Here is a 121,896-nt window from a genome sequence, read left to right as displayed (position 1 = left end):
CTTAGTGCTTGCCTAGCAGGTATGTAGCCCTGGATTCAATCCCTGTATTGAAAAAAACAAAATAACAACAAAAAACCCCTTGATGTTCCTATAAGTCTCCTTACCAGTCTACCATAGGTCTCCTTGCTTTTCCCTAACAAGCCAGCTACTGTCCAGTCTTAATAACATACACTGGCTATTCCCTCTTCCTGTAGTGGTCCTTCCCCAGATATCTGTATAATTAACAATTTGCCAACTTAAAAAAAAAATCTTTGCTCAAATCTTGCTTTCTTAAAAGGCTGACCTAGACACATGGTAGTCTTTTGGGGCAGGCTGGGAGAGGTGTTGGAGATCAAACTCAGGGTCTGCACAATGCTAGGCAAATGCTCTATCACTAAGGTACACCTCTAGCCCCATGATATATTTAAATTCAACTGCCTCCATTACCAATATTATACTCCATTCTCTCTTAACCTGATCTATTCTTTGGATGGCACTTAGCATCTAGCAATGAACAAAATAATCGAGTGATTTTTATGTTTATTTTTTATTGTTTGTCTAATACTAGAACATAAGTTCCAAGAATATTTTATTCATTTTGATTGGGAATCCCTAAACCCTAGTACATTTAGTAACTCCACAAGTACTTATTGAATATGAAAGTTTATATAAAGAAAAATGATCTGAACTTTTATTCCTAAGTTTTATTTATTTATTTATTTTTTTGGAAGGAATAAGCTCATTTAATTTTTTTCAGGAATCAGTAAAGTCTAGTTATGGGTCCCAGGGGTGAAGGTCACTTCAGGTGGTAAATTTGCCATGGTTTGCTACTGGGCAGCGGGCCAAGCCAAATAGGGAATGTGGAAGAGTGAGTCCATGTCTACTCACCCATCCCCAGGTTTACACATAGGAATAACTAAGCCAATGTTCTATGACTCAAGAATCATTCCTGTACAGGGAGAGGCAGCAGTTTGCATTCATGGAAAGCAAAGTGAAGGAGGTATGCTAAGCTCACACTGTCCATAGTAATAGCGCTCTGAAATGTGAGAAACTGGTGAGGTGGATTGGGCAGGTATTCTCCCTACAAAGTTGAGCTTTTGCTTTATAGCCAGCACTTATGGCAGAGTGGAGTTACTGGGGTTATGAACTGAAATAGGACATAGGGTGAGCTGAAATCAGTGGCATGTATTGGGGTTTAGGGGTAGTCTCAGTGGCCTCCTCAAACAGACTAGAGCCAAATTCTAATTAGCTGCCCACTCCTGGTGAGTTCTTCTTCATTATCCTGACTGAGCCCTAATGAATGCCCCCTAGAGGTAGACTCCCAGAGAGGAGCGCCTTTCCCTGGGCCTTTTTCATTTCAGAGTGTAGTAGTTCGTGGGTACAAAGGGCATCTTGCTGACCACAGCCATCTGCTGCTTCCGCCACACCTCTACAAGCAGCTGTGTTCCTGGCTGACTGTACTTGAAGGGCACATAACCCATTGCCACATTCTTCTTCAAGCAGGGTGAGGGGCAGCCACTGGTCACAGTACCAATCATGATGCCTTCTGTGCTTAGGATGGGGTTGTGTGCCCGCATTGGAGCCCCCTCACACATCAATCCCACACGCTTCCGCTGCACCTCACCTTTCAGCTGGGGAACAATAACCTTAGCTCCTGGGAAATCCATAGCAGCTCGGCGACGCTTCCCCAATGTCCAACCAAGGCTGCCCTCAACCGGTGTGATATGTTCATCAATATCATTCCCATACAGGCAGAGGCCTGCTTCCAGGCGCAGGCTGTCCTGGGCAGCCAGCCCTGCCAGCTTCACCTCTGGGTTTTCCAGCAGAGCTGTTGCCAGGTGGACTGCCCCAGGGGCTGGCACTGAGATCTCTACACCATCTTCTCCTGTGTAGCCACAACCGGTCACTCAACAGCCAGACACACCAAACACCTTCATCACAGCACTGGTCATGAAGGGTAATTTCCTCAGGTCATCTGCCACACCAGCCTGAAGAACTTGGGCTGCAGTAGGGCCTTGCAGGGCTAGCAGAGCATTATCCACAATCTCCAGGCCCACATCATTGCCCCTGTTCTTAAGTTCCCTGACCTTGTCCTGCATAAGGGCCAAGTCCTTGTCCCAGCAGCCAGCATTGGACACCACATACAGGTGTCCTTCAGAAGTATTGGTCACAATCAAGTCATCTAAGATGCCTCCAGCCTCGTTGGTAAACAGCGACAGTGTCCCCTTATTTGGCCTTAGCTCTGCAATGTCTCCAACCACTAAACTCTCCGTCAGCTTCACCCAGTCACAACCAAATATCTTGGTCTGCAGCATGTGAGAGACATCAAAGAGCGAGCAATGTCGCCGTGTATGAAGGTGCGATTCAATGTGACTTTCCTGGTACTGTATAGGCAGACTCCAACCCGCAAATGCCACCATTTTCCCGCCATGGGCCAGGTGGAAGTCATGGAGCGGAGTTCTGCGGAGCACATCCTGCGAGCAACTGAGAGGGCGACCTGGGGCCGAGGGAAGCGCCTGCAGGCGAAAGCCCAAAGGGGCCACCATGCTCATAGCCCGCTGCATCGTCCGCTGGCAACTAGTGCAGAGGGCGCAGAGAGGCCACCACTCTGCCAGGCACGCCGGGAGATGTAGTCTTATTCCTAAGTTTTAAATGCTTAAGAGTACCTTGAGATAGGAGACTGAGAAAAAAGGAAATCTTCAACATTTGATAAAGCTAAAATTTTTTTGTTAATAACAAAGCTAGATTCCTGATTAAAAATTTAAAGTACTTCAAAATATAATGGTGAACCTCGCACAGTGTGCATGTCTGCAATCCCAGCTACTGGAGAGGCAGAGGCAGAAGAACACCAAATTTGAAGTCAACCTGGGCAATTTAATGTAACCCTGTCTCTAAATAAAATAAAAAGGGATAGGATGTAGCTCAGTGGTATAGCATTTACCTAATGTGTGCCTAGCATGTGTGAGGCCCTGGGTTCAATGTTCAGTACTGGAACAACAACAAATATATATATTTGTATATGTATGTATTTGTGTGTGTGTGTGTGTGTGTGTGTGTCTTAGTCAATTTGGCACAGTAGATTCTTGCTTTAAAAAAAAAAAAAGTTTAAATTCACTATCACCACCCTGACCACAGCACCTGGACTATGAAGGAAATAAGAGGCAGCTGGTCACTCTTCGAGAAGAATCCAGAAGTACAGAAAAATACACATCCTGAGGAAATGGGGCTGGCAGAATGGCCCTGGCCCAGGGTCTAGATAATGAGTGCCTAGTCTGCAGTCACCTTCTTGTGGAGGAAGTGATTCATGTGTTGTTTTGCCCTGCATTAAGTAAAAACAGAAAACCAGGTTTGGTTGGTCTGAGAAAGGAAATTCTCCTTTTTAATACAATAATATTGGGTCTCAGAACACTATGCTGTGAAAAAATTAATTTAAAGATATCGTTTCCATGTAGAATCAGTATATTTTAAAATTGGAGAAACATAGGTAATCTTGTGGGTTTTTTTTTCAATATCTGTATGTGAGCATGTGTGCATGTGTGCATTCTTGGGGTGTGAAAAACAGGCACGCACAGAATATAGGCTTAACAATTGTGTAGGAGGAAGAACCATGAATAAAGAAAAATTATTTGCTAAAAAGATATGATGCTTTTTTGAATATACTTTTTTGTGAGATTTTGATTTTTTGTATCATCTCAGTGTTTTTACACACACACACACACACACACACACAATGGCATAAATAAAACCCTCTAAAATCTTTAGTAATAATATTGCATCTGCAATTTTCCTGTTTGATGATTGCACTGAGGTTATGCAAAAGAATATCTTTGTTCTTGAAAATACACACTAAATTATTTAAGAACAAAGAGGAGGGTTGGGGATGTGGCTCAAGCGGTAGTGCGCTCGCCTAGCATGCTCAGGGCGCTGGGTTCGATCCTCAGCACTACATAAAAATAAAATGAAGATGTTGTGTCCACCGAAAACTAAAAAAATAAATAAATAAATATTTAAAAATTCAAAAAAAGAAAAAAGAACAAAGAGGAATTGTGTCTGCAACTCATTCTCAATGGTTCAGAGATGAAAGATAATAATAGAGTCAATGTGGTAAAGATATTAATAAATGATATGGGTAGAGATCATGTAATAGACTTGTAACTATTTTGTAAGTCTGATTATATTTCAGAAAAATCGTTCAAAGTATTTTTGAGGAAGGTCTGGGAATGTCGCTCTGTGTTAGAACTTGCCTACCATGCATGCATCCCCTGGCACTGCATAAAAATAAATAAAAATTAAAGTATTTGGGGGAAATGTAACATTGAAATGAGATACCACCACAGCCCTATTAACATGGTCAAAATGAGAACACTTGTGGAGACAAGTGCATGGAGTTCTACATTCGTGACATACATTAAGGGCTCCTGAGTGGTGAACCACCCCCCTAGTGTTAGGCATGTGAGCCACAAACCCGGTGTTGCGGTCCCAGCGCTTGCTCTGCAGCCCGCTCCTCGACTGCTGCGTGGACAATTGGGAAGAAATTATATTAGTGGCTGCCTATAATCTGCCTAGCTGCTGCCGGAGTATATATACATGGTAACTGCAATAAAATCAGACCTGCTTCCAGCTTGGTCTCCAGAGGTCTTGATTTGTGACTCCACAGCCACACTCTATTCTACCTTGTTCTGTGGACCTCCTTGCTGGACAAGAGAGAGTCCCACGCAAACACTGACAACACCAAATGCTGGCAAGGATGTAGAGCAACAAGAATTGTCATTCATGGCTGGTGGGAATGCAAAATGGTACAACTACTTTGGAGAGAGATTGGCAGTTTCTTAAAAAACTAAACATACTCTTACCCTATAATTCATTAATCATGCTTTTTGGTATGTACCCAAATGAATTTGCAACTTTATCCACACAAAACCCTTCCAATGTTTTTTTAATAGTGCCTTTATTCACAATTGCTAACATTTGGAAGCTACCAAGATGTTCATCAGGAGGTGAATGGATAAACAGTTACATGTAGACAATGAAGTATTAATCCCTAAAAAGACATTAGCAAGGGCTAGGAGTATAATTTGGAGGTAGAGTCTGTGCTTAGTGTGTGCAAGGCCCTTGATTTAGTCCTTAGCATCAAAAAACAAAAATAATAAATAATAAAAAGACATAAGCTACCAAAACACAAAAGAAATGGGGGAATATTAGGGGCATATATGACCAAGTGAGAGAACCAACGTAAGAGACTATGCACTGTATGATTCTAATTTATGTAACATTCTGGAAGAGGAAAACTACATAGACATTAAAAAGATCAGTGATTGCTGGGGGTTAGGGAGGAAAGGGAATGAATAGGCAGAGCAAGAGAGGATTTTTCTGACAGTAAAATTATTCTGTATGACTTGATATTAATGGATGCATGAAAATTTACCTTAGTCAAAACCCAGAGCAAACCCTGACCTGGGATGTGGTGGTGCAACCTCCCAGTGACTCAGGAGGTTGAGGCAGGAGGATCCCAAGTTTGAGGAAAGCCTTGGCAGTTTAGTGAGACCCTGTCTTAAAAAAAAAAAAAATTTAGATAGGACTGAGAATGTGGCTTGATGATGTAGTACATCTGGGTTCAATCCCTGTACCATTAAAAAAAAAAGAGTGAACCCTGATACAAACAATGGACTTGGGTGAGGATGTGTCAAGGTAGGTTTGTTAGTCGTAACAAATACAGCACTCTGCTGCAGGATGTTGATAGGGAAGCTGTGCCCATGTGAACACAGGGAGTATATGGGAACTCTGTACTTCCTGCCTACTTTTACTGTGAACCTAATGGTGCTCTAAAATATAAAGTTTGTTTAAAAGGAGAAGTGTTTTGATGGAGTTTAACCTAGTTTTTAATTTTCCTGAGCCTACATATTGCAATTTTTCTGTTTTTCATTTCTATGCAAATCAAAGTTGTTTCTCAAAGAAAAACTACATAAAGTTATAGTTAGGAGGAATAAGCAGCAATCAGGTGAGAAACGATTTTTAAAAATACATTGAAAAAGCAATTACAAATGAAATTATGGCATTTGCCGGTAAATAGATGAAACAGGAGAACATCATGCTGAGTGAAATAAGTCAGACTCAGAAAATCAAGGGTCGACTTTACATACAGAGATATGAAAAATTGTGTTCTATATGTGTAATAAGAATTGTGATACATTTCACTGTCATATATTTAAAAACTAAAAGCAATTTTAAAAAATAAAGCTTTGAGAAGATCACAAAAAAAGAGTAGATATTTTAAAGTTTTTTAAAAATAGAAAATCAAGGGTCAAATATTTTGTCTCATTTACAGAATCTAGAGCAAAATAAGGGAAATGGGATAGGGGACTGCATGTCATAAAGAAGTAAGGAACGTCAGTGGAGTAGAAGAATGGAATGGGGGGCTGGGGATGTGGCTCAAGTGGTAGCGCGCTCGCCTGGCATGCATGTGGCCAGGGTTCGATTTTCAGCACCACATACAAACAAAGATGTTGTGTCTGCTGAAAACTAAAAAATAAATATTAAAATTCTCTCTCTCTCTCTCTCTCTCTCTCTCTCTCTCTCTCTCTCTCTCTCTCTCTCTCAAAAAATGGAATGGGAGGGAGGAAGGAAGAACAAGAGAAAATTTTCTCAATGAATTTAACAAAATTATATGTAAATATACCACAATGAATTCCACCTTTATGTATATGTATAAGAGACCAATCAAAAATAAATACATAAACAAGTAAAAGGAATGGCAATAGAGTAGAAGAAGGAAAATAGGGGGAGGAGGAGAAGGAAGTAGGGGGCACTGGGGACAGAGTAAGTCAAATCCCAATCATGCATGATTTTGTCAAAATGAACCCTACTATTATGTATAACTATAATGCTCTAATAAAATAGTTTTAAAAACAATTATAAATTGTCACAGGAAAAATAATAATCTCAAGAAACAGTTTTGGTTATTGTTTTTTTTTGTTTTGTTTTGCAGTACTGGGAATTGAACCCAGGGTGCTGTACCACTGAGCTATTTGGAGACAGATTCTGGCTAAGTGGCCCAGGCTAGCCTCAGATTTAGGATCCTTCTGCCTCAGCCTCCCAAATAACTGGGATTACAGGTGTACACCACTGCACCTGGCTTCAAGATATAGTTTTAAAATTCATTTATTCAACATGTTTAAGTAGAATATTCATTCATTTATTTGGCATTTAATTATTGAATGCTTCATATTGGATCAACAAGAAGGCAAATAATTGAATTAAATTACTCTGTGCTTATTGTACCGAAACATTACATCTAGGATTACTTTGAATATTTGGTACTGACAGATTTTTTTTTTCTGTGAGCACCCAAATAACTCTATCGTCTTATTTTGTCTTTTCTTTAATCAGAAGATATGCTCTTTGTTAACAAAGAACCCAGGATATTTTAAGGTATTTGAGTCATGAATAGATACCAGCACACTGTCACAAAATGTGTAAATGTCAGTAGTTACAAGTAAAACTTCTGACCTCACACTCACCAATTGTGATTTAATCTAATATAAAATTCACATAAATGAAATAAAAATAGGAAAAACATCCTATTTAAACTAGAGATTTTACAGTAGGAATAAGAACAAATCAATATCTAGAATGTTAAGAAATTATACATTGATCCAAATAGATTTCAAAAGCTAGGACGGATGACTTAAAGTGTTTCTCTGAATATGTAGCAATGATTGACTTATTTAAGGGATCCAAGTGAAACTTACAGTTTATTGAAAAGGAAAATTGCATAAGAATAAAAAAAATTGGGGCTGGGGATGTGGCTCAAGCGGTAGCACACTCACCTGGCATGCGTGCGGCCCAGGTTCGATCCTCAGCACCACATACAAACAAAGATGTTGTGTCCGCCAAAAACTTAAAAATAAATATTAAAAAAAATAATTAAAACATTACAAGCTGAGTAAAATTTCGACCTTTCCAAGTTCCAGAGCTCTTCCAAGCACGAGATTCTCATAGAGGGACCCCAATGGACTATGTGAGTAATATGGATTAATGTATTTTCATTTGTTAAAACAAAAAACAATTCTATGGGGCTGGAAGTGTAGCTCAGTGGGCATGTGCTTAGCGTGTACAAGGTTCTATCCCCAGCACCAAAAAAAAAAAAAAAAAAGAAAAGAAAAAAGAAAGAAAGAAAACAAATAAACAACAACAAAAGGTCCACACAGAATCTGAGCTTGTGTTGTTTTCACCAAAAAAGTGCAACAGGACAAGATATACATTTCGGGATTCAGAACCCAAAACAATAAAACCCAGTTTTGTTTAATTACAGCTCAAAGTCGAGCTTAGGAGAAGCTTCTCGACCTCTGCCTCAAACAGTTAGTGTAAATACCAAAGTTCATTAATTTAAAAATAAAACACAGTGGGCCTGAGTGTTTGTTTTTAATTTTTCTTTTCTGTTTTTTCCCAATCCCCAAAATGTATTTAAAGTGTAAGAGAAACATGTCACTATCAAGGAACTGCTAACTTCTGCCTCATCTGTATAAGAAAACCATACCAACCCACCAGCAGCAATCAGAACTCCACACAGAAGAATGAATCACTAGCTTCACCCCCTTGTGTTTCTTTTTGTCACCTGAGCCCCAACTAGAGCGCATGATGCTTGAGTCTTCGTGTTCAACAGGTTCCCTGGACAACATAACAATCAAAGCATAACAGTCTGCCAACTTCTGCCAACAGACTGTTTATGAGTCTCTCAAGTGGGCCCTGAGGCCTGCCTGGAATCAGGACCAGATGGGACATGATAAAGTAATAATTTGGTGACCTTTAAGATGAATACTATTTAAATGCTTCCTCAACATTTATTTAGAGCAGAGAAAAAAGAGCAAGGAAATAAGACTCCTTGGAGACAGCTGGCAAATCTCTGTATTCTGGGATCTTCATTTTGGGGAGACAGTTATATTACTTAGCATTCACCAAAAGAATCAGATGAACCCAGTTTCACTAGAAAGGGATCATATATTATTGCTCAAGAGTGCCCCCTGGGGGTCTCAAACTATGACAAGTGACTAACCACACTCCACTGGAGAGGAGTTCTGGTAAATATAACTTTCTCTGTATCTCTACAGTGTCATCGATGACTTGGTGTTCACTGGTATTTTAGCATGTCTCATGCGATGGCAATGTGGGCCGCTTGCCTGCCAGCCCACCCTTATGGAGCTCTATCTACAAAGTACTTTCTCTCTGCTCCTCCCAGTTTCTTCTTTCTCTGTAATTTTCCTCCTTCCTTCTTCCTTTAAAAACATCAAAGCAAATTCCTTCAAGTTTGTCCATCTCAGAAATCATGAAATCTGAATCCAATGAATAGACGGTCATAGTTCAATCTTGAACTAAAATCCCCCAAATATAGATCTCTCTTGATAAAAATAGAGATCCACTATTTGGAGTCCAAGATCCAGCAGGTTTCATTTAACATTGTATCCTAGGTACTTCCCCATCTTCAAAAACAGGTTTTCAGAGTAATGGCCAAAATTTTGAGGGCAGACTATGTGCTAAACCCTATTCTAGGAACTTCATATAAATTACCTAATTTTTATTCCACCACAGTTTACTTAGGAATCTGCTTACTTCACATCTTGTGCTATGTAAGGCTTCAAGGAAATCTTTAACTTATTATTGACATTTGCATCTGTGATTGAAGTTAGGTGTCATTAAAAACAAAAACAAAAACAAAAAAACCTCCAGCATGTGATTTGACTGAGAGGAATGGGCAGAAGAAAGCAACTAAAGAATCTTAAGAAAAGTGTTTTGAAAAATATACAGACCTATTCCATGATCTGCTGCAGTCCTGATGTGCCTGGGGGCTGCATGTTGGCACACAGGCAAGGATATATAATTTTCTCCCAAATGATTCAAATTCATCCCCTTCTTCCTCTGCCTGCCTATCCCAAGTTTCCTGAAAGACAGTAATAATCAAAGTTGAAAGAAGACAATTAGTTCTCAATGTTGCATTCTGGACCCCTACAACTCTGTCTAGTTGAGACCCCACTGCTGTAGTTGGCTCACCCCTCCTCCACTGTGATGTCACACCCTCCCACTAGCCACCAAGCTGCCCCAGGGCTTCACTGAATGTTTCCTAGGTAAGTCTGTTGTGGGGTTACTAGAAAGAAAAAAGATAACTATCTGGCTGAAAATGAGAAAGGAATTAAGGGACCTATAAAAAGCCTTTTGGAAATAGCAAAATGTTTATAAAGGAGAAAGGAAATGGTGGGGTGGCCAGAGTGTAATCCTATTATTTGCCTCCTCATACTCCAGAGCAGTGGTTCTTAACCTGCTTTTCTTTTTCCCCAGGGACATTTGGCATGTACGTGGTAAAGGCCAGAGATGCTGCTTAAAATCTGTGATGCACAGGACAGGCCCTTCCCACAACATAATTACTCAGCCCACAATGTCTCTAGTGCCCACGTTGAGAAGCCTTGCTCCAGAACCGCTACACCTCTGGCCACCTACTCCCTTCCCCTTTCCTCAAGCGTGGGCAAAGCAGAGCTAAAATTATCATCTGTGACCTTTTTTGCGACCCTCCCCTCCTTTCTTCAGTCACCATTCAATGCCCTACTTTCCTTTGGTCTAAATGGAAAGATGATAGCATCTATCTAGGAAGCTTTATGGGCCAGAAGTAATTTCCTGAGATTCTCAGTCTGTGGATCTTTGGCAATCAGGTCCCTTGAACAAAGTGACTCTTTATCTTTCGTATGAAATCGGGAACTCAAGGAGAGACAAGAATAGCCTGAATCCCCATGCACTGGGAACCTGATCTGTGACCTGCAGCATTTAAGAATCATTGTCCTTAAATGGCCTTGTACCACAATTGCTAAATATTTCTTTTAGAGTCCTCTCTCCCTCCTATCCTCTCTCTCTCACTCTCTCACTCTTTCTCTCTCTCTCTCCCTCTCTCTCTCTCTCTCTCTCTCTCTCTCTCTCTCTCTCTCTCTCTCTCTCTCGTTTGATATCTTAGGATATTTCCTATGCTTTGACCTTCATCTGAGCCATGATTTGGAATTTAGCCACTCCCCACCCTGTGTCATTATGAAGAGTTCCTATTAAACTTGAGAGGGAGATAGAACTATTATTTGTTATTATTTGATAACTTAAAAATTAATTTGCTGAAAAAATATATGCCCTGAAGAAATAAGTCCTCTATAAGTTTTTTGTTTAAATAATTAATATTCTGATTGGAATATGTTTTTATCGCTATTCATCAAGTTTCATTGCATTCCTTGTGAACAATTGGATAAGACTGAGTCTACAGAAAAGACTCTAAAAGATATAATAATGGGCCGGGGTTGTGGCTCAGTGGTAGAGCACTTGCCTAGCATGTGTGAGGTGCTGGGTTCGATCCCCGACACCACATCAAAACAAACAAAATAAAGGTATTATGTCCATCTATAACTAAAAACATATTTTTTAAAAATATAATAATGACAAAAGGGCACAAGGGTTAATACTTTCAAACCTATCTTTAATATGTACCAAAGTCTGAATACACCATATTTGTCCAGTGAAGAGTTGGAAAGACCGAGGAAACTGGCCTATGTGTGTTTCCATCCAAGACCTACACGCTGTGGTGGGACCAGGTGTCTTCCATGATTTTGGGACCATACTAAGTATCTACTTCATTCTCGTGGTCCTATAAGTTAGGATAAGGAAACTAAGGTTCAGAAATATTAAGAGAACTCCTCAGGGACATATAACTAGGGAGTGGCAGCAATAGGTTTTAAGCTTGGATTTATCTAGTTTCCAGGCATACACTTGATAGGAATAGAGACTATTATTGAGGACTACCATAAATGTCCTGTTCACACCCTGTTTATCCCTTTCTATGAATTATTTTGTTTTAAAACTCACAACCACCTTTTTATGTGAATTTCTTATAGATGGGGAACTGAGGCTCAAAGAATTTATATCCCTCATCCCAGGTTAGAACTGGTAAATATATAGACCTGGATTCCAGCACAGTTCTGTTCACTATAAACCTGTCCTTTAAAGAATATGCTACACTGCCTCATCTAAAGCCATTTTCACCATGCCAATAGCCCTACATCTATCATCTCACCAAATTCTGTCACTACCCACTGTGGTAAGTAATGATAGTCCCATTTTCAGATGGAAAAATTGAAGCTCAGATAGTGCAAGTAGACTGTCCAAGGCCACACACCTCCCACCATGTATGGGTTATGTTAGGTAAGGAATGCTTATTAGCACTCACTCCAACAATGATTTTCAAGCTCTATCAGTGTGCCAATATGCCATACTTTTGAGGAATCAGTGCAATTTAAAAACAAATCATAAACAAATTGTGTTCCACATATATACATATACACACATACATTTACAGATATTAATAGAGATTGAGATGATGATTCCTTGATTTGGAAAGATGCATACAGGATAGTAAGTGTGCATATTTAAAAAACTGTAAAGCTGGGTGCAGTGGGCACACTTGTAGTCCTGGCACCTGAAGTGAGAGGATCACAAATTTAAGGACAGCCTCAGAGATTTAGTGAGACCCAAAGCAACTTAGCAAGACCCTGTCTCAAAAAAAGAAAAAAAAAAAAAAGAAAAGAAGGACTGGGGATGTAGTTCAATGGTAAAAACACCCCTAGGTTCAATCTCCTGTATCAAAAAATAAAAATCATTAAAAATATGACTGTACCTTACACATGCATGGAAATTTCTGAAAGCATACCTATGAAATCCTTAGTGGTAGTTAACTCCAGAGCAAGGGATTTGACAAGGCGCTAGCAGAGTTAACTGATTTTTTCCCCTTCCCTTTTATGCCCTTTGTTATTACTGTTTAACTAATTCCCACCCTTTCTTTGAGGTGAAAATGAAAATCTAAAAAGGGTTTTCAGAGAAGCTCCTAGCTTGAGGACATACATTTATTTAGGTCTGATCTAAAGGTAACTGAGCTGTCAACATGCTAATGTTTTATAATGACAGCTGGAGAGTGAGAGGTGAAATTCATTCACACAGGTGGAAGGTGGGTGCAAGGGAGGGCAGGAAATTGTCTTTTAGAGAAACTGTAGGTTAAGTAAGCAGGAAAGTAAGCCTCAGGCAGTCTGAGTTGCTGATGGCCTGGGTGAGAGAAGGCAGAGTGTCTGGGAAAAGTTCAGAGATGCTGCTTCTAGGAGCTTTAGGTTGACTTCAGAGCATAGATTCTCCTGGGTCTCAGACAAAGGTATTACATAATTGTAAAAAGGTGGATCAATTTAAAATTTAAAAACTTATCAAATTTTTAAAATTCTGCTAAAAGTCACATTTTAAAATACCCGAGTTGTTTTTAAATTCAGAGACACAAGGAATTCCTAATCAATCAAGAGGACTGAATCTAATTCTGTCTCTACTAGGAATGGGAGCTGTGATCATCATTTAACTTCTCTGGGGCCCTGGTTTCCATATTTGTAAAATACTACAGTTGGACAAAATGATGAAAAATGTTAATGTTCTCTTGGCCATACTACCATAAGATTTTTAGTGCTCATGTTTTGTTATTTATGGTTCATCTCATTCTCTTTGCATTTTGGAAAGCATATATTAGGTACAAATGCAAGCTTTATTGATTTTATGTATAAATATACATTGTCACTTGGATTTTTATAAATGTTTTTCAAGTGTTTCCCTAATGCTGCAAACCAAGTCTTCTCTCCATTTTTGTTCACCCAGAAGGACCTGAGACCTCATCCAAAGCCCCTCGGTGTTACTGGATCCCACAGCACAAATGAGGGCTCAAGATTAGTACTGACAAACCTACGAAGATCTCTCCAGGATTCAGAGCTTTTATTCAGACAAATAGGCTGGGCTGATTTCAGTAAGACATTTAAAGTGCTACATTAGGCATTTGTAGGGGAGGGGTCATTTTCATCCTGGCCATTTCCCATGCCTTGGAGTCTGATTCCATACACCCTGCATTCCCTACCAGATTTGGTTCCACAACTGTACTTCTACACAGGAATATTATTATCAAAATTAATGTCAACATCAGGTGTGGTGGCACATGCATGCAATCCTAGTTACTTAGGAGGTTGAGGCAGGAGAATTGCAAGCTTCATGACAGCCTAGGAAACTCAGTGAGTCCCTGCCTCAAAATAAAAAATAAAAAGGACTTGGGATGTAGTCCAATGGTAGAGCACCTGTGGGTTCAATCCCCAGTACCGAAAAAAAAATAAAAAAATAAAAATAAAGTCAAAAGACATATTGAGAGGAAAATTTGCAATGTATATAATAAAGTTTGTCGTAACAGAAAAAACTCAAACAAGTGATTGCTTTAATATATAAGTGCAATGGAGAAAATGGACAAAAATATGAATAATAATTCATATTATTCACAGGAAAATAAATAAAAGGTGAATATATGTAATATTCACTAATAATAAAAACAACAACTACTTTTTTTTGGGAAAATAATTGCTTTTTAAACCTGTTGCTATGTTGCCTAGGCTGGCCTTGAACTCCTAGGTTCAAGCTCTCCTCCTGTCTCAGCCACCTGAGTAGCTAGAACTATAGGTTAGTGCCACCACATTCGTTCATCTCTAAAAATCTTTTATAACCAATAAATTAGCAAAACTGAAAATGTTGATACTGCGTTAGGGTGGGTATGGGAAAAAGTATACTCCTATACATGTTTACTAGAAGTATAAACTAGCTTTTTTTTTTTGTAGGGCAATTTGGCAACATTCAGATTTTTTAAAAATATTTATTTTTTAGTTGTAGTTGGACACAATACATTTATTTTGTTTATTTTATTTTTATGTGGTGTAGAGGATAGAACCCAGGGCCTCGCACATGCTAGATGAGTGCTCTACCACTGAGCCACAACCCCAACATTCAGATTTTAAAGATGCATACCTTTGGCTCGGAAATCTCATTTCTAGGAATCTACCCTACTGAAATACTAATATAAATATAAAAATATACACATACAAGGATATTTTCTGCAGCATTGTTCTTAATAAAAAAATTCAAAGTTATCATCTACTAAGAAAAAAACTGTTAAATTATCATAATCCTTACAAGAGAATCTATGTAACCATTGGAAAGAATATTTGGGGGCTTTTATGTGCTGATATGGAAGATATTTATAATATCATAATGAGTTTAAAAAAAACCTGTAGTAAGAGGAGTGTTCACTTAAGTGAAACAAAAAAGAATAGAACTACATGTGTAGTATGATCTCATTTATATTTTAGGTTTGTGTCTGCTCAGTGAAAGGTATGAAGAACAGAAAGATGTTAATAGTCATTTCCATTTGGAGAGTATGATCAGAAATGAGGAGCTTTTCTTATTTTATATTACTCACTAAATGATATTATAGACTGAATTGTGTTATACCTCACCCCTAGCCAAATTCATATGCTGAAGCCCTAACCCCCCAATGTGACTAAATTTTTTTTAAAGGAGGTAATCAAGGTTAAATGAAGTCATAAGGGTGGGGCTCTAATTTGATAAAATTGGTGTTCTTTTAAGAAGAGGAGAGAAGCCAGGTATTGTGGCACACACCTGTAATCCCAGCAATTTGGGGGGCAGAGACAGGAGAATTGTAAGTTTGAGGTCAACCTCAGCAATTTAGAGAACCTGTCTAATAAAGACCTAAAAGAAGTGGAGATATAGTTCAGTAGTGGAGTGTTTGTCTAGCATGACTGAAGCCCTGGGCTTGGTCCCTAGCAAAAAAAAAAAAAAAAAAGGAAAAAACACCAGAGCTGCTCACTTGGTCTCAATATGCACAAAGAGGAAGGCCATGTCAAGGTGGCCATCTGCAAGTCAGAAAGAGAGGCCTCTGCAGAAACTTAACCTGCTAGCACCTTGCTCTTGGACATCTAGCTGCAAACCAAGTCTTCTTCTAGGACATCTAGACTTGTAAGACAAACAATTTCTTCCTTCCTTCCTTCCTTCCTTCCTTCCTTCCTTCCTTCCTTCCTTCCTTCCTTCCTTCCTTCCTTCCTTCCTTCCTCCTTCCTTTTTTTCGTTGTTGTTCTTCTTCTTTGGTACTGGGGATTGAACCCAGGGGTGCTCAATCACTGAGTCACATTTATTTATATTTTATTTACACACAGCATCTCACTGAGTTGCTTAGGGCCTTACTAAATTGCTGAGGCTGGTTTTGAATTTGTGACCCACCTGCCTTAGCTTCCCAAGTCCCTGGGATTATAGGTGTGGGCCACTGTGCCCGACAAGGACATTAAATTTCTTAATTGACCAGTGTGTGGTATTTTGTTACAGCAGCCCTATGAAAGGAATACACTCCACTAGCACATTTATGCAGAAAGAGATGTAATTCAGGGAACTAGATGCTTACAAATCTGTTAGAATGACTGGAAAAATGGAAAAACATGGAGAAATTACTCTCAGATCAATGCCACAAACTGGTGTAACAAGGGTTACTGCATCATTTATCACAACCGAGGGCAGGTTCTCAGTATCTCTTAATTCAGCGTCTGAGAATCAGGAAAAGGTCATCAGAACCACCAATGCCAGAGCTATTATGTGACCCATGATTTGCACAAGCAAAGTGGAAGCCTTGTGTAATTCCTCTGCCCTCTCACAATTTAACTCAGAAATTAAGCCTTGAGTGAATACCTCTATTTTATGGAACTAAAAGTGCATCTGGAGTACTTGGCTGCAATAATACTAGGGGAATGCAATTTTTAGCTTCTGAAGGAAAGAAAAGCCAGTATGTGCTAGGAGCAGTGGCACTTGCTGATAAACCCAGTGACTCAGGAGGCTGAGGCAAGAAAATTGCAGACTCAAGCTCAGCCTTGGCAATTTAGTGAGTACCTGTCTCAAAATTTAAAAAAATAAAATAAAATAAAATTTAGAAATTGGGATGTAGCTCAGTGATAACACTCCTGGGTTCAATTTCCAGTACCATCCACACACATGCACACATACAAACACACATACAAAGGAAGCTGAAATGTTATACACTAGCTAATTTCAATTTCTTTTTTCCTCCTTTACCTTTTTCATCACTATTTTATAATTTCTTTCCTTAACATCCTTTTATTTCCGCTTAAATGTTCATATTACTCATTCTGACCTTGGCTGCTTTTTCCCCCCCTTTCTACTTTATAGTCTGTGGCCAATTGCATCTTTTCTAAATTTGTCCAAGTGTCTCCATCTCCTCTATTACCCTGGTATACATTACTATCATCTCTGACTTAAATTACTGTAACACTCCCTATCTGGTTTCCTTTTCTCCTTTACCTCATCCCAATCACTGGGATGGGGGTGGCGTGTATACAATATTCATAAGATCATGTGTTTCTCTTCTTTTCCCTCTACCTTTTTTTCTTTTCTTTCTTTCTTTTTTTTTTTTTTTTTGGTGTTGGGGTTTGAATCCAGGGGTGATCAACCACAACCACTGAGCCACATTCCCAGTCCTTTTTTTTTTTTTTTTTTGTATTTTATTTAGAGACAGATTCTCACTGAGTTGCTTAGGACTTTGCTAAGGCTGGCTTTGAACTCACGATCCTCCTGTCTCAGCCTCCTGAGTTGCTTGGATTACAGGCATGCTCCATCATGCCTGGCTCCCTTTACTTTTTCTGTTTCTGTCACATTCTAGATACATTGCTAGCCTCTTTGGTTGGCATGAGTTTTTATGAGCTGACTGACCTCTGACTGACTAGCTCTCTTACCTAGCCACTCATCATCCCCCCAACAGGCCCTCATGCTCCATAGTTAGCCAAACCAAAATTATGACAGAATCCACGATGATTCCCCTTCATTCCCTCCTTTTCATTGTTGAACAGGCTGCTCCCTCTGCTGGTTTGAAATGTCTTTATTTTCTGTCTCATAGACTCCTATTAGTCCTTTATTCAATTGGGAAGCTTGGATTAGGTTCCTTTCTTGTGTACTGACTTTTATTATAGTACTGGATAATTGCTCATTTTCTTCTTGAGAGGAGGGAATGATAAAAAACAAAAATTTTGAGGAATGTCTTGTTGGCTGTTTTAGCTTCAGTATTTAATTATCATTTTATGCTTTTGTTTTTACTACTGGCATGAATGGTGACACATTTAAAACTTCTATCTGGGTTTTGAGATGGGACATTTTCTAGCTTTACATTAACTTACTAGTACTGCTAATGCTATGTAAGAAATTACTTTTGTAGCCAAATTATAGTGTTATATTGTGTGCACACACAGATGTGTAAACAGATATGTAACAATGAATCCCACCATATGAACAACTATAATGCATCAATAAAAAAAATGTGGAACTTACTTTTGTTATGGTAGTAGGTCAACATCCTTAGTATTTGTTATACCTATTTCATAGATAAGAGGTTGGGAATAAGGCTACTGTTTATAAAGAAAATGATTTATTTAGAACTTTTTTTTTTCTCATGCTGCATTGGTCCTAAAATAACAACTTTTTAGTCTCTGAGTAACTCAGTTAAAATGTAATTACTATGCAAAACATGCATTCAACATCCATCTACTCATCTGAGACAGCTAATTTAGCCCTTAATCTTACCGGGCTAACAAACATGTCAGGAAATTGGGAATTAGAAAGAAGATACTTCTTCAAGGCTTTGACATTAAGATAACAAACCAGAAGTGTGAAGGTTGGAAAGTCAGCTTAGCCTTCAAAGACAATGTGGTCAACAAACATACCAGGAAGCCAGGAGGAAGGAAAACGAAGCAACAACTTATTGATCAGCTACACTAAGTCAGACTGCTGTGCTCTTAAACAACATTTGGGTTTACCCCCAATGGTGAGTGGTAAAGGTGAGAGGCAAACAGCATGCATGTAGAATAGTCACTAAAGTAACCTGTATTTATCATTACTTCATTAGCATAGTAAAGATCACAGGCTGATGCTTGATCTGATAATGAGATGTGTATCACATGAAGACACATATGAGTTCGGCTGAGACTCCACCTCTACATACAATGATGTCAAGAGACCAGGTCCCTGCTAAGTCAGAAGCCCTATAAAGCTACAAATTTCTGTTCTTTTGTTTGAGTTAACACGAGATTTCTGTCCTTAATGTGTTGCCTCCCTCATGCTTGAGCATAAGAATAAAAAGCCTGGTTTCTGTGCCAATATGCCTTTTATCATATTCTTTTGATGGAAAGCAAAAGAACCACGGAGTCCCTAACACATTCATCCAGTTAGTCTCACATTCAGTAATTGAAGCGGAATTAGAATAAATGAAAACCATTATAAAGAAACAAAAGTCAACTCAGATAAACCTTTATACATATTAGTACTTCATAATATACTTCCTTCTTCACTAATTTACTAATTGTGTTACTAATGTATAAGACTTATCTCACCAACGGCGTGTGGCATTTCTAGAAAACTGCTTCTTAAAACTCAAATTGACTGCTATTGCCCAATACTGGTTTGGTGAACTGATTGGGGAATTAGAAAAGATATTCAAAATCTCTAGCAGAAAAAAAAAAAAAAGTCTCTACTAGACCTGGCTGTTAAAGCCAGGACAGATGCCCCTTTGCTTTAGTTTATTACAGTGTACTAGTGAGCTTTTTGGTACGCAAAGGTGGTTAACCAAGTGCTAAAAGATAAATTTCTCTTTATCTTTGATGAGCAAACTGACTTGGTGAAGGGGAAACAAAAAGGGGAGCCTGAAAGACTGAGAAGGGAGATTTGAGGAGCTTCTAAGTATGCCAAACAGTTTGGGAACTTGGAATGCAGTTATAAAGAGGTTGATGAGAAAATTTAAGAACTAGGGTAGTGAATTTAAGAAGAGGGATGTCTAACATGTGATTTTCAGTTGGCATTGATGTGATATAAAATCACTCTTATCTCAAACAGTAAAATATGTCACATGTTTTGAGGGTGGAAAGATTAAAAGAAGGGCCAAGTTCTCTTGGTAAGAGGGTGTGGAGCAAAGAGAAAAAAATAGTCATGGGAGATAAGTGGAGGCTGGATCTGAACTCCTGTTATAGTGTCCTTTGTTCTTGTGTTGTCACACTGCTTTCTAATGGGCTGTCACTATCTTGCCAGATTCAATTGCTGACTTCTGAACCATTTGGAGAACTCTACCATCTGCAGACAATTTTCTGCACCTGCTAACAAAGTATGTATTAAGCTTGAGTCCTAGGGAGCAGTGCAAACTGATTAAAACTACTTTATTATCTCTGCAAAATATGACAAAGAGGCTTCTTCATTAGAGTTGTGCATTTTATTTTAACATTGGGTCCACACTTATCACTAGATTTCAAGAAATGGATAATGGCAGCATGCCTGTGGTTGTTGATGAAAATGTTGGTCAGGTTGCAGTGGTGCATGCGTATAATCCCAGTGGCTCAGGAGGCCGTGAAATAGAAGGATCACAAGTTAAAGGCTGTCCTCAGCAACTTAGTAAAGATCCTGCCTTAAAAAAAAAAAATGAAAAGGACTAGGGATGTAGCTCAGTGGTAAAGCACCTCTGGGTACAATCCCTAATACCAAATGAAATAAAAAAAAAGTTGGTCTGAAATGATTATTGAATATATGCTATAAAAATAGTCTGATTTTTTGCAAGAACTATTTTCAGTTATTAATTTAATTCAAAAATAAGCATTCTGCTAGGTGTGGTGGTACATGCCTATAATCCTAGTGACTTGGGAGGCTGAGACAGGAGGATTGCAAGTTCAAAGCCACCCTCAGCAATTCAGTGAGGCCCTAAGCAACTTTGATAGACCCTGTCTCAAAATTAAAAAAAAAAAAAAAAAAAAGAGATGGGGATGTGGCTCAGTGGTTAAGCACCCATGGGTTCCCCCCCCCAAAAAAAAGCTTTAATTAGATACTTTAAATTAGAATAAAGCCAACTTACTCCATGACTGATGATAGTCCTGTGCCAAGCCAGCCTCCTATGTATTGCCTGGGTTTAATTGTAAATCCTGGTTGAAGTTGTATCAATTCAAAGCTGCTTAAAATCTGTGTTATTCCAGACATTTTAGGTAAAAGAAAAGGGATCCTAAATCCAGTAGATTGGTGTTAGATAACAAGTGTCATACAAGGTAGTAGGGGAAACCAGCTAAATAAGGCACCACTGCTGTCCTTAGAGAGTTCACTATAGGGGAGGTGAGAAGGGCATGCTATTGTTGTGTCCTTGGTTTCTCCCTGACCTCCAATGAATTCCATGTGTCAAATATGTATTTGATAAATGTGTTGAATAAATGAGGAAATAAAAATATTTTATGTGTAGAATTTAAGAGTTTAGCTAGGCACGGTGGCATATGCCTCTCATCTCAGTTACCTGGGAGATTGAGGCAGGAGAACCACAGTTTTTTAAAAATATTTTTTTAGGTGTAGATAGATAACATACCTTTATTTAATTTATTTATTATTTTTACGTGATGCTGAGGATCAAACCCAGTGCCTCACACGTGCCGAGCACGCGCTCTACCACTAAGCCACAACCCCAGCCCGGAGAACCACAAGCTTGAGGCCACTGTCTGGGTTTTTTTTTGTTTTGTTTTGTTTATTTGTTTTTGGTACCAGGGATTGAACTCAGGGGCGCTTAACCACTGAGCCACATCCTCAGTACTTCTTATTTTTTATTTTGAGATAGAGTCTTGTTTAGGACTTCACTAAATTGCTGAGGCTGGCTTTGAACTTGCCAACCTCCTGCCTCAAGCTCCTGAGAGGCTGGGATCACAGGTGTGTGCTCTGGTGTTGGCTTGAGGTCAGCCTCTGTAATTTAGCAAGATCCTGTTCAAAATGAAAAAATAAAAAGGACTAGGGATGTGACTCAGTGGTACATCAGGTTTATAGATGTAGAAATTGAGGACCCAGGGATTTAAGCAGAGCAGTAAATTTAGATAGGTAGTATGTGGTGGATTGGGATTAAAACAGGCAAAATTGTGTGTGGGAGTGGGGTCAGGGAAGGGTTGGAAATTGAACCCAGTGGTGCTCTAGCACTGTGCTACATCTCCAATCCCCCCTCCTTTTTTTTTTTTTTTTTTTTTTGGTATTGGGGATTGAACCCAGGGTCTCACACATGCTAGGCAAGGACTCTACCACTAACCTACATCCCAAGTCCTTTTTAAAAATTTTAGTTTTGAGGCAGGGTCTTTCTAAAATTTCCAGGCTGGCCTTGAACATGTGATTCTCCTGCCTCAGCCTCCCGAGTAGCTGGTAATACAGATGTGGACCACCATGTCTGGCTTTGGCTGGAAAAAAATTATTTTAAGTGAGTAAAAGAGTTTATTTAATTCTTTCAAGCCAATTTAGTCCATGATCTCTGGGGACAGTGACTCACATCCTTACAGTTCCATAACCAGAGACAGAAAATAGTTCTGTTCTAACTCAAGTTAGGAAATCCTCAGGGAATGACTCTAAATGGTCCTATTAGGAAAATATTTCAGCCCTAGACCAATCACTTTAACAGGGTGCAGTAGGCAGAAGAATGGGCCCTCAAACATGTCTAGGTCCTGATTGCTGGAATCTGTGAACTTTAAGTACAAAAGAGACTCTACGTGTGACTGTGGGTACATAACCTGGAATGGGGAGATTATCCTGGGCTGTTTAGGTGTGACAAATCTAATCATTAGCTCTTAAAAGCAGAGAACTTTTTCTGACCATAGTCAGAGAGAGGCTTGAGAGAAAAGAAAGGTTAAAGATATGCCACGTAATTTTGAAGTTGTTGGAAAGGGGTCACCAGAAAAGAACAGGAGTGGCCTCTAGGATCTAGAAAACATGAGGAGACGGATTATACCATAGAAGGGAGAACCCTGATGACATCTTGATTTTAGCCTGTTGAGCTTCCTGTCAGACTTCTGAATAGAGAATTGTAAGATAATAATTTTTTGTATTTTTAGGCCGCTAGGTTTATGGTAATTTGTCAAGGCAGCAGTAAGAAACTAATATAACTTTGTCTGTAGAATACTTAGTTGTAATTGGGAAAAACAACAGAACAACATGGAGTCGTTAGATTGAAAAGACTTTGCAGGTATTGAGACTATTGCCATTTGATAGGACATTACTGTAGTATATTTTGTGTATTGTAAACATATGATGTTTTCATATTTTCAAGATTGGTTACAGAGTACTTTCCTTATTGTAAGACTCCTTAAAATTGAATGTGGAATCCATCTTTAATTTCTTCCTTTATTTTCATTAGTGCCTCAGATATAATGCTAAATAAAACTCAGACTTTATTACCAAAAAAAAAAAGAAAAGAAAAGAAACAATATAGCAGGGAAATAAGGTAGAAATTGGTTTTAATTGCTCCTCAGATTTGCTCAGTCCCATCAGCCTGAGATCTAAATGAGATCTCATAGAGCCTCCACCACTTCCAATTCTCCTCACTCTTCAGGATAAATTGATTTGAGAGAATGAGATAAAAAATACAGAGTAGTAGATATAGGAGGCAGAGTTCCAATGCTGTCTGAGATCCTAGATTCAGTCATTTTTGAGGCTGGTTAGTTCAAGTTAAATTTTTGTCACTTGAAACCAAACTATCCTGCCTGATTCACAAAACAATAGTGAGAGAGAGGTAGGTTAAGGAGATGAGATTTTTAAAAAGGCTTTATGAGACAACACTTGATATGGCTTAATGTGATTCCCTAATAATCCACTCCAGAGAGGAACACATTATTCTACTTTCAAAAAGGAAAGAAATATTTATTGGCTAAATGGCTTTTGTTATGGTTTGGATGGGAGGTGTCCTCCAAAACCTCATGTGTGAGGCAATTCAAGAAGGTTCAGAGGAGAAATGATTGGGTTGTAAGAGTCTTAACCCAATCAGTGATTTAATCCCCTCATAAGGTTTAACTGAACAGTAACTGAAGTGGTAGGGTGTGGCTGGAGGAGGTGGGAATTGGGGCGTGGCTTTGGGTAATGTTTGTATCTGGCCAGTGGAGAGTCTCTCTTTCTGCTTCTTGATCACCATGATGTTGGCTGCTTCCCTCTGTCACCCTCTCCCCCCATGATGTTCAATCTCACCTTGAGCCCATAGGAATGGAGTTTGACTAAGACCTCTGAAATTGTGAGCCCTCAAATAAACTTTTCCTCCTCTACAGTTGTTTTTTGGTCAGATCTTTTAGCCACAGTAGTGAAAAAGCTGACTGAAACAGCTTTCCCATAAGCAAGAGTGCTCTGAACTTAAAATGTGAAAACCAGATTGGTTTATTTTGTTTCCTGCAGTGAAACATATTGCACGTAGAATATCTTGCCTTATGTTGAAAAAAAAAAGTTATCAAATAAGAGTTATTCCTTTTCAAGGGCTCATCAGTTCCTGCTTCATTTCCTCTATGTCTGGTTAACTCAGTGCTCTAGGACAGGGACCATCAGTGGTGGTGGAGTGATAGACTATGAGCACTGGTCATGAGATTATTCTTCCTTTTCCTAGAAAAAGATACATGTTAATACAAGGCTCTGGAGATTCTATACCAAAAGAAAAAATATAATTTAAATGGGAATATATAATGCCACACAAAGTTTATGACATTTTGCTTTCTGGATATATATGTATGTTTGCTAATTATGCCATTTGCAAATAGGAAAAGACTGTGTCTATTGATGCCACAAATAAGGGAAAATCAGTTGTAGTTGCATCATTTTTGCCTTAGGGCACTCCCACCCTTTAGAGTAGTAACTGGTTATACCCATGAAACTTCACCCTGAGGCTGTCCTCTCTCTTGTCTGCCCTTTCTTTTTGGAATACTAGAGACTGCTCAGAAATTTCTCTTCTACTTAGAAAACAGCCAAAGTTCCATCAACAGGTTAAGAAGCAAAGTGGGTAGTATTTGACCATTATGTAATACGATCTTTGGTAAAAAATAGAGTGACTTGGAATAAAACTGTCTACTTTTTTTTTTTTTTCTCCCGCTGAAAATTTTGTCACTATTTCTCCTTCCTCCAATTCCTGGCAACCAAAACTCTACCAATCTACTTTCTACCTCTGAAATTTTGTCTCTAAGCTTCTCAAAAAATTTTATTTATTTATTTTTGGTGGTGCTGGGGATTGAACCCAGGGCCTCCTGCATGCTAGGCAAGTAGTTTATAACTGAGCCACATTCCCAGCCCTGAAATCTCTGCTTTAAAAAAGAATCAAAGGCGAGGAGACGGTCACAAAACTTGGCAAGATGCCAAAATATCACTACTGCATCAGCAATTCATTTGTTTAAAAATATTAAGCATCTACTTAATAGGTGCTCAAAAATATTAAGCACCTACCATAAGTACTACAGATTTATTAAAGTATAGAGAATAAGTGGTCAGCTCTTGCCTCTAAAACTCCCTACACTCTTAAAATTGTTTTCTGAACACTTAAAAAAAAAATTCCGGAGAACCCAAGAGTTCTCCTAACATGGGCTGGTTTTGCACAATAGCACCCCAGACATTCCATATCAACTTACAGACATTTTGCACCTATCTGGAGAGTCTTGTCTTGGGTCATTCTTTGTCTTCTCAGCCCGTTCTTCTTGAGAAACCTTTCTCATAAGGAAATGACACTGGTTAATCAAGAGAGAAAACACTATTCTTGTTTTTTTGGGGGTGGTGGTGGTGGTGGTGGTGCTGGGTATTAAACCCAGGGCCTTGAGTATTCGAGGCAAGGACTCTACCAATTGAGCTATATCCCCAGTCCGTACAACGCTTTCACACCCAGCATTTCACATCCATCTTGCCTCTAGGCAAGCATAAATGTATCTCTTCAGTCCAGTTCTCCCCGTCCTACAACTCAGCCTTTTGACAGGGGCGGGCAAAACATCCCAACCCCCGGCTGCCCGCCCTCCCCGCTCTGCCCTCCCCTGTCGCGCAGCCTTCTGGAAGTCGTAGGCACCAGCGCTCCACCGTCCCAGAACTACAATTCCCGGCAAGCGTTGTTCCTCTCTCGTTCCCTGGAAGCGCATGGCCTGCCGGGAGGGGGCTGGAGCAGGCGGCCGGTCCAATGGGTGCGGGCTCCCGGGAAGAGGGCGGAGGAGAAGAGGAAGGAGGTGGACTGTGGGCCCCGTCCCCATTCATTGCCGCGGTCAGTCGGGCGGGGGTCTGGTGTTTTGGGAATTATGGAGGCGCTAATTCCTGTCATCAATAAGCTTCAGGATGTCTTCAACACGGTGGGCGCCGACATCATCCAGCTGCCTCAGATCGTCGTAGTGGGGACGCAGGTGAGAGACGATGGCGGCATTCGCTCGGTCCAGAGCCCAGGGTGCGGGCCTGGTCGGGGCTGCGGCAGTGCCCGCTCCCGGGCCAGCCTTTGCGGCCTGTGGTGGGAGCATCTTGAGAGGTACCCCGGGGCTCTCCGCGCCCGTCCTCCCGGGGCTGCGTTGCACCGGGCGAAGAGTCTGAGGCCTGGCCGGGCGGCGAGGGGCGGAGTCGGCGCGGTGCGGCGGTCCCGCGGGCCCGCGGGCGGGGTGGGGAAGGACAGTCGGGCGGCGGAACTGGAGTCAGCCTGGACCGGGCGCGGCTGGGTCCGCGGGCCGCTGCTTCCAAGGGCACCTGGGGGACGCACGGGACTGCACTGGGCTCGCGGGGGGCCAGACAGCCCCGCCTTGGCTAGTTTCCGGGCGCGGGGTGTTGCTTTCCCTTCTTTCCTTGCCCAGGGGCTACGGAGTGTTTTGGAACCGCGCGGTGGAGCTGAGAAAGGCCGCTGCTGGGTAGCGTCTGCTTTCCTGCACTGCAACCCCTCCAGCTTTCCCAACCGCTGAAGCAGTGCTAAATAAATAGATAAATAATAAATGGTAAAATCTCACGTGTACCTGGAGTTCTGAGTGTTAGAAAGGAATATCCAATTTTTCTGCGTAGGCTGTGGTTTTTGTCTGCCACAGTTTTGTGGTTGTGACCTAAATTTGGCATGAGGTTCTCTGGCTCTTCCATGTTGGGTCTTTTATGGATAACTCGTCAATTTTTAATATATGCATAAATGTTGAGAAAATAAGTGTATTAATTATGGAGGGACAGGAGAAGTATAAAAACTTCGTTTCCTCTGATCTTGATTTAAGAGGAATCATAGGACTTTCAATTAGAGTTCAAGAGTAACACATTTTAGTGATTACTTGGTATATAGATTTTAAGCGCTGTCATTCTTTTTTTCTTTTTCTTTTTAGGTACTGGGGATTGAACCCAGGGAGCATTTACCACTGAGCTACATCCTTATCCCTTTTTATTTATTTTGAGACAGGGTCTCATTAAGTTCCCTGGGGCTTCACTAAGTTGCCGAGGTGCCTTGAATTTGCCATCCTCCTGCCTCAGCCTCCTGAGTCGCTGGGATTGCCGGTGTTGCACCACCGAGCTGGCTTGTCATTACTTATAATAGTGTCTTTTGATATTATTAAAGCGACGTTTCCTCCATCATTCTTCAGGAGGTGCATCGCTACATCTTGCTACAAAATGAAATTGCAATAAATATAATGAGAGGGAACTTAATGTTCAGAATATTAGAGGATATCCAAGTACTGCAAACCTTGGAAGCCATAGATCTTTAATTTTTTTTTCTTTTGTTGTATCCGGGACTGAACTCAGGGGCACTTCAGCCATTGAGTCACATCCCAGCTCTATTTTGTGTTTTATTTAGAGACAGGACCTCACTGAGTTGCTTAGTGCCTTGCCATTTGCTGAGGCTGGCTTTGAACTAGTGATCTTTCTGCCTCAGCCTTCCAAGTCTCTTGGATTATAGGCGTGCGCCACGGTGCCCGGCTTCTTTTTGGCTTTTAAATAAAGCAAAAAAATTATTTTTGAAACAAATTATCTTGGTTTACTATAAAATTAGTATAGATACTGCCCAATCCTGCCAGCATATTCTAGTATTTGTAACAATATTTGTAATGATCAGAAACTGAATCATCAAACATAATAAATTCTGATCAATATTTTTATTGAGCATATTTCATTTAGTCTGAACCATGTAATTAGGTGCTCCATTAATACTTTGAGTGAATATTGCTCACTGTAATTAGATAATATTTTAGAACACTAGGACTTTTATTATCAAAAGTGATCTGTTTTTGTAAATAGAATTAGAAATGATATAAATTAAATTTTCTTTGGTAGTAATTAAAAAATGTTCCCTAAGCGCATACCAGAAACCTCCCATATACTTTTTAAGATTTTCAGTGCTCTTTCAGCATGAAATAATAAAAGAATCATGGCTTAAGTGTATCAGCATAAGTAGTTTAAAATAAAAACAGAGTTTTCTTACACAAAATAAGAGGTTTTTTTTTTTTTTTTCAGTCAATAAACCTGATGGCAAAATAGAGAGGAGCAGGAAAGAAAAGACCCTATCTTTTTGAAAGCCATTAACTGTGCCAACAGAAACCATCCTAGAAGTGATAGTTATGCCACTTTTGTATGTTGATGTTTGAAATTTCTTAAGGGAATTTTTTAACTGATTTAATGAGGTTTATTTCTGTCCAACTCCTTGTTAGCCAAAATTTAGTCCTTTATTATTCATGTACAGAAAAAATAAAAATTAGGAACAGTTTCTTTTTTCCTAAATTTTCCTCAATGTGTTAGAAAAAACACCTCTTCTGCTTACTTTGAATACTACTAGTATACTACTATCTTATTTATTCCATTTTTACTCTTTAATGTTGTGTAACATAAATACAGTACACATCTCACATTCTTGTTTAATGGATGGAGTAGTGTATAGTGAGTGAGCTCCAGACATATAAATGTTGCATATGTAGTTCTGACTAGTAAATTTCCCAGTTGTGGTGATCATGTCTTTGTAAACCAGGTAGAGTCTATCTTATATATTACTTACATGTTAAATGGCTGCAGGTCCCACCTTGTTGTACTTAGAACTGTGATTTTTAAACTTGAGTATGTATAAGGCTCACTTGGAAAATAAGTTTCCTGGATCCCATCCCCAAATTTTTATTTTATATGTCTGAAGCTAATGTAGTATCATAGGTTATTCTGATGCAAATGGTTCATAGATGAAACTGAACCATCTACCTGTGTATATTTGAATTGTAAACCACACAGTGCTTTGAAAAGCAGGAATGATTTAGGGAAGCTGAGTCTCAGGGCTTATTACTATTCATTATCATGTTGATTTTGGTGGCATTCTTGGTCCAAAGCATCAATTCTGAGGCAATCTTTGCCATTTCCTAAATGTTTTGAACCTTGATTTCTTAAATTTCCTAAATAATACTTATTTGATGGCTAGGGAGTTGGAGGAGTTGAGGAAAGAGAATCATGTTTACAAGTGTCGATCATTCACATATTTTATTATTTAGCTAAATAAATTGCTTTCCTCTTTCTCTAGCTGAGATCGTCTGTATGGAAAGAACAGAGAATGGGGAGAGAGAAGGTTGATACTTTTAGACCATGGTGTACTTTGCAGGTGGAGAAGGAGATAAGACTTAAGACAACTTTTGTGACTCAACTTGGGAAATTTAATCACTATTTCTTAAGTTGAGAATTGGAAGGGGGAGCCCTCCAGGTATGTAATCCAAACCACCATCCAGTACAGGCATCACAAAGCAGATGACATTAGCCAGAGATTGTGGCTTAGTATTGCTAGTAATGTGCTTTTCACATTGCATTTAATTTCAGTGATTTAATACTCTGTCTTCAGTAATTAAAACAAATGTAAAAGGAAATGAGATTTTGATTTTAATGACCAATTTGTAAATCAATTTTTTAAATAAATTCAACATTCAGAAAATTAAAATTTATATACATAAAATTTACTATTGTGGAGTATGCAATTCTGTGATTTTCACTATATTCACAAGGTTGCACACCCATTACCACTGTCTGATTCTAGAACATTTTCATTACCCGAGAAAGGATCCACTTAGGTTTTAGCAGTCACTTCCTCATTTCACCTTCCCCTATCCTCTGGCAACCACTAATCTACTTTCTGTCTCTATAGATTGCCTGTTGTAGACATTTTATATAAATGAAATTGTTCAATCTGGTCTTTTGTTTCTAACTTCTTTTGCTCAACATAATGTTTTTTTTTTTTTTTAGGTTCATCTGTATTATAGTGATTAGTGCAGGTTGAGCATTCCTAATCCAAAAATATGAAATCCAAAATGCTCCAGTGTCCAAAATTTTCTGAGTATCAAAATGATGCTACAAATGAAAAATTCTACACCTGAGCTCGTAACAGTTACAGTCAAAGTGCAGATGCAATAAAAATACTGTAGAATTACCTTTGGGCTATGTTTAGAAGGTATATATGAAACAAATGAGTTTCGTGTTTAGATTTGGGTCCCATCTCCAAGATTATATTGTTACTTATATGCAAATATCCCCAAATCTGACAAAATCCCAAATCCAAAACACTTCATTCAGTTGTAAGCATTTCAGATAAAGGATATTCAACCTGTACTTCATTCATTTTTGGTGGCCGAATAATATTCCATCGTATAGATTTACCACTATTATTTGTTGCAGGATATTGAGCTGTTACCACTTTTGGGCTATTATGAATAATGCTGCTGTGAACATTTTTTTACAAGTTTTTATGCGAATGTATGTTTTCAGTTCTCTTGAGACTAGAATAGAATTGCTGGATCATAAAGTAGCTTTTGTGTTTTAATTTTGAAGAACTGCCAAACTGTTTTCCACAGCAGCTGTAGCATTTTATATTCCCTTCAGCAGTGTATAGGATGTCAGTATACCATTACCAACGTCTTTATTTTTAAGTGTTAAATTATTCTGAATTTTTTTACTTAAAAAAAAAAAAGCATCTTTAAATCTCTACCCTGACCCTAAGTCTTTTATGGCCAACTCTTTTCATAGTTTGATGCCTCCTTTTCTTTTTTTCCCCCTCCATTGGGTACACTGTCTACATTTCAGTTACATATGAAATCTTGACTTCTCCTGCCTGATGTCTGATACTGCATACATTTGTTTTGTGTTTGTAGAGATGATGCCTTCATTAGGTTTAGTAATTTGGCTCCAATATTGATTGCAGTTTTCATTTCCTGATGTGGAGTATTCTTTTGAGTATGCTTAGGTAAAGAACTTTTTTTTTTTTTGGTAGTTTCTTTGTATAGATCATAAGCAGCTTCCTTTTAACTTTAAAAAACTTTTGGTGAAATTTACATAATATAAAAATAATTTTAAGCCAGGTATGGTGGTATATGCCTCTAATCCCAGCTATTGGCTACTCGGGCAGTGAAAACCTGTCTCAAAAGAACAAAAAATAACCAAAAAAAAAAAAAAAAAAGGCTAGGGTGTAGCTCTGTAGTAGAGCACTTAGCTCAGTGGTAGAGCACTTGCCTAGTATGTGTGAGGCCCTGGGTTTAATCCTCAGCACCTATACCACCACCACCAGTACCACCACCAAAAAACTTCACAGACATTCAGTGGCATTTAGTACATTCAAAATGGGAAACCACCACCTCCGCTTAGTTGTAACATTTTTGTTGCAAAAGAAATTTACCCACTAATTAGTCATTCCTTAGTTCTTCCTCCAACCACTGGCAAGCATCAATCTAATTTTTGTCTCTGTGGATTTACTTATTCTATGTATTGCATAGAAATGGAATCATATGATATGTGATGATTTATGTCTGGTTTCTTTTACTTAGCATAACATGGTTCTTTTGTGTTATAGCACATACTGGTACTTCATTCTTTTTAATGGCCTAGTAATATTCCATTTTAGTAATTTTCCCTATAAAGTGTGTGTGTGTGTGTGTGTGTGTGTGTGTGTGTATGAACCACACTTTGTTTATTCATTTATTCACTGATGGCGGTTGGGTTCTGTCTACCTGTTAACTACTATTGTACTACTGTGAACTAGTGTTTGAGTATCTGTTATCTGTTCTTTTAGTATATACGTAGTAAAATTGTTGAGTCGTATAGTAGTTCTATGTTTGACTTTTTGAGGAACTATGAATCTTTTCCATAGTGACTATACTGTTTTATAGTTCTCACCAGTAGTATACCACGGTCAGTTTTTTCTATATCCTTATCAAAATCAAAATTTGTAATTGTTTGGTTATAGACATCCTAATGGATATAAAGTGTTGTGGGTTTGCTTTGCTTTTCCCTAATGACTAATGATGCTGGATATCTTTTCATGTGCTTGTTGAGGTTGTCTTTTCATTGTTACGTTTTAAGAATTCTTTATAAATTTTGGATACTTGTTATGGTTTGAATCTGGAAGTCCCCCAAAGGCTCATATGTTGAGGACTTGTCCCCAATTTAAAATGTTTAAGGCAGGGCTTTTAGGAAATGATTGGATCATGAGGATTCTCACCTCATCAGTGGATTAATCCATTGAGGCTTCATAATTTGAATGGACTAAGTTGGGAGATGGTGGAAACTTTAGGAGGAGGAACCTTGTTGAACAGTGTGAGTCTTTGGAGACTGTGTCTTGTCCCTGCCCTTTCCTCTCTCTTCTTCTTGGCCACTGAGAGGTGAGCAGTTCTCTTCTACCATGTCTTCTCTGCCATGGTGCTTTGCTTCAGTGTAGGTCCATGGCAATGGAGCCAGTCTACCATGGACTGAAATCTTTGAAACTGTGAGCCAAAATAAATCCTCTTTTAAGTTGTTTTCTCAGGTATTTTGTCACTGCAACAAAAGTAATTAACATACTTACCAGAACCTTAATAATATATGGTTGCAAATAATTACTCCCTTCCTACAGCTTGACGTCACTCTCTTGATAGTGTGCTATAGTGCATATAAGTTTTTAATTTTACTGAAGTCTAATTTATCTATTTTTTCTTTTGTTGTTTGTGCTTTTAGTGTCATATGTAAGATATTGTTGAATACAAGATCATGAAGATTTACTATTTTATAGTTTCTTCTAAGGGTTTTATAGTTTTAGTTTGTATATTTAGGGTTTTGATCCATTTTCAGAAAATTTTTGCTAGTATGGAGTAGGGGTCCAACTTCAATTTTTACAAATGCCTATTCAGTTAACCCAGCACTATTTGTTAAAGAGACTGTTCTTTGCTTGGTGAATAGGGTTGGCACTATTGTTGAAGGTCATTTGACCATGAGATGTATGGATTTATTTCTGGACTCTCAAGTTCTTTTGCATCCTTATGCCAAAACACATTGCCTTACTGTAGCTTTGTAGTCTATATTGAAATTGGGATGTAGGAATCTACCAACTTTGTTCTTCCCTTTCAAGACTGTTTTGGTTATTTGGAGCCCCTTTTCATTCCATGTGAATTTTAGATAAATTTTATAAATAAGACTTAGGATTTTGATGGAGATTACATTAAGTCTGCAGATTGCTCTGAGGAAGTACTGCCATCAATAATATTAAGTCAGATATAGAATCTTTGGTTGTTAGGTTTTCCTTTTAGCACTTTAAATCATCTACTGCCTCTAGTTTTCATGGTTTCTGATGAGGAATCTGTTATCTATTGTTAATCTTATTAAGGATCCTTTGTACATGATGAGTTGCTTTCTGCTTCTCTCTTGCTGCTTTCAACATTTGTCTTTGTCTTTCAATAGTTTAATTATAATTTGTCTCTGTAGATCTCTTTGTGTTTTTTCTACTTGGAGTTCACTGAACTTCTTGGGAGTGTAGATTCATGTCACTTATCTCATGCTTCTCTGCTTTTATGGAAAAAGTATTTTTTGTTTTTGTTATTGTTTTGGTTCTAGGAATTGAAACCAGGGCCTTGTTCATGTTAAGGACATGCTCTACCACTGAGCTCTACCCCCCACCCCATAAAGTGGAGATTTTTATGGATATTACTTTTGCTATGGCCTTATCAGATATCAGATTATTATGGATATTACTTTTTTCATGGCCTTATCAGATATCTGAATGTCTTTGCTCTTTTATGATTCAAAGAACACTGGGCTTATGTTTCATAACTAAGAAAAGTTCTTTTCTAAAGATTGTTATATTTTGTCTTTAGGTAGAAGGTATGAACTATAAAGTAAAAACAGTTTAGCTATTTTAAATACTGTAATATTATAATTCTAAGAATACTGTAAAGCAAAAATTAAGGAAATCTCTAAATCTATAATTATTTCAAAATATATTAAGTATGTCTTTATCAGTGATATTAATATCAACTATATCAGCTATCTTACACAACTACAAAAAAAAAAAACCTTAAAAGTTAAAAATTGAGTTGTCCTTGGTAAATGTGGCATATGTGAACATTTGTAATTCCTCACTCTCCAACCAATGCTAGTTATCAGGGTTTTCTTTTTAGAGATGAAAATTTTAAAAATCTTTTTCAGTAAAAGGGCACATCTTAAAATAGAATTCAAAACATTATAAATTTCATTAGTTCTATTGGAGGAAAATGGAGGGTAATGCTGAAACCAGGCACACAAATCTTTTTCTTTTCTTTTTTTTTTTTAAAAGTATTTATTTATTTATTTTAGTTTTCGGCGGACACAACATCTTTGTATGTGGTGCTGAGGATCGAACCCGGGCTGCACGCATGCAAGGCGAGCACGCTACCGATTGAGCCACATCCCAGCCCAAATCTTTTTATTTTCAATACTAGGACCTCACATATGTTAGGAAGTGCTCTACTGCTGAGCTACATCCCCAATTCTTTATTTTATTTTGAGAGAGTCTTGCTAAGTTTCCCAACCTTGCCTTGAACTTGGGATCCTCCTGCCTTAGCCTCCAAAGTAGTTGAGATTACAGGCATGTACCACTATGCCCAGCCAGGCACACAGATTTTAGCTCCTAAATGCTATACAGGATATTGAATCAACTTTGGATATATGTGGAGATGGGAAAAACTGAAGACCTTTGAGTGCCAGTGGAGTCCTATTTTCAGAACAAGCTAGCTATAATTTTTTCTACTTTGTAGCTGCTGTTCACCTTCCTGGAAAGAGTATGTGGACACTGAATGGTTAAATCACTAGAGAAAAAAACCACTGATCTAAACAATTGTTAAAGAAGTCAATGCTATCTAAAATACTGAGTATAGATAAGAGATTTAAAAAACTGGGAGCTAATAGACATGTTTTGATGTCTGAGTGTGTTGGCACAGTATTAAAAAGAAAAATTTTTGCCTACATTTAAAAAATTGGTGGATTCAATTGAAAGACCCAGATTCTAGATTTTCCTTAAAAAAGTCAGAAAAGATCAAAATACTGAGCCCACATATCCAATGGATCTGAATAATGCCTTCTTTAAATAGATCATCCAGTATCTAATTGGTCAAAGCTCCCATTTGCCTTCCCTTGATGCCATTTATCATCATATACGTGGTGTTCTTTCTTATGGTGTGAAGAGGACAATGAAATGTTTTCTGTTTCTACATCTGTATAAAAAGTGGGAAGTTGAAGATGGCCTGGGTTACAGTTCAACCCTGTTGATTAGTTACCTAAGTATACCTGTGCAAATTATGTAACTTTTCTAAAAATTAGCTAATTAGTCTATAAAAAGAATAAATAGCAATTATTTTATGGAGGAGTTTGCCGAAATGACATTAATCATTTGAAATGGTGATAGTTATGTAGTATGTGCAATAAGCATTGGCCATTACTACTGATTAAGATGGCTGTACATTTTAAGAAAAAAAGAGATTTTGGGAGAACAGATGTTAGAAATATTCATGACATATATTTGGGGGAGGGGTAGGATTGTTGGGGATCAAACCCAGCGCATTGTGTAAACCTAGGCCAGTGCTCTATCATTGAGCTATACCCTTAGCCCTTGTCTGTCTGTCTCTGTCTGTCTGTCTGTCTATCTATCTATCTATCTATCTATATTTTTTTGATACTGAGGATTCAACACAGGGATACCTTCCCACTGAGCTGCATCCTTAGTCCTTTTTTATTTTTGAGACAAGGTATCACTAAATAGGCCACCCTGGCTTCAAACTCGTGATCCTCTTGTCTCAGCCTCTCATGTCACTGGGATTACCAGTGTAAAACACCCACACCCAGGTTGCCCTCTTATATATTTAATGTGGAAACAAGAAGTTAGGACAATACAGTTCTGTGGCATTTAAAAAAAATTACTTTATTGAGGTGTGATTGACATTCTGATGACATTTTGATTGAAGACTGGGTTGATTTATATATTCACTGTCTTTGTGGGTAATTGAGTTTGTAATATCTGAATTAGTTTGCTAAGGCTGCCATAACAAAATATTATAGACTGGGTGACTTAAACAACCAATTTATTTTCTTGGATTTGGAAGCTAGAAGTCTGAGGTCACAGTGTTTGCAGATTTGCTTTCTCCTGAGCCCTCTCACCTTGGCTTGAGAAAGCTGCCTTCTCAGTCCTCACATGGTCCTTCTTCTGTGTGTCCAAACTTCCTCTAATGAAGATGCTAGTCAGAATGTATTAGGGCCTACTCTGATAGCCTTACCTTAAATTTACCACCTTTTCAAATACAGTTACATTCTGAGGTACTGGGGATAGAATTTCAAAATATGGATTTTAAGGGGACATAATTCATTTCATCACAACCCATCTTAAAAAGTCTAATATACATATATTGTGTGTATATAAATATGTGTATAAGTGTAAAACTACAAATCAGAAGCCATAAAGGAGGAGGCATAGTTAGACAATCAGTAACAAAATGAGATTAATTTAGAATTGAAGAGAGAACTTAAAATGTATTTCCCATGAAATACCTCATTTAAGAAAGAAGAACAAAATGATAGGGTGGGAATGGTTGAAAGCAATAGTAACCGAAATTGCTGAAAACTTATTAATTATAACAGAAAAATAACTTGAGGAATTCTCCTAAAAGATCAAAACACATGTTGTGGAATTTATTAGAGATAAGGGACTTGAAAATGACAGTTAAGAGAATCAAAATCCTTATCACAGATAATTGGGAGGAGTGCTCGGAGCAGATGACAAAATAAATAATAATAAAGTAAGTCATAGGCAAAACTTCTTCACTGCTAAAGTCAGACAGCTTCAGATCACAATTACTGGACATAAATATTGAAATAAAAGAGATCATTATTAAATATCTGAAACTAAAACACAAGGCATACCACAAACTTCTAAATAGAAGCAGGATAGTGGTAGTGGTGAGGGGTACAGATTTCTATAAAGGGGAAAAAGAATCGGACTACTAGTCTACAAAAGTAAATGTTAGATACACAGAGAAGTATATAGCTTTCCAAGGAAAACTGAAATTTAAAAATTCTGTATCCATCCATAATATAACCATTGTTTTTTTCTTTTTGGATGGTGCTGTGGTTTGATTGTGTCCCCAAAGGAATCAAGTGCTGGAGGCTTGGTTGTCAGTGCGGTGACATTAAAAGGCAGTGGAAGCTTTATGAGGTGGGATTTAATGGGAGGTGGTTAGGTTACTGGGGGTTCTGCCATTATTCCCTCAATGCTATTCTTATGGAATGAGGTCTCACAAGAGTAGGTTGTAATAAAGAAAGGCCACTCCACACACTTGCTCCCTTTGCTGTTTCCCTTCCCACTTCTCTGCCATATTGTGATGCATCCAGGAAGTTCCTCACCACAGGCTGAACAGATGGGGCTACCCATTCTTGGACTTTAAGTTTTCTAAAGCATGAGCTAATAAACTTTTTTCTTTAATTATTATTTATAGCAGCAGAAACCAGACTAATACAAGTGGTGATGTGTTTTTTGTTTTATTAAAAAAAAATGGGCTAGGATGTGGCTTAGTAATAAAGTACTTGCCTGGCATGCACAAACTCCTGGGTTCAATCCCCAGTACCATGAAAAAAACCTGATTATACATTCTATAGTTATGATTTACATGTAATCAAAATTAATAAAAATCTGAGAGAGCACAGGGGGTCTGGTGCTAATTTCAGGAAATCTGCTGGGATCTTAGAAATAAAGACAACATATTAAAAATTTTGGTTTTAACTTATTATTTATTCTTGCTCTTTTAGGTCATTTTTCTTCATTTCCCAGGTATGAGTTGACATGAATAGACAAGACTTATTTTAACAGCAGTCTAACCAATTAGGTGGGTTTTAGGAACTCTATTTTCTAAGAAGTAACTCAGTCTAGTTCCAAAATGACAAAAAGCAATTCATATCATTTTGTTCACATTTGAATTCCACTGGTGTCAGAGATGAAGTGACATTTTCTAGTCTACCAATGAAGTCTTTAGGTACTTTCTCAGTTTACTAGGCATCATAAAAATGTAGGGTTCATAATTTCTCCAATTTAATAAGTTTTTTGATTTCTTGAAGCATCATATGAATCAACCATGCCACTAAAGTCCACACAGAGCAGTCATCATGTTCTTCCCATTCATTTTAACATGAGGCTTACTTTCCATTTCAGGTATTTGTACATTTTCATAATGAGACAGGTCATAGCATGAAAGTGTTGGGTCCAAAATGCACTACCATTCAGTATATTTCATTTCTGGAGGAACCTTAATCCCACAGATACCTCTTTTTTTATTGCCTTAGAATGGATACCAGCATATTTATGTCAAATTTGGATGAGTGTGATCCACACTGTGCCTGAATCCAGGTGCCTCTTATTGGCTGCCCCTCTAGCTGATCCTCCAGTTGAGGTCCACAGTACAGTTCTCATAAGGTTGGCAAAGGGTTCTTTGCCATAGCAGTGCCCCAGGCCTATGTGCCATACCACCCTTGTAACCATTCTTTTTAAGTGAATCCTAACCAAACAAGAGAACAGAAAATATGTTTGTCTTAGCTCTTCGTTTCCTAAGATGATGTGAAAGAAGATTGAAATATTACCTGAATTGCTTATAGACCTTTGTTGCAGACTTGAGTAATACAGTGAGCTTTCTTCTGCCAGAGCTGGACACTAAAGAGAGTACAGATCACTTTTACAGAAGGCAGGTTGTACATAGTAGTTGATGTATAACCTATATTCAAGTTGTGTGGCTCCATCAAGTGTTTGCTTTGGGTATAGGAGAAAAGAGGCCTTTTATTATCTCTTCAGTGGGAGATTCTGTACCACATTTGAGGCATTATAAAATTATTTTGAAACACTGAAAATGTCACCAGAGTATAATAATAATAATAATAATAATAAATACAGTAATATTATGAATATTGTTAAATGTACCTTCCAAATTAATAAAATATTAATAGCTAGTTAAATTTCTTTTCAGAGAAATGGAAAGAGAGGCACATTCTTGAATTTGGTGTTTTGTCATACCCTTGCACTTCATTATACATATATATAGAGAGAATCTAAACAATATATAATATTTTCTTAGATGGATTTAACTTGAAGTAATTAGTGTCAAATAAATAGTATATGCCCTTCTGCAATGTTTTTGACGGTCATGTGAATTCATATATCCAGGCCTACATTCCTCATTTATTCACTTATACCTCTCTAAAACAGACAATTATAAGAATATATTACAAATTATCCTCTTGTTGAGGAACATTTGTCCTGTTCTCCATGTCACTGAGGACATTCCTATGCATATCTCTTTATACATGTTTCAGAATTTGTTTAAGTTATCAAAATGGAATTGCTAGACTGTATATTATATTTATTTTTAATAGATATCTCTGCTGCTTAGGATGTTATAATCATTTATATTCCTACCAACAGAGCAAAATATGTTTATTTATATAATACTTGGTATTGTCATGATTTTTATTTATGATTTCTCATTGTGGTTTTTGTTGCATCCTGCTGATTATTAGTGAGTTTGAACCTCTTATTTCTTGACCTTTTGTGGTTCTGATATTATGAGTTTTTGTTCCTATTTCTGTACATTATTTTCTATTAGGTTATTCATCTTTTATTGATTTGTAGCAGTTATACATTTTGGTTATGAATTATTTTTCTTTTTTTGCATGCTAAAGATTTAACCTAAGGCCTCATACATGCTTTACAATAGTTACAAATTATTTGTAAGTTATATGGATCACAGATATTTTCCCTAATTTTTTTTGTGAGGGCAAGAAGTTTTAATTTTATGATCAACCTTTTCTTCCCTGGTTTGTACATTCTGGACATTGATTCCCATAGATCCTTCCTGATTCAACAGGTGAAATTAAGATTTTTTTTCATTTGTAGAAAGTATTAAAAGATATATTACTTTTGACTAAGGAAAAAAAACAGTGCGGGAAAAAATACAGTATATATAAAAACACAGTATATTGAAAAGTTAAGAAAATTGCAATTCTAGAAGTATTTAAAATGTGTATTAGGTATCATACACATTTAAAAGACTATCTAATAGAGGTTTATATGTTATTATTTACTGCATGTTAGATATTAGTATTGTTATCTGTATTAAATTTCCTGAGTATGATAATTATGTAGTTATAGAGAAGAATGACCTTGTGCCTAGGAAACACATGCCACATTATTTAGAGGGGAAATATTCTGGTATCTGTTACTAATTCTGAAATGGGAAAACAAAAGAAAAAAGTATGTGTGTATGTGTAAGGAGAGACATAAAACAAAAAGCAAATGTGTCAGATTGTTAATAAATGATTGACTCTGTGTTAAGGTTTGTGACTTCTTGCAACTTTTGGTAGCATTTAAAATTTCAAAATAGGCCTGGGGTTGTGGCTCAGTGGTAGAGTGCTTACCTAGAATGCATGAGGCACTGGGTTCAATCCTCAGCAACCCGTAAAAATAAAATAAAGATATTGTGTCCACCTAAAACTAAAACTAAATATTTAAAAAAAATTTCAAAATAGCCGGGTGCAGTGGCACATGCCTATAATCCTAGCAGCTTGGGAAGCTGAGGCAGGAGGATTGAAAATTCAAGGCTAGCCTCTGCAACTTAGTGAGGCCCTAAGCAACTCGGCCAGAGCCTGTCTTTAAATAAAATATTAAAAAGGCTGGGGATGTGGCTCAGTGATTAAGTGCCTCTGGGTTTAATCTCTAGTGCCCCACCCCCCAAAAAAAACCTTTTTTTTTTTTTTTTTTTCAAAATAAGTAGTTGGGGGAATATTCAAAACAAAAAAAATGAAATACATTATAGATAAAGAGCTTTATAAGAAATATAAGCTTTAAATGAAATATAAGCACTAGCATTTGCATAAGCAGATCACAAAAGGAGAAATACAGAAAGCCCTTAAAAAAATTTGACCTCAATGATAAAGGAAGGCGGGCTGGGGCTGTGGCTCAGTGGTAGGGCGCCCACCTTGCACGTGTGAGGTCCTGTGTGAGGTCCTGAGTTCCATCCTCAGAACCATATAAAAATAAATAAAGATATTGTGTCCATCTACAACTAAAAAACATGTTAAAAAATGATAAAGGAATGCAAATTTAAAAGAGCTGTTAGTGTCCATCTATCAAAGTAGCAAAGACTTGAAAAGTGACAATGTCCAGTGAGGCTGGGGATGCAACAAACAACAAATTTGTAACAAACTGTTGGGAGTACAGCTGAATGTTGCTATCTTGTGGTATGCAGTTTGGCAGTAACTATGAATGCTTAAAATCTATATCTTCTTTAATTGCAGCAATTTAATTTAAATGAACTAAATCTAATGAGGTAATAAATGAGTAAGGTTATGTATATAAACATATTCACTGCAGCATTTTTCTTAATAGTGTAAACCATTTAAACATTCATTTATTAGGGTTTGGTTTTATACACAGTAGAATACTGTGTAGAATACTGTGTAGAATAGTTTAACCATTAAACTCTGACGTTGTTAATATAATGATATGAGACTATATCCCTGATTATTACATTAGAAATAAAAGCAAGTTAGGGAAAGATATATTCAGTACTGTCCCCATTTAATGTGAAATAACTACATATTATAAGCATGATTTTATGTATATATCAGTATTATGTAGATTTTAAAACCTGTTTGAGGGAGTATCAAAAAAAGTAGGAAAATTATGGGAAAAGGGACTTTTTTTTTGAGTAGGCTTTTATTTTTTTGTTTTTGGATTTTTTTTTAATAAAAAGATGTCCTAATAGAAAATATAATTAAATTTCATTTAAAAAGTTTCCACTGATTTTTCCCTTAAGATAATCCGTGTATGTTGCTTTATTAGTAGTCTATTAACAGAAAAAAATCTGTTAAGAAACTCATTGTTTTCTTGTATATTCTGTTTTCAGAGCAGTGGAAAGAGCTCAGTGCTAGAAAGCCTAGTGGGGAGGGACCTGCTTCCCAGAGGTACTGGTATTGTCACTCGAAGACCACTCATTCTGCAACTGGTCCATGTTTCACCAGAAGATAAACGAAAAACAACAGGAGAAGACAATGGTAAATTTCAATTTGGAGATAAGAGTTTTTTTACAGCGTTATTCTTTTTTTTTTGTCTGTTCTTAAAAAGATATGCATTGATTAGACAATTAACAATTAGTGATCATAGCAAAATTAGAAGTCCTATGAAGAGAAGCAATATGCATTTTTCTTAATGTAAAAAAAAATAATTTTTGTTTTTGAAGGGCCATGAGCAAAGCTGTTGGGAGTAGTTCCTTTGGAGGAATTCAGCTTAGTAAACAGTTAATACTTTTCAAGTTGGATCCAATGAGGCACTCAGTAAATAGTAATCAGTTATTTTTTTTTTTTAAAAAGCTTTTAAATGCTTTATGGAGTATTTAAAGTTTTTTCCTCTTCTAGTTTTTAACCATTAATATATTTTTTAAATTTTGATTTAGAATTTTAGTCATTTAGATTCTAGTTGAAGAAATTCATTCATCATTCATTCTTTTTTTTTGCAATACTGAGGATTGAACCCAAGAGCACAGCCCTTTTTATTTTATTTTTAGACAGTCTTGCTAAATTGCGCAGTTGGGCCTTGAACTCATGATCTTCCTTCCTCAGTCTCCTGAGTTGCTTGGATTACAGACATGTGTCATTGTGCTCACCAAAAGATTTCATTTTAAGTAAAATTAAAATGACTAATTTTTAGCTTAGCATTGTTTTCTCACTTTCCCTTTTTTTGGTCTTACTATGTGCTTGCTATTTTTGATTCTTCTGCTCCTCTATCGAAGAGGAATATTATTTATAGAAAGAGTTGTAGTATTTAAATTGTTATTAGTTTTTTCTATTCTCGTGTTAAGGTTTTCCTATATAACACATACTATTTGATTTTTAAAGATTCTCTTCTCCCTGTGTTTAGTTTTAGTCTCCAGCTAAACTGAATTAGGCTATTTCTTTAATGGATTAATGACTAGTAAGGAAGGAATATGAAAGTAGCAAAATGCATTGTTTTATATAACAAGGTTTTAGAAAAATTAAACTGAAAATATTTTAAGAAATGCTATTTTGTCTATTAGCTTTTAAGTTGCTTATTAAATATGTATCCTATATTAATCATATTAGTGAGATTTGAAATGTTTGAGTAATATACTTAAGGGCTGAGGATTTAGCTCAGTGGTAGAGCACTTGCCTACCACTCTGATCCCTAGTATTGTGCATGCTATGTACTAACCCTGTGTGACCTAGAAAACAAAAAAGAAAGTTATGGATTCAATATTCCTGTTTATTTCAGTGTTCAGCTCAGACTTTCTGTCTTACAAGTCTGTAAAATAGCTCTAATTATTAAGTAACTTTTGCAGTAGAGTACCATGTCTGTAGCCAGGAGCGGTGGCACATGCCTTAATCCCAGTGACTGAAGAGGCTGAGGCAGGAGGATCTTGAGTTCAAAGTTAGCCTTAGCAATGGTGAGGTACTAAGCACCTCAGTGAGACCCTGTCTCTAAAAAAATATAAAAAAGGCCTGGGGATGTGGCTTGGTGGTTAAGCACCCCTTGGGTCAATCCTGGTACCACCCCCCCCGGCCCCCCCCAAAAGTACATGTGTTGTTTCTTACCTGCAGAGATCTGTGTTCAATGCAATTTCATTCTGCTTATATTCTAATGTAAGATGAAATAATGATATTGACAAAATTGATGGTATTTTAATTTCTGTATTTGATTTTTTCCTTCATTTATTATAAGAGCTATTGGTGGTGGTTGTTTTATTTTTAAGTGGGGAAAACCTGTTATGAACATCTACTATGACCCTAGAATGTTAATCATTGAAGCAAGTTAGCAAAGTTGTAGATGTTAACAAGTAATATTTTTGTATAGACTGTCAGAGAGACACAAAGAAATCTTTTAAATTATATTAGATATATCTAATATAATTGTGTTATTAATCACTTTACATTTCTTTAATATTTCTTTATTATTGAAATTCTGAACTGCAGATTTAGTCCTTGTGGGCTAACCTATGTTTCAGCCTCAAATATGTAGAATAGCACTTTTTAAAATTCATCCCCACCAATTTCATTAAATACATTTGTCAGACAATTTTAGCTAAGATTTTAAGAAAACTATATAGCATTATGTCTCTTAATTTTTAAATTTCCTTAAGTCACTTTGAAAGAGCAGAGGATATTCTGTCTCTCAGAAACTACTTGCAAATGTGGGCAAGTGTTTCCTTAGATTAAAGCTTTTCTTGTTTGGAAAGGTAGTATATTTCAGCTATAGATGTGTCAGTTCCTCAGTATCTCTTTTGCTGTATCTGTCCAATGTGTTTTGTTGATGTCTCCTCTCTGTATCTTTACCTGTATATACATTTTCCCAAGCTTAGTGCTTTTTGACACACACACACACACACACACACACACACACACACACACACACACAAAGTCAGGTCGGATATGGTGATGCATTCCTGTAATCCGAGCCCCTTGGGAGGCAGAGGTAGGATGATCACAAGCTCAACGCCAGCCTGGGCAATTTAGTGAGATCCTGTCTTAAAATATAAAATAAAAAAGGGCTGGTAGATCAGTGTTAAAATTCCCTTGGATTTTAGATTATTAGATTGGTTAAATCTAATATTAGGGGAAGAAAATGACAAGTTACCTAGAACACAAAATAGATAACCATAAATTTGAGTACTAAATTTCATATTTTATTCTATGATAGTTCTTTAGTTTCTCATTAGAGCTAATTTCTCCTGGATAAGCATTTCTAGTTATCATAAATCATTCTAACCCAGAGAAAATTGGAAACCATGAAGTAGATTAGCATACAGTTTAATTAAAAGAGTATGAACTTGCTGAATGCAATGGCACACAGCTGTAATCCCAGCTACTTGGGAGGCTGAGGCAGGAAGTTCACAAGTTTGAGGCTAGTCTTAGCAATTTAACAATATCCTTTCTCAAAATCAGAAGGGCTAGAGATATAGTTTAGTGTCAGGGCGCTTGCCTAGCATGTGCAAGACCCTGGGTTCAATCCTGAGTACCCCCACCCCACTCTCCAAAAGGATAAATTACCTGATAGCCTGATAATAAAAGAGAATGGGAGGAAATCATAAGCGAACAGAAGTTCTTCAAAAAAATATTCATTGGCCATTTTGTATAAGGATTTATAAAGCCTGTGAGGGCTTTGTTATTTCATAAAAGTCTGAGTTACTAATAACATACTAAGAACAGTGCATTCTAAAATGACAGAGAAGTCTGGCATGGTGGCGTATCCCAGTAATTGAAGCATTCAGGAGGCTCAAGCAGGAGGATCACAAGTTTGAGGCCATCATTAGCAATTTAGTGAGACCCTGTTTCAAAATTAAAAGTATTGGGGATGTAGCTCAGTGGTAAAGTATCCCTGGGTTCAATATCCAGTACCACCGCCCCCCCCAAAAAAAGAACAAAACAAAATCCAACATGAATAAGTGTAATTTATATATAGGTCTATCAAAACTGGCTAAAATATTTTAGTGTTTAATATGTATAATTATGATGAAAGTTTATTTAGCATAGGATCAGATCCTTCATTCTACTAGCTACTTGGGAAAATTGATGTATCAGTACGTAAATTTATAGTATTCTCATTGCTTCCTACTTCTAACAATGTAAATGAAGTTTTTGTTAAATTCTTATTAAAAACAAAATTAAACTATGTTTTAGAGTAGAGTGTTTAGCTTGAACTTTATAAACCTTCACAAATATCCTTCATATATTTGTAAAAAATCAAATTTTTATCAGATTTTCTTTTAGACAAAATGCAAAAGTAGCATGCTGATTAAAGGCCAAAATTCTGCTATATCTTATACCTCTGAACAGTGAGTCATTGGAAACTTGAAAAATTATGAATTTTGGGGAGAGAGATTTTGTTTTATTAAGTATATATAAAATAGGATAATACTAATATTTAGGATAATACTAAAAATTTTGTGTATAATTTGAACTGTTTAGTTAAATTACCCATATAGGCAATAAAGACCAAAAGAAAAAGGTAGGATTAATCTTTCTGTATAGAGGGTTGTGGTTATAAGCAGTAGACTCCTTTAGTGGATTGAATCCATGAAGATGGAGAGATTACTTTCTGTTAAATTTAATTTTATTAACCAAATATATTCTATTAAATTTAACATCTGCTTCAAAGAAAATACCCTTATAAAGTTCAGTCTTTGCTAATAGGGCAAATACTTGCATATACTTACTAATTCTTAAGGTTTTGAAATAAGAGCCCAATATATTTTATAGATTTCTTTCTTTTTTTTAATCGATTTATCTTTTCTTACAGTAGGCTATCAAATAATATCTCAAAGGCAAGTTATTGAATAGTGGACTAATTTTAATCTATTTAGAATTAAGAAACAATGGTGTTTTCTAAAAATGTTAAAAAGAAACTATGGCACATAATATGATTTATAATTACTTAAAAAAATATATATATACACACACACACATCCTCTAATTCAAGTGGTAAATTTTGAATAATTGAATGCTATGTGCATTTGAAATGTGATCATATTTTTACAAATTTGATTTTTTAAAAAGGTTTAAAATTTTAGGGTAAGCACTAAACTTTTCATTCTGTGCTGTTTCTCTTTAACTACAGACCCTGCTACATGGAAAAACTCAAGACACCTTTCTAAAGGTTTCCTCTATCCATTTGTTTTTGGCCCTTCTTTTTCTATTATGCCTGCATGTGTGCTTATGTACTCTTACAGGCTGTGTGCATTTTTTTTTCTTCCATTTTTATTTGCTTATCCACATTGATTGCAGGTTTTATCTTGTTATCTTTCTGGCATTACATCAAAATGCAAGCTTTTTTGGTGGTGAATGTAATTTATTTTATTTTTATTTTTAAAAACATGCTTGTGAAACTAGGCCTCTTTTATATTATAAGGTAAACTAAAAACACCCCTTTGGTATGTAGTACCTGCCTTTGTGAGTTTTATTCACCTAGATAACTCCAGTCCTCCAATGAGACTTCTTGGAAGAAGGTACTATGCTTCAAGTAGGTGAGCATTTTACTTGCAAAAAGGATCCAGTTTTATTTACCTTTATTCCACCAAAGAAATGATCCACCTTTCTTTGATAAATATTTATGTGGATATCTTATAGTCATTTTGATTTTAGGTAGCTAATATACATTATTCAATACACTTCATTATTATTAAAAACTTCTGTGAATTTGGCAAAAACAAAATAGCTCTGCTTGGGAGAGGTAAATTTAGATTATCTTTATACAATTAAACATTTCTAATTTCTGGGAAAAACAATAAAATTCGTTCTCCAAGTTTTAGCCTACTTTACACTGTGTATACAGTGAATCTATTTTCCTTATTTCAGCCAGTACAGGAGGAACAGACCTATGATTGGAAACTAATGGAGAGTGTGTCAACTCTATACAGTGCATATACCAGATTTTTTGTTTTTGTTTTTTTCCCCCACTCCATTTCATTTTTTTCCTACCTTCAATTCCATGGGAAAACACAGCTTTGACCTTGGGGGAATTATCTTAAAAAGACATGTTACAAAACAGTTAGCTCCATGCTACTGAGGGAGCTCTTAAAGAAGCACCAAACTGTGACTTTATAGGTATCCAACTGGAAACTAAATAAAACAACAACAAAGCACTGAAAAAATTGGCTTTCATTCATATAAGAAAATTTTTACTGGGGGTGTATGCACAAATATGTTATATATGCTTTTTGTATTACTCAATGGAATTCTTTTATTTTCTTTTTAGCCATTAGCTTAAATGCATATTTTCATCAGATAAACTGCTTTCATACATAATATGTTTGGAGAATATACCTTTTGCTATATCATATTACAAATAAATAAAAATAAACAATTTTATTTATCAAATCTATAGAGTTCAAATGGTGGCAAGACCTATGAGCAAATCTCCCTGAAATTAGACATGATTTTGATATATGTGATACAATTTATTAAATTTGAAATGTACAATTTAGCAGATCTTAAAACACTTGTTACCTTGTGAATGGCAAAATAGGAGCAAAAAAAGCAATTTATTGTGTTGCCTTTTTGAATTCCTAACCATAAAAAGTGATTCCCATAGTTTTCAATAAATTAGTTTTTCTTTTTCTAGGGGTAGAAGCAGAAGAATGGGGTAAATTTCTTCACACCAAAAATAAGGTAATCATGCAAGAATGTAATGAAGAAATAGCATGTTGAAAATAATATTTTGGAGAAATACTAGATAATTTAATTTCTTATCATTGGCAATCATGTTATTTTAAAGCGAACATTTCTTGTAAAATAAATCTTAGTAACATTTCTAACCACAGTAGTATATTTGGCAAACAATCTCTAAAGTGAGCCTGATTTCTCTCTAATTTGGAGATTCTTAACTGTTGCATTTTGGAGATTCATAATTGTGGGATCAGGCAACTTTGAAACAAAGCTTTGAAAAACTGAATCTCTGGGCATGGTGGTATATGCCTGTAATCCCAGTAGTTTGGGAGGATGAGACAGGAGGATTGCAAGTTCAAGGCCAGCCTCAGCAACTCAGTGAGGCTGTAAACAGCTTAGTGAGACCCTGTCTCAATGGGGAAGAAAAATAGCTTGGGCTGTAGCTTAGTTGTAAACTGTTCTTGGGTTAAATCTCCAGTACCAAAAAAATAAAATAAAAACTAAAAACTATGAATCCTAGGCTCAGAACAAGTATATGTGTACATTAGAATTTGTTTACTCATTCTTTGAAGCAAATTGATAGACATCCTTGAAATGTGTGGGTATTTCCCAACTTGAGAGCTTTTGGTCTTATTTTAAATATTGTGCTTTTTGTTTCAATAACTTTCAGCTTTACACGGATTTTGATGAAATTCGACAGGAAATTGAAAATGAAACAGAAAGGATTTCAGGAAATAATAAGGTAGGCATCTTTTTAGACTTGGAAGGCATAAACATCAGTAAATATATCATCGAGGATTTTTCTGTATCTAATATATGAAGAGTATTGTAAATTTGCAGTCTTGGTTTTTGAAATAAATGGAGTATTTTTATAACAAAAACTTTTGCTTAAAATCACTTGTTTTGTGATTGGGGATGTGTGAGGTGCTGGGTTTGCTCTCTGGCATCAGAAAAAAATCATAAAATTCATTTGTTTCTTAGAACTTATATATATTAGATATTTTATTTATATTTTTATTCTTGATTCTATCAGGTACACATTACTTTATTGTATAATTATTCTACTTATTACAATTATTATGAATTATCTTTTTTGGATGGATTGATTTTTCTGTAACTCAGAAGCATTATATAGCTTGTGAGACACATGTATTTGGAAAAGCTTTTTTTTGTGTGTGAAAATGAAAAGCAATATGTTAACTGATGACTTTCTTATTTTCTAAGATTGTGAGAATTTAAAATAAATTAGATATCTAAGATACCATTGATCTCAATACTAGGCACTATCACCGCCTCACATAAATCCTTCTTTTTTGTTTTTCTTTATTCTTGTAACTTTTCTCTCTCTTTTATTCCTTTTTTTGTTTTCACCTCCATTTTTGTATTATCCAGAGGCACATTTAATCCCACAAACAGTCCCTAGCCTAATATTAATATTTTTCACATATTTATTGAGTCCTTTTATCTGCAAGATGTTGTGGTGAGGTTTTTGTGTTTTTTTTTCCCCCTACCAAAAGCAGTTTTTGGAGACACATTAAGTCTTTATGCCTATTTGTTTGTTTTAGTGACTGTTTTGTTCATTATTTTACTCTAAGCTGATAACTTTTGAGTGTTTGTTATAGCTGCTATATTTCTATGAGTTTCTGATGTTGTTATATATAGGAAGAAAAAGGGGACCAGATAATTTTGTCTTTGGGGACATTATTAATCATAACACCAATTTGAATTATCTCTACAGAGATCCCAATGTACATACTGAATTCAGCAGTTGGTGGTAATTTTATAGTACCAGAACTTAAAGTATGAGATTATGATGATTCAGAAATGAAAGTGTTTAGTTACATGAACTGAATGTCAAGAAATATTTAGTCAGTATTCATACAAGATGTTTACATTATATAAAAAAATATGTTTACATTATGCTAAGGATATAATTTACTTACCTAGTAGGTTTTTTATCTGCTCTTTACCTTTGAAATGTCCATTAGCTTCAATTAAATAAAAAAATATCCTCTTAAATCATGCGTGTAATGAAATAAATGCTGCTTTGATCGTATGTGATTTAATATGACTAAATGTATAAATGGTTTCATATAGTTAACATAAATCCCTGAAGGATTGAAAATGTAAGATTGGAGTTTTAAAGGTATTTGGCAGTACTTTGAATTGGATGCGCTGAGAATGCCATGGCAGTAGATCCTGAGAAATAATACAACCTAGGTGTGCCAAATAATGACAGTTAATGACTTTGGAACACTAGAGTATTTAAAATAGAAAATAGCCCACTACTTTTTTTAATATAGCAAATGTAACTGTTTTAAAAAACTTATACTAAAGCTTCCTAGGAAATTAGAATTTTCAGTGGGTTATAATGGAAAATATAAGGTGTATAAATATATGAGAGGACATATTAAAGGATAAGGAAGAACATGTACAAACAAAAGGTGTAAATACCTCCTAAGTGTCCTTTTACTTGTAGCTGACTCAATCCTAAAACTTGTAGAAGGCCAATGTTGAAGAAGAGGGAGGCTCTGCAATAATTATTCTATGGAAGAGAAAATAAGGTATCTCTCACTATTCATATTTTTACTATTTGAAGTTAGGAATCTAAAAATTCAGATGAATTGTCTAAGAAAACTCTTGGTATACACACTTTTGTCATTTGATATTCAAAGATCAGGAGCCATCTTAATCTAAATAAGTTTTTATCTATTTCTTACTATCTCAACTCAAGAGCATCATAAATTTGAATAGTGAATTTAGATAGTGAATAAATTATTCTTTTGTTCAATACTAAGTCTATTAGACATTTAAGTAATATATGCACAGAATATATTACTTAATAGAGGAAAGAAATAGAAACAGTGCAGGTGATATAAATTGTTTATGTAAATGGTATGGGGTTAGGTAGGATTATAATTTGTTATATGACTAACTGACTGCCTTCTTGTGTTTTTTACTAAGTTTTGATTGTTGGAAAGTTGTAGTGATCATGGTTTAATTCATATTTAAAAGTATCTAACGTCTTATCTACTTGAAATGAGATTTACCTTAGCATTTCATACTTCATTGAAATTTTAATGTGATTTTAATATTTTTAAAACTTATTTTTAGGGAGTAAGCCCTGAACCAATTCATCTTAAGATTTTTTCACCAAACGTTGTCAATTTGACACTTGTGGATTTACCAGGAATGACCAAGGTGAGGAATAGTTGTTATTCATGGTGGATTTGGTTATGTTTTCACTTGAATAAATGTATTTACATAACCTCATATAAGAATAATGAGCTTCGTTTTGTAATCAACTTAATCTGTTATAGCAATTTATATAGTTATAGCCTGCTCTGTCTTTGAAACACTTTCTTTACTTGGTTTCCGGGATACCACACTCTACTGTTTTATCAACAGTATTAATGGTCACTTTTTTCCAATCTCTTTTGTAGGTTTCTTCTCATCTCCCCAATGTCTAAACAGTTGAGTGCCCTAGAACTTAATGTTTGGACTCTTGTCTTCCCTAGGTAGACTTACCTCCTTGTTTTCATCAAATCTTAATGGCTTTAAAATATATAAATTTCTATATTTTGATATTTACATAACTCTAGACTTGGATATTCAGCTATCCTCTTAACATATACACTTAAATATCTATAGGCATTTCAGACTTGAAATACCAAATTCCTGATCTGTCCTTCAATTAGATTTGATTTTTCTATTGTCTTCCTTATCAACAAATTGCTGAGCCATGAAGTTTATTATCCAGGATACTTTTTTATCCTTCATTTCACTTTTGTCAGCAAATCCTCTTGTTCTTCTTATCTTTATAATATATCCAGAACTGTCATGTCTTACAGATTCTTAGCTACTATCCTGAGCTGGCCACTATCATCTCACCTGTATTGGTATAATAATAATAAATAATAGGTCTTCTTTATTATCTGTTCTTAACTTAGCAACCAAACATTCTGTTAAAGTAAAAATTAGATCGTATCATTTCTTGGCTCAGAGTCTCTTTAGTGGCTTCCCATTTCCCTGAGAGTAAAAGTCTAAGTTCTTACAGAGAGCTAAAATATCTACTTGATATATCCCTGTCATTCTTAGTTTCTAACTTCTGCTCTAGTCTCTTGCCCTTATTTACTAAGCCTGGAATGTTCTTCCTCCACTTCTCTGTATGTACTACCTCTCCCTTATTGCCTTTAATTTTTGTTCATGCTCTCAAATGTCATGGTCTCAGTGAGATCTTCTATGAATTTTCTTATGTAAGAACATAGCCTAGTTTAAGTCAATAATTTAAAATCATAAGTCTCTCAAATCATTCCCTAGCCTTTTTGTTTTGCTTTGTTTTTTCAACAGCCCATTCTACACCTAGATATTTTAGATGTTTCTTTATTACCTGCCTTGCATCACTAAAACATAAGCAGGAATTTTGGTATTTTAAAAATTCATTACTGTAAAAGAATCTCACTGAGACGAGTACCTGAAATCATAATAGGCTGCCAATAAACACTTGATGACTTAATGAATGAACTTGTCTTTAGGCGGTTAATACTGATCAATCCTTAACATAGGCTTGTGTTTAGTAAACATTTGTGTAAAAGTAAACTTTGATATTTCAAAGATTTACATTTTGAGACTTCTGTATATTATCAAATTCATAGATGCAACTGCACAGTATATTATTAATATCTTTATTTTAACTCTTTGGAAATGGAGAAATACCTATGCTCTGTGGATTAAGTGAGGAAGAAAAACTGAGTTGGTTTTTATTATTATTGTTATTATTAGTTCCTTGCTCATCTCTGTTTGGTTTAGGTGCCTGTAGGTGATCAACCTAAGGATATTGAGCTTCAAATCAGAGAGCTCATTCTTCGTTTCATCAGTAATCCCAATTCCATTATCCTTGCTGTTACTGCTGCTAATACAGATATGGCAACATCGGAGGCACTTAAAATTTCAAGAGAGGTAGATCCAGATGGTAAGGATAGATGTTAATATTTAATGAGATGCTTGATTTACCATGATAGATCTCCTCAAGAAAGAGTTTTTTTTTTTGTTGTTGTTGTTGTTTTTTGCGGGGGTGGGGGTGGGTTTTGGGGATTTAACCTAGGGATACTGTACCACTGAGCAACACCCCAGCCCTTTTTTATTTTTATTTTGAGATGGTGAGCGGGTCTTAAGTTGCTGAGGCTGGCTTCAAACTTGTGATCCCTTTGTCTCAGCCTCCTGAGTTGCTAGGATTATAGGCATATGCCACTGTACCTGCCAAGAAAAGAATTTTTATTTTTAAATGGAATTATCTCAGATTAAAAAAAATGGTTTCCTATTTTGCTTATAATTTCAAAAAAATGCTGATGGAAAATAGTTATTAAGTTGGTATACAGGCTAGGCAAAAAAAAAAAAAGAAAAACTTGACATAACATCTGTATTTGCAATAGTTTCCTAGTGATTTTAACATAATAAAACATAATAAAATGGCTTTGCAAAAAGTGTTTCTTGTTTTGTGTAAATGACATGATATAGGTTTTTGCTTGAGTGATTTTTAAGAATAACTGTCACAGTTAATTCTCAACAATCATCATTTATGATGATTATTAGGATACAGGAAATAATTAAGTTATCTATGTTCTGCAGAGTTAGAGTTAGAAAACATTTGGACATGTTAAAGGCACAGGGGATTCTTAAAAGTAAAGGTAAAATCCTATTCTGAAGCATTTGTAGCTCCAAGGATTAGATCATACCATAGGTTACTAATGATTGGCTAATGATGTAGGGATATCACTTAATCCATATAAAAGACTAGCTTATTGGAGAGTGGTTATTGTTGATACTGCTAGTAAATGTTTGCCTTGCTCTATAATGAAATTATGATTATTTTTTACTTAAATATTTGGAGGACTTGAAGGCTGTGTCATATTTTTCTTTTCTGGCTTTGAATAAGAATTTCATATAACAATTTGGTAGGAAATGTTAGTATTAAGATTGTTAAAATTCCCATAAACAAGTACATTATTTTTTAAAAATTTCATGTTTTTAAGAAACTTTTTTACTTTGAGTAGCTAATGTGTTTATTTCAGTTGGATTAAATGATGAACTATACCAAAGAGCTTATTTAAATTTTACATTATTTAAAGTAAACTATTAAGCATTTTATATGTATTTACTCTATTTTTAAAGTGGCCCTTGAGCTGTAACAGCTGGGGACAAGACAGTGCTACTGCACATACTTAAAAATTCTAGCAATATAAGATAAAAAAATGAAAATAAGATTGAGTGACCCTTGAGCCATAAATATGTTTATACTTTTTTTTTTTGGTGGTGCTGGGGATAGAACCCAGGGCCTTGTGCATGTGAGGCAAGCACTCTACCAACTGAGCTATATCTCTAGGCCCTAAATATGATTCTACTTTTGATCTAATAATCTTAATCTGGTAAGACATGGTAAGAAAATAATTGAAACCAGTATGTAGGATCAAAAATTTAGAAATAACTTAATGTGGCTAACAACAGGTAAATTAAGATGTTAAAATGTTAAATTAAAAGGGAACTTTATTGATTTGGAGCAATATGGAAAAATGCTTGTAATTGAAAAATGTCTTATGTAAAATTGTACACTACACAGAGCAGCTGGAATTCTGACACATTGATGGTGAGAATGGTGGGAATTTCTTACAAAGTTAAATCAGCAATTGCCCTGTGTTAAACGAGAAACCGTATTCATATAGAAACTTGTATACAAATGTGTGTAGCAGCTTTCTTCAGTTTTCAAAAATTAGAAGCAACTTAAATAATTCTCAAATAGGGGATGAGAAACTAAATAATGGTATATCTACACAGTGGAACATGGCTTGGCAATAAAAAGAGATGAATTATATATGACAGATAGAACGTGTATATATCTTCAATGCATTATGCTAAATGAAGAAAACCAGACTCCATTTATATACTACTCTAAAAAAGGGCAAACTAGAAATGGAAAATGCATTTGGTTATTTAGTACAAGAAAATGTTGGGAGTCAGTAGAACTGCTGTATCTTGAGGTAGTTGTGACACATCAGTTTTTACTTATCAAAAATAATAGAACTGGGTCCTGGGAATGTAGCTTAGTGGCAGAATATCTGTGTAGCATGCTGAAGTCCTGGGTTTGATTCCCAGCACTAAAAAACAATATAACACCAAATACCCATATTGTTCACCAAAAAAAGTAAATTTTAAACAAATTTTTTTAATTTTAATTTTTTAGTTGTTGATTGACCTTTATTTATTTACTTATATGTGGTGCTGAGAATCGAACCCAGTGCCTCACACATGCTAGGCAAGCGCTCTACCAATTGAGCCACGACCCCAGCCCAAACAAATTTTTAAAAAGGCTTAGAAAAAGGTTAGTCCCAAAGTTAATGAAAAATTGCATGTGAAAGTATTTGTAAAAATTTTACAGAATGTTTAAATTTGTTTCTTAAAAAGTATTTTAAAGCAGAGGTTGGAAAAATATTTTTAAAAAGATGAAAGAATTTATGTTAGGTGGGATTGTATTTGAAGATTTTCTTTTATTGATGGCTTTACTTAATGGGTCATTTTCTTCTTCTTTTTTTGCTTTTTGCATTTACCAGGTCGAAGAACCCTAGCTGTGATCACTAAACTTGATCTCATGGATGCCGGTACTGATGCCATGGATGTATTGATGGGAAGGGTTATTCCGGTCAAACTTGGAATAATTGGAGTAGTTAACAGGTTAGCTATGAAGAATGGAATAAGGATTACAGTATTCTTGTTTCAAAACAAGTCCAAGATTCTTTTTTTTTTTATATTTATTTTTTAGTTTTAGGTGGACACAATATCTTTATTTTATTTTTATGTGTTGTTGAGGATCGAACCCAGTGCCTCACGCATGCCAGGCGAGCACGCTACCACTTGAGCCACGTTCCCAGCCCACAAGTCCAAGATTCTAAAATCAGTCTGAAATGTGATACTACCCTTTTCCCTTGTTTTACTATAACATTGGTATTACTAAAGAATTCATTACCTAAAGATACAAAAAGAGATTTACTAAAGCCTCTCATAGACATTTCTAATGAAAATGTTTTTGAAGTAAGCAGTGTAACATATGGATGATAATAGCTAGACTTAAGAATTCTTGTCTGTCATTTAAGCTACATTTGATAGGAGCATGAGGTTAGGGAAAAAGAAGAGTTAGCTAATCTGTACTCAATGAAGAAAGTTTAATGTGGTATGACTTTAAATAGCTTGGTTTAATCTGTACCATTAGTGGTGCTGTATAATTGCCAAGATGTGACTTGGAGAAATTTTATTAAAGGTCTCCTAATTAGAAATTGCTGGTATTAAAAATTGTGAAAAAGAAAATATTATTGTCTATTTATGATTTAGACACTACTGTGAGCAGTTTGCAAATGGTTTCTTTTGGAACTGTCACAACATCCTGTGAGGCAGGTGTTGATTCTATTTTATAACTGAAAACTCAGGTTATACATTTACAAGAGTCTCATGGCTAGTAAAAAGGCTAGGTTTAAGTGATGGTCTCTTTTAGTCTGAAGCTCTTATATGGTAGGAAACACTGAAAGTATCTTGAGACCTGGGTTATAGTCATAGTTCTCACACAGACTAGATACAATAAATGACGCTTAACATCTTTGAGTCTCAATCCTTTTAAAAACAAGAATGTTTTACTAAGTGGTATCTAAGGGCCATTCCAATTATCTGTTTCTCTTCATATGTCCTTCCATCTCACCCCTCCTCCCATTTTGTTTTTCTTCCTATTCCAGCTATCTCCTGTTTCTTGCAACTAGGTATTATAATGCTGTTTTCTGTATTTGTAGATAATTGCTCTTCATCTTAATTATTTTTGGTAGAAACTATTAGCCTGTCAATGGATGAAATATAGTTGTTAAGGTACACATGTTTTTGCACCCATCTATAATTGTTACTTAAGAATACTGCTTTTCATGACAGTGGGGATTTTTTAAAAAGTCTATATTCTTTGTAATAAATGGTTGGAAGACTTCTTGGGTGTCCTTTGAAGTATCTGGTTTAATGTAACTTCATGTATTTACCATTTACTGGAATTGAGTTTTTATTTCTGAGGAAGAATTTGGGGCTGTTTCTCTGAAAAAAAGAGGCTTGCTTTATTGTCACAGGAACCCTTTGTAAAGTGACTCTGTAATAGAAAATTGTGGATGAACTTAGCAGCAACCGGAAAAGAAAGGGTTGTGATTTGATTGAAATAAAACTAAATGTGTTGTCCTCCTTAAAAATAAAAAAGAATATTGCTTTTGAGTACAGTTAATGATATAATGAGCTTACACTATTCAGGCCTTCATTATTTGTAAGTCACATAGTTCATATCTTGGCTGTGCTACTTAATGTGTGGCCTTAGTTACCCATTTCCTTGCTCTAAAATAGTATAATAATACCTGTCAGAATAATTGTGAGAATTAAATAAAACAACCCATGTTAGTTATTAGGGAACAATACCTGGTACCATCAGTATCCCCATCATCTCTGTCATCATTTAGGGGAGGGAGGATGACAATTGATTTTAGTTGGACAGTTTTTCTATTTTTTATCTGTAGGAGCCAGCTAGATATTAACAATAAGAAGAGTGTAACTGATTCAATCCGTGATGAATATGCTTTTCTTCAAAAGAAATACCCATCTCTGGCCAATAGAAATGGAACAAAGTATCTTGCCAGGACTCTAAACAGGTAACATTTTTACCTTTGGAAATGAGATGTTTTTGTTTTGGTGACTGGTAGCTGAGACTGTTCTTGTTTACTAATTCCTTATGTTTTCACTACTGTTCCATACAGTTACTTTATAGTAGGCGCTGATGAAGTATGTGTCTTTTTACTATGATGTTTAACATTAAAGCATCCCATTGTCTACTTAAAAGAATTTTATAATGTTTTAATTATGAAATTTTGATAGCTGATTTAGTTTTGAGTTTATAACTAGATAGCAGATGACTTCATTTCCACTTTGGATTTCAGGAACTGAACTAAAATGTATAATTTTCAAATGATCTATTTTTAATTTAGAATTTCTTCTATTCCTATATTCATAGTAGAAATAATGTAAGTTGTATACTTTGAATTATGAATACTCACTAGTGGTGTAGGAACTAGAAGAACTTTCTAATTTTTCTTACTTTTGTCTTGTTCCCCAAACTAAAGGCAGATGGACTTAGATTTTAATAGGATAGATTTACATTCTGTAAATCCTTAAGATAAGTTGATGAAACCAAAATTATGTATGTAGAATTGGACTAAATGGTGATTTCAATTAATTTGCAGTTTTTCAGTTCTTATAATTGCCACGATTTGATGAGTCAAAGACAGATTTCAAAAGCATTGACCAAAACAGTTTGTGTCATTGTTTTTTAGACTAAGTAGTTTACCTGTAATTTAAGATTGCTTTATTTCCTGCTCTTGTAATAAAGGGAGAAATCAAAAATTGTTTTTTCCTATTGTCAGTCACACAGAGCAGAGAATGTTTCTGATACAAGATTTATGTACTTCTCCCCAGACACCATGCAAGCAACTCTCTGGTAGTTTGCTCTCTCTCCATTCAGTTCAGTTCTGATGTTACTTATCTAGAGATAGCATGAAATCTGATAGGTCGAGAGCTCACTCTCACAAGTCTGCCTCTCCACCTTAGTTGCAAGTTGCAAGCAGAGGTTAAGGCCTGTGTTTCTGACTGGCTGTAATTCTGGGTTCCCAGGAACCCCTCTTGGTTTAATTTGCTAGAGCAGGTTACATTCAGGAACATTTTACCCTTTTATTATAAAGGTTATTACAAAGGGTAGAAATGAACAGCCATTTGGAAGAGAGGAATAGGGCAAGACATATAGAAAGGGGCAGAGTTTCCTTGACTTCTCTGGGCATAGAACCCTCCAGGAACTTCCATGTGTTTAACTTTATGAACACTGCCTTTTTGAGTTTTCATTGCAACTTCATTACAATGACATCGATTATATTACTGGCCACTGATGATCAACTTGGCCTTCATTCTTGTTCTTGCTTTTCTCCTTGGAGGCTGGAGATTGTGGCTAAATGTCCCAATCTTCTCATTATGCCTGTTCTTTTTGTTGACCAGCCACCATTCTGAAGTTTTTTAGGGATTTCCAGCTACAAGTAAGCTCATTAATATACAAAAGACACTCTTAACACTCTGGATTCCAAGGCTTTTAGGAACTGAGTGTCAGGAAATGTGTATATCTTAATACCAAACCGTAAAAATATATTGTTTGACAAGTTTTCCATGTTGTTTGCATTTTAAAAATTTTGACTGTTTACAGTGTCAGAACACATAATTTTACATTAAAATCCTGCCTTTCTAATCTTTGTTAGGTTACTGATGCATCACATCAGAGATTGCTTACCAGAGTTGAAAACAAGAATAAATGTTCTAGCTGCTCAATATCAGTCTCTTCTAAATAGCTATGGTGAACCTGTGGATGATAAAAGTGCTACTTTACTTCAGCTTATTACCAAATTTGCCACAGAATATTGTAACACTATTGAAGGAACTGCAAAATATATCGAAACTTCAGAGCTGTAAGTAAGAAATTTTTGTATAAATTTGGTTATCTGAATTGCAAGACCACTTTATCTTTTGCTAAATTGACTTTAAGACTATTTCATTGTGATTTATTACCTATAAAAGAAACAGGAATATCATTTTTTTCAAGAAATGATAGAATGATGACTGGTATGTATGGTAAATATTTTATAAACTATTGAAAGCATAGTAAAAATTTAAGGTTTTCTTTAAAAGAAAATTTTATTTGATAAGCATTTAAAAATTGATTACCTTAAATGTCTATTTCTTTAAAAATACAGCATGAGAAATTAGAAAATGCAGATAAGTAAAAATAAAACATAAAAACAAAATTACCTTAATTTTATCAACCAGGGATAGTTCCTGCTAAGTTTGGCACTGACCTAGACATTCTTCTGTCTATCTATAAGCTACATAAATAGAGTATCACATACTTAAAAATCAGATGCTATTCATGCTACTTTGGGATAATTTCTTTTAAATCTACATGGTACAGCTTTTTAATAGGATAGGATGAGTTTTCAGTCTGAAAACTTGCATAGTACCATTAAGTAATGACTGAGATGGCTACCAGGTAACTGATGGGCAGGATATACTTGACAAAGAGATGACTCAGATCCCAAGTAGGACAGAGTGGGACAGCATGAAATTTCATCATGCTATTTAGAATGGCTTACAATTTAAAATTTAGGTATCATTTGTTTTTGGAATTTTCTGTTTAATATTTTTGGATTGTTGGTGAACATGGAACTGAAATCTCAGAAAATAAAATCTGAGCGACTAGTGTATACACAAGAATAAGTGATGTTGTGGCAGGCTACACTTAGTCTTGGGGGCATGTATCCAAGTAAATCCTGAGGATAAATTCCTCGGAGTAGAATTAAAGCATGTAATACCCTCAAACTCATTTATTACATACTATATACTATTAGCATATTTTACTGTTTTAGTATTAGCCATATGTAAAAATCTTGATTTTCCTACACCTTATTTTTTTTTTGCCTTGTCTGTCCCCCCACTCAACCCCTCCCACATTAAAAAATACTTTTTATTTTGGGATAATTATAGACTCATGGGAAGTTGGAAAGAAATATACAGGGAGTTCCTATTTACCCTTTTCCACTCCTTCCCCAATACTGACATGTTACATAAGATTAGTACAGTAATAAGAAAATGAACACTAAAACAATTCAGAGCTTATTCAGATTTCACCAGTTATATATACCTTATTTCTGTGTGTGCATAGTTTTGAATACTTTTGTGTGACTTAGGTGGGCTTAGGTGGTGTTTCAGATGACTTACCTTCATAAAAAGATAGGGTATTTAACAGACTAATTTTTGATGGCTATTATATGCCTGGTGTATTGAGAGAAATAAAAGATTGCTCTAATGGGTGTCTTAGGAGTTCGGTGGGTAACGTAGGTAGAGGTAATATAAGGCTTCATTAGGTGGCAAAAGTATATTTTTATTTAGACGTTTCTTATTGCTAAATACAATACATATCCAAAGAAGTGCATGTAATATATATGGGCAGTTTTGTAAAGTGTTAACGAATCAGTTATCTTTGTCTATTTATTCAAACCTTTGGGACATTCAAGAGAGACTATTTACATTTCTTTCAGGGATGGGGGAGCCCCATGGTTAATAAGTCATCTGAGTTGGGCTCTGAATAAAACTTGGGGAGGTATTTGGGAGGGCATTTTAGTCTTGGGAATAGCAAAATAGTACAAGATGCATTTGGAGAAGGGCATGTACACTAATGGGACATGATAGATAAGGCAAGAAAGGTATACAGGAATAAGACTGTAAGAAGTCCTGAATATCTTGCTCAGAATATAGATGATTTCTTACTTAAAAAAAAAAAAAACACTTTTGGTCAGAGGAGTAACCCATTTTATTATTTTTTATTTTTGGTACAGGGGATTGAACTCAAGGGCACTCAACCACTGAACCACAGCCCCAGCTGCTTAAGGCTGTGCTAACTTACTGAGGCTGGCTTTGAATTTGTGATCCTTCTGTCTCAGCTCCCTGAGTTCCTAGGGTTATAGGCATATGCTGCTTTGCCCAGCAGGAGTAACTCATTTTATTTTTATTAATTTTTAAATTTATATATGACAGTGGAATGCACTACAATTCATTATACATATAGAGTACAAATTTTTCATATCCCTGGTTGTATACAAAGTATATTCACACCAATTTATGTCTTCATACATGTACTTTGGATAATAATGTCCATCACATTCCACCATTATTTCTAATCCCATGCCCCCTCCTTTCCCCTCCTACCCCTCTGCCCTATCTAGAGTTGGTCTATTCCTCCCATGCTCCCCCTCCCTACCCCAGCTTCCTTATATCAAAGAAAGCATTTGGCATTTGGTTTTTTGGGATTGCCTAACTTAGCATTATCTTCTCTAATTCCATCCAGTTACCTGCAAATGCCATGATTTTATTCTTTTATTGCTGAGTAATATACCATTGTGTATATATGCCACATTTTTTTTTAATCTATTCATCTACTGAAGAGAGCATCTAGGTTGGTTCCACAGTTTAGCTATTGTGAATTGATGTGGCTGTGTCCCTGTAGTATGCTGTTTTCAAGTCATTCGGGTATAGACCGAGGAGAGGGATAGCTGAGTCAATGGTGGTTCCATTCCCAGTTTTCCAAGAAATCTCCATACTGCTTTCCATATTGGCTGCACCAATTTGCAGTCCCACCAGCAGTGAATGAGTGTGTCTTTTCCCCCACATCCTCACCAAAACTTATTGTTGTTTGACTGAAGTGAGGTGAAATCTTAGAGTTGATTTGTATTTCTCTAATTGCTAGCGATGATGAACATTTTTTCATATATTTGCTGATTGATTATATATCGCCTTCTGAGAAATGTTTGTTCAGGTCCCTGGCCCATTTATTGATTGTGTTATTTTATTCATTTTTTTGGTGCTTAACTTTTTGAGTTCTTTATATACACTAGAGATTAATGTTCTATCTGATGTGTGAGGGGTAAAGATTTGCTCCCAAGATGTAGGCTTTCTATTCACCTCACTGATTGTTTCTTTTGCTGAAAAGAAACTTTTTAGTTTGAATTCATCCCATTTATTGATTCTTGATTTTAATTCTTGCACTATAATAATCTTATTAAGGTTGTTGGGGCCTAATCCCACATTATGGAGATTAGGGCCTACTTTTTCTTCTATTAGACACAGGTCTCTGGTTTTATTCCAAGGTCCTTGATCCATTTTGAGTTTTGTGCATGGTGAGAGATAGGGGTTTAGTTTTTTGTTGCATATGGATTTCCAGTTTTCCCAGCACCGTTTGTTGAAGAGGCTATCTTTTCTCCAATGCATGTTTTTTGCATCTTAATATAAGATAATTGTAATTTTGTGGGTTAGTCTCTGTGTCCTCTGTTTTGTACCATTGGTCTACCAGTCTATTTTGGTGCCAATACCATGCTGTTCTTATTACTATTGTAGTATAGTTTAAGGTCTGTTATAGTGATGCCACCTGCTTCACTCTTCCTGCTGAGGATTGCTTTGGCTCTTCTAGGTCTCTTATTTTTCCAGGTGAATTTCATGATTGCTTATTCTATTTCTATTAGGAATGTCATTGGGATTTTGATCAGAATTGCATTAAATCTGTATAGTGATTTTGGTAGTATGGTCATTTTGATAATACTAATTCTGCCTATTCAAAAGCAAGTAGATCTTTCCATCTTCTAAGGTCTCCTTTGATTTTTCTCTTTAGGATTCTGTAGTTTTCATTATACAGATCTTTCACCTCTTTAGTTGATTCCCAAGTATTTTATTTTTTTTCGAGGCTATTGTAAATTGGATAGTTTTCCTCGTTTCCCTTTCAGTGGATATACAGAAATGCATTTGGTTTATGGGTGTTGATTTTATATCCTGCTACATTTACTAATTCTAGAAGTTTTCTGGTGGAACTTTTTGGGTCTTTTAGGTATAGAATCATATTACCAAATAGTGCTAATTTGAGTTCTTATTTTCTTATGTATATCCCTTTAATTTTCTTTCCTCTGATTGCTCTGGCCAGTGTTTCAAGAACTATGTTAAATAGAAGTGGTGAAAGAGGACATTCCTGTCTTGTTCCAGTGTTTAGAGGGAATGCCTTCAGTTTTTCTCCATTTAGAATGATGTTGGCCTGGGGCTTAGCATAGATAGCTTTTATGTTGAGATATGTTCTTGTTATTCCTAATTTTTCTAGTGTTTTGAATATCAAGGTGTGCTGTATTTTGTCAAATGCTTTTTCTGTGTCTATTGATATGATCATATGATTCTTAACTTTAAGTCTATTGATATGATGAATTACATTTATTGATTTCCTTATGTTGAACCAACCTTGTATTCTTGGGATGAATCCCGCTTGATCGTGGTGCACTATCTTTTTGATATGTTTTTGTATTAGATTTGCCAGAATTTTTGCATTTATGTTCATTAGAGATATTGGTCTGAAGTTTCCTTTTTTTAATGTGTCTTTGCCTGGTTTTGGAATCAGGATGATATTGGCCTCATAAAATTAGAGTTCAGAAGTACTGCCTCTTTTTCTATTTCCTGAAATAAACTGAAGATTATTGGTATTAGTTGTTCTTTATAGGTCTTGTAGAACTCGGTTGTGTGTCCATCCAGTCCTGGGCTTTTCTTGGTTGGTAGACTTCTGATGGCGTCTTCTATTTTGTCGCTTGAAATTGATCTGTTTAAATGTGTATATCATCCTGATTTAATTTGGGCAAATCATATGACTCTAGAAATTTGTTGATGCTTTCGATATTATCTATTTTATTGGAGTACAAGTTTTCAAAATAATTTCTAATTATCTTCTGTATTTCTGTAGTGTCTGTCATATTTCCTTTTTCATCCCGTATGTTAATAACTTGAATTTTCTCTTTCCTCTTTGTTAGCATGGCTGAGGATTTGTCAATTTTATTTATTTTTTTCAAAGAACCAACTTTTTATTCTGTCAATTTTTTCAGTTGTTTCTTTTGTTTGAATTTCATTGATTTCAGCTCTGATTTTAATTATTTCCTGTCTTCTGCTTTTGGTATAGATTTGTTCTTCTTTTTCTAGGGCTTTGAGATGTAATCTTAAATCATTTATTTGTTGACTTTTTCTTCTTTTAAGGAATGAGTTCATGCAATGAACTTTCCTCTTAGAACTGCCTTCATAGAGTTCTAGAGATTTCTATAAGTTGTATCTGTGTTCTCATTAACCTCTAAAAATTTTTTTAATCTCCTTCTTGATGTCTTTTGCAAACCCTTGTTCATTCAGTAGCATATTATTTAGTCTCCAGATGTTGAAGTAGCTTTTATTTCTTATTTTATCATTGATTTCTAATTTCATTCCATTATGATCTGATAGAATGCAGGGTAGTATCTCTACTTTTTTATATTTGCTTTGTGGCATAGTATATGGTCTGTTTTAGAGAAGGGTCCATGTGCTGCTGAGAAGAAAGTGTATTTATTCGTTATATGAAATACTCTATATATGCTTCTTAAGTCTAAGTTATTGATTGTATTATCGAGTTCTATAGTTTATTTGTTCAGCTTTTGTTTGTGGTGAGAGAAGTGTGTTAAAGTCACCCAAAATTATTGTGTTGGGGTCTATTTGACTCTTGAACTGGAGAAAAGTTTGTTTGATGAACATAGATGCTCCATTTTGGGGGACATTTTAGAATACCCCTTTTAGAAGGAAATTACTTGGAGAAGAATGTTGGAAGCAGAGACCAATTACTAGTAATTTTAACCATTTTTAAGTGCACAGTTCAGTGGCATTAATTGCATTTGCAATATTAACCATCACTGGTATCTGTTTCCCTGATTATCTTCAGAGAAACTCTCTACCTATTAAGCAATTATTTACTTTCCTCCCCTTCCTTTCCCCTGCTAAATTAGAGAATTTACTTTCTGTCTCTATGCATTTACCTGTTCTAGACATTTCATGTAAGTAGAATCATAGAGTATCCTTTTGTGCTTGGCTTTTTTTGGTTAGCATGATGTTAGATTAGTACCTCTAATCTGAATTACTATTAAAAAATATTGAATAATGATGGTGAAAACAGAGAGGAAGAGATGATTTGGGGAAGTATTATGAAGGTATTTGTAGAGTTTGAGTGGACTTGAATAAAAACACAAAAGGTAATTCCAGAGTTTCTAGTCATAAAACAAGATAGGAAATATAAGATTCTTAGTAATCAAAAGATTTAATCTGTCCAAAGTAGTAGGCAGGCCTAGGTTTGAATATCACCAGCCTTCGACCCAGCCAGGTGGCTCATGGGATGCGTTGGGGAGACTGTGAAAGGTCGGAGCACAACAAGACACTGAGTCAGGAAAAAATATTACATAAAAACTGATAAGACTAAAACAAATAAACAAACAAAAAAAAAACAAAGTAGTAGGCAGACAGCAGTCCACCAATTAAGAATGATTTTTCACAATAAATGTAAAATTTTAAATGTAAAAGTGAAAAATAATTCAGAGTATTTCATGACATCTGAAAATTACATGAAATTTAAATTTCAGTGTGCACAAGTTTTATTGGAACACAGCTATGCTCATTTGTTTATATATCTATGGCTGCTTTTGTACATAATGGTAGGGTGGAGTAGTTGCAACAGATTATGTGCCCTAAAAGCCTAAATTTTTTACTCTCTGGCCCTTTAAGGAAAGACTTTACTGACCTCTACTTTAGATTTTATGAATCAACAGAAAACACTGTTTCCTATCTTTATGGAGCTCATAAGCTTGCTAAAGAAAATTAGGACAGAGAAAGGCTGTTTAGCAATTTTTAAGTTATGTTTTGTTTTAGAACAGTTATTTTCTATATTTATACCATTCATGAAATGACTCCTCCTGTTTAAAAAAATTAGAGAAACTAATATTTTAATAAATAATGATTCTGAATTTAGAACACATGTAAATAACTGATATGTAATTATTTATTAGGCTTTCTCAGAAAATTAGACAAGCTTCAAGCTTATACAAAGACTTCTAACTTACAGCTTCTTTCTCTTATAGTAATGCAAGAAACCATATATTCATTGCCTTTCAGATGCGGTGGTGCTAGAATTTGTTATATTTTCCATGAGACTTTTGGTCGAACCTTAGAATCTGTTGATCCTTTAGGTGGCCTTAACACTATTGACATTTTGACTGCCATTAGAAATGCTACTGTGAGTATGTTTAACTTTCAGACTTTTAAAAAAAATCAAGTTAAAGCTTTAATTGTTAACCATATATTCCATTTTTTAATTAATTTAATTTTTTAATAACAGTTTGTTATTTTACTCTCATACTTGAAATTAAGAAGCATTTTTTGGGGGGGGGGCTGGGAATTGAACTCAGGGCTTTAGACATGCTCTGCAAGTGCTCTAAGAAGCACTTTCTATGAAAAATAACAAAGATGTGATTTCTATTTTAATCTTTGGGAAGAATTGAAATTATATGTAATGATGGGCTGAGGATGTGGCTCAAGTGGTAGTGCACTCGCCTGGCATGCGTGCGGCCCGGGTTCGATCACATACAAAGAAAGATGTTGTGTCCGCCAAAAACTAAAAAATAAATATTAAAATTCTCTCTCTTTCTCTCTCTCTCTCTTTAAAAAAAAAAAAAAGAAATTATATGTAATGATAATAAGAGCTCTGAGGTCTATTTTTCTAGGGTCCTCGTCCTGCTTTGTTTGTGCCCGAGGTTTCATTTGAGCTATTGGTCAAACGACAAATCAAACGTTTAGAAGAGCCCAGCCTACGTTGTGTGGAACTGGTTCATGAGGAAATGCAAAGGATCATTCAGCACTGTAGCAATTACAGTACACAGGTAATTGAGAGGAATGTAATGGGTTTTAGGATTTGCAGTGGTGGTTTCATAGGGAGGGAGAAAATGATGGGATAAAAGTTCTAATCTGTAGTTCTTTTATTTAAGTGATTTGTAATATAACTTCCAAAATAAATTCAGTATTTCAGTACTATTCCATTAAACAAAGTAGACTGTTACATTTGTATTTCTCCATGATTTATAGGAATTGCTACGGTTTCCTAAGCTTCATGATGCCATAGTTGAAGTAGTGACTTGTCTTCTTCGTAAAAGGTTGCCTGTTACAAATGAAATGGTGAGTTATTGTCACAAGTCATTGTAAGTACTATTATAAAGGGTGGTTGCTTTTTATATATAGTATTATGGTTAGTTTAGGCATATTTCTCAGTGTCTTGGGAAGCAAAAAAAAAAAAAAAGTTAAGTTTCAGTCTTATTTCAAAGGAAATTTTTCAATAATTCAAGTGCAAAGTGCATTTTTCTTCCCATTTTAATCATGGGCTAGCCTTTGCAGCCACAAGTTTTCATGAGAATGGAGTTATTATTGAGGGCTGTGAACAGCTTTGCTCTATTATGTGGTACTACTGATTTTAGTTCTATCTTCAGCCTCAATAAACTGAACCTTTATAGCAAGCTCCTATTGTAATTGTGAAGTACATCAGAGTAATTGGGCCTCTTCTGCAGTTTGCTTGTCTGATGACCTAAAATACTTCTGTGGGTTGCATCTGTCCACCAGAAAAATAAAAAAGCCGACAGAAGTATGAAATAAGCATTTGAAATTGCCCTTAGCGTCTAATTAAGAGTTTTGTCTTCATTCTGGTCTCTAAAAATGCACTTGGGGCCTTGGTTGGAGCCCTAGTGGAGGTTTATTGAGATAAAATCATCCTTGGAAACAGAATATAAGTTCTGTTACTTGGTTATTACCCAGTAGGAATAACTGTAGGGGCCAGGCACAGTGATACACAACTGTAATCAGGACTGACTTGGGAGCTGAGGCAGGAGGATTGCAAGTTTGAGTCAGCAACTTAGTGAGACCCTTTCTGAAAATAAAAAGTGGTAGAGTACCCCTGAGTTCAATCCCCAGTACCACCAGAAAAACAACAAAACCCCTGTCAGATTAATATCTAAGACCAAACTTAACCTGATCTCAAACTCTGTACCTACATAACCCAAAATCATTGGAACTTCATTTGAATAGATCCTTACAGTCTGTACCTGTAGTGCTGTTCTAATATATGAAATTTATCAGGACAGTACAATACAAAAGATAGAGGAATAGATTTAAGTTTATTCTCTTTAGAAGCCTCAGGAATTTTATAGAAGGCTGGAGAAATTAATTTCAGTTTTTTGATTACTGTCTCATTAGATTTTGAACCAATTAGTTTTTCATAATTAAAACTAATTAGTCAATACCTAAATATATTCTTTATTCACATAAACAAACAAATAAATAAATAAACAAATAAATAATATATTCTTTATTTAATAAAGTTAAAAATTTAAAACTTACATGTGATTATGCACTGTGTTTTTGTTTTGCTTTTTTTGTGGTAGTGGGTGTTGAACCTAGTGGTACTTTGCCAATGAGCCATATCCTCAGATCTTTAAAAAAGTTTTTTCATTTTGAGACAGAGTCTCACCAACTTACCTAGGCTGGCCTCAAACTTATGCTCCTGCCTTAGTCTCCTGAGTTGGTGGGATTATAGGCATGTGCTACCATGCCTGGTTATGAACTGTTTTCTTATTATTGAACTAAAACTTTGACTGGAATAATGAATTATCTTAAGTTTGAATAGCAAAGTTGCCTATCAAAGGCTTGGAACTTAGATTTATGTCAGGTAGATAACTTATTTTTTTTTCTACTAGTAAAATACATCTAAACTAGCTTAATGTCATTTTTCTTCCTTAGAAATGCAATTTTCTTTTCTTTTTGTGTGTGTGGGGGGGCGCGGTACCAGGGATTGAATTCAGGTGTACTTGATCACTGAGCCACATCCCCAGCCCTGTTTTGTATTTGATTTAGAGACAGGGTTTCATTGAGTTGCTTAGCACCTCACTTTTGCTGAGGCTGCCTTTGAACTTGTAATTCTCAGCCTCTTGAGCCACTGGGGTTATAGGTGGGAGCCACCAGGCCTGGCTGCAATTTTCTTTTTAAAGAGAGAGAGAGAGAGAGAGAGAGAGAGAATTTTTTAATATTTATTTTTCAGTTTTTGGCAGACACAACATCTTTGTTTGTATGTGGTGCTGAGGATCAAACCCGGGCCGCATGCATGCCAGGCGAGCGCACTACTGCTTGAGCCACATCCCTAGCCCTGCAATTTTCTTAAACTTTTTTAAAAATTATTTTTAGTTATATATGACAGTAGAATGTGTTTTGACATATCCTATATAAATGGAATATAACTTCCCATTTTTGTTATTGAACATGATGTGTAGTTACACTGGACACATATTCATATATGAGCATAGAAAAGTTATGTCTGATTCATTCTACTGTCTTTCCCATTCCCATCCTCCTATCCCCCCGCAACTCAGCCTTGTCGAATCTAGTGAAACAGCCCCCCCGCCATCCATTGTGAGTTAGCACCTACATATCAGAGAGAAGTTTCAGCCTTTGGTATTTTGGGATTGGCTTATTTCACTTAACATGATAGTCTCCAGTTCCAGCCACTTATCAGGAAATGCCATAAAGAAATGCAATTTTCAATGCTGAAATGCAAATTTAAAAGGTAGAGCAAGTAACATTATTTGGCATAAGATTTATCAGTGGGAGTATAATTATTTAGGCATGACTTTCTTTTTTCATCATTGTCTGTATAATAAGTCATATGTAAATTTTCCAAAGTAAAATTTTGTATAATACCCTAATTTTATTTTATTTTCTAGGTCCATAACTTAGTAGCAATTGAATTGGCTTACATCAACACAAAACATCCAGATTTTGCTGATGCTTGTGGGCTAATGAACAATAATATAGAGGTAAATATAATTCAGATTGTCTTTTTTCAGAGATAGAAATCTTTTATAACTAAGTTATATCAAAACTTATCATGGGTTAACTATAAAACAGGTATGTCATAATAGTGTCTGTTATATTCCAGCAAATATGCACCTGAGGTCATTACATTGTTTTCTTAAATTTAATTCTCAAAATTAAATAATGCCTTGGAGGCATTATTTAATTCTCAAAATTAAATAATGCCTTGGAGGCATTATTCTTATTTTCTGCTTAGGAAAACAAAAACCAAAAAACATTGTTTTAGTGTCAAAAGACTGCCTGGCTTCATTTCAATAAGTGTTGTAATTTATTCAGGTTAAAGTATATAAAACAAAGTGAATGTTTAAAATTGTTTACATTTGGCTCTGAAAGCTGTGAAGGAAGTATTTCAAGAAAAGCAGAGTACTCTTTACTACTATTGAGGTGTATGCAAGGACCTTCTGTCCATATGAAGTTAATGTAACAAGTTGGAATAAGATCTGAGAGTCAAGACTGATGGCTACAGCAGTTTATCCACAAACTGTTTTTTACTTTTTTTTTCTTCTGACATTTTTCTCCAAGAACACATTATCCTGCTACTCCCTAATCTGGTAATATTGAGTCCCCTTCAAATCATACCTCCCCTTCTGCATATGGGTAGAGAGATTATAAACATGGAATTTGAGATCTGGAAAGGACCCTGAATTATCTTCAGCTCTTTGATTAAAAACAGATGAGGAATCAATAAATGGGATGGATTCAAATTAAAAAGCTGCTTAGCAAAGGAAACAATAATGTGAAGAGAAAGCCTATAGAGCGGAAGAAAATCTTTATCACATGCACCTCAGATATAGAAAGAATTAAAAAAACTTAACACCAAAAAAAAAACCAACCCAATCAATAAATGGGCTAAGGAACTGATCAGGCACTTCACAGAAGAAATAGAATTGATCAACAAATATACAAAAAAATGTTCAATATTTTTAGCAATTAGAGAAATACAAATCAAAACTACTCTTAAAGATTTCATTTCACTCTAGTCAGAATGACAGTTATCAAAAATACAAAGAGATGGGGCTGGGGATGTGGCTCAAGCGGTAGCGCGCTCACCTGGCATGCATGCGACCTGGGTTCGATCCTCAGCACCACATACCAACAAAGATGTTGTGTCCGCCGAGAACTAAAAAATAAATATTAAAAAAAAATTTTCTCTCTCTCCTCTCTCACTCTCTCTTTAAAAAAAAAATACAAAGAGTTACTTTAGATTGGGTAGAGGGGAGAAGGGAGGGGATGTAGGGGTAAGAAATATAGAATGATGATGTTGAGGATGTGGGGAATAAAGTACACTCATATATTACTGGTGGGAATGCTAATTGGTGCAATCATTATGGAAAGCAGTATGGAAATTCCTCAGAAAACTTGGAATGGAACCACTGTTTGACCCAGCTATCCCACTCTTCGTTTTATACCCAAAGAACTTAAAATCAGCATATTATGCTGACACAGCTTCATCAATGTTTATAGCAGCTCAATTCACAATAGCTAAACTATGGAACCAACCTAGGTGCCCTTCAACAGATGGAAAAAATATATATATATATATACACGCACATATATATGTATGTACATATGTGTGTGTGTGTGTATATATATATAGAGTATTACTCAGCCTTAAAGAAAAATGAAATTATGGCATTTGCCAGTAAATGGATGGAGCTGGAGAGTATCATGCTAATCGAAAGAAGCCAATCCAAAAAAAACGAAAAGCTGAATGTTTTCTATGATATGCAGATGATAATTCACAATGGGCGGTGGCTAGGGAAGAAAGAATAGTGTTATTTTAGATTAGGGAGAGGGGAGTGATGGAGGGGAGGGGGTATGAAGGTAGGGAGGATAGTTGAATGAATCAGACATTATTACCCTATGTATATATATGTAACTATTCAACTGGTGATATTCTACATCATGTAGAACCAGAAGAATGAGAAATTATACTCCATAATATATGATGTGTCAAAGTGCATTTTACTGTCATGTATAATAACTAATTAAAACAAAAAAGACAGATGAGGAAACTGAGGCTCTTAATTAAGAACAACTATTACTTCAGTATTTATTTTGCTGAGCTCTGTTATAGGAAACAAGCACCTTCTCTTTAATAGGTATTTTGAACTATTTTTTTACCTACTAGAGCTGTAGGTTTTCTTAAGACTGTCACTCAGAAAGTAGACTAGAGGGAGTGAGGGGAGGGTTAGGATTGTGGGAATGGGAAGGGTGGAAGAATGAGATAGACATTATTACACTATATATATGTATGATTACACTACTGGTGTGACTGCATCATGTGCAGCCAGAGGAATGAGAAGTTGTGCTCCTTTTGTGGACAATGTGTCAAAATGCATTCTGTGCATTCTACTGTCATGTATGACTAATTAAAACAAATTAAAAAAAATACAGAAAGGAGACCAGTAGAATAGAAGAAGGGGATCAGGGAGAGGGAGGGGAGGGAAACGAGAGGTACTAGGGAATGAAACTGATCAAAGTATACTGTTTTATTGTGTGCACATATGACTGTATTATAACCAATACCACTGTTATGTATAATTATAATGCTCCAATAACAAGGGAAAGAAAAAGAAAGTAGATAGCAGTTGTTTTAAAAATTGGCACATGTACTCTTCCTTAGTTTAAGGATTTAGTTCCTATAACATTGAAATCAACTTTTCTTGGAAAACTTTATCTGGAACAGTTTTGTTATACTGATAAGGTCATATAACATAGTTTCAGATCAGTATTTTTCTACAAACGAATATGCCTCTGGTTTTAATGACTACCACGGAGCTTTAAGTAGATATTAGAAATACTACAGCTTTAAGTAGATATACTTGTAATTTTTATAGTAACCCTCTGAGGGTAGATAGTGTTGTTGTTAGATTAGGAAACTGAGGCTTACTAGAGTTGGTAACCTGTCCAGTTAATAAAGCAAGTAAGCCAGGTCTGCCGGGGGCCAGGGCTAAGGTCATAACTGGCTAGGGTGAAAATTCCCATCCTCCAGCTTTTCCTTTATATCCCTCTCACAATGTACATTTTAACATGTTAACTTTTTATTATCTCTGTAGTTTATTCTCACAGACAGATTGTTAGAATCTGTTTAATTCTGGTATTTTATAATTGTTAACTTCCCATGAAAAAATTAAAGTGGGCCAAATTTTTATTTAGCCTAACTGCTCTTCTACTGTATTTGAAGATGCCTTGTGAGAGAGCTGTTCATCATCTACATATCTACATGATCTTGCACTTGTTATGATATTTGGACACAGCAGATGCTCAGTACATATTGATTTGAATTTAACATAATTTTTATAGCTTTGTTCCATAGTTAGACAAATAAGAGCAAATTAGAACAGTGAGCAGTGATCAATGTGTTAAATTAGTGAAGTTTCAGAAAGTTCTGTTATAAACATTATTTCCTGGATACAGTTTAGAATTAACAGACTATTTTAAAGAATAACCTCAATCACAGATACTTTTTCTTTTTTTTTTTTTAAAGATAGAGAAAGAGAGAATTTTTTAATATTTATTTTTCAGTTTTTGGTGGACACAACATCTTTATTTTTATGTGGTGCTGAGGATCGAACCCAGTGCCCGGCGCATGCCAGGCGAGCGCGTCACCACTTGAGCCACATCTCCAGTCCAACCACAGATACTTTTTCAAGTGACAAAGTAACAGTTTTGTTGTGTGGGAGTTGTCTGAATTTAATGCAAAGGTGTGTAGGTTAGAGTGACTTTTAAAGGATTTAAGTTTTCTGTGATCTACATGATATGCTGAAGGCTTTTATTCCACACTTACGTGGGAACATTATAAATCAGTGTTTTTTAGTGGGAAAGGGAAGAACATGTTGGTCCTTTTCTCCTATTAGAGAATTCTGGTATAGGGAGCACTGTTACTGATGTATTATATCCCTCAAGTGTGCTGGGGCAGAAAAAAAATGATTGAGAGAAGCATTGGGTTAAATAATTTATTTGTTTTAAAATGTAATTATGGGATGAGTCCTAACAGTGAGAGGCTATATCTATAATTTATGCCACACTTTTCAACTAAGATGAATATTTTTTAGTAGTTGTAAATCTCAGTACTCTGATAATCACTTTTGGTTTACTTGGTTGCACTTTATAGGAACAAAGGAGAAACAGGCTAGCAAGAGAATTACCTTCAGCTGTATCACGAGACAAGGTAAAAAACCCAGTATTTTTAAAGCATATTCTTAATTCCTAAAGACGGATGGGTAAGCCTCAAGAGTATTACTCAGTTCTAGAAGTAATTTTTTTTCTCTAATACTCCATTGGAACTATTTAATTGTTTGAATAAAGGTATGCAAGTTTAAAATAGGCTTTGAGTAATCTAAAGGTAATGGCATTTAGGATGTATTGGAATAAATATTTAAAGGTGGCTTTTAAGTGTCAAGACTTTTTTTTAAATTAATTCAGTCAATGATTTTATTACAATAAGGTTTCCTTGGAGTGGGAAGACAGTATGCACATTAACAGGTTTTAATTACCAGGAATAACCATAGAGATGATAAATTAAAGTATGTATGGAAATCTGTTACCTTATTAAATGCTAAAAATGAATTGGATTTGGATTTTTCTTAGGCATTTATTCATCTGAAAAAAACTCAACAAAGATGATAATTATATAGGAAATAAGGCAGAATAAACAATTTTATGTCCCACAGTTACTTTGTTTTTCATGTTATTTTACTATTTTGTTACAGAGGGGAAACATTTTTCACATTTATAGAAAGTTTCTGAATGCATTTTTGGCATCCTTGATTTTTTTCCCTGCATTTTTTGCCTTTAGTCTTCTAAAGTTCCAAGTGCTTTGGCACCTGCCTCCCAGGAGCCCTCCCCTGCTGCTTCTGCTGAGGCTGATGGCAAGGTCTGTTGCGATTCTTAATCTAAGCCTGCATGCCTAGTTGTTTCGTGCAACATAATCTTCTGGAAACAATACACTGAAAGAATACTGATATGGGATATTATGCTTAGGTCATATCATTTTAGTATAATTGAAATTTTAAAATTATATAACAATGCATACTTTAAGATATTGGTGCTTTTGCTTGCAGTATAGATGTACACAGAAAAAGTAATTTAAAGAGGAAATTATCCTTCATTTTTTGAATTTCAAGCCATTGATATCTAAATATTGCTTGTTAAATTGCATGTTTTAACATATCTTTTAACAGTTAATTCAGGACAGCAGAAGAGAAACTAAAAATGTGAGTCTTTTGCTTCAGAATGGAAATGTTGATATTTTTGGTTTTCACTGAACACTGTCTTCAAAACCACTGAGGAAACTGTTTGTATAGTGCCATCTATTTCTTGTTGTCTGTGTTATGTTCCTAATGGTCCTTTTATCTAACCCTTATAAGATGGCATGAGTCCAGTTCTAACATTGTTTTAATTAATAATAGGCTTTCCTACTGTTTTCTGTTACTTTCAAGACTAGTTTTAAATTTTGCATTTTGATGGCAGGGAATTAAGACTTCAGAGATGGAAATTGTACTTTTGGACATTTCCTCTTTAAAAGGTTCTGAGATCTGTTCAAGACTAATGGATAATCTCCTCTAATGCTGCTCATGCTTTCCAATTGTGTGTACTTTTTACTCAAAATATATAGCTTATAAATATGTGCTTCGACAGCTTAAGCAAATTTAAAACAAATGAGGACTATGAGAGTTTGAGACTACTGTTAATCCTTAATAACCATTTTAGTGGAAAATTAGATAACATGTAAATTATTCGGAACCATTCCTATTTCTGGTTTTTCTGCTTTTTAGTTCCCTTCCTTCCTTACTAGCCAGATTTAAAGTTCTCTCAGCCACTGTGTTAATATTAACATATCATTGAAATTTTGCACAAGTTTTATTTTATTCATGCCACTGCATTCATGGAATGTGCTCATTTTCCTTATAATTTCATTTGACTTATCATTCTTGTTTCTTTAGCAAGCACTAAAATATAATTACTCATTTTACAATTGTATGTATAATTAAAATTTGTATAACTTAAGCCCTCACTTAGAAATAACTCACTTTATGGGCTGGGGTTGTGGGTCAGTGGTAGAGTACTTGCCCAGAATGTGTGAGGCACTGGCTTTCTCAGCACCACATATAAATAAATGAATAAAATAAAGATCCATTAACATCTAAAAAGAAAGAAAGAAAGAAATCACTTTAACATACTAGAGACAGATTTTGGCCAGTGTTAATTTAGAATAGTACTTTAAACTGCCATTTTTGTAACTACCATAACACTCTGCTGCTAAATTTATATAATCAACCTTTAAATCCTAATATCTTAGTATTTTAAAAATCTCTGAAATGCTGATGACTCATGCTTTTTTCATTAAGTCATTTTTTCCAGGCTACAATGTTGCAGAAGCAGCTGTATTTAATAAGAGCAGTAGATTTCTTTCAGGGGATCTTTTCTCAGGAGGGAAGATGTTGAGGGAGCTTACAGTGTTTGTTATTCCACAATTTAGGCAGCTTGAAGTGACTATCAACCTAAGATAAGGAGTTTCTACTTTTACCTCGTGGTGTTTTGGGTGACTATTAGGAATGTAAACCAATTTTGAGAAATTATAAACTCTTCAAGTTTGGAGATATCAGTTCATAGAGCTTTAGGTGAGGTCATAGATTGACAGTGTTTTAAGATGACTTTGAAGAGAGAACACAGGGTAGCAGTTCTGTTTTCTGTATATGCTTTTAATAAGTAGTTTTATTTTATAAGGGCAGCATATACTTTTTTCACAGTCTAGTATTAGAGGGGTGGGAGAAGGAAATTTTTGAAAAGACAGCAAATGATAAAGAAGAAAAAGGGAACTAAATAGGTCCTAAATTGGTCAAGGCTTTGAAAACAAATTTAAAACAGAACTTGTTATTCTGTTCTCTTATTCAGTAGCTCAGGTTTCTAGTTATATGCTACCCATCATCTTTCTCTGACCCTCTTTATCTGGAGTTTTCCAGATGGATGCTGGATATGTGTTCTTGACTACTATCAAAGAAAGTAGACTTTGTTAATGTCAAATATGATATGGTTGGTATAGGTTTTGGAACATGTTTTTTCAGGTTGCACCTGGAAGTGGTGGGGTCGGAGATGGTGCTCAAGAACCAACAACAGGCAACTGGCGAGGAATGTTGAAAACTTCAAAAGCAGAAGAGTTATTAGCTGAAGAAAAATCAAAACCAATTCCAATTATGCCAGCCAGTCCACAAAAAGGCCATGCTGTCAATCTGCTGGATGTGGTAAGCCATGAGAATTTGGTTTAGGTGACCAAATTAGTAGGCAGACCCTTCAAAGATAAAAGGAATTAAGTAGTAAGTCTCAAAAACTTTTTAGTAATATTTCCCCCTTACCCCATTTAGCCCGTTCCTGTTGCACGAAAACTATCTGCCCGTGAACAGCGAGACTGTGAAGTTATTGAACGACTCATCAAATCATATTTTCTTATTGTCAGAAAGAATATTCAAGACAGGTTAGTGTTTACTTAATATAAATTACAGACTGTAATACCACTGAATGAGTTCATCACCTGTTTTGAAAATATATGTATTTTAAAAATTTTAAGTTAGCTTTTTAAAAAATATTTTAAAGTTGTTGATGGACCCTTATTTATTTGTATGTGGTGCTTAGAATCGAAACCAGTGTCTCACACATGCTAAGCAAGCTATAACCACTGAGCAATAACCCGAGCCCTAGGTTAGCTTTTTATCCTAAGTCAAATGGATTCTCTGATAGACATTGAGTAACTATTGCAGCAAGATTTAGATAGTCTAACATAGACTGACCTGATGTTATCAGAAAACGCTATTAATAGATATTCTTTTGTTGCATTCATTGCCACATTGTTATTTTAAAAGTTTTTTTCCTAAATTTAATGTTGTAACTTCATTAATTATTTGATTCTCTGAAATACCAAAACAAACCTCTTCGGGAAATACATTTTTTCATTCTAATTCAGAATGCTTTTTCTTGTGTTCACTGCCTAATGTTGTTTCTTTGGTGTTGCATGTGATGTTGTTTCATGCAGTAATAGAGATGAAAATCATTTAGCTTTGTCTATTAGAAAATATTCTGTATGTAATTTGTGGGAATCTGTTGGAGGTAAGAGAAATCTGTACAGAGGAATAAAAAGCCAAATAACCTGGTAATTCAAAATCGAAAGTAATGATTTTATCTGTAAAATCAGTTATCTTTTCACCTATAGAATCTTTTAACTTATAGCTCGTGGTAGGAATAGTTATTTTTACATTGTAGATTGAACAAAATTCCAAAAAGGCCCTACTTTTGTTTCTCTGATTGTCCCTATCTTCTACAGAGGTCTTTGTTATTTTTAAGAATTTAAATACCTTAAAATTGACTGTTTAAGTGTACTTTACAGTGATTTTTAACATCTTCAGAAAGGTATATGATGCTAACAATTAATTCTATGACATTTTCATTAACCCATAAAGAAATCCTGTACCTAATAGCAGTGACTTCTCACCCTCAAACCACTGACTTAACATCTCTATGGATTTGTCTATTCTAGACATTTCATATATGTGACAACATACTAATATGTGGTCTTTTGTGTCTGGTCTCTTTTCACTTATCACATGTTTTAAGGTTCTTCTACAGTGTAGCATGAATCAATACTTAATTCATTTTTATGGCTGATTAATACTAGGTTATATGGAGATACCATATTTTATGTTTCCATTCATCAGTTTGAGATAGGAGTTTTTCACACTTTTTAGATATTGTGAATAATGACAGATGAAAAAACATAAAATACCAAGAATTTCTTATGTTTGATTATAATTATGCAAAAATTTGAAGGGTAATTATGCATTAAGGAAATATTCTGAGGCCAGAACCTAAGTCAAAGTTTTTAGAAGTAGAATTTTTACCCAGAGTTCATAATTTGGTTTTGTTTTGCAGTGTGCCAAAGGCAGTAATGCATTTTTTGGTTAATCATGTGAAAGATACTCTTCAGAGTGAGTTAGTAGGACAACTGTATAAATCATCTTTATTGGATGATCTTCTGACTGAATCTGAGGACATGGCACAGCGTAGGAAAGAAGCAGCTGATATGCTAAAGGTAGGTATTTCAAGTTTTTTCAAATTTTTTTACTTAGATTGTAGATATACTCATTCATATAGTATAAAATACATTCTGATCCTTAGATATATAGTTTTATATTATAACTGGGTTTTTTGTTGGTGGTCCTTAAATAGATTCAAATTCCAGAAGAGGTATTAGTTAGTAAAAATCTACATAAAAAGTGGAGCAGTTTCTCTACAAAGTTCAGATTAACTTCTAAATATTAATGTAAATTTAATAAGCATTTAAAAGTTTTTATTTCTTTTAATGTAGGCATTACAAGGAGCCAGTCAAATTATTGCTGAAATCCGAGAGACTCATCTCTGGTGAAGAGAACTATGTAACACTGAGACTGTTGACTCGAAACCTGCTAGTTACTGCCTACTTGAGTAGAATTTTATTTATGAACTCCTGTGTATTGCAATGGTATGAATCTGCTCATGTGAAGATTGGCTATACACTGAAAAGTATACTCTGCATCACCGAACAAATCACATTTAATCCAAATAATAAATGGCTGTTTCTAAAGTTTCACAGTATATGTATATATATATATACACACACACACATCTCTCTCTCTCTCTCTCAACAGTTTCATTTGAACTAACTGTTGGTGTTCTAGTTGTACAAAGCAGTTTGTCTGTGGATAAAGATGACCCGTGTAGTCTCTGTTAGTAGTCTTAAAGCTGCTGCAATAGTTCTTCAAGAAGAAAGCAGAAGACATTTCGTGAGACTTATAATGCATGCACTGTATAAACTGACCTGGTTTTGAAAGATGTGGGTTGGCAAGTTCCTCACTGTATTCCACCTGTCCTTCAATTTAGTTTTAAAAAATCTATGCAGCCTTTGTTGTTAATAAGAAAGCTGAATGCGTAAGAGAATCTGGAATACTGATAAAGATGCAGGGTACATACTGTGCAGTCACATAGCCCTTCCCCTTCTGGGTCCACATTGCCTAGTGCATTAAACTTAGACCTGAAAACTAATTCTCTGCATTGAAACCATGCAGACTTAAATTACTTTGTAGACTCAGTAATGATGGCCAGTTCCTTAAAGCTAACCAATGACAATAAAATTACCCTTAGTTTGCAAATATAGTAATAGTAATTTAGATATATCTTTTAAATGGGACATTAACATCAGGATTCAAAATTCACTAAAAATAGACTGATTTTTAAGTCCCACTTCAATTTGTTGGTAATAGGTACTTTTGCTCCATACCAACAAAATATATTAGAATAGTGATATGAAAATCTGACGGAACCTTGTTAAAGAAAAACATCTAGACACACCTACTTCTAAAGGCATATAGGATATTAAATTGCATTCAGGGGGTGAGAGTGAGGTTTACAACTTGGTGGAAGTTGCCAGGTGATTCTTGGCATGACCTACAAAATTAAAACCTTAAAGATATGTAGAAATGTCTACTCCATCTCTAACAGATTACACAGTAAGTAAAAGTTGTATTGCAAATATTAAACTTTCTTTTCGGGTTATGACCAAATATTTGTGAAGAATTACTGGCAGGAAAGATATAGTATGTTAATTTATGGTACCCATTTACTGAGAAACAACAAGCTTGCAACTGATAGATCCCATACACATATAAAACAATTAAAATCAGTCTGACATATGGTACTACTTTGAATCTGTTTACAGTACCAGCTTGACAGTGGATGCATGCTCCCAAAATGTTAGCACATTCAAAAACAAAATCACTCTTGTCACCATTGAAGATCAGTTTTGAAATTATAGCCACCCATGATTTTTTTTTTTTCCCAGAGAGATCAGATGACTATCATTGTAGCCTTTGAATTTGTAAGGGAAAAAAATTATAATGCACCTTTCTCCAGCACAGATTTTAAACTGAAAAATGTTAGCTTTAAAAACATGCTATGGTAATGCACTTGCTAGTACTACACATTTTGTAAAAAGAAAAAAAGAAGCAAGAAACTTTTGGAAAGAAACAAGCCTTCCTTTGTTGGCCCTTAAACTGAGAGAGGTTTCTGAAGTGTGGAGATGATCTCTGGCATATTTATAAATGATACCTGTATGTTTTTGCTGTGTAAATAAAATTGCTGGTATGAAATGATATTTAAAAAGTTTGTCAATAAATGAATTCTTTCTAATTTGTCTCAGAGACAGGTTTAACTATAGCTTTTTAACATCTAAATCTACTTTAGAACCCAACAGTACAACTTACATTGTAATTAAGGTTTTATGACTTTCCTATTGTCTTTCACAACCACTGTTATATCTCCATTTCTGCATTTGTGCACCAAGTAATCCAGGTAGTGGATAGCTGGAATCTGAACACGAAAGCCAAGCTATGTGGCATGTAAGGTTTTCAGAAGAATTCTGATCATTTTGTGTGTTTCCTTTGATCCTTGTAGAAATGATTTTTCAAATGTGGAAACAGTTCTGGAGAATTAATATGTCTAATGTATGCAGAGCTGAACTCAGTACAGATTCCAAATTTCCAAATCCAAGTTTGACCTGAAAATTTCCCTTACCTGGATATCTTGATGTTCTCACATGATTACATTTTTGGTGAAATATTTACATTATTTTACTTCCTTGGTTTTATGATTTCTGTTTACTTGAAGTTATAATCTACCTGGGAACAGATGAAACTAACTGGAGACACAGGAGGCTGTGGGAGGAGGCTCGCCAAATTCAAACCCAGCTGCAGCCATGTGGCAAGGCCCTAAACAACTCAGGGAAACTCTGTCTCTAAAAAATGTAAAAAAGGGTTGGGGATATGGCTGGGTGGTTAAGCACCCTTGGGTTCAATCCCTGGTACAAAAAAGAAAAGAAAAGAAAAAAAAAAAAAGAAATGCTACCCTTAGGAATCCACTGACAAAAGAAGGCTGTGAATAAATAATACTGAAACCATAAGCAAGAGACTGGAACATTGAATTAGAAACTTTCTGGAAAGTCAAGTATTGATTTTTGTGTTTTTTTTTTTTTTGAGAAGAACTTGTAAGTTATTTATAATGTTAGCTATGGCCTCATCTAACATTTCTCTTTTTTTAAAGGAGAACTCTGCTTCTTAACAAAAAAGCCAGAAAATTATGTTTCCAATAGGTTTTCCATTTCTAATACGGACACCAGAGATACTGCTAATTTTATAACAACTATGTAATACTAGTAGGATCAGTGCTCAGTTCCTGACAAAAAAGTATCACAATTCTTTTGTTCACTTTTTTTTTCTTTGGTACCAGGGATTGAACTCAGGGGCACTTGATCACTGAGCAACATCCCCAGCCCTTTTTTGTGTTATTTAGACACAGGTTCTCACTGAATTGCTTAGGGCCTTGCTAATTTGCTGAGGCTGGGTTTGAACTCTCAATCCTCCTGCCTCTGCCTCCCGAGCTTCTGGGATTACAAGTATGCACCACCATATCCAGTTTTTGTTCATTCTTATCACTCCAAAGCAGAACAAGAATGATGGGGACATAGAAAAGGCACCATTTAGTTTTTTGTAAAGCAGAATCTTTAAAATATTAATCCTGGGAATCATGGTTTTCTGTAGTGGTCCTTAATGTTTCTGCCATCAGGAAATAAACCATCATTAAATAAACAACTTATTTATTAACCAATCTGTAAAATAATTAAATTACTCACATTGTGAGGTCTAATATATACTCCATTCTCTGTTTTTTGTTCTGAAGCCAACCTTTCATGTTTTGAGAATGAATGATGGGTAAGTTTGAACAACCAAAAGGATTTTTCATCATAACTGAAGCCATTTTATAATGTAGAAATTCCTTTTTCCTATTTTAAGTAAGGAAAGTCCATTCTTGAGAATATGTTGTCCAACAACTAAAACACACTCGGGATTTGTTACTTGTCGATGATTTATACTGACTCCACCTTCTGTTATCATTCGATACCTAAAAATAGAAACGTTTAGTAACTAGAGAGATCAATCACTGTTGACCTCTCCCCCAAAAAAGATACATCACTATTTCACTTAAATTTCAGAAGCTCTTTAAGTTTAACCATTTAGCACTGAATTTTTTACACTTCATGTTCATTTGATTTGACTCTGCCTCCCTTTAATGACCTTCAAAAGAAGCAAATAATAGGCAAACAGTAGGTTTCTTGTTTCATGGATAAAGAGAGGTAGGTTATTTCATAGCTTTTCACAGAACTATCCAGTTTGATAGTGCCTTTAAAAATTAAGATGAACAGGAATGAAGGTTCATTTTCTGGATAGCCTGATACCCACCCTTCTTTAGGGAAAAAAGTCAGAAAAGAAACTTCCAAAAGAGAGACAGCAATGGTGCTTTAGTAAACTACCTCTGAGACACAAGACAACTATAGGGCAACCTACAAAAGTGTAGGTTGCTTATAAAATCAGGGCGAGGGTCGTGGCTTAGTGGTAAAGTACTTGCCTAGCACGCCTGAGGCACTAGGTTCAATCCCCAGCATCACATTAAAAAACTAACAAAGGTATTGTGTCCATCTATAACTAAAAAAAGAGAAAAAAAATCCTTACAAATTACATTCTGAGACAGCAAAAAATAGCAAATTGTTTAAAAGGAAAAACTTTATTTCCTTTTATTTTAAAAATAAAGAGGCTAGAAAGGTTTTTTTTTTTTTAAAGAGAGTGAGGAGAGAGAGAGAGAGAGAGAGAGAGAGAGAGAATTTTTAATATTTATTTTTTAGTTCTTGGCGGACACAACATCTTTGTTGGTATGTGGTGCTGAGGATCGAACCCGGGCGGCACGCATGCCAGGCGAGTGTGCCACCGCTTAAGCCACATCCCCAGCCCCTAGAAAGAGGGTCTTGAAAGTATGAAAGAAAGGCAAATGTTTTTTCTTATAATTAACTATATGGCATTTTATAAAACTGAACAATAAAGGACTTTCTATTTAAAGACAGTTCTTTCTTTTAAAGGAAGTATTATTTTAGGCTGTTTCCAGATCATGTACCATGTTCATATTAATTAATTCAATTTAATTCAATTAATTAATTAAAGCCATTCATTATGAAATGGATATCAAGAGCTGAGATAGCCTAGCTCTTTTTCTCTAGTAAACAAATACACAGATTGACCCTAGTTAGTTTATATAATATAAAAATACAAATGAATATTACTTAGAACCCTTTCTTACCTAAGTAGGAGTAAAACTTTCAGTATCAGAAAATACACCATACAAAAGAATAAATGCTTCCAGAGTGAAGAAAATTCTTAAAAACCGAAGAGTATGTACATAGAGTAGAGTATATATGTATATGATACTACCATCAAATTCAATGTATATTAAATAAACTAGTATATTAGACAATGGGGAAATTGGGGGCTCAAGGATAGAGGCAAATAATCCAAAACAACTGAAAGAGCAAGTATCAAATATAACAAATGTCACTCGTAACCATGAGCTGATAACTATTTGACTTCTGCTCAAAGAAAGTCCTGAAGATGAAGCACTCCAGGTCTTATGACTAATGCTTTCCTTCTACATTTCCTTCCTCAATTTTGAATGAACAAGTGTCAATTATATGCCAAATTACTTTTTGTGGAGCCAAGTATTATTCCTTAATAGTATGGGTTAACTGAAATTTAAAATATTCTACCCACTTACTGAATAAGAAAAATGCAATTCCCAAGGAGAATATTATATAGTTTATATTACCAGCCTCATGAAATTCTATCCTGTACTTATTTCATTTTAAGAAATTCAACTAATATTTTAAATAGGTTGGGAAACTTCTACTGTTCCCCAAAATAATGAGGATCAGAATATGAGAGGGATTGTATGAATTTAATCACTTCTCAAATTGTAACCGTGTCCCTCAGCTGACTAATCCTAGTGCATTTACTAAACAAGGCAGTCTCTCCAACACAAGATCTCCCATGCTGAAAAAATGACTTAACAAGAGAGAAGTATAGAGTACTGTACTTCACAGAAAAATGTATGGTATTTTCATAAATACTCAGTTTTTATCTTATTCTTGGATCAACCTAACTTCTATAAGGAATGAAATGCCATTCAAGCATTCTTGGGGAAACACCCTGTCTGGGAACACATCCTATAGAATGTCACATTTAATCATGAATTAACTGTGAATCAAAAAATTAAATAACCTTACCCTCGGGGACCATCTGGAATGGCATTTGCTTTGCGGCATGTATCTAGGACACTTGTTCCAGGGTCAAGAACTAATTCAGAAAATGAAGCTTCTTTAAACAACTCTTTTAACTCTTGATCCGACATGACCTCTAGTGCATCTATACTACTATGATAAAGGGCTTGTGTACACCTGAAAAAAAACATTTAAAAGCCACATCATGTAAGTGCTTAATCAAATACATATTCTAATACTCATTACTCTAATAATGGAGTGTCCACTATGTTGCAAACAACAAGTTTTTCAAACAGCAGCATCTATCATGTATAATTCATAAACTTCATGCAAGATAATCTTTCCAATAAAGAGGGACGATTTTAAGTACTTAAGTCAAATGACAATCCTTGTCAGTGATAAATGACAAGATAACTGTAAAATAGCTCTAAATTTTCTCAAGTTTATCAGATAAATAACTTTGTGAGGTGTTAATTATTCCAAAGGCTACCTTTTAGCAGAATCCAGTCCTTCTCGTCCATGAACAAGCTTTGTTACTTCTGCAGCAAGTCGTTTCTGAGCACTCCGCTTTTCTGGTTCTTTGACATGCAGCTGCATAATATGGTCAATCTCCGGAAGAGGCAGAAAAGTGAAGAGTTTTAGGTACCTTTAGGATAAGAAATTAAGTGTTACACTTACATCACACACTTAATTTTTCTTTCCAGTTCCCTTACTCTTTAAAGAATACTTTGCTTGGGCTGGGGTTGTAGCTCAGTGGTAGATCACCTGCCGAGCATGTGTGAGGTAATGGGTTCACTCCTCAGCAACACATAAAAATAAAGAAAGGTATTGTGTCCATAAAAAATAAAACATTCGGGCTGGGGTTGTGGCTCAATGGTAGAGCACATGCACGAGACCCTGGGTTTGATCTTCAGCACCACATTTAAAAAAAAAAAAAAAGTGAAATAAAGGTATTGTGTTCAACTACAACTAAAGAACATTTTTAAAAATAAAGCATTAAAAAATACCTTGCTTTCTTTTAAATTATTTCTAAATGTGAAAATAAATGTTCAGAAATGTACTAAAAGTAATAATAGATATTTATGCATACACCAGTGGGACTGAAGAAATAATACTATTTTGCTATATTTGTTTTGATCTTTTTCTTTTTTTAATACTAGGAATTGAACCCAGAGACACTCTTACCACTGAATTTCATCTCCAATCCTTTTTAATTTTTTAATTTTGTGGCAGGGTATCACTAAGTTGCCCAGGCTGGCCTTGAACTTGTGATTTTCCTGCTTCAGCTGCCCCAATCACTATGATTATAGGAATGTGCCACTGTGTCTAGCTCTATCTTTACTTTTTAAAAGGAATAAAATGATATAGATCTAAATGAAGTTCCCAGCCCCATAACATTTCCTTCCTTGTCCTCAAAGATAACTAGTAATCTAAACTTGTGTGCATCATTCCCAAGCATGTTTTTATACTTTTGCTTATGTGCATGTATCCACAAAGTATTGTATAAACACATAAATGACATAGTATCATTAAATAAATGATACTAATAATATCATTCTTATATGTATACTCTTATTTAACCTTTTTCTTTGGTGAAATATAACACATAATAAACATTAATTACAAACATATAGCTAATGGATCACTATACAGCAAACATCTATATAGCCATCACTTTGATTAATAACACTGCCTCTACCTAATGAAGTCCAAATATTTCATATACAAAGTAACGAATCTGCTTTTAATGATAATCACTTTTCTTTTCTTTTAACATCTCAGTATGCCTTCTTAAACAGCATCACTTAGTTCCCCCCACCCTTTTCTTTTTTAAGCTGGGATCTTGCTAGGTTGCCCAGGGTGTCCTCAAATTCCTGGGCTCACGTGATCCACCTGCCTCAGCTTCCTGAATATGTATGACTACAAATATGCCATTGTGTGCAGCAAGCTTTGCCTCATTTTAAGACTATATGAATTAATGTAATTCTGCAACCTGTACACTCAGAAAAATGAGAAATTATATCCCATCTGATTCAAATGTATGATGTCAAGATCATTGTGCTGTTATGTGTAACAAATTAAAACAAATAAAAAAAAGAATACTGAGAAAACTACTCAGATGTAAATATGAATGAATGAAATATAGAATGTATTTTTGTGTTTGGCTACTTTGGCAACTAAGTTTAGGAGATTCATGTAATGATGTTACATGTACTACATCCCATGCTATGAATACTCCATAGTACATTTACTTATTCTGAGTATTTGTGTTATTTCTATTTTTGGACAAATGCTAATATTGCATCTCTGAATATCCTCACTTATTTCTCTCACATGTGCACTAACTTCTGTTGGGTATGTACCCAGCAGAGGAAATGCTGGATCATAGCTTACTTACACATTCAATTTCTCTTTTTAAAGTGGCTCTAATTTTATTCTTTATTCTTCCACCACCATGGAACATTTTCGCCAACTGTTATGATTTGGATGTAGGGTCCCCCAAAAAGCTCGAGTGAGACAATTTGAGAGGGTTCAAAAAAGGATTGGATTGTGACAGCCTTAACCTAATCAGTGAATTAATCACCTGATGGGATTGGTAATTGAAAGCAGGTAGGGTGTAGCTGGAGGAGGTGGGATATTGGGTGCATAGCTTCGGGGTATATATTTGTATCTGGTTAGTGGAGCTGTCACTCTGCTTTCTGATCATCATATGAGCTGGTTCCCTCTGCCACACTTTCCCACCCTGATGAACAGCCTTATTTCCAGCACTGAGGAATGAAGCCAGCTTTCTACGGACTAAAATCTCTGAAACTGTGTGCCTTCAAATAAACTTTTCTTCCCTAAAATTGTTCTGGTCAGATTTTCTTAGTCACAGCAGTCAAAAAGCTGACTAAAACACCAACACTTGGCATTGCTAACTCTCATGGTTAGCCATCATAGAGGGTAAATAAATGTACCTCATTGCGCTTTCATCTTGCAGTTTTCTTCTTAAGGCTGAGGGCTTTTTTTTATGCTTTTGGCCTTTTGGAGAAGAACTTTGCGAAGTGCCTATTCAAGTCTCAATTTTTCTGCTGAGTTCTTTTTCTCATTGGCTTTGAGAAATTATTTTAAAAAATATTTATTTTTTAGCTTTAGGTGGACAGAGTATCTTTATTTTATTTTTATATGGTGCTAAGGATCAAACCCAGCGCCTCATGCATGCTAGGCGAGCACTCTACCACTGAGCCACATTTCCAGCCCTTTTGAGAAATTACAAGGTCATCAAGTACATATACTAAAAATAACTAAAAATAACTTCTCCTACTGATTATAGTGACTTTTGCTGAACAGTAGATCTTTATATTCTAATTTAGTCTGATTTAGCAATCTTTTCCTTTTATGTCCCTCTTAAGATCTTTCCCTATCCCAAACTCATGAAGCTACTTTTCTATTTCTAGGAGTTTTACTGTTTTGTCTTTTATCATAGTTACATTTATAATCTATATGGAATTGACTTTCGTATGCAATATAAGGTTGTTTCATTTTTTCTTCCACATCTAATTATTCAAACAATATTTACCGAAAAGACTGTCTTACTCTATTCTCTGCAGTGCCACCTTTGTTAGAAATATGCTAGTCTTTATTCTCTAATTCATCCCATTGGACTCTTTTCTTAACCTTACATTTAAACTTATACTTCAAAGTCATTTTTAGAAATAATGAGTGAGTTTAGTAGAGTTGTCAGATACAAAATTAATATATAGAAATTAAGCTGTCAGGGACAGTACAGTGGTGCACACCTCTAATCCCAGCTACTCAGGAGGATTGCCAAGTCTGAGGTCAGCCCAGGAAACTCAGTGAGAATGTCAAAATAAAAACAAAACAGGGCTGGGGATGTGGCTCAAGTGGTAGCGAGCTCGCCTAGCATGCATGCGGCCCGGGTTCAATCCTCAGCACCACATACAAACTAAGATGTTGTGTCCACCAAATACTAAAAAATAAATATTAAAATTCTCTCTCTCTCTCCCACTCTCTTCCTCTCTCTCACTCTTTCTTTAAAAAAAAAAAAAAACAAGGGTTGGTGATGTAGCTTGGTTTTAGAACACCCTGGGTTCAATCTTCAGTACTGGGTAGAAAAAAAAAAAACCAAGAGAAAAAAAAAAATCAATTGTTTTCCTATATATTAGAACAGAAAGTAAATTTTTCAAAAAATATCATTTCCCCCACCCTGCAGTGCTGGGGGTTGAACCCAGGGCCTCACACACGCTAAGCAAGCACTACTCTGCCACTGAGCTACATAAGTAGCCTAATATATCAGATTTTTTTCCCTTAATATCTTTATTATTTATTTATTTATATGTGGTGCTGAGGATCAAACCCAGCACCTTGCACATGCTAGGCCAGTGCTCTACCGCTGAGCCACAACCCCAGCCCCTCATATATCAGTTTTTGATACATTAAAACACTAGGACTCTATCATCAAGCATGCTAAGAATAAATCTAAAGAAAAAAATACACTTAGTTATTATAAATTTGCAATAAGTCATGATATCTTCCACTCTGTTTTTCAAAATTGTCTTGGCCAATTTTTTGTCCTTTTTATTTCCAGGAAAATCTTGAAATTTTTTGTCAAGTTTCCTATAAAAGCCTGCTTATATATGATTGGGACTGCAATGAACATACAGATCAAACTGAGAACTGATATCTTCTTATATCATGAATTTGGTATAACTCTCAATTTATGTAGATCTTCTTTATTTTGCTCAATAATGTTTTCTGATATTCTTCAGAAGAGTCTTAAACATTTTAAAAGAATTATTTCCTAAAATAAAAATATTGTATCTTTAAAATAATTTTTCTTTGTTGCAGGTATATTTGCTTTCTCATTATGCTCTTTCAAGAGTATAATGCAATGTGAATTAATGAGAAAAATCACTTTAAACGTGTTTATGTTACATTCAAGAAGGAAACTGTTTTATCTTTTATCATAGAATTATACCTGTGAGATGAACAACAGAAAAATAAGCATAGTCAAATTTAAAATCAAAGGAGGGGAAAAAAAAGTAGAGCATTCAAGGGATAAACTCCTTGCTAGATATGGATAAAAGTAACTTGGCTGTAAGTTTTCTAGTCAACCACTGTGGTTGTCTGTTTTAATTAACAAAAAGTGTCTAGAACATAGTTAAAATTAGAGTTCTAAAATATAATAGTTTATGCCTTAAATAAAAATCTAAGTAAAAAATTCCAAGGAACTCTAAAGAGAATACTGGAATTCGAAGAATAAAATTATATGAGCTTATGACATTAATTTTTCTCAGCCAACTATTAAGAACTCACCTTTCAACAGAATCATCTTGCAATCTCACAAAGAATTGATACAATTCAAATGGAGATGTCTTATCTCTGTTTAGCCAAACAGCATTGCCAGCAGACTTTCCCAGCTTTGCTCCAGTTGTATTTGTAATTAAAGGAACAGTGATTCCAAATACATCTTCTCCAGTCAACCTATACATAAAGACAAACTTCATGATTTGCTTCAGACACAAGTAGTGGTAGGCCGCCACTATTCACCCTTCAGATTTCAGCCTGGTTACTTGCTCCAAGAAAATGTGACCTAAATCTGTATTCTTTTCTCTGTTATATATTGTGACAGCACTCACCCTTCATTTGCATTTGTCATTTTGTCATCCTGGGACAACTGCACGTGTAACTTGAGCAAGCCAAGTAAGTGATTTTGAAAGGTCAGGAGGAAAGACAGAAAGCTGGGTGAAGGGGAGTCAGGAGGAGGCACTCACTAAAGGGGTTGCTTAAAGGGGCATTTAAATGAGTTTTTCTCAGTAGGACATGGGTTAGCTCTATACTTCATCTTTTTCAAAAAGAGAAAGTCATTAAAATCTACATTATTTGGCAAATATTTGGAGTTGCAAAAAAAATTTATGAGATGCCAATTGGAGACTAGAACTAGTTTCATGGAGAGTGAAAACTAAAGCAAAGTCTGAGGCCCAGTTACCGAAGCCAACAAAATAATTTTCTCAAATAAAAACAGGGCGATTTAAGTGAAACAGTCCCAATTTGAATCTTGAGTAGAGGTCTATTTCCTCTTAAGTTTTGGAATACGCCGCCTGCTCTTAATACCCTTAATTCAGCCCTTTAGTTCTCAATTGCCAGTGTCATGAACCCCCTTATGGATCCTTAATAAGGATAAAAACCAATAAGGGCTTGAATGAAGGGCAGCATTCCACCATTCTAGTCAAGAATTACAGGGTGCTAATGTGTAAAGGTAGTTCCTGGATTTCTAAAGGCGCTTACTTGTGGATAAACTCGTATCCAGACATGATGTTGCCCAGCTGATCAGACCCACCCAGCTGGACCCGGCATCCATAACGCTGGAACAGGTAATAGAAGTCATAGGCCTGGAGCACCTGGTAAAAGAACTCGGCCAAGCTCATGCCCTCGGGGCTCTGGAGTCGCGTCTGCACGCTCAGCCGGCTCAGCAGCGTGCCCATTCGGAAGTGGCCACCCACAGCTGCCAGGAAGTCGACCAGGTGCTGCTTCTGGTACCAGGCCGAGTTGTCCAACACCGTGAAGCTGCCCCAGGTCCGCCCATCAGTGAAGAGCTGCTGGTGATTAGCCGCCAGGGCCTCAAGCCCGAGGCGGAGGGCGCGAGCGTTGGCTCGTACGCGCTCCGCATCCAGCGCCTCGCGCTCTTTGGTTCGGCCGCTGGGGTCTCCCAGGCGCGCGGTGGCGCCTCCCACCAGCGCGATCACATTGTGGCCCGCTCGCTGGAAGTGAAACAGGCTCAACAGCGCTAGCAGGTGCCCCACGTGGAGCGAGTCCCCCGTGGGGTCGAAGCCGCAGTAGATAGTCTGAGGAGAGTAGCCCGCCGCGCTACGGTCGAACAGCTGTGGGAGCTCTAGCTTCGTACCCCTCTCGGGGAAGAAGTCCTTGAACAGACCCCGAGCCTTCTGCGCCGCTAGTAAACCCTGAGCGCCCGAGTGGGCCTTGCGCAGCCCCAGAGCCAAAACTCCTGACAGGCCTGGGGTCCCAGACCACCAGCACCGGGAAAAGCACCGCAACATGGGCGCCGCCATCTTGGCGGCGGCACGAAGGGAATGCTGGGCTCTAAGAGGCCCGCCACGCCCCTCAGTGCCCGCCTTTAGCAGCTCCTGTAGTGTTTTTCTGCGCATGCTCGGGAAGGGCGGGAGGTGGTTACTTAGTTACGGAACCTGCGTTCTGCAGTCCCTGGAGTTCTGATTATATCCATTCCAGCTAGTTGGCTTCAAGTGGTCACTAAAATGTAATTTCCTCATTTTCCATGTGGATATGTTTATAATAATAGTTCCAAACTCACAGCCCTTTTGTGAGGATTAAGGACTAAAGCACTGGGCACCTAGCACTCTACAAAACGTTAACTTTGTAAAAAGTTGTGCTGCACAAATTCTTTGAAGCCTTGTTTCTCTGTAGAAACCTGCCTCAGGGGTTGTGAAAAGTTAGGAGCTGATTTAACTTCATGGGGAGATGGAGTTGGCGTTGAGACTTCATCTCACAGTACCGATTCCCTAAGTGGGAACCTCAGCCCCTAGTGTTCGCTAGTTTCTCCTGCAGGTGGCAGCCTCGTCCATGGTATGAAAGAAAAGTGAGCACAGTAAGTGAAATGCACAACTCCTGGCTTATTTATTTATTTAACCACAGCTGGGCACCGCCCTGCAGGAGTGGATTCAAATTACTAATCACATCACCTCAGCATGGCAGGTGCCGCTCACCAGGGACAGGGTTCTAACTAGCAGCGGGCTGGCAGGTGATCCACTCCCAAATCCCTTTTTAGAATCTGATTTTCAGGACCATTTTCAATACGAACTATCTTAGGGTGGGTTCCCAGGACTACAAGTTGGAGATTTGTATGCCGGAGGATTATTGTGTCCTTTTGTGAGCACCACCTGTAATGGAGCGAGGGAAGCAGATCTGGCAGAGAGAGAGGACGTACTGTGAACAGTTGGCAACCGAGAACTCAGATGATTCCGTGAAGGCTCCGGAGCTGGGATTTCCAAGTTATACGAATGGAAGCAATCGGTAGAAATTATGCGGTCTTATTTTCTAGTCATTAGAGGTGGAATGACCCTGGGGAGGAGACAAAACCGTGGGCAAGTCTTTTGGTGGAGGGCCACTGCAGAAAAGGCTCAACTGTGAGTCATCAGCAACCGACAGTCCCAGCAGCTGCAGGGATTGAGTGCCTCCTCCTGGGGCAGGGATCTGGACCAAGCCCCAAACCATTCCCCGCAAGACCTTTCAATTTCTTAATATTAAGTCATTTAAATAAATAAAATCTTATTTTAATAATTAGTTTCTTTGCATGTGTAATTATCAATGAATTGAATTTCTCATTACCAATAGTAACTTCAATAGGATTTTAAGGTACTCATTTAACAAGTAGTACAACATGAGCCCTATTGATGAAGAAAATAATCAGAATGTGTTTTTTCATGTTGCTATTCAAAATATCTTAAAATTTACAATCATAACCTGTTGGATCCACAATCTTTATGTCCCATCAATTTGATAAGGGACTGATTTCAATATGCATAGCTGGAAATTCTTCTGAGCACTTAGCAGGTACTAGGATTAGTACCTAACAAAAGGGAAGAACTGAACGTTTTTCCAGGGGACTTATTCTTGAGGCTTCTGGTCAATATGACACATCCCTATCTGTGGCTTTTTAAGATGTGTTAGCAATTTTATACCAGAAAGTATGACTTCACATTGCGGTCTTCTCAAATGGCTTCAGTGTTGCTAGTATTCTTTTTTATTTTTATTTGTTCTTTTTAGATGTACATGGCAGTATAGTGTATTATGACATATTCTACATACATGGAGTATACCATCTTCTAATTTGCAGTTGTACATGATGTGGAGTTTCATTGGCTGTGTATTCATATATGAACAGGAAAGTTATGTTGCTATATTCGTGAAACCCACACTGTAAATCGTAAAGACTCTTCCCACACAGCCCATTCTCACCTGTAAAACAATTGCTTCCCTTTCATTTCATACTAATTCCAGGAAATTCCTCTCTGTTGGGTTGAACAAGGGAAAGAAGCTTTTTACTATCCAGGCTCACTACACCCCTAAATGTATTAGAATATGAAATCAGTAATGTTTATTCTTACAAAAAGGACTAAATTCTATTAAAAATACAAATTCATGTAAGCCCAGTGCTTTGAAACCTAGTTTATGTCCTTTGAAGTAGCTCTAATGTTTTTTGAGCAGGTGATTATCTTAACATCCAAATATTTTATACAAGAGATTTAACTTAAGCTGTCAGTTGCAGGAGGAAAATTAGATAAAGGAAAAAAAAAACCATGATTGCTTGTGCATTTCCTTTCTGTATTAGAGAGTTTAGAGAAGCATACAACCAGTGTTCTTTCTCTTAAGCTGTTTCTTTAGCCTTGGGTGCAATCTGAAGGTCTCAGAATTGCCTCAATAGTATCTTCCTGGTCCTGTGCCCAGCTGGCTTGATAATATTTTGAGATAATTAGTTTTTTTGTAATTTACATTTTCCAGTCTATCTATTTATGTTCGTAGCACACCAGCATCTTTGGGAAGTTACAAGTTAGGGAGAGACACAGAGTTAGCTGGGAACTTATTGCAGTTCTTATTTCCAAAGGTTAAAACCCTAAGACAGAATAAAATCTGAGGAATAAACTTAGAAAAACAGAAGAGAAAGAAATGGGTTCTCCACTTTAAATAGGGCCCCGACCTCTTCAGGGTAAAAGAGCCTAGGCTGTTGACCCCATTTGCCAGAGGAACTGTGTGTGCACTGTGCCCCAGACTTATAGAGGTGGCCTCCTGACACCCTGCAGGCCTGGGGCTGTAGTCTCACCAATGTTCCTCTGCTCTGGCTGAGGCAGGGGAGCAAGCTGAGTGCCAGCTGGAGGTCTCAGAAAACCACTGGAGGCTTGGCCAATAAGGATAGCTAATGTTATGGTTTGAATGTGTCCCCTGGAAGCTCATGTGTGAGACAATGCAAGAGGTTTACTGGAGAAATGACTGGGTTATGAAAGATTCAACCCCATCAGTGAATTAACCAATCCCATGATAGGATTAATTGAGTGGAAACTGAAGGCAGGTAGTGTGTGATGGGAGGAGGTGGGTCATTGGGGGCATGTCTGTGGGGGATATATTTTATATTTGGCAAGTTGAGTTTCTCTGTCTTTCTGATTATCATGTAAGCTGGTTCCCTCCACCACACTCTTTAACTTTGATGTTCTGCCTCACCTTGGGAGCCTGCAGTCTATGTATTAAGACCTCTGAAACCGTGAGCCCCCAAACTTCTCCTCTTCTCCAATTGTTCTTGTCAAATCTTTTAGTCATAGCAGTGAAAAAAGCTGACTAAAACAGCTAGAATGAACTGGATAGATTGAAAATAAAAGTTATTACTTCTTGGGCAACCATGATCAAATTTCAGTAAAATCCTAGAATGGGGGAGGAAATCCAGTCATATTAGAGAAGCAATTTCCAACCATTTTGGTGAATTAAAGATATGGAAGTTTATTTATTCATTTAACAAGAATTTATTGGTACTGGGGATTGAACTACTGATGACACAGTCCTTTTTATTTTTTGAGATAGGGTCTCCTTATATTGTTAAGGTTGGCCTTGAACTTGCCATCCTCCTGCTTCAGCCTCCCAAGTAGCTAGGATTACAGACTTATGGGCTTCATGCCTGACAACAAATATTTATTAAAAATATTAAAAATGTTTTAATGGCTTAGAACATGTTCATGACCCAAAGAAAGATCCTTCCCTCATGGAGGTGGAATTGTTCTATGAAGTTGTATTTCTCTGAGTAGACCAGTTCTCCATTAACCACTCTCTGATCGGGGATCTTTTCCTCCCCTAATCCTTAAAGCCGAGTGAGGGAATGAGACGCCAAGGTAATGAGTCAGGAACAGGCTGAGGATGGGGCTGTGGTACAGAAATATTTGTTGGATGGATACGCCTTCAAAAGGGTAGTGCTTGACAACTGGAGATCAAGTGCTCTGAGCCACAGAACTCAAACTATTCTTCCTCTTTCAATCTGCAGCTGTTTCTCTTCACAATTGCTTTACTGAATCTTTCTCCTCACACTGCCTTGTACCCAGCATGCTTGTCTTTGGCTCTGAGCTCTGTGATGACCAGTGCAATCCTCCTAGCATTTTGTTTTACAGTCTCTTTGGTCAGGAGCATCATTTAGGAGTGACTGGCAAGCAATGGAAGCAGCTCATCTATTTGCCAATGTGGTGGAAAAGCAAGCTTCCTTAGAAACCAGATCTTGCAGAGACCAGGTGTGGTTGCATTTTGAAAAGCTTAGTTAAAAAGGATAATATCTTGTGCTGGGATTGTGGCTCAGCGGTAGAGCACACTCGCCTAGCACTGATGGGACCTGGGTTCTTTCAATCAAAATAATTTTGGAATTTTTTTCTTTCTCAAGTTACTATAGTAATTTTCTGGTCTCTGATACCATGTTCAAGCAAATCCATCAACTCAGCATTGTCCAATTGAGGCCAAGTAAATTTACAACTCCATTGGAGAGAGAAAACAATAAGCCAATGTTTCATAGAACATTTATATTTTAATTAAATTTATTTTTTTGTCTTTTTTTTGTGCTGTCTTCAACATACACTTTGTTTTGCTGATGTAAATACTGAATGGCCAATTATTTAATAAGAAGCAAGTCTGGAAATATCTTCTAACTACCCTTCTGTAACATCAGAATGGAATCAAATGCCTTGTATTTATTTGCCTCAAGCAGAAAAGTCAAACATGACTTCTTTCATTCTCACAACAACAAATTAAAGTTTTGAGTTCTCTAAAGACCACCAAACTAGGACTCATAGATAGGGTGATTGACTCAGCTAATTTAACCAGCTGTATATTCTTAGATTAAGTCATTTAACACTCAGGGCCTTTTAATTTATTTATTAAAAAATAAGTGGCCTGGATTAGGTTAGCTCTAAAATCTTATTCAGCTCTAAAATTAGGAAATGCCTGTTGCATTACTCAAAGATCATATGTATTATTAATTTTACCTTCATTATTTAAGCCACCATATTAGCAAGGAAATTAAAAATGTACATATCTATTTCCTCCTCTACTGAAATTTGCTTAAGTAGTAGAAGCCACTTTAAGTAATCCCCATTTAGTTTTAGAGTCAAAGTGTTTTATGACAAGTTTTTAAAAATGAATATTTCAAAAGTGATAATTAACCAATGAAACATGTATCATATTTGCAGAAATATTCAATCAAGACCTAAATGGCACTGCTCATATCCAAGCAGTTCAGGTTACCATTGATCCCATTTAAAGCTGCCCATGGGTAGGAGACCAAACTAGAAGAGGTCACACTAACAGAGATGAAATGAAAATGACTTCTTGGTATGCTCATAGCAATTTTTCCTAAATCCAAAGGAAATCTTAGATTTCTTGGCCCCTCTTCCCAATCTGTGTTTCACATAACTCTTTTCCAAGGACAGATTAAAAAAGAGGTAGAGGAGAGGAAACCAGGAACACTTTTGTCATTGTCAGATGGTGAGCAAATACATAGTACATATTACCAAGTGAGATACCTTCCCTATGAGTGCTACTCATATTTCATACTATGTATTTGAGAAAGCTTCCTGTGAGTAGGTTATATATAAGCTTCCGGTAAATGGTAAGCCCTGGTTACATGCCTCTGGTCTCAGCCTCTATTTTATATATATATATATATATATATATATATATATATATTGTATTACCAGAGATGAAACGCAGTACCTTACATATGCTAATCAAGCACTCTACCACTGAGCTACACCCTCTGCCCTCAGCCTAATTCTTAACATGTCCCTTTTATTGTCCTGTTTGATAATAACATGATCATTCTACTTAAATTTTCTACTCTGGAAAACAAGTTCATCGATATTCTTTTTTTTAGGGGTCCTGCTATGCTACAATGGCTGGCCTTGAATTCTCAGGCCTTGAATCCTCGACTTCCTGAATAGCGGGAACTATAGGCAAGGGCCACCATGTCCTGCTTAAAAAATTGTTTGAGTTCAGGGTTTTTGATATATTTTGTGGAGCTTTCGCAGATACAAATGGATTATCTTTAGTAAATGAGTTTTAAATAGTCAAAATGGAGCCTGGTACAGTGGTGCACACCTGTAATCCCAGTGGCTCTGGAGGCTCTGGCAGGAGGATTTCGAGTACAAGGTCAGCCTCAGCAATTTAGCGAGGCCCTGAGCAACTTAGGAGACCCTGACTCTAAATAAAATATTTTTAAAAAGCCTCAATAATTAATTGCCTCTGGGCTCAATCTCCAGTAACCCCCCCCCAAAAAAAAGAGTCAAAATGGAGGGATGAAAATGGGGGAAAGAATGGACATACAGAGTTGGGGCACTGAAATTAGTAAGGCAATCCTAGAATGGCAATATACAAGAGAACAATGAAATATTTATTTTGGACTTCATCATTTGAAATGTGAGACATAACTGGTGCTAGGATGCATATAAGGTTATTATTTTAAACAGCAAGCTGTTAGAAAAAAATGTAAATATCCAAAAATAGAGGACTGATCAAATAAATTGTGGCATAATTGCTGCTGGTGTATTTTGTAGTCATTACAATTTAATTGTATTGTTAAACAAAGTTGGAGGAATCACAATAGCAGATTTGGAGACATTCTACAGGGCCATAGTAACCAAGATAGGATGGTACTGGAATGAAAACCCACACAAAGACCAAAGGAACAGGATAGAGATCCCAGAAGTAAATCCACACATATATAGACAACTGACATTCAACAAAGGCACCAAAAACAAATATTGGAAGAGGACAGTCTCCTCAATGAACAGGTATAACTGGACATTCACATATAGAATGAAACTTGACCCCACGTCTCTTACCCTGTTCCAAACTTGGCCAAAATAGATTAATGACCTCAATGTAGAACCTGAAACTTTGAAACTATTAGAAGAAAACATAGTAGAAACACTTCAAGATATTGGCACAGGCAATGCTTTGTTTGGAGAAGACCCGAAGAGCACAGGCAACAAGAGTGTAGCTCTTGCTTAACATGCACACAAGCCCTGGATTAGATCCCCAGCAACAAAAAACAAAAACAAAAACAAAAATCAAAAACCCACTCACCACCACCACAACAAAAATAATCCAATTAAAAATGGGCAAATTATATGGGGAAAATGCCTACCTATCACTTGCCATCAAGGAAATAAAAATCAAAACTCAAAACCACAATGAGATATCATCACACTGCAGTCAGAATGGCTATTATCAAAAAAGCAAAAAGTAACATGCTGCCTAGGATGTAGAGAACAAAGAACTCTTATACACTGCTGGTGGAAATGAAAATTAGTGTAGCCATTATGGAGAACTGCATGGAGTTTCCTCAAAAAATTAAAAATAGATTCTTGTCTTCTACTTCTGGAAATGAAAGCAGCATATTAAAAAGACAATAGCATTTTCATATTCCTTGCAGCAGTATTTACAGTAACCAAGATGTGAAATAACTAAGGTGTCCATCAATGGATGAATGGATTAAGAAAATGTTGTATATATATATATATATCAATGAAACATTATACGTGTATAAAAGAATGAAATCCTATCATTTGCAGCAAAATGGATGGAACTGGAGGACATTATATTAAGTGAAATAAGCCAGACCCAGAAAGACAATACTACATGTTCTTTCTCATATGCAGAAGCTAAAATAGTTGATCTTGAAGAGAGTAGAATAGTGATTACCAAAGGCTAGGCAGGGTGGGGAGGAGGGAGGATAGAAGAGGGCTGGATGACAGATACCAGAGCACAGTTACAAAGCCATACAGTACAGGGTGGTTATAGTTTACAATAACTAGAGAAGAATTAGATGGGAACAGCTTGAAGGCTCAAAACAGAAAAAATAAAGAGATGCAAATACTAATTACCCAGATTTTTTTCTCCTTTTAATTTTTTATACCTTTATTTTTTTTTTATTTTTTAATTAATTTTTTATGTTGTGCTGGGGATCGAACCCAGTGCCTCATGCATGCTAGGCAAGTAATTATCCTGATTTGATCATTACATATTGTATACATGTGTTGAAATAATATCAGAGTATACCCTACAAATATGTATAATTATTACACAGTAATTAAAAAGAAAAAACTTGTGGTTATAAAATGTTAATGAAACTAAGAAACAAAAGTATATGCATATTTTATACTGAGGTAGGAAAATTTTCTTTAATCTTTCTTTAATCTTGAGATCCAACATGGCGGTGGGCGCGGAGAGATCAAGTCTCTGACCTCTTCAGCTGCAAGGGCATAGGGAGTCGTAAACTGTCTAAATGCTATTTGCTCAGGATACTAGGCAATGCTGAGCTGATGTGGATCTGGGGCGAACAGTCTGGGCCTCTCAGAACACACACCGAGCCCGGATTGGCTGCATTCAAGCTCGGGTTCGCCTGCTTCTCCTGACTCAGCACTAACGATCCTACCGAAACAACTGGTCGGCCCTTCTGAACTTACAGAGGTAAAAGCCAACCAAGCCTTCATAGGCAGTGGCCACAGGATTGACACAGGGCTTGGGAGAGACAGTCAGGACCCACCCGTTGCATTGGTCACCCGGCCAAGGGAACGAACAGTCACCATTTACATGGGATACCACCATGGCAGAGAACTGACGTCACGGGTAGAGGAGATAACTTCATTGAAACCAGTGGTGACAGGTGTGTAATCCCCTAGCCATCCCTCTCCACACAGCGGGGAAACCTTAAGGGCCCCTCCCAGCTCTCCTGTGAGCGAGATAGCCAGACTGAGGGAATCAGGAATGGTGAGGGACTCGCGGCGCAGAACTCCCAGCTACCACTCCCACCAGTGCTGACAACTGAGGTCTCTTGCACAAGCTACCGGGGGCGTGGCTACCGGAGGGCAAGCAAATTCGCTGGGGGTTCTCAGCCCCAAGCTCTACAAACTTAGGGTCTGAGGGAGGCAAACAGGGAGAGTGTGCCCAGGTGTTCATGAAAACAGGGCTCCCAGGAGCAGCAGATCTGGCGTGTAGCCAGTATTGTGGTGAGCGTCACAGGTGAGCGGGGCCTGGATCGAGGAAACACAAGAGAAAGCCCTAGACACTCAGGATTGGAGACCCTCCCAGTCTGGGAGGAAGAGCTGCTGCACAGTGATTGGTTCCCACCTATTGAGAGAAGCTTGGCCCAGTGGGCACAGCTCCACCTACTGGAAGAGAAGTTAATCGAACTCTATGACTGCATTTATTATTAGTAGTATTATTATTTTTTTTAAATTTGGGTTTTTTTCTTTCATTTTCATTTTTTTGTTGTTGTTCTTTAACTTTTTTAAATGTTTTTAATTTTTAAAAAATTTTTAATTTTATTATTATTATTTTTTAAATTTTCATTTTCTTTTTTATTATCATTATTATTATTTTTTAAATTTTTTCTTTCTTTCTTTATTTTCTATTTTTTCTTTTGTCTTTTCATTTCTTTTCAATTTTCTTATTCCCCCTTCCTTGAATTCTACCTGCCTACTCTCATTCTCTTTAGTGACTTCTTCCCTTCCCTTCTAGTATCTTTCCTCCCAAGCATCAAATAAATTTATAAGAGTAAACAGTAACTCAGCAGTCAAACAGAACAAGAAGTAACATGAGCAGCATAAAAAAGCAAGGAAGAAAAGGAGTACAAACAATGCAGGACAGCCTAAATATTCAGGAGGACCTAGAGTCATCAGAAAAATGGTCATATAAAGAACTCAAGGAACACCTTAGACAGATGGAATGGAACCTTAAAGAGGATACGAGACAGCAAATCCAAACAGTGAAAGAACACATTGAAAATGAATTACATAAACAGATAAAAGAAGAAGTTAAGCATCTTTATCAGGAGATAGAGATTATTAAAAATAATCAAACAATAATTCTAGAAATGAAGGAAACGATAAACCAAATTAAAAACTCAATTGAGAGTATCACTAACAGAGTGGAGCAAGTAGAAGCCAGAATGTCAGATAATGAAGACAAAATATATCATCTTGAAAAGAGTCTAGCCAACTCAGAAAGGCTGGTAAAAAATCATGAGAAAAACATCCAAGAGATATGGGACAACATAAAAAAACCAAACTTACGAGTCATCGGGATAGAGGAAGGTACAGAGATTCAAACCAAGGGAATGAGTAACCTACTGAATGAAATAATTACAGAAAACTTTCCAGAAATAAAAAAGGAAACGGATATACAAATTGTAGATGCATACAGGACACCAAGCACACAAAATCACAGTAGATCAACGCCAAGACACATTTTTATGAAGATAGCCAATATACAGAACAAAGAGAAAATATTAAAAGCTACAAGAGAAAGGAGGCAGATTACATTCAGGGGTAAACCAATAAGGTTAACAACGGGTTTTTCATCACAGACGCTGAAGCGGGAAGATCCTGAAACAACGTATTTCAAACACTGAAAGACAATGGATGCCAACCAAGAATTCTGTATCCAGCAAAATTAAGCTTCAGGTACGACAATGAAATAAAAATATTTCATGATAAACAAAAGCTAAAAGAATTTGCAGCCAGAAAACCAGCATTGCAAAGCGTCTTGAGCAAAACACTACATGAGGAAGAAATGAAAAAGAACAACCAAAACCATCAGTGGGAAGTGCCTTGGTAATGACAGAGGGCGGGAAGGGGGGAAGCTAATCATGGAGAAACAAACTAAATTAAAAAAAAAAAGATAAATAATCAAACATGGCTGGCAGTACAAACCATATATCAATAGTAACTCTAAACATTAATGGCTTAAACTCTCCAATAAAGCGACATAGGCTGGTAACATGGATTAAAAAAACAAATCCAACAATATGTTGCCTCCAGGATACACATCTGATTGGAAAAGACATACATAGGCTGAAGGTAAAAGGTTGGGAAAAAATATACCACGCACACGGTCCTTGTAAGCAAGCAGGGGTGGCCATCATCATATCGAATAAAATCGACTTCAAGACTAAGTTAATCAAAAGGGATAAGGAAGGACATTATATACTGTTAAAAGGAACCATTCACCAACAAGACATAATAATTATCAATATTTATGCACCAAATAATGGTGCTGTGACATTCATAAAACAAATTCTCCTCAAGTTCAAGAATCAAATAGACCACAACACAATAATTATGGGTGACTTCAACACACCTCTCTCACCATTGGACAGATCCTCCAAACAAAAGTTGAATAAAGAAACTATAGAACTCAATATCACAATCAATAACCTAGACTTAACTGACATATATAGAATATATCAACCATCATCAAGTGGATATACTTTTTTCTCAGCAGCACATGGATCCTTCTCAAAAATAGACCATATATTATGCCATAGGGCAACCCTCAGTAAATATAAAGGGGTGGAGATAATACCATGCATTTTATCTGATCATAATGGAATGAAACTGGAAATCAATGATAAAAGAAGGAAGGAAAAATCCTACATCACATGGAAAATGAACAATAGGTTACTGAATGATCAATGGGTTACAGAAGACATAAAGGAGGAAATCAAAAAATTCTTAGAGATAAATGAAAATACAGACACAACATATAGGAATATATGGGACACAATGAAAGCAGTTTTAAGAGGGAAATTCATCACCTGGAGGTCATTCCTCAAAAAAAGGAAAACCCAACAAATAAATGAGCTCACACTTCATCTCAAAACCTTAGAAAAGGAAGAGCAAAACAACAGCAAATGTAGCAGAAGGCAAGAAATAATTAAAATCAGAGCAGAAATCAACTAAATTAAAACAAAAGAAACTATTGAAAAAATTAACAAAACTAAAAGTTGTTTCTTCGAAAAAATAAATAAGATCAACAGACCCTTAGCCATGCTAACGAAGAGAAGAAGAGAGAGAACTCAAATTACTAACATACGGGATGAAAAAGGCAATATCACAACAGATGCTACAGAAATACAGAAGACAATTAGAAATTATTTTGAAAACCTATATTCCAATAAAATAGAAGATAGTGAAGACATTGATAAACTTCTTAGGTCATATGATTTGCCCAGACTGAATCAGGAGGATACACACAATTTAAACAGACCAATATCAATGGATGAAATTGAAGAAGCAATCAAAAGACTACCAACCAAGAAAAGCCCAGGACCGGATGGGTATACAGTGGAGTTCTACAAAACCTTTAAAGAAGAATTAATACCAATACTTTTCAAGTTATTTCAGGAAATAGAAAAAGAGGGAGCTCTGCCAAATTCATTCTATGAGGCCAACATCACCCTGATTTCGAAACCAGACAAAGACACCTCAAAGAAAGAAAACTACAGACCAATATCTCTGATGAACCTAGATGCAAAAATCCTCAATAAAATTCTGGCGAATCGGATACAAAGGCACATAAAAAAAATTGTGCACCATGATCAAGTAGGATTCATCCCTGGGATGCAAGGATGGTTCAATATACGGAAATCAATAAATGTTATTCACCACATCAATAGACTTAAAGATAAGAACCATATGATCATCTCAATAGACGCAGAGAAAGCATTTGACAAAGTACAGCATCCCTTTATGTTCAAAACATTAGAAATACTAGGGATAACAGGAACTTTCCTCGACATTGTAAAAGCTATCTATGCTAAGCCTCAGGCTAGCATCATTCTGAATGGAGAAAAATTGAAGGCATTCCCTCTAAAATCTGGAACAAGACAGGGATGCCCTCTCTCACCACTTCTATTCAATATAGTTCTCAAAATACTGGCCAGAGCAATTAGACAGACAAAAGAAATTAAAGGCCTAAAAATAAGAAAAGAAGAACTTAAATTATCACTATTTGTGGATGACATGATTCTATACCTAGAAGACCCAAAATGGTCTACAAAAAAACTACTAGAAGTAAGAAATGAATTCAGCAAAGTGGCAGGATATAAAATCAACACACATAAATCAAAGACATTTCTGTGTATCAGCGACAAAACTTCTGAAATGGAAATGAGGAAAAACACTCCATTCACAATATCCTCAAAAAAAAAAAATACTTGGGAATCAACCTAACAAAAGAGGTGAAAGATTTATACAATGAAAACTACAGAACCCTAAAAAGAGAAGTAGAAGAAGATCTTAGAAGATGGAAAAATATACCCTGTTCATGGATATGCAGAACTAACATCATCAAAATGGTGATATTACCAAAAGCTCTCTATAGGTTTAATGCATTGCCAATCAAAATCCCAAAGGCATTTCTTGTAGAAATTGATAAAGCAATCATGAAATTCATATAGAAAAATAAAAGACCCAGAATAGTAAAAGCAATTCTAAGCAGGAAGTGTGAATCAGGCGGTATAGCGATACCAGATTTCAAACTATAAACAGAGCAATAGTAAAAAAAACAGCATGGTACTGGTACCAAAACAGGCGGGTGGACCAATGGTACAGAATAGAGGACACAGAGACTAATCCACAAAGCTACAACTATCTTATATTTGATAAAGGAGCTAAAAGCATGCAATGGAGGAAGGATAGCATCTTCAACAAATGGTGCTGGGAAAACTGGTCCATATGCAACAAAATGAAACTGAATCCCCTCCTCTCACTATGCACAAAAGTTAACTCAAAAGTGGATCAAGGAGCTAGATAACAAATCAGAGACTCTGCATCTGATAGAAGAAAAAGTTGGCTCTGATCTACATATTGTGGGGTCGGGCTCCAAATTCCTTAATAGGACACCCATAGCACAAGAGTTAATAACAAGAATCAACAAATGGGACTTACTTAAACTGAAAAGTTTTTTGTTAGCAAGAGAAACAATAAGAGAGGTAAATAGGGAGCCTACATCATGGGAACAAATTTTTACTCCTCACACTTCAGATAGAGCCCTAATATCCAGAGTATACAAAGAACTCAAAAAATTAGACAATAAGACAACAAATAACCTAATCAACAAATGGGCCAAGGACCTGAACAGACACTTCTCAGAGGAAGATATATAATCAATCAACAAGTACATGAAAAAATGCTCACCATCTCTAGCAGTCAGAGAAATGCAAATCAAAACCACCCTAAGATACCATCTCACTCCAGTAAGATTGGCAGCCATTATGAAGTCAAACAACAACAAGTGCTGGCGAGGATGTGGGGAAAAGGGTACTCTTGTGCATTGCTGGCGGGACTGCAAACTGTTGCAGCCAATTTGGAAAGCAGTATGGAGATTCCTTGGAAAGCTGGGAATGGAACTACCATTTGACCCAGCTATTGCCCTTCTTGGACTATTCCCTGAAGACCTTAAAAGAGCGTACTACAGGGATACTGCCACATCGATGTTAATAGCAGCACAATTCACAATTGCTAGACTGTGGAACCAACCCAGATGCCCTTCAATAGATGAATGGATAAAAAAAATGTGGCATTTATACACCATGGAGTATTACGCAGCACTAAAAAATGACAAAGTCATGGAATTTGCAGGGATATGGATGGCACTAGAGCAGATTATGCTTAGTGAAGCTAGCCAATCCCTAAAAAACAAATACCAAATGTCTTCTTTGATATAATGAGAACAACTATAATCAGAGCAGGGAGGAAGAGCAGGAAGAAAAGATTAACATTAAACAGAGACATAAGGTGGGAGGGAAAGGGAGAGAAAAGGGAAATTGCATGGAAATGGAGGGAGACCCTCATTGTTATACAAAATTACATATAAGAGGTTGTGAGGGGAATGGGAAAATAAACAAGGAAAGAAATGAATTACAGTAGATCGGGTAGAGAGAGAAGATGGGAGGGGAGGGGAGGGGGATAGTAGAGGATAGGAAAGGTAGCAGAATACAACAGTTACTAATAGGGCATTATGTAAAAATGTGGATGTGTAACATGTGATTCTGCAATCTGTATTTGGGGTAAAAATGGGAGTTCATAACCCACTTGAATCTAATGTATGAAATATGATATGTCAAGAGCTTTGTAATGTTTTGAACAACCAATAAAAAAGAAAAAATAAATAAAATTATTTCAGATTCAGTAACAATAAAAAAAATCTTTCTTTAATCTTAAAGATTAAAGAAAGAATGAGGTCACAGACCAGAGATGTTTAGAACTTCTGCAAACTAAAAGCAATTTACTAAACATAACTGAAATATTTAAATAGTATTTAGTAACTAATGAGAAGAAAGTTAATACTCTAACAGATAAATGAATAAAGAAATTATACACATACAGAAACACAAAGCCTAATGGTTAATTAAATTAAGAAAATGTTCAGGCTTACCATAAGGCCAAATTTTCCTGATATATAATGTTTTGGTATTTGAAATGATTGATTGGCTTCTAAGGCAGCAAAAAATGATCTTATGAAACTAAGGATATTAGAAGATCTAAAACACAACTTTGTAAAAATAGGTCAATAATACTACCTGGACAAGAAGATGGGCAGACTTGGAAGCACAGAATAAAAGATCTGTAAAGGAGACCTTGCCAATGCCCACCCAGCCACCATCTAAGCCTTTGAATTTGGAATACATCCATGGTGATCCCTGAGTTAGATGAAAGGGACAGGAACAATGGCACTGTTAATACCAATAATAGCAATAAACATTAATGAATGCTATGAATGTTGGGCATTGCAATAAATGCTTTACATGCATGATTTTGTTTAATTTTTACAAAAACTCTTGAAGGAAATTTATTTTTTTTTTCTGGTTCACAGATTAAGAAACTTACCAATACCTGTACTTAAATCCAGATCTTATTTATAGCAAATGACACCTTATTAGCCATTGTGCACAAGCTCTTTAAGTAGTTTTTTATTCAAGGTATATTTATTATGTATTGGAGCTGCATTTGGCTCTGGGAATTCAGCTGACAAGAAGACAAATGATTCTTGTCCTTGTTGAGTTATAGTTTAGCAAGAGCCTACAGTCTGGTGGCTCTGGTACTGAGGCTTGTTGCAGTGAGATGAATATGTTAGACTCTCCAAGTGTGCCATCTGTGCTATGATGTTAGGTTGACATTTAGTCCTCCTTTTATATGACTTACTGTGCTGTAGGGGCTGGAAAGCTGGTTCTCCAATTTCCTTACAGAGAGAGTTCAAAATGTGAGATGGGTTCCTCTAATTAGGCATACTCCTGGGGACGCAGATGTGAGGTGGAGGCCTCTTCCTGAGAGTTTCACCTGGCAAGCAACACATGGGGATATGTCCAGAGGTAAAACAGGTAACTCAGTATTCTTGCATCTGGTGTCCATCTTCATGGGTGTGGAGAGGCAGTTATGGAAGTAGTAGAAGTAGCTATGTAGCTATGGTGTCTGACCCCCCCATTCGTGGAACACAATCATTCGGCGGTAGCCTTTTGACTCCTGCTCCTTTGGCTCTTCCAACAATCCCGTTTTTTATAAACCCCTTCCTTCTTAAATATGGGGGAGTTGTGTCTTCCCTTTGCTGAATCTTGACTGATATCCCAATTCTCCTTTGATTAGTTTTTCTATCCGGATTCCATGTTCCTCAGGCAGCCATCTAATTGTGGTTTGTTAGGCAGTCTGGTGGATTGGGTAAGAATATGATCTTGGGATTCAATTTGGGACCAAATCCTCTACCATGATCACCAGCAAGTCACTTAACCTTTAGGAACCTCATTTGTTTGTTGCAAAATATGAATAGTCATTCTAATGTACCTCACAGATTGTCATAAAGATTAAGTACCACTTTGTACAACAAATATCTTGCAAAGTGACTGTTATGTGGAGAATGGTAATGAATGACATTTGTGCTATTCCTATTGTTAATATTGCTCTTACTACCATGCATCCGACTGTAATTCACTTTCTTTGGATCTGCAAAGCAGAAGACAGATCCTCACAATGTAATCAAAGACATCTCTTCTACTTAAAATTAAAAATCATCTTTTTTGAACATTTTTTTCATAACACACATAATGAGTGATATACACAGGTAAAACTAACACATGAAAGGAGAGTATACTCCTTACTTGAACCTCCTTTCCAGAAAGCACTTTAGAATTCACGTGCATTATAATGACATTATCATTGCAATACATACATGTAAGCATACATGTATGATTTTGTAAATTATGCTGTTATTTGTTGAATGAAAGCAAATGTTTTACACATTTTTATACATTACCAATTCCCAGATGCCTCCACTAACGAGAACAGTTCCTTTACCTTTCTGAATGCTGTCTCTCTCTATCTCATAATAATTGCTTTTCTCTGGTGGGATCCCTTTCACCTGCTCTGTGTACTGGAATCTGGAACTTCCTTGTATTCTCTTCTCTCATAGGTCAAAGCCCTGAAAAGCTTGTATAACATCTAAGAATAGTTGTTTTATATTTTTTTTGTTTCCAGGGGGAAGATAAGTCTGGCATCAGTTACTCCATCTTGGAGGAAGTAGAAGTGCTTTAAAAATATTTTTGATTTAATAAATGATAAAATGCAAGGAAACGCTTAGAACTTTACCGCGGTTTTCTGCCAGATTTCTTTTGTGGTCCTAGGAAATTGGATGTAGTTTTCCTTTGGGGCTAAAATTTCAATTATAGCCCCTATCTTTAGATCTTCTCTCGTAGTTCCTAAATCTCAATTTACCACCAGAATGATATCCAGCTGCTTATGGTAGGAAAATACTACTGTTAATTTTTTAGAGCATACATTTAGATAGATTACTAAGTCATAATTAAAAAAAAAAAACAACAACAACATGGAATTCTACTTGGCTTTGAATCTGTTTCTGGCTTTCCAAAACGCCTAGTATCTTATTCTAAATCCTCCCTCACCTTTGCTCCAGGAATCATGGACATCCTGTGTCTTCTCCAGTTCTTCCACTGGAGCTACAGGTTAGGGCTCTCTATACTCTCTTTGTTTGTGTATGTGTACTAGCAATAAATTAAAGTAAGTAACATAAAGTAGGGAACTACTGAAAGAATGTATTGGCCTGGGGGAATAACTCAGTTGTAGAGCACTTGCCTGGCATGTTCAAAACCCTGGGTTCAATCCCCAGAGCCAAAAATAAAAATATGTGATAATAAAACATCCACAAATTCAACTAAAAATATAGAAATACCAATTTTAACTTTTCACTGTGCATCCAATGTAAAAATTTACACCAGCTGTACACCCCATTTTAAGATAAATGTCCTTCAATTCGGAACAAAGTGCAACTGAGCCAAACCCCTGCAGTGGCAAATATCCCTGACTCTCCCTGTGACAATATTTATTATAAAACTAGATTTGAATGGATTTGTAGTTTTTTAACGCTTTCACATAATTCTTCTTACTTCAGGTTCCAGCCAATTTCATCTCCCATTTTTCTTGTTCTTTTTTGACTTCTGTTGTATTTCTTTTCTTTTTCTGACTCTTCTTATTTGCAATCTTGTTTTCTGCCAGGGAACCTAATTCCCATCACATTTAACATTTAAGAAAACATACGCTTACACTGACTTCAAAATATTGCTCTCAGCAATCAAAAGGCTCCACACACAAACGAAGGAGTTATTTCTTTTACAGTCCACTTGGATTCCATCCAAGAGGGAAAGGACCTGGAATCTATTCAAAAACTGGATAAGCTTCCAACTGGGTGGAAAATCATAAAGTAAATTGGGATTTCCCAAATGTAAAAGTAAAAGAGAAAAGACTAGAAATAAAACCTGTGCTATTTTTCATAGAAAAATAACTTTTTTTTTCTTTCTTTGCTGAGCTTGGTTCCAGGACCTTGTGTATGTTAGGTGAGCATTCTGGCACTAAACTACACCTCTGACCCAGAAAAAGAACTCTTTCTAATATATAATAAGATATGTGATCTTAATCATTTGACAATTCTGTCCTGGGATTAATGTTGAAATCTCTGGGTCAAATATGAGGCATTTAAAGATACGTCCAGTTTACTTCTAGAAGACAATCCCTGTTACCAGTTTCTTTTTTTTTTATTTGCTCTTTTTGGATAGAGATAACTTTTACATATTTTCAAATATAAAACACTAATAATATCATGATAGAGAGACTTGTCTGCACCCTTCTTTTTATCAATTTATATTATATCTTGGAAAAGTTTCCTGTTAGTACAGAAGGAACACCTGCATTCTTTTTTATAGTCTAACAAAAAAGTTTTGCATTAGCCTATTTAACTTATTGATTATCAATAGCACAGGACTCCATCTGTTACAAATGCTACTGTAACTGTGAATAGTCTTGCATGTGCCATTTTTATATATGTAGTGATGCATTTGCAGTATGAATTCCTAGAAATTGAACTACTTGTCAGTTTATATGATTTTAACTTTTTTTTTTTTTTAGGCTGGGAATAAAACCAAGGGCAATTTTACTTTTATTAGGTAGTACCGATTATTACCAGCAATAAATTAAAGGAAGTAACATAAGGTAAGTAACATGTTCTTTACAATGCCCCAAACAGTGATTGACAGGTAGTAAGCACTCACATATTCATTTGTTAATCTGATTATCTGTTGTAAAAATCAAATATAGGAAGGTATGTAAAAAAAATGACTAGTATATCATCTTTAAGACCAAAGCATTATGATAATTCCCAATAATAAATTCTAAGTTTCTGGGTTTATTACTTTCTTTTCCTGGACTGGGCATAGAGAGAGAACTCAGAGGTAAGCCTTGCTGGTAAACTCCACCCTAAGCCTATTAACTCTGCATCATATGATGTGCAGTGGCTCTGGCTTCAAAAAAGTTTTGCCTAAAGAAAGAAAGGGTAATGTTATGTTGTATTAACCAAAAAGCAATAATAAATCATTTTCATGGAATCTGTTTGTTCAGATGAAAAAGAAAGCCTGCTTTGTTCTCCCAGGTGTGCTTCTTTGGATAAAAGACAGTCCTGTTCACGGCTGGATTGAAGTTAACCTACTGAGCAGCAGACATTATTCAGCATTATCTCCAGTTGAAATTGTTCAGGGTGTAGAAATCCCATTGTAGGAAAGAAGGCATCAAGATGGCCTAGAGCTCTGAATTAAAAACATACCAAGGCTAAGGAGTGGCCTGTGGATGCAAGTGTTGGTTTGTGTGTAAGCACACTCAAAAGACACAGCATCACGGGGAGAAATATTTGGGGAAAAGTACACAGGCCTTTTGTACCTCTCCCCCATCATTATAAAAGTGGTTATGTTGGGTCTGTTGGAACTGACAGGTTCTGCACAGGACCAAACCGTTGCTCTAAAGCACATACTCAGAAACTTGCCTTGCTCTGAGAGCTAAACACATTGCCTTGCTGGCATTCACACACCTATCAAATGCAACTTGAAGTGAGCACTCTTTGTCCTGGGATAACAAGTCAGTTCTGCCCAGTGTTACTGTGGATAGTCTTTGCTTTTAAAGACTCTGTGGTGCTGATTCCAATTCAAACAAGTTCAAATTCAGTTTTCCTTCTCTTTTTTCCTATGTGGCTAAAGTCTTGAATCTAGCCTGTATCTTTCTTTTATATATTTCTCCAAAGCTTAGGCCATAGGATCATGGATCTCTTATCCATGATCCTAGTCCTAGAGAGTTTAATTCCTCACTCTGACCTGCTTACCCAGGGACTGAATTTTTCAGGGGTCCTCAGACGAAGGGTCACTCAACACTAAATCTTGGCTCTGCAGTTAGAAGCCATGGGAACCATGTACCTCCTTTGTAAGAGAGCTGGTCCCTGCTGACCCTGTAGCCTTTGTCCTGCTCTAGCAGCTTTAGTGGCCTGCTAGGGTTCTGATGAGAGTCCTTCAGAAGCAGGAGAACTGGATAATGTAGCTAAGACACAGGCCTTGGAGTAAGACAAATGAAGTTTTGAATCTCAGCTCCATTTCTTTCTGGCCATCACTTTGAGCAAGTTACTTAGGCTGCTTTGAGTTTTCAACTTTCTCATCAAAAACATGGTGACCACAGGGTCTATTTCATGAGGTTGTCAATGGGATTGCAGACAATAATGTGTGTAACATTTTTGGCAAAGGCTGATGAATTTTGTGCACTATATTATCATACCTCTGTCCTGCAGCCACCTTTGATAAGCACTGCTATTCTCCTTTGACCAGTGAGGACCGTGGTAGTCTTGTGTATCTTCAAAGAGACCCAGGGAAAGCATGCCTTTTTCTTCTCTTTCAACATGAGCAGCAGGTGGATCCTTCCTCTTCAAGTTCCTGAATGAAGAGATGGAAGTGCTCTTCATCCCCTCCTTGGTGCATAGCCAGTCAACCTGCTTCCTGGACAGAGGAAGGATCTTCTGTGGGAGGTCCTCTTAGCTCTAGAAATTGCCTTGAACAATGGCCCTTCTGGCTATAAAAACATATGCTTTCAGCACAGAGCTCAGCATATAGCGCACACACCCACATCCCTTATAATTATCTTTGGATTTCATAATAATGTAAGAGGAAACAGATTAGAAATTGCTCTTTCATAATATTCTTACATTTAGAAGGCCAATGAATGTTAGTTAATTAACAGACCAAGGAAACCAGATACAAGGAAATCAGGCTGTTTTGTACAAATGGCCATGAGGAAAGTAACAAGTACATTTACTAACACCAAGCAATCATAAGGGGAATTTCCTTGTTCTGTGCCCAAGAGAGATTGAAAATTGTTACTGTTCTTTTGCAAAAACCTTTTAAATCTTCAGACCATTATTAAGATTGCCTTCTGCTGCTTCTTACTAAGCCAAATGATTCTATTTTTTAACAGTTTTAAAGTGTTCTTTTTCATATATAATTTTTTTATTCCACTTTGAATTCTCTTTATAAATCTCTGTACTTTATAGTGGAACAATCCAGAAGTAGTCATAGTTTTCTTGTGAGATTTAAACTATTATTGAATATAGTCACAATTCTCTTTTCTGATGCTTGAGCCCCAGGAAGACTAGAAACCAATGCTTCTGATATATTGGAAACAATGTCAATCTAATCATGGATATAGGACTAGGACTATACCTATCCAAAGGAAGGTAGTGTAGCTCTTCTAGGAGCTGTTCAAAGGCTCAAACTAGTTCTCAGGTGTACCTATGGGGATTTAGAGTGTAGGGAGAGAAGGAACTTCCCATGAGAGGGTAACCTAAAAGGTGGGCCACAAACCATAGCGGTTTTTTCCCTTTGTGTTCAGATCTAAGGAAAAAAAAAACAAGAGAAGACATATGAGGATATGGGAGGGAATAAGTTCACAGGATATTTTAAAAAGAAATAACTGGAAGAAACTTGCTGATCTTCTGGTTCAAATGTTTTACTTAAGAGATAATGATCTTGGGTCATGGCATTACAAACTGGCAAGTGTAACAATTCTATGACACAAGTATAATTTTAACATGAATTTTATGGGTGACAAAATTGAGGTAACTCAGACATGAAGTGGTAGAGCTGGGATTTGAACCTAGATTTGATTGGCCTCAGGACTTAAGTTTTAGGCACTTATATATAAAGATATGTGGCCTATTATCTATCAATCATCCTTTCTTGAGTTGGCTCAGCTCTGTTGGCTCATTAAATTGACCATATTTATCCCGCTGCTTTGCTCATACTCCCTTTAGGTTTCAGTGTAAGGAAGAGACATTCATTTATGATTAAGGGAAGTAGATTAACACTTGTAGATCCCCTGTTGAGAATTTTGCAACCCTCCAGGGCATCTCAGGGAATAGAATTGGCAGAGGATAAAAAGACAGGGAGTCAGAGAAGGTTATGCAAAGGACAAAGCCAGGGCTCTATAAAAACAAAACAACCCCCGCCCCCAAAAGTGGGAAAGATGAGTGGGAAATAATGATCAACGGATATTTGTAGTGAATGAAGGTACTGAAAACAATATTAGTCATACTTTAACAGTAGAAAATAAAGTTGGTAAAGGAGGCAAGTCAACCAAGGGGCTGAGTCAAAGGGACACTGCTATAAAAGAGAAAAGGACTCACTGTTTTCCTGAGGTCTGGCTCAAGGTTTGAAACATTTCATGGATCCTTAAGTGAAACTTGGCAAGAGGGGAAAGAAGCAAGTAGGAAAGGCTACATAAGATACATTGCAGAGGACACGTTCTATTTATTCATTTTGGTACCAGGGATGGAACCCAGAGGGTCTTTACCACTAAGCCACATCCCTAGCCCTTTATATATTTATATTTTGAGACAGGGTCTCACTAAGTTGCTGGGGCCGGCAATCTTCCTGCCTCAGCCTGCTGAGCCACTGGGATTACAGACGTGTGCCACCACAGTTGGCTAAATGACGTGATTCGAACGTGTCTCTCAAAGTTCCTGTGTTGGGAACCTAATTCTTAGTGTTGAAAGGTGGGGCCTTAAAAGGTATTTAGGTCATGGAGCCTCTGCCCTCCTGAATGCTTCAACTCCATTGTGAGCAGGAGTTAGCTTCTGTGGGAATGAGTTCCAGACAGTTCAGTGTCTCTCTCTTCTTTCTCTTGCCCTTTTGCCTTTGCCTTGGGATGATGGGGGCTGCAAGATACAAAGTTTTTGACCCTGGAACTTCCCAGCCTCCAGAAATGTAAGAATGAATATTATAATAATAAATATAAAATAAGTATAAATAAAATATAAGAATAAATATATTTATAATAAATATAAAATAAAATACAAGAATAAATAAATCTCTGTTATTTACATATTACTCGGTCTCATATATTCTGTAAGAATAATACAAAACAAATTTAAGATATGGAATAGCATCACAAAAATTTCTGTTAAGACTTGAAAGGAGAAAAGAAGTTTGTTAGGTAAAGAAATGCAGGAAAAATATCCCAGGTAAATGGAATTGTATAAGCATAGACAGATCTGGGAAAGGACATGCATAAAAGGTCTGGAGAATGGTGACAGGTTAATGTGGCTCTGGTTAGAGGACTAGAGGTGGTGAGTGTCATTATAATAACTATTTATAGTGAAATTTTTATTGTTATTATAACAAGTCAGTTCCATTACGGTCAGATTGGTTGAGAAAGTTTGGATCTGAGAAAGTGAGACTATGTCTGTGTAGGATAGAGGTTATTGAAGATAAAATAAAGAGAAGTTTTGTGTCAGACTGATGGATAATATAAGCACGCCTATCACTTCCTCAGCTTAATGAAACCTCTTCAACAGAGAGACAAAGAGACCACTCAACCTTGAGAGAGTAGTGAAAAGCACTTTCCTGAAGACCGGACAAAACTTCAAGAGACCAGAAGTAAAATATCACTGAAAAAAAATAAATAAATAGAAAACTCTGTGCAATCTTTTTGGATTTCTTTTTAAGGGATATGGCATTTGGAGTCTGAAAGTTTTGTTTGAATTCTAGCTCTGCCATTTCCTAGCTGTGTGGCCTTTGTCAACTTAACGTTCAGGAGCCTCCATTGCCTCATGAGGAAATAGGAAGCAGGAAGAGTAACCTGGCAGAAATGACGGCACAGAGCTTGGCCTGCAGTGTGCACCCCATCGATGAGGCTACCTTTGCTGTGTCTCAGGGGAATCGCTTTGAACAAATAAATAAAAGTTGTTCTTCAAACACAACACTAGAAAATGTCTTCAAATTAAGCAATGCTTACCATGAACCATTCATGTGGGAGGGGTGTGTTTGGTGATTGTGTTTATAGATACAGAGAGACTGAGAACAAACCTGGAATAAAAACATCTGTTGAAAAACCAGGATTTGGTGTTGGTTAAAACGTTGATCTAGGCTCTAAACGTATTTGTTTGTATTTCACTTTTGTGGGTGCTGTTCCAGATGCCTGGAACCATCCCCCGTCAGTGCAAATTTCTTCATGTAGAAACCAAGAAGAGTGGTGGCCTCATTTTAAAGTTTCAATGGGTGGTTTTTCATTGAACTATTTTTTGAACTAACAAAAAACTAAATTATACTTCACAGTGAGCGAATGATAAATACATGAAAGTTTTGACCATTCAAAGTTATTCAGGGACATCTAAGTTTCAGTGAAGACGTTGACTTTATAAAATGTAAGCTCTGTTAAGGCATGGGTCATGTTCATCTTGTTCAGCAGAAACCTAGTGCCAAGCACTGTACCTGACACCAAGTATTTGTTGAATGAGTGAAGAACAAATGATTGAAAGGTCTAAGACGTGCTCAGAGATGGAGGAGACAAGGTGATCCCAGGGAGAGTTGAGAAGGAGCTTAGGGCGTGTCGGCTTCTTCATCCTGACATTGAGATAACAATGCCAAAATTTCCTTAGTGCCATTTTTGGAGCGAGAAGATGTCATTGGATAAATGCTGAGGGCCATTGCCAAGTAGGAATGACGCATCGAAATCCTTGCCAGCGTACCCCATGTTAAATGGACTTGCCTTGGAAATTTGCTGTGACCTTGCATGTGTGTTTGAGAAAGGTGACCCTGCTCAATGACCAGGGTGGATCCAGGATTAGGGTGTATCCTGCAGGTTTGAGGAAGTATCCCGGTCCTTGGGTTTAGGGCGGTCCGGTTTAAGACAATAGGATTATTCCTGCTGGGAGTAGGGCGTGCCTGCTGCCTGAGTTCCCGCTGAGTTCTCGTGGAGAGAAAGTATTTAGGACGTGAATTGTGCGGGAGATTTTAGATTGCCCCTGAACCTGTGTGGAGGCGGTGTGAGTTCGGGAATAAAGAATTGCTGTTTGAACCTACAAAGCTGTGTGGTGGCTCGTGGTTCTGTGCCAAGCTGAGACCTTGGCAGATAAATCCCTGAGTGGATGAACTTCCTGAAAGTTTTGGGTGAGAGGTTTTCAGAGCTCACATCTAAAGGACGTTACTATAAAAAAGATTGAAGGCAGAAAACAAAAATGATAATAAGATGCTGCATTCCTCTCTTAAGATGAAACCCAGGAACCTTCAGATGATTTCTGTACTCGTTTCCATTTTCAATCCAAATAGGCTTTCTACCTCTCTCAAAATCCCTCAGTTTTTGCACAATGTAGGAGGTACCATCAGAGTTTGCTTTACTGTTCAACAGAACTGACCATTTTCTCCTTAATGCAGAGTTGGGAGGTACCACCTGATCTCAAACAAGACCAAAAGACAAATGATGCTAATACACTCAATAGGCTTTGTTCCTTAACTTTTTAATTCCTTGCCTCTAAATATCAACCTGCTCAAAACTAACTGCGGTCAGATTCTTTGCATTCATAATATTTGTTAAAAAGGCAAATTTTAGGCTCATACATTTTGTTTTGTTTTCATTAAAAAAAAAGCAAGCCTTTTCCCCTCATAAGCAAATAACACTGGAAATTCCATTGTGGAGTTTTGTAATAAAAATATTAAAACATGTTTTTTACTCTAAGAGGTCTCTGATGAAAAAATCCTCAGCAAGATGAAGAGGTTCTGGACAGTATACAGTTTTGATAATAGGCCATTTTATAAAGTGACTTGTGTTTTCAATGATATCTGTCATTTTTTTCTCAATTAACCCCAAATATTTCTAACATTTTGCATGTTTATGTCATCTCATATGAATCCTCTCAGGGGCCAAGGAGCTGGACTTTTTAAATTTCACCTTGACTTGTCTGCAGAAATGGGCTATCCGAGGAAGCAGTTATGACATTGGGCTTTGGTACTTATCAGCTAAAGCAAGAGCTGGGGGAAGCTCAGCTGGGAAAAGGTGGTGACCAATACTCCCAGAGCTAGGGGTAGCTTCATACCCAGAGCAGGGGATCTCGGTTGGCCTCTATTAGAGATGGCACGGGGCCAGTGTCACATGGCGGCCCTGCATGGAGCTCTGTCCTCCTTCATGTTTTCATCATGATATCCATCTTTAAGTTTTAAAATAAGCTTTGAACTTTTAGATCATGACATATGTCCTACTAGAGAACTCATGATATGTGTATAAGAAGTAGATTGCTTTCAATATCCTAGAAGCACCCCCATAAGAGTTTCCAGTTGCACCTTCCTTCCCAGAAGTTAACTGCCTGACTCTGACTTAAGTTTGGTGTGAATCTTTTACTGGCTACTCTTTTTGGCTTTGAAAAGCATATAAGTTCTGTATCTATTTTTTAAAATTAATTAATTAATTTTAATTAGGTATATATGACAGCAGAATGCATTTTGATTCATTGTGCACAATTGCAGCCCAACTTTACATTTCTATGGTTGTACATGATGTAGCGTCCCATCATATGTGCAGCCAGGTAATGATGGTAATGATGTCCATCTCATTTCCACCATCTTTCCTGACCCCATGTACCCTCCTTACCCTCCCTCTCTCTTGTCCCATCAAAGTTCCTCCATTTTTCCCATGTCCCCATTATGGATCAGCATCCACTTATTAGAGAGAACATTTGGTCTTTGTTTTTTGGGGGATTGTCTTATTTCACTTAGCACGATATTCTCCAACTCTATCCATTTACCTGCAAATGCCATAATTTTACTCTTTTTAAATGTTGAGTAATATCCCATTGTGTATATATAATCACAGTTTGTATCTATTCTTAATATTTCTTTTTGTTTTTGAATTTTATATAAATGAAATCACATCCACTCATGCTTGTAGCTCATTCTTTTTCTTTATATTATTCTCTTGTGTATCTATGTGATATCACTGATTTATTTTATATGGTTTTATGATATTGGTTGAACTTTTGGTGTGATTTGTCTAAGAGAGTTTATATTTTAAAAGAGGTATTAAACCTATATTTTTAAAAAGGTACTGGGCCTATTTAACTAAAGCCTTAACCTGCGATGATTGAATTTCAGGCTCTATGACAAACCAGATATGCATATCTTATTTAAGCAGGAATATTTTGGGGGGTGGAGGGTGGGAAAAAATGTCTTTTTTATACCACATAAATTCTATTTACCCACAAGGATGGTTGGCTTTTGTTAGAACATAGTAACATTTAAACATTCAAACACTTGTATAATTGATGGATAAATTGTGACTCTACAGTTGAAAGAATATAAAAAGAAAAAATTTCAAGAACAAAATGAGGTCAAAAGAATAAGCAAAAATCAATGAATAACTGTGGAATATAGAAACCAGTTTTGTGTATGGGCACCACATGAATAACTCAATCATTTCTGAGTTTTATTGCTTGATTATCAAAGGTGGGGTCTGAGCCCAGAACACACCTTTTCAAAATAATGAATCATGGGCAGAGAGTCAGGAAATGTTGAACTTCAGCCCATAACCCTAAGAATAAGGTGTCTGGCTAATTGCTTGGGTTTTTGTATTACACCAATGTTGTGAATAGTTTTTCAAAAAAGATTAATTTGCCAAGCATAGCATTGCTGAAATGTCCTTTCTCTAATTGTCTTCCCGAGGCAGAACAAATTCCAACAAGAAAACTCAGCCTTCAGTACAGTTTCCAGTAGCAAAAGACAGAACAAATCAATGTCTTTAATTATCTTCTTGCTAAAATTTAACTAAAACTCTTAAAAGCAAAAGCCCCAGGAGGGACTTGTTCAAAAATGATTTTAAGAATCTCAAACAGCTAAGGATTCTTGATCCAGGAAAGTTTCTTTGAAGTAGGGTGTAAATTCTAGACCTGGAAGTGCCTTTCATTTCCCATGAGTTCAAATCTATTAAGCTCTCAGAGGAAATGCTTTTTCCCTAAGAGGGAAAATGAAGACATTTTCCTTTTTCTTTTCTTCTTCGTCTTTTTTTTTCATGTTTAAAGAAATAACAGCCTCTAAATTTAAATTCTCTTAGACTCTTAAAATCAGAGCCTAAAGTCAACAATGCCCAGATTAAGTTTAAAAAAATGATGGCTGATGAGATAGGTAATGAAACATAAAAAAATTAATTATGAATGTGTGTGTGTGTGTGTGTGTGTGTGTTTGCAAAATTCAATTAACTCTAATATGACAGGAAAGAGATGAGTTGTAATCTCAGGTGGCATGTCTGAGTGCGTGTATGTGTGAGTAAGGAATCCACCACACCTAAGTTAGATAATAAAATGTTGTAAGATGTTGGGTAAAGGGACTAGAAGCAATAAAATTCATGTGTTTCAAAAATCTTATTACTGTTAGAAGGATGGTCTGTGGGAAAGGGCAGAGAGAGGTCATTTGTGGTTTGGGTAAATTGGGCAGAATTAAATGGGAACAGTACCCACGGCTCTTGCCTGGGTCTAGAAACTCTGATTTTAACCAGATCAAAGACAGCTTTTTGAGTTTCTTCTCAGCAAAAGAAACAATTAGTGAGGTGAATAGAGAGCCTACAGAATGGGAGCAAATTTTTACCACACGCACATCAGATAGAGCACTAATTTCCAGGATATATAAAAAA

General features: G+C 36.2%; 2 protein-coding genes and 1 pseudogene across 11 annotated transcripts; 1 reads left to right on the top strand and 2 right to left on the bottom strand.

Moving 5' to 3' along the window:
- Nucleotides 1-1,074: 1,074 nt before the first annotated feature.
- LOC144364875 (aminomethyltransferase, mitochondrial pseudogene) lies at nucleotides 1,075-2,611 on the bottom strand (annotated as a pseudogene).
- A 23,325-nt stretch (nucleotides 2,612-25,936) lies between these two features.
- Dnm1l (dynamin 1 like) lies at nucleotides 25,937-81,741 on the top strand. 9 transcript variants are annotated; one of them, XM_005334035.5, is made up of 21 exons: nucleotides 25,943-26,078; nucleotides 41,859-42,006; nucleotides 46,580-46,618; nucleotides 48,083-48,129; nucleotides 48,797-48,868; nucleotides 51,241-51,327; nucleotides 52,936-53,098; nucleotides 55,731-55,851; nucleotides 57,708-57,839; nucleotides 59,484-59,690; nucleotides 66,757-66,877; nucleotides 67,365-67,520; nucleotides 67,723-67,812; nucleotides 70,401-70,493; nucleotides 74,669-74,725; nucleotides 75,353-75,430; nucleotides 75,738-75,770; nucleotides 77,622-77,798; nucleotides 77,919-78,028; nucleotides 79,477-79,636; nucleotides 79,913-81,741. In XM_005334035.5, exons 1-21 carry the CDS (start codon nucleotides 25,977-25,979, stop codon nucleotides 79,967-79,969), a joined length of 2,250 nt encoding a protein of 749 aa, XP_005334092.2. In that variant the 5' UTR covers nucleotides 25,943-25,976; the 3' UTR covers nucleotides 79,970-81,741. The 9 variants fall into 9 exon arrangements, with proteins under 9 accessions (XP_013217750.2, XP_005334092.2, XP_005334094.2 ...); XM_005334037.5 differs by lacking the exon at nucleotides 46,580-46,618; XM_013362295.4 differs by lacking the exon at nucleotides 75,353-75,430.
- On the bottom strand, nucleotides 67,599-92,847 carry Yars2 (tyrosyl-tRNA synthetase 2). 2 transcript variants are annotated; one of them, XM_078014910.1, is made up of 6 exons: nucleotides 92,024-92,847; nucleotides 91,052-91,219; nucleotides 86,226-86,381; nucleotides 85,742-85,912; nucleotides 83,267-83,535; nucleotides 67,599-77,845 (listed from the first exon to the last, which is right to left on the bottom strand). In XM_078014910.1, the coding sequence occupies exons 1-5, from the start codon at nucleotides 92,803-92,805 to the stop codon at nucleotides 83,376-83,378; spliced, it is 1,437 nt and encodes a 478-aa protein (XP_077871036.1). In that variant the 5' UTR covers nucleotides 92,806-92,847; the 3' UTR covers nucleotides 67,599-77,845; nucleotides 83,267-83,375. The 2 variants fall into 2 exon arrangements, with proteins under 2 accessions (XP_077871036.1, XP_077871035.1); XM_078014909.1 differs by having other exon boundaries at nucleotides 67,599-67,795.
- Between the last annotated feature and the right edge of the window lie 29,049 nt (nucleotides 92,848-121,896).

The sequence above is a fragment of the Ictidomys tridecemlineatus genome, chromosome 6, assembly GCF_052094955.1.
Source record: "Ictidomys tridecemlineatus isolate mIctTri1 chromosome 6, mIctTri1.hap1, whole genome shotgun sequence".
Classification (NCBI taxonomy): Eukaryota; Metazoa; Chordata; class Mammalia; order Rodentia; family Sciuridae; genus Ictidomys; species Ictidomys tridecemlineatus.
Note: the sequence above shows the minus strand (reverse complement) of the source record. Positions and strands in the feature narration are given on the sequence as shown.

Excerpts from the sequence above, each read along its gene's own strand:
- Dnm1l (XM_005334035.5), top strand. The coding sequence starts at position 25,977 with ATGGAGGCGCTAATTCCTGTCATCAATAAGCTTCAGGATGTCTTCAAC. Across the intron at positions 26,079-41,858 it reads TCGTCGTAGTGGGGACGCAG|AGCAGTGGAAAGAGCTCAGT; the intron begins GTGAGAGACGAT and ends TTCTGTTTTCAG. Across the intron at positions 78,029-79,476 it reads AGAAAGAATATTCAAGACAG|TGTGCCAAAGGCAGTAATGC; the intron begins GTTAGTGTTTAC and ends TTTGTTTTGCAG.
- Yars2 (XM_078014910.1), bottom strand. The coding sequence starts at position 92,805 with ATGGCGGCGCCCATGTTGCGGTGCTTTTCCCGGTGCTGGTGGTCTGGG. Across the intron at positions 86,382-91,051 it reads CAAGATGATTCTGTTGAAAG|GTACCTAAAACTCTTCACTT; the intron begins GTGAGTTCTTAA and ends CTTATCCTAAAG. Across the intron at positions 85,913-86,225 it reads GGACTGGATTCTGCTAAAAG|GTGTACACAAGCCCTTTATC; the intron begins GTAGCCTTTGGA and ends GTTTTTTTTCAG.